Genomic DNA, 126395 nt, shown 5'->3' on the forward strand with positions numbered 1-126395 from the left:
CTTACATTTTGTAAAGGACATGGCATCAACTTCCATAACTCTTACTTTGGCCAAGTTATGCCCCACTGTTTAAACTTAGAAAAAACTGGTTGAAGTTTTGCATGCAAGTTACTATCTGGAAACTAATGCAGATATTGGATTGAATCTTCCATACGAGTCTCCAGTGATGTAAAGAAAGGTCAAAGGCAAAGCATCAATTCCCATAACCTTAATTTTGAACAAGTTATGCCCTCTTTCTTGTGCATAGATATTGTTGTGTTTGCATGCAAGTTACTATTTCCAAAACTAATGGGGGCATTGGTTTAACATTTCTCACATGTCTTCAGGGTTGTAAAGCAAGGTAAAAGCATCAAGTTCCATAACACTTACTTAAATTTTGGCAAAGTTATGTCCCTTTTTTGTATTAAGAACATGACGGTTAAAAATTTACCATTAAGATGCTCTTGTCAAAACTAAGGGCGTTACTGGGTTGAAAACTTCTTATATCTATTCAGGGTTTTAAAGCGAGATCATAGAATTAAGTCAAACAAGAGCTCGTCGAACACGAAATGCCCCCCTTGATGCATTTAGTAATTGCACAAGGAACAGAAATTATATGCACACTGTAAATAAGTATATGTAAACCATGTGACCCACAGGGCGGAGCCATATTTGACCCTTGGGGAATAATTTGAATAATCTTAGTAGAGGATCACTAGATGATGTCATATACAAAATATCAAAGCCCTAGGCCCTGTGGTTTTGGACAAGAGGTTTTTCAAAGTTTTTTCCTATATAAGGCTATATAAACCATGTGACCCTAGGGGTGGGGCCATATTTGACCCCAGGGAAATAATCTGAACAATCTTGGTAGAGGACCACTAGATTTTGCTACATACCAAATATCAAAGCCCTAGGCCTTATGGTTTTGGACAAGAAGATCAGAAACCATTTAACTGTTCCTGGCCAATGTGACCTTGACCTTTGACCTAATGACCTCAAAATCAATAGGGGTCACCTGCTGGTCATGACCAACCTCCATATCAACTTTCGTGATCCTAGGCCTAAGCGTTCTTGAGTTATCATCCGGAAACTGTTTTACTGTTCAGGGTCACTGTGACCTTGACCTTTAACATACTGACCTCAAAATCAATAGGGGTCATCTGCTGGTCATGGCCAACCTAACTATCAATTTTTCTGACACTAGGCCCAAGTGTTCTTGAGTTATTGCCTGGAAACCATTTTACTGTTCCTGGTCACTGTGACCTTGACCTTTGACATACTGACCTCAAAATCAATAGGGGTCACCTGCTGGTCATGACCAACCTCCCTATCAACTTTCGTGATCCTAGGCCTAAGCGTTCTTGAGTTAACATCCGGAAACTGTTTTACTGTTCAGGGTCACTGTGACCTTGACCTTTAACACACTGACCTCAAAATCAATAGGGGTCATCTGCTGGTCATGACCAACCTCCCTATCAACTTTCATGATCCTAGGCCCAAGTGTTCTTGAGTTATCATCCAGAAACCGTTTTACTATTCAGGGTCACTGTGACCTTGACCTTTGACATACAGACCTCAAAATCAATAGGGGTCATCTACTGGTGATGACCAACCTCCCTATCAACTTTCATGATCCTAGGCCCAAGCGTTCTTGAGTTATCATCCGGAAACGGATAGGTCTACATTCCGACCGACCGACCGACCGACATCTGCAAAACAATATACCCCTCCTTTTTCAAAGGGGGCATAATAATCCTTGAATCATTATTTTAGTTCTAGAACCGAAAATCATTCATATTGACAATTGCCTTCGAATAGTGGAGCGTGCTGCCATTGTTATTTTGAAACCTTTTACTTTCTTCTAAATGCAGAGTAACTTTGAAATGCTCTTTTGGCATTCATGCCCCCCAACTGTAATACTGCTGAATAGAAAAGAGGTTGAGAAATCTGCTTTTTACAGCAACATCCGTGTCAAGCATATTTCGAGGGTTCTCGATCTGATTCTTAAAGCTTTTAAGTTTTCTTTTTAGGTTCACAAAGGACAACTTTGAGAAAAGCATGTAGGCTTAAGAACACATAAATAGTGATAAGGCCAAATAATCCACAAAATAAGCCAGACATTGATGTTGAAGTTATAAGTAAAAAATTCAACCTTCCTACTTGCTGACAAACCTTCTTTTATACTCATATGGTACTGTTCTCTTGTTAGCTCAGTAGTTGATGCTCTGTAATGCCAGTCCAAAGGTCACGGGTTGATCCGGTTAGCGAAGAAATTCCTTCCATGGCCATTTGCAATCTACCTCAGTTCATACGAATGTATAGTTGTCAGTTCCTTATGTAAGTGTACTGGTAAGCCACTTAGGTTGCTAAGCTTGCCAGGGAGAGTGAACATTTGTTACCATTAGTGACTGTCAGTCATATATGGCAATATGATTGTTGGAAATGGTGAACCCAATTGAACAACATCAAGAACTGGCACTTGGTCTTTTAAAAGTCAAATTAGCATTTAGCACATTTCAAATTTATGGCTGTACTACGTACAAAGTTTGAAAAAAGCATACTGTTTGTTATGTCCTATTTGTGAGCATGGTGATTTCAGTTATGTCATTTTAAACAAAGACATTTTCATTAAAAAAAAAAAAAGAAATTCACTTGCATGGGGGATAGAGACAGCAGAGTTGAGCTTATTCATTTTCGTAACATATTTCTTCATTGTGGACTCGATCACCTGTCAAGATATACAAAAATAGTTGAAAATGGTAAATGTATCAGCTGTCCCTGGCATCCAGCTCAAATGTGGAAAACGGATTCTCTCACACCTGCGTGGCAATGGTTACCGTCCAGAGTGATTTTTATGACGAGTGTCCTATAAATGGGTCTTGGCAAACAGTGCAGATGGAACACCGCAAAACAGATGATGTGATCATGGTCTCCACTGTTTCCTTAAATGAATTTCAGTCACAACAATGAAAAAAAAGAAGAAATAATTACACCAAACACCCTTTTAATTTGAAATGGTTCGGGGTAGTAGAGCCACGTGTAGACATAAAAGGATTAATATAAGTTGTAGCTCTTGCTTCGGAAATAGTTTAAAGTATAAATTAACATAAAATAGAATTTTCTAGTCTATTAAACATTATGGGCTGAACATTTTTTCAAGTGTTACTTGATCCCAGAATCTGTAAAGTCGATTGATAATTTTCACTCTGACAGAATAAAATCTGGAAAGTACCAGTTCATCTCTAACAACGATACCAGACTGTTTGTCCTCATTATGTGTCAAAAGTAGCAACCGTTCTATATTATTGTTACAGCTCGGAAGCTTTTGAACTTTTAGCGTATAGGTAACGTTCTCCATCATTTTCAGTTACCCGATAAAGCGTTCGGACTACAATTGTTACTCGTGTCACTCAGGTGAACTCGGGTGATCTAGTCAGAGTTACACGGGTTTGTATGCCGAATGCGCCCACTGAAACGCGGTAGGGTAAAAGTTAAACCCAATCCGTGACTCTAGTTACCTCCCTGACGGTCCGTCCACAGACTGAAATGAAATGAATGTGATAATTACGTCACGAGTTGGACTAGGTAAAAGTAAGCACGTTGCTGTCGAGAAAATGCACTAGGAAAGGAAAAAAGATTAGTACTATTTATATTTGCACTACTTGTGGTAGACCAGAGGAGGCTTACATTCTATTTGGTAGTGATCAGCCTATACGGAAGAGGTCAGAGACCACCAATTTAAAAGGTCCGGCTGTCAATAATTATGTAGGTTAGAAAATAGTAAATGCCTCTGCTGCTATTTTCTATGCAACAATTACAATTTTGTAAGGCCTTAAAAGCTTCGTTTCCGGTTATATGCTAGAAAAAAAATTAAGGTAGGTAGGTCGATTGTTTTTGGATTTTTTGTTTATTAATTGAGACCATAAACATTGAGGCTATAAACTTTCAGTATTTTATACTTCTTTGTTGAGACCTTTCTGAAATTAAGTTAAAAAGTTTAACAAAAATATTCTTCAAGGCAACAAAAACATTTAGTGTGGGGCCAAAAATTTAGGATAGGTCGCGATACCAGAAACAAACATTTGTTTTAAATACCTAATGTGCTTTTTATCAACATTTCTAGCATTTCATTTCTTGCAAGACTACCCTTGCCGTAAATATGGTGGCTGATTTCTGCCATTTCACTTTTTTCGCCTCGCAACCCCACCGAGCGAAAACAAGAGAATTAACAAGTAACAATGGCAGGGGCACAGGGCAGAAACTCGCTATATAGTGGGACGCAGAGTAAAAATACGTTAAAGAGCCGGGTCACTGGGTGAAAAATCAACATTAAGTTACTCTAAAGGGGGAGGGGGAGGCGTCGCACGGTGTGGGGAAAAAGTTTCGCATTTTCGGTTAAAATTGTTAAAATGGTTAGGGCACGGGGTTAACTGGCTATTTAGAAGGAGCTTGGAGTGAAAAGTTGAGATTTAGCTACTGGAATGTCGGCGTCACAGTGCGAAACTCCATGTTTAAGCAAAGCTAATTATTTTGTTTTCACCCTGTGTCCCCCCCCCCCCCCCCACTCCCCTCCCATTTTAACCATCTTAATTCTCGTGTTTTCACTCAGCGAGGTCAGCGAAAAGTCAAAATGGCACAAACCAACCACGTAGGTAATTGCAACACGTAATAATACTTACAAAACAAAAATACAAAAGTCTTGCTGCGAAAAATCAAAATTAGAGAAATGAAACAGAGGGGCTGCGGGGTGACAACCCATTAATTAGCCAGGTCCCGGGGCGAAAATGTGAAATTAAAGCATAACAGTGGCAGGGCACAGAGTGAAAACTCGCTAACTGCCGGGGTCGCGGGTTGAAAATTCGAGATTTAGTAACAAAAATGGCTAGGGCGTGGGCCAAAAACACGATAATTAGCCTTCTTCAAACATCGGGTTTTTTGCACCGCACCTACAAAATGTCAACTTTTCACTCTGTGACCCAACTAATTATCATGTTTTCGGCCAGTGTCCCCACCATTTTAACTTGTTAATTCTCCTCTTTTCGCTCGATGGGGTCACGGGGCGAAAATGCAAAATGGCAGAAATCAGCCACCATACATAAAGGCCCCTCTTAAGGCAATCAAAAACGCAATAGAAACACAACATACGCAATAGAAACAAAAGGCAAAGCATGTAAAACACAAAAAAATGCTCTTGTAAAATATAATTGATAAAAAACAAAATAATTTTATTATTAATCAATAAACTCTGAGACAGTTTAACCCAGTGTCAGTATAATGTGACTAGGTGGGGTATCATGCCACGTGTCTACGGCGTGATATTCCAGTGAGGCAGCACTATTAAGTTGGGCATTGTGCTCACTCCTATAAGTAGACACGGTCGTTTATATGACTGAAAAAAATGTTGAAAAAGACGTTAAACACGCACACGCACACACGCACGCACACACACACACACACACACACACACACACACACACACAGAGATCTTCTCTTTCCAAAGGTTCCTTACAGAGTGCAAAAACATGGCTCTGAAATTCTATTGATATAACTCTCCCAGAATGCATTTTTTTCCATAACTTTAAAATGTCAAGACAGGGGTGGCAAATTCAATTGTCCGTATTGCCCAGGTTGTCCCAAGGCTTGTACGGACAAGTGAAATTTGACCAGAATTTACTATATAACTATCATACGCACAAATAAAAAATAGCAATTGACAAAAACGGACAAGCAAGTCAAAATCAGATTTTGCCGCCCCTGCAAGTACATTCTGATTGGTCAGTCTCTTTCTGATAAGCCATCCAACGTATTACAAGTCAACTATGACCTTGTCTATGTATATGTAACCTCTTTATCGATAATCTAAACTTAGTTCAAAGTTCTTTCACAAGAGGTCAAAATGAGAAAAGCAGTAATATTCTATATGTTAATTCCGTCTGCTAGATTTTCTTAAATCATTTAAATAAGTGGAAAAAAATCAAAATCGGTTTAAAAATGAGAAAGTTATGAGCATTTAAATATGGGATCAAAATGGCAGCCATTTTGTTTCCATGGCAACAAAAAACAACATGGCGGATTTATTGAATTTCTAGATACATGTCTGAAATGTATTTACATATTTCTGTAAAACAATTTTACTACCTTTTCAAGCTTAGATCTTACATTCGAGAAACATATTAAATTATTCTATTTAGAATTCAGCAGTGTGTGAACGACGTAATAAACACACAAAATGGCTGCCTCTATGGTCAGCAATTTTCTTAAATTTCAAACTGCCATATCTTTTTCAACAGTTAGCCGATTTTAAAAGTTCTTTCAGAGTTATGAAAGGCTTGAGGATGGCTTTCATATAAAATTAATTTACTCTCAGGCTTTCCTTGCTTTTTATAGAAGCTAAAGTTTATTGTTTAACGTGGGTAGCCGACGAAACTCAAAGACTCCACCTAGAATGGATGGAACAACTTATTTCCACCCACGTATTTGCCTCCCCATCATCCAGTCTAGGCCGATACTACTGGAAACAGTACCAATTTAAGTAGATCACCCAACACTGAACACTAGTCGGAATATCAGCCGCGACCCGGAATCAAACCCGGACCACTGGCGTTGTAGTCCAGCCTGTTAACCACTGCGCCACTAACTCCCTCAAAGCTTATGAAAATAAAATGAAAATATGCAATAATATGAAATACAGTTTGTAACAATGAAGATAAACTGAAAGTACTAATGTTTAAGAAGTACAAATGTATATACATGTAGGTAATAATAAAATATCAAAAATGACTATACTGAACTGTGCTAATGTGAAGAATGATCTGTGTAGTAAATCAGCAGTCTTTAAGAGACCAGCTGAATACCCTTGACAGACTAGCTGAATGTCTATGCTTTCTAAACATAAATAGCATACTATTTGAAAATATAAACATCTATGGTAAAATATTTAAACTGTTAGATTATGATTATTTATACGCAATACTAAAACTATGTATTATGCAACTTTATGTATGAGATTATATACATAAGTGAGGGTCGGGAGTCAATGTGCCGAAAATCTAATCTGCGCCATTTAAAGCTGGGTAGCACGTCAGTGACACAAGAAATGCGGCCAAAGTCGGACATAGCCCAACGCGCTGCCCGTCGTTTTGGTCTATTTAGGTTAGTGTGTTTGGTGACCAGACTTCGGAGCTATATTCCAGCTATGGTCCGACGAGGGTCTGATATGCCATGGACCTATTTAAGGGTTTTTGAATTGACTTTTATATTCCTGCTAAAGAAATCCTAGTGTTTGATTTGCCTTTTTGGTTGACCCATTTACGGAGCGTCCAACGAGAGATCGTTTGAGGTATCAACGCTATAAGGTATTTTGCTCAGGTGTGTTTCACGGCTATGCTTTGACCTGAATCCATGTTGATATTGGCTAAGGAGATCATTTCTGTCAAAGTGGGACATGATTTTTGAGACAAAAATATGTTCCATTAATTTAAAGGCAATACATGTTAGGGATATGGGCCTATAATTGCTAGCCTTGGATTTTGAACCTTTCTTATAGACTGGTGCAATGATTGCTCCTTTTCCAGTCTTTTGGGACTAGACCTCTTTCAAGAGATAGTTGAAATATCTTTGTAAAGATTTGAGTTATCTCTTGGTGAAGTTCTTATAGTAATATTGGTGAAATGTCATCAAGATCGCAGGCTTTATTTTGAATAAGCGCCACGAGTAGCTTGTCCACGCCCTCAATAGTTATGAGGATCGTTGGCATCTCTGGTGCTGATTTGAGATTTGTTTCTTCTTTGCTGAGTTGGTTTAGGCTTAGGGGCTGGGGCTTTGAAAAGACAAATTCAAACTGTTTATTGAGGATGTTTGCCTTTGTGACCGGGTCGTTATGAATTAGACCCTCATATTTCAAGGGGGCTACACCACAATTTTCTGTTTTGTTATGTTTAACAAACTAGTATTACTTTTTGTTCCTACCTAGTTGGGAGTCGCCAGTAAAGATGACCGATGCCAAATGAGACCAATACGTGGTTCTTATTTCCTTCTGGACCCTGCATTTAGGGCCTTAAATGCTTGTGCAATGATTGATTGTTTACCTGTCTTTTTCATGTTTGAATACAATTTGTCCCGTTTGCGTATAAGTCTGGGGATTGGGATTTAACCAGGGGAGGTCCGCGCGTGACTTACTCAGTTTTGTTGGGATGTATTTATCACCCAGATTATTTATTTCTTCTAAAAATGCATTTCATGTGGAATTGGGGTCTGTATGATTTTATTTGAAAATTGTATTCCAAACTCAAGTAGGTCTGATTTGAATCTTGACCAGTTAGTTTTCTTATAACATTTAATTGATCTTTTAGGTTGAACTGGTCTTCCTATGTTAATATTTAGTTCATGAAATACTATGTCATGATCTGAGGTACCAAAGCTTAGGAGGGTTTTAGTGGCGTTGATTTAAGCAGGATAATTAGTAAGAAAAAGAAAAAGATCTAGGATATTTTCTGTTCTAGTGGGGATTGAGACCATTTGCTGAAGGCTAAAGTTAACAGAGTTGTCGAGAAAAGTGTCATATAGGTCTCTGTATTTGCGGGTGGCCTTTGGAGATTCTAAAGACCTGGTAGTTGATTTGTTTGTTTGTTTTGGGTTTAACGCCGTTTTTCAACAGTTGAAGTTATTTGGAAATAGTTCTGCTGTACGGATCTTTGGTTTTAACCAGGTTTAGGGAATCAAGTCATTCGAGTAGTGGGGATAAGTAGTTTTCCCGGCCGCAGTACTAGCAATACAAGGCAAACCTTGAGTATGATAGACAGCTGTAGGTGTTATATCCTATGTGTTGGCAATCTGTGTGGAACCACTGGTCACAATTGTCACACAGTATTCCCCTCTGGTACCAGGCGACCTCCTCATTGAATTTCCCACAGAGATACTATAGGGATGAGGTATGTGGGCCAGGTTTCAGTTCTATATCTGATGCTTGGCAGGCTAACAAGCAATAAAGAAATATCAATTATGTTTTATCTGGATCGAAATGTACCTTATTTTTTGGCTGGGTCTTACTTGTCGCTTTACTTGTAGACAGGGTTACCTTTGCATTTTTCCACTGGAAAGGAATGTCTTTCCCTACACCTGCTTTACCTAAGTTAAGCACTGTGTTTACATATGTTTGTCGGAAAATACAGCGATATTTACCCTCTTTATAAAGGTCCGGTAAACGGACCTTTTCCCAATTGAAAAAAAGGTATCTTTTCCCCCCAATTCTCATCCAAAACTTCCCAAAATGACCAAGACAAACTGATTATATCGTATAAATTGACAAAACGGCTGAGGCCGAGAACGAAAAACCTCCATTTTGACGTAAAAGAATAAACCCCGCCCGCTGGTATTTTGTTAAAAAGACGGCCTGGTTTACCAGATAGTGACAGACTTCAGGGCATTCAGTTGACCCGAGGACCCGGGTTTTGACCCGCGAAAAATCGAGAAAAACTCGTATTTGACTCGCACAGAATATGTCTCGTGCGTCGGCTTGACTCGCGGGAATTTTCTTTGATGCGTCTAATTTCGAAAGTTCTGCCCCTTGTCAATCAAAATCCCAGAGAATTTCAATACTGTTCGCTTGCACAAGCGGAAGTATGGCAGTAGGCGGAGCGTCGTATGTTAATTAGCTACTGACAGATGTCAATTACGCCACGCCGACTGACACGTGATCATCCCGCGGTTTGTATTTAGCACAATGCCGTGTCCTTATCAAAGGTGTCTATTGATCAATGTGTAATAGTTAATTGATAAACAATGCAGCCTTACAGTATCGTGTTTGTACCACTTGTTAATTAGCGGTATACAGCTTATGTTGTATTGTAATATGTCTTGCCAACTTAAAATAACAATAAATTGGATAATTAGAATCATTATTTTGTGTCCTCCATACGATTACATAAGCCGGTCAACCGTTACGGTCTATAGCAAATTTATTATCATTGCCGAGGCTTTGTTTGGTCCAAAACAAATTATATGCTGTAAATAAGTAGAAATTAAAAGTATTGAATAGGTATGGTGAAGAAAAAAAATTTGACACAGGTATGTTATCAAGAATTTTAAATGTTAAATTTCGTTTTAATAAAATCATGCAAAGGCACCAAACCTCACCCACTTTTAGACAACTTAAATAGAAATTGATTAAAAAAAACTGTAATGTCAATGTACTTGTTTATGATAAAGTTTGTGGAAGTTGCATGAATATCAGTATAGGCTGACCCCTGAAAAGTTGATCTTGACTCTTGAAAATCTGATTTTGAGCCTTGAATATATAGACTGAAGAGTCAATGACTCTTGTGTTTCAAAACTTATGTTACTCTGTAGAAAGGGTCAGACCCCTCTTACAGGGGCTCAGACAGCCAACATAGTTGACATTTTCAAGAATATGAATAAGGAACATTTCACTTTGAATCATTCAACCATTCATTATGTTTATCGGATGATATTTACTTGGAATTAAAGGAAGAATAGTTCTTGAAAATGTCAACTTGACATACAGACAGATAACTGTATTTTCTCCCAAGGTATACAAATTACAACATGGGGATGAACTGCATCCAAAATTGAAACTACAATAATACTTCTGGCAACACCTTATTTACTGATGAATGTTGTGTTAATTTGTTTTCGAGAGGATTCTGGGGTATAAAATTATAATTGATCGATTATAGGGGAATCCTTCAAGATGTTCACACATCATACATCAGTTGATAGAATGCGCTAAATTACCCATAATATAATAATACATGTAAGGTAATAGCAAGTACAATGAACAATCCATATAAATAGAAGTCATCATGAAATATTTTAAAAGTACATAATTTTAAAGTGATAACAAGTACCATAAACAATGAATAAACGTCAACATGTAAAATATTTTAAGACAAATGACATGATATTGTGACAGCAATCAAAAATTTCTATACTGACAAGGTACGACCTATATATAGTAATTCGCAGTGACGTACAGTCCATAAATAGCAATTCACACTGACGTAATGCTTTCATTGTAAGGTTTACTATTTCATTGTAGTAAAGAAAAAAGTATGTGTCGCAATTTGCTGTTATTCGATTATGACTCATATTATCTTGTGTAGTTAGATGATTCAGTTGGCTGTCTTAGCCCCTGTAAGAGGGGTCTGACACTCTCTACAGAGTTACATAAGTTTTGAAACTCAAGCAACGGCGAGAGTACAACAGACTCATGCTGCTATTCAAGATAGTGGAGGGTATTGTACCGGCAATAGACACCTGTGACTACTTAGTTAGGCTAAGACCCGACGTAAAATCAAACCCGTGAAATATAAAGACTGTGTGACCAAAAACGTTCTTGAAAATCAGGTTACAAACAATTCTAAATGTTTTGAAGTTGATAATGCGAGCAGTGATCAATATAAAAACTCTTTCTTTGTAAGAACTGTTGTGGACTGGAACCATCTGGAAGAGAGCATTGTATGCGCCGGATCCGTCGAGGCATTCAAGAGTGCCATTCAGGCTCACGATTAGAGCGCATACACCCCCGAAGTCATACGCCAGTATTGGTTTCTGCTTCGTAACTTACAGATACAGATACAGAGTCATTGACTCTTCAGTCTCTTCATTTTTCCCAATTCAACCGGTACCGGGCCTTTTTCCCAAAATGGCAAAAAAAATCACTGTAAATATGCTATGACCTAATGCTAACCTCCCCTTTTTTTATTTCATTATTTTCTATTCTGTGGTCTCTAACCTAAACGGACCCCACCCCCTCACCAGACATCAAATGATTTTCATAGCGTGCAATTAATATATTGACCGGCATCATGGTCGCCGGTATTTGAAAATCGATCAAAACAACAATAAAATGAGTAAAATAAAGCGAAAGGTAACGGTAGATACTGTGAGTGGACAATCAGATGATAGGAAAAAACCTAGCGTATTTGAAAGACTTGGACCTGGAGCTGTAAGACGACAAGTTGGCAACTACGACGACTCTGATTCTGATGTTAGTTTTTTTTTTTTTTTTTTTTTTTTTTTTGCTATTTGGATTTACTCTGTTTGCAGCTATTTTCGCGGTACTAAGGGAATAAATGAATAAAGGAAAGAAAAAGCAATATTATGTTGCTATTATTTCCTATTAACTTCGTAAACCTTTTTGATTGTTGGGAGTATCCCCGTAGATGTATATGTACTTTTTTTATTGGCAGTGGCTACGATTACGGTACCGTAATCCTAGCCTCCGGTTCTAGGATTACGGAAGTTCCGTATTCCTAGACAGCCCTATGAGGATAGGCTAGGATTACGGAAGTATTTAATAGGCATCAAATGTATGTTAGGTTATGCATAAATGACGTTGTAAACTTACTTATTTCACTATTATTTCACTATTATTTCGTGCTATCTATCCGCTGTTTTGGGTTAGAATAATCTTAATGGCGGCGCGAGGAAATATTATAGAATTATCTATGTTTCGTATATACCTGCATTATTTTTAATCAAATCAACACAAATGGTCATTAATAAAATACAATATGGTTATAAATAAAAAAAAAATCAAGTATAGAATATTTTTTAAACATAACTTTGACCCTTATATTTCTATAATATTTCCGCGCGCCGCCATTAATATAGCGTTTAAGATTATACTAACCCAAAATGGCGGAGAGATAACACGAAAAAATAATGCAGGCATGAAAAATCGCTATTGTAATTAAGTGAAATAAGAAGTTTTCAGCATCCTTTATGCATAACCTAATATATATTTGATGCCTCTTAAATACTTCCGTAATCCTAGCCTATCCTCATAGGGTTGTCTAGGAATACGGAACTTCCGTAATCCTAGAACCGGAGGCTAGGATTACGGTACCGTAATCGTAGCCACTGCCTTTTTTATTCCACTATCATTTCAAGCAGAAAATCCTTTTTCTAGTCCTTGTTTACTTTTAACCCATCATGTTTCCGGTGCATGTGACCTTCGCTTTTGCCAAGGGAGTTAATTCTAATTTCGCGGTACAGCATCCGACTTGATACAGCGATTCCTGTGAAAGTGTAAAATGTATAGGACCCCTAAATTTTCAAAATAAATTTCGTGAGTAAGACATTAACAGTTACCGCAATGTAAAACCGTCAAATAGTTGAACAACACACAATTCATTACCAACTTTTTTCTTTTTTTTGTTGGATTTAAGGTACTTCCGCCATCTTGAATTTAGAGTGACCTTCATTTGAAGTGTGAAAATATAGTGAACAAAAGCTTTCAAATGCAGCTGTCCCAGAATACAAAAACAGCTCAGTTTTCAAGACCTGAACTAAAAGTAGCTGTATAAAAAGTAAAACTAAAATTTGGAAATAAATAAAGAAGATATTTTACCTGTATTTTTCCAAATTTTTGGTTAGATTTATAAATCCTTTCAAAATACTTTATTAAAAATTCATGAACGGCAAAAGTTAGTTCAAAGTTTCAATTAGTGCATAGGAGAATTGTCTTACTGAATAGAACTAAACTTATTACAAAATCTGTTTTCAAACCTGACCACCTCATGTATTAAAACTAAAATAAATCTGTACATATTGCTATTTTCAGCATACATAAAAGTAGTGCAATGTGAGGACAATGATTTTTATACGTATGGTGTACCAAACTGGCTAAAATTGTAAGACAAGTCTCAGACTTAATGTGAACAAGATTGGGCAATGATCCGAAATTCTTTTCAAGGATTGTCAAGTATAAGAAAGGTTTAATTTATTACAGTGGAATTTATGTACTTACGCGCTGCTTATCTCACGGAAAATTTGGTGGAAATGGAATTTTCGGCACTTCCTGCGGTAACTACCGAAATTACTTAACGTAACTTTCTCACTCATACGTGATTGTATATTTATAAATTATAAAAACAATCGAAATATTTGCTTTATCACGATATATGCAAATATTTTTAGACAATCTTGAAACATTAGGCCACAATATTTCCACATACTGGTCCGGGACAAGTTCGATGTGTATAGTGATTCCTTATTAGATGTTTCATGCGTCGTAAACTAACCAATTTTGATCTATCGACTTTTTAAACAATATGAGAATAATGCAGCATGTTTTTGAAAACACAGTGAGAATAAATCGCAGAAAAAATGTACAGCCAAATATTTTAGGAGGTAATACAATTTGTATACAGTTGTAGATAACTACGAAACATTTTACAAAATGCAATCAGTTGAACTTCTCACGCGAAAACCTAATGATTAAAATCAGCAATATCTCAAAAGTAACTTTTCTGCATCTTGGTTCTTCGTTAAACAATGATATTTTTTCACATTTTCATAGATTTAAACTGATAATAAATGTGCATTGAAATTCCGGCATAGAAATGGACATTGACTTTACATTACTGCGGTGTTGACAGCAGAAACAGCGGTCCAGTACTAAGACTGTCTACGAAACCAAGGATAACGAGTTCTTTATCTGAAAATTACGAACATTGGGATCAGTGTTCGGTATACACTTGAAAATGATAGACTTGCTATTTGCCGAGTGCACACTTGTTTTCTATCGTCGTTAATATAAAGTAGACTAGTAAATATTCGTACATATGCATAATCTCATAAACACTTCTTTAATGTATGTTCTCTGAAATAACAAGTAACTGGCTCAACTGAGACACCATAATTTAAAGTAAATTCAGTTTATTCACCACGAGGTTCAAAATGCACGGGAGTCTCGTGATAATACATGCCTTTAATTTCACATGGTTGAAGTGTAAACAAATAGTTAAATTTGCTTCGTTTTATTTCTCACGGAAAAGATCGGACGGTTTTTTATATTGGAATAATTATAGAACATCTATGCATTTAAAGTTGAAAGTTGATTGTTTTCTACAGGACGTAAAACTGAAACAATTAAGCACTTTTACTTTTTCAGCAATGTTCCTCAGGTGAACTTTGACATTGTTTACGAAGAGAAATCAGTTTTGTGTCATCTTGAAATGCGTTGTTCGGCTGAAACGTATAGTTCCCGGAAAATATCTAAAATGATTTATTTTGGGGATTTTTGTTTTATTTATAAATTCAACACAATGTGTAATATTTCCAGTTTTTGAAAATGATTGAAATTCAACTTTATTTTAGAAAAAGTTTCGATCTTTCAGTAATATTTTGTCAGCGGATGCTTACAAATTTTAAGTGAAACGGCTTTCTTGTCCAAGGGAGGTGTGTAAAGCGAAAAACTATTATTACACATTGCGTTTATTCTTTAAATGTGAAGGATCGGTAACAGATTAAGGAGATCGGACAGTGAAAAACTATACTAAATGGATATCTCTAACCATGAATAAGGAGACATACATATTTCAGTAAGGAATCTCAGGTAAAAGAACAATCATATATTTTATTCCTTGAAATAAACATGGCGGCGAAATATTTTAGAAAAACTGTGCACGTGTTTTGCGCATTAGAATGTTTAACGGCATTTTCTTGAAAAAGTAACACTCGTATGCACTATTTTGGCATTTCTTTGATTTGAAAATAAATGTTTTATAACAATTTAGGTTGCATACGATACCGAAATTTTGCACCAAAAATGTTCACTCATTTTCTTCCAAAGCACTGTGGAGATAGGGTTCAGCGTAGCTTTCATGCTCGCAAGTTTACCTACAGATATATCTTTTCAATTTTTATCATATATTTTTTGTGTCCTTGCATTTCGAAAGCTGTTTCGAGGGTTCTGATTTTTCACATGGATTTCTAATTTCAATTTGCGGAAATACCTTAACATCGCGCCGACACATGATAGGTCATATGGCGACATTCCAGCTTTAATGGTGGAGGAAGACCCCGGGTGCCGCTCCGTGCATTATTTCATCACGAGCGGGAACCTTGGTAGAACCACCGACCTTCCGTTAGCCAGCTGGATGGTCGGTGGTTCTACCCAGGTGCCCGCTCATGATGAAATAATGCACGGAGTGGCACCTGGGGTCTTCCTCCACCATTAAAGCTGGAATGTCGCCATATGACCTATCATGTTAACTGAGTCAAATGATCGACGAGGGCATTTAAAAATAATTGACCTACGTTTACAAAAATAGGGTGTGAAACGTAATCAGCTTCCAAAGTAGTTTTAAATTTGTTTACTGTAGAGAGTGCTGCACATTGTTGTTCTCGCAAAAATTAAATACTGCGAGACCAGATGTAACGCGAAAATAGCAGCAAATGGTATAGATCTGTTTTAATCATTTCCTTTTTAGCCAACTTTCCCTATTTTGCCACAGTGGTTATAATATGAAATAAGGCAAAGCCTCAAAGTGAGCTCAAAGCAATCGGATTTAGCTAAAAATATTATGCACCATTTATTTGTCACAAAGAAACTATTCACTGCTCAAAAGAATTCGCGAGAACCTATTCACTTGAAAAAAATCTGCATTTAGTGTCACAGTGAATATCATACGTTGCAAAATTTATGGGAAGCCGGTGTCAGGGTGACGTCATTACCGCGTTCTCGTGACTTTCTGATTATTAATGACATTTTATCCATTTTCTGGTCAATGCTTGATCTTTTAAATGAATTTTTTTTTTTCAAACAACTGGAAATCTTTCTTGCATTATTGTTGAGTGATGAATAATTTTAGCAATTGGATGAAGTTCTGTATTCACTGTGGAAAGAAGTATTTCCTGTGAGCACCTGTCCACTAGGGTGCGCTTTTTAAGAATTTCCGGCGAAACTTTTCAAATCCATCACCAAGTGTGAGAGTATACTTGCGTTACCGTAAAGCTCGATTCTCAAGCTCGCTAATAAACTGGTTTATTGCCCCCATTTTATCGAGTGATACACGCCGGGGGGCATTGACATAATTAGCAAACAGTTACCTGCTGTAATCGTGCCCGAGGCAGACTTTGATAGTTTAGACTGGTCCACTAGCATTAAATCACAGAAGCTTAGTGTTAAACAATTTGCAAACCAGTTTGAAATTAGTTTAATGAAATGTAATGACACTGTAAACTTGAATGTTAGATACTGTAAAATGCTGTTAAACTGTCTTTGCATCATATTTTTATCTCACCCGAGTGAGTTTTTGTGATCGCTCAATGTCCGTCGTCTGCCTGTCAACATTTAGCTTGTGTACAGGGCTTCCATTAGGATTCAGTTTCATGGAGTCAGGACTGCCTAACATTAGGATTTTGGAGTCCCTCTTAAATTTTCTTGGAGTCCTACGTAGTATCACTTTGTAAAATGACCTTCAATATCATCATCATCATTACAGTAATACTATCATCATATCTAATTGGTTCAGAACAATGTGTAAAGTAACAGAATTTAGAGAAAAGAACCACTAGAATGATTAGAAAATATTTTATTTTACAAAAAAAATAATATTTTACTGTTTCATTATACGTATAGCAACAGTCAGCATTTTTATTAAAATCAACAAACTTACTGTTGTTCAGCTACATAATGAAAATCCAAGTACATTTTACTTGGAGTAGAATTATGTCCAATGACGTCATTCATCTGGCAATACCCAACCAGTTAACTTTCATCCCACATCAAAGAAAATCAATAAAGGAAAATTTTGCGAGGTTTAGCTGCCATGTTCTTGTGTTTGTTTCAGGCTATTCATCAAAATGTGTCAGAGATATCAGATCTTAATAGAAGACAAATTGAATGTTTTGTTGTTGTTTTTTTTTTTCTTTAAAAATACTGTGAAAGTAGGATTTATCATTTACGAAAATTTACGAAAAGTAAGTAGCAAATTTATTACCAATCGGAAAAAAAACGTTTTAATTTAAACTGGATGTGAAATGTCATTTGCTAGAGGAATATAGTTACAGTGCTTTAGGGTATAGCGGATTTTAGGGTATAGAGGATAGGTTGATAAATTTTATATTTAGGCTTGAATTATTGTATAAATTTTCATATCATTCTTTTACTGGCATGCAAACAGACATTTTGACATACATTTTAAATATTTGCTCATTGTGTTATTTTTCATATGTCATCAAATGTAAAATAAAGCTATCCCCTATAGGCTAAATCAGTGCATATGTAAAAACGTCAGTGAATGAAAAGTATTTGATAGAAATTTAAAAAGCTGAATGTTTTTGAAAAGAGAATACATTATTATTCTGATTTATAGTAAAGAAGTCTTGGAAAGTTTGTTAAGATGTGGATTTTAAACTAATAATGTAAAAAATGACCAAAGCTATCCTGTACACCCTAAATCAGCTCATATGTAAACAATGGCATGGAGAGAAAAAACACATGAATTTCTATGAAAAGCTGACTGTTTTAAGAAGAATAGAAGTTTTCTGTCTGATATACTAAAAAAAAACTATTATTGTCATTTCTTTGAATTGGAATGCAGGAAAAATTAGTTAGCTATCCGCTATACCCTTAAGCACTGTACTTGCTGAGGCTTTTTCAACTTTTTTTGTGCTGAAATTATCGATAAATTTTCCACAGTTAGTTACTTTGTCTTCCGATTTCGGAGCTTCTTTCATCAACTTAATCCGAGCCAAATGCATATAATGTTTTATTGTCGGCAATTAGGGCATTCTAAACATGTCAACTGATCTGGATTTATAACGGTTTACATTTACAGATGGTCTCTATCAAACACGATGCTTTCACACTAGTCTCACACTTCAAACAATGCGGGCAGTTTTTACGAGGCTGTCAATCAAGAGTTAAACCACTTTGATTAGTTACAGGGCGGAGCTAATCACGTCATTCGAGTGAAGTTACGTCACGGTGTATTGATTTTGTCGTCCTTTGAAAATATCGGAAGTCCTTTGTACGCCTCTGACATTGTGTATTGGCGTACGGATCATAATTTTTGGCGTATTTTACGCCGGGACGCCGCTTAATGGAAGCCGTGTTGTGTATGCGATGGAGGCTGTATTTTTCAACTGATCATTATGAAATTTTGTCAGAATGATTACCTTGATGAAATCTAGGTCAAGTTCGAAAATGGGTCATCTGGGTTCAAAAAATAGGTCACTAGGTCAAATCAAAGAAAAACCTTGTGTACGGTATGCGATAGAGGCTGTGTTTTTCAATTGATCTTCATGAATTTTGGTCAGAATGATTACCTTGATGAAATCTAGGCCAAGTTCGAAAATGGGTCATCTGGGTTAAAAAACTAGGTCACTATATCTAATCAAAGAAAAACCTTTTGTATGTGATAGAGGCTGTATTTTTCAATTGATCTTCATGAATTATGGTCAGAATGGTTGCCTTGATAAAATCTAGGTCAAGTTCAAATGTGGGTCATCTGGGGTCAAAAACTAGGTCACTAGGTCATTTCAAAGAAAAACTTTGTGTATGCAATAGGAACTGCATTTTACACCAAAACTTCATGAAAATTGATCAGAATGTTTGTCTGGATGAAATCTAGGCCAGGTTTGAATGTGGGTCATCTGGGGTCAAAAACTAGGTCACTGGTCAAATTAAAGAAAAACCTTGTGTACGCCATAGGGGCTGCATTTTACACTGGATATTCATAAAATTTAGTCAGAATGATTGCCTTGATAAAGTCCAAGAGGAGTTCGAAAATTGGCCATCTGGGATCAAAAACCAGGTGACTAGTTCGAATCAAAGAATAACCTTGTGTATGCGATAGAGGCTGTATTTTTCAACTGGTCTTCATGAAATTTTGTCAGATTTATAACCTCGATGAAATCTAGGCCAAGTTCGAAAATGGGTCATCTGGGGCAAAAAAAACTAGGTCATAAGGTCAAATCAAAGAAAAACTTGTGTATGCGATAGAGGCTGTATTTTTCAATTGATCTTCATGAATTCTGGTCAAGATGATTGCCTTGATGAAATCTAGGTCAAGTTCAAATATGGGTCATCTTTGATCAAAAACAAGGTCACTAGGTCAAATCAAAGAAAAGCCTTCGTGTATGCAAGATGGGCTGCATTTTACACCGTATCTTCATGAAATTTGATCAGAATGTTTGTTTGAATGAAATCAAGGTGTCGAGTTTGAATATGGGTCATCTAAGGTCAAAAACTAGGTCACCCGGTCAAGTTAAAGAAAAATCTTGTGTACGCAGTAAGGGCTGCATTTTACATCGGATATTCATAAAATTTAGTCAATGATTGCCTTGATGAAATCTATGCCAAGTTCAAATATGGGTCCTCTGGAAACATGTTTACACTGTTTTGATGTGTTTCTCAGATGAGCGACCTAGGGCCATCTTGGCCCTCTTGTTTCAAAAATATTTTTTCAAAAATATTGTTTAAACTGGACATTTGGCGACTTTTAGAAAAGTGTAACCATACCTGGATATAAAATTTTGGATACCCGGAATATGTTCTATTAGAAGTGCTAAACTTACATTTAGACTGTTGTAAGTTAAAAACTTTGCCTTTAAGTTATTTCATTTATTTAAGTGGAAATTTAAACTTATCTTCTGTATGTTGCAGGTATAAATTTATAAATATCAAGTACATGGAGAAGATGTGTTCTGAAATTGTAACAAGTAAAATAGGCCTAAACACCTTATTAGAAATTAAAAATGTTATTGCAACAGAAATAATTTCAAGCTTTTATTTCTTTAACACATAGATATTGTTATTCAATATACACTTACAAAGAGATATTCTGGCTGGAGCACTGTTACTCCACTGTGTCTGTCATGGGTGCGGTCCTTCCTGGATATAAAGTGGTAATAATCAGAAAGTGCTTCGCGTTAAAAAATTCCTAAAAAAGATTCGGTGCCTATGATGATGTCAGGGTCAGCTTCCTCAAGTAGGGGCCAGAATGATGTCTGCTTTGCTGTTGATGACAAGTACACACAGACTGGATACACCTGGTGGTTTCCTGGCAGTTGCAGGTCTGTGGTGAATTAGGGATGAGGCATACTGCGGTGAGCCTATAGAATTTGTTGCAGTAGTGAAGCTCTAAGATGCTGAGGCAGTGCTCCCGTCATGGGTTGAGGGCATGTTGGGCTCAGAGAGGATACTGTATGTATTCTCTGTGGCAATGGATGTGTGGACAGAGTCTGCTGACAGGGTGTTGAACAATGTTGAAGAGGAGATCGGAATCCCACAGCTGAAGCAAATCCAACTGGTGTTGGGTGTAAGACCTCTGTAGACAGCTGATTGCATCCTATACACTTGGTGTGGTACCATGTGTCGCAAGTATCACAGGCTACTGCTCGCTGGTTTGATCTACAGGGCTTTTCAAAGACTTAACAAGGAAACTTGTATTGTGGGCCAGGATTCGGATGGCAGTCTCCGGATGTCAGTATCCATAACGTGCAAAAGTTCCACATAACATGATAGCTGGTGGTCGGCACAGTAAGTAGGCCAAAGCTAACTAAAGCGAGGATGGTGTAGGTTAACAGAAACATACTCAGACCGATGTGGAGTGTTGGAGTAAGCTTAGAAGAAGGTCTAAATGCGGTATCGGAAATCCTAAAATTGTTACATGATTTCTACCGGAAGTGCGTTTACCGTAAACATTCGAAAAGGCGATCAGTAGGAAGTTTATAAAATACTGGTGAGATCAACAGTGGGGATTTCTGCTCTAGAGTTGATGAGAAGGACAATCCTGCCAAAAGTCTAGTTGGGAAAGCAATTAGAACACGAGAAAACAATAATTATTTTCGTCCCTGTTCCGAAAATAGATGTGACCTCCTGTTACACCCACGAAACTGACATAAACATCCTTTGGCAGACCTTCAGAGACTTTGTGGACAAGGCAATCCAGACACATGTTCCATCCAAGATATTGTCCACTCGTTACAACATGACATGGATTTCCTGGAAAGCCAAGCGCTTCTCCAGAAGAAAGAAGAGGGCAAAATTAATATCCCTGATATGGGTTGAAAATAACTCATAATTTTGAATAAGAGACTTAAATTTGGAAATATAATGTGACAGGTGCAAGAAGATTTCTACCCTGACACCAGTTTCAATACACAGCAGACTGCCAGTGACACTAAATTGCAGAAACAAAACACAAAATATACATTCATAAAATGTCAGCGAGGCAACTTTATCCTATAATGTCAACATAAATTCATTATCAGAGATGTTATCATTACAGATATATTGTACATTTACCAGAAAACGTTCCCAATGGATTTCATTTGCGATTTCCTAACAGAAATATGCAGAACAAGTTTGGACGTGACAGGACAGCAACATTCAAAAGTTATCGTGTTTTCCCGAAAGTCCTATTATTTGGACTATACAAATAGAAGACTGTATTTTATCTTTGCAAGTACAAGTTCTTGAAAAGTTGCTGAAGTTTGATAACATTATAGTTTTGGTTTGTACACTTGATGTGTTTAATATCTGAACAGTCATGTATTTCATGTGCATGTAAGCTGTATAAGCAGTCAGGGGTGTAACTGTTTTAAGTTATGTAACCTATTTCAGTTATTTTTTTCAATCATTTTATAACCTGTATTAGTTATAAAATGTAAGTTAACTGAGGTAAGTTATTCAAAAAAAGTCTTTTTGCTGTTCTCACAAAGTGACCTATACACTGAAATAAGTAGCAATCTGTTGTAAATCAAATTCTCTTTCAGTCTGATCATGACCTGATAAGCATAATGGGATGCTAAGAGTTTTATAGCTTTAAACCTTTTGCGTAAAACTTTATCAGCCTTGCGTAAAAATTTTTACTGCATAGCTGGAAAGATAAGAGTTCAAGGATTCAGGAAATAATTGCATTAGGCACATTCAAAATGAGGATTTGGCACAGGAGGGCTTTGTCATATTTTATGATAACTGAAACAAGTTATGAAAATATAAGCAATAACTCAAATGGGTTATAAACTGCGATAACTTGAAACAGTTACACCCCTGACTGATAAGTAGTCTAGATTTGTTTTTGCAGCGGGGGCAGATATTGAACTTACCATAAACCAGGCAGTTGTAGTGGCATTTCCAGTTTTTTTTTTAATTTCAAATTTCCAATTCATTCTATTATCAAAAGGTAACAAAATTTACAAATTATGCACCAGCGTCAAAATGCTTTTACCTCGACCAGTCTGATTCAAATAGGCCCTTTCCTTGACTGTTGTCAAAGCATTTCTTTTGCTATCTATCTTTTGTTTCTGTTGCCTGTCATTTTCACTGAGTATTATAGACCACAGGCACTACCTGGGATGGAAGACCTATGATCAGATTGATTAAGAAACCCAGTTTATATCCCAAATCAAGCAAGAATGAAAATACATACAATGTAGTGAAATATAAGCCTGTAAGAATACAGAAGGTAAGAAACCTCTAGGCTTGTATTCAGCTTAGATGTTATTGAATGTTTAAAATTCACATAAAGCACTGTTCTTGAATTCCAGTTGAAACAAAACCAATTGTGTATGATAGCCACCTCTTACCTAATTTGAACCGCGCCATGAGAAAACCAACCTACTGCGTTTGCGACCAGCATGGATCCAGACTAGCTTGTGCATCCATGCTGTTTGGTTTCAAAGCCTATTACAATTAGAGAAACCATCAGTGTTTCCACTGGATCCATGCTGGTTGCAAAACCACTATGTTGGTTTTCTCATGGCGTTTTCAACATTAGTTCAGATGAAGTGGTATTCTTAAACAAAACAGTAATAACAAAGTTACTATTTCAGCGTGAAGAATATGTACAGAGATGCCGGAATTGGGTGAGCACTGGTTCCTGTCCCTACGGAAACAAGTGCAAGTTTCTTCATGGGCCATACACATCATCATCAAAACATAAAGGGTAAATGATAATAGTATAAATAATAGTGTACTGTTATGCTCTTATAAAATTTCTAAAAAGTCTCATTAATATGGAGGCTTTCCGCTTTAACTTCTTAATTTTTTTCTGGTACATTTGCTTGAAATCAGTTGTATAAAATGGCAATCATGTATACATTTGTACAAGTTTTGTGTAGTAGTAACAGAAGCACTGTGTCAGTACAAGTTTCATTTCTTGCTTTGGTTAAAATAGCTTCTGACACTATATGTCTGACCACCATGACCATAGTTGCTGTCGAGGATTTAGTGATAGCCCTTGTGTATCGAGTCAGTCAGTGAAATCCATGGATAACATTAATTGGTCTGTTGATTAATTTTGCGCAATCCTAAGTCGGGGCAACAAGCAGACATAGATCTGACTGCATTTTTGGGCAGTGTAAAAACCAGAGTTTGTCATCAGTTCAACACACACACTTCTATTGCTACAGTTGTCAGCCAGCATAACAATTCTTGTGCTTATCAAACTTGACCTAATGTAATGTCCTACCATCAGCTGTAACATGATTTGTTGATGAATTTATATTTTTAAGGCGTCGTGAGGATGATGGGCAGGAAGACTTACGTCTCCGAGTTAAACAGAAGAAGCACAAGGGTGCTGATAAAAGTGACTCTGATGATTCTGTGGAGCGGAGCAGGAGTCGAGCAAAGAAAGACAAAATTGCAGCTCTGAAATCTGCGATAATAAAAAAGAAAGGAATAGTTGGCAGTGATTCGGAGTCGCCCAGTCAATGGTCTGGAGATGGTAAACTTCTTTTATTAGTATTATCAGATCTAAAGTATATAATTTGGTTATATTTCTGTGTCATACATTGTCATTTATACATTTTCTGGACTTTACTTTCATCATGTAGTTATAACTTCTAATGTAGCAAAGGTTATAATTTCTTTAAGGCATTATGAACAAATCTCTGTTGCATTAAACTATTTACTTTTAACACTTAATTAATTAATTTATAAAAATGGATTTTCAAGTGGTTGTCATTGTTAAAGGGCATTGTCTGTTTAATGGAAATCATATTTTACAAGTAACTTGGAGGCTTTTGTTATGAGCCTGCCTAGTAAGCATGATAGATATCAAATTAGGAAATATCGGTTACAGTTCTGGGCTGTAGTGTATACATATATTTTTTTGTGATGGTTGAATAAAGATAGTTATGTCATTCTCTGCCTCTGATTTATATTTGAAGGTTGATACTGGTGAGGAACCCAGCATTTCTCTATTGTATGATCCACCTAATCCATACCAGGACTTTTCATAAAAAATTGTTTTATTTTCCAAGATCCATATTGAGATTGCATATCTTAAACACTTGTCAGTTTTATGGGAAAAGTGTATTTTGTTGTTTAAAAATAGGGCACTATTCCTAAACAAGTTTTTCAGAAATTTGACAAAACATTTGCATGGACCTGTTGCTTTTGTGTAAACTAAGATATTCAGAGAGCTTTATAACAGTCCATTAACAGGTAACGTCAAAATTGATTTTAATAAAATTGTGTTTAAAAAATGGCTGAAATTTGCCATGGAAAATACCCATTAGAGAGCCTCAATAGTGGTAGGAACTTCTAAATGTTTTATAGCATCTTGATTAATTTTGAATTATTTCAAAAGACAAAAAGAGAAAGACTTTTTTGTCAAAAAAATGCAAATAAAACTCAGGATATTTTAATTAACAAATAAAAAAATGTGACCGTCATATTTTTTTAAGTCAAAAATTTGCACAAGGGAAATTTGATTTTGACACTTTTAAAATGTTCTGTATCTTTCAAAAGAATTCCTACAACCTAGCCCGTAGCCCTATAAAGTAAGGTATCAGTGATATCTAGATTTTGTAAAATGAGGCAGAAAATCCTTTTAAAATATAGTGGATCAGATATTACTTATAATAATTACCCTATCTCTCCTCCACATAGACTTCAATGTGATTCAGTATTTTGCATTGAGCTGAGTTTTTGTTTCTGTTGTAGACCTTGATTTCAAGAAGGAACTGGAGCTGGAGAAGCGACGTCAACAGTTACAACGTGAACTCAGCCGTCTAGAAGACGAGGAAGACCCTGGACGGGAAAATTTTGTCATCGAGAAAAAGTTAATGCGGCAACCGGTATATAATTTCTTCTTTTACTTGTTGTTCAGCATTACATGGGATTACCCCTCACCTCTGTAGGTTTTAGTCCTGCCATGGTTATTATGTAAGGAAAGCATTTACTTGGGTTGTGACAGGCTGGTGGTTCTACACAGGTACCGATCCATTCCTGAAATAACGACCAGAGGGACACTAGGTTCCTCCAGCATAATAGCCAAAAAAATTACCTTATACAGCTTGAACAATGTTGAAAGGACTTAAACAAAACAATGTCATTAAATTTCCTCATCTGTTGTACTGCCATGGTTTTGTAACGGTACAATTTCACAGTTACATGAAATGTGTATCTTGGTTCGTTGTTAATTCTTGATCTTTTCATTTACATAGAGGTTAGTACACTTACATAGAGGTTACACTTGAATGCATTAAATTTTATTAATTGTTCAATTAGTTGAGTATCTCTTGGGTTTCATATTTGAGTATTGACATGACATTTATGTATATCACATTTGAAAAGTTACATGTTCTAAAGTTATAACAAAATTGAATCTTTAAAGTCTTTCTGTAAATGTGCTTGTTGTATTTGAACTTCATCACTTAAGTGGCCTTGTTATAGAGTGCCAGCTTTGAGCGCTGGAGGTCATGGGTTCACTTCTTGGTGGTGTCAAACCAAAGCTGTGAAAAATGGTACTAGAAGCTTTCTCATTCAGCACTATGCATTAGGAGGATAGGTCTAGGACTGGTCAGCCCGGGGTCAGTATAATGTGACTGCAAGGGGTGTCATGCCATATATATAGGGCTAATATTCCAGTGAGGCAGCCCTCTATAAAGTTGGGCATTGTGCTCACTGCTACAGGTAGACATTTAGACATACAGGTAGTATGACTGAAAATATGTTGAGAAAGATGCTAAACCCAAACACACTCATCACAGTTACCTTGATTGGATTAGGATAAACTTAACAGGAGTGATAAGTATTTAGTGTAGTTTTACATGTCACCATCATGTTCTTGGTAGAGGATACTTTCATTGGATTATTTCTCTTTGATGGGTTCTTTTTAATTGTCTCTCTTATATATTGGAAAGCAATTTATCACAGTGTGACCACAACCTTCTAGGTTATACCAGTTTTCACAAGGCCTTATATTCACATAATAATAAAAAACACTTGATTAGTAAAAATGAATCAGTGTTAATTTAATCCTATGCAAAGATTTCGGCTCATGATTAGCTCACAAAACATTTGCATAAATGAATAATCAAATGATTTGATACACTGTCAAAAGAAACATGTTTTTGTAAAGACTTGTATTTTTGATTACAGCAACGTGCCAGCAGCTCGGAGTCCGACAGTTCTGATGAAAGAAGTCGCAGCAGGAGCAGGAAGACCGGGTAAGCTACAATAAGTTCTATATAATATAGCTTTTAGTATAGATTGTCCATTTATTACCATGGTGCTCAGTTGGTTATAACCTGGTATTGGAAACAGGAGGTTTGCATTTTGTTTACAAGTCACTAAATTGTCTGTCCCATTCTTGTCATTGTCTTTGTTACGCATGACTGAATTTTCAGTTAACTTGACACAAGCATCCACTGTAACAGGATGATGAAACACATGCAAAAGCTCAACTCCCAAGTCAATATAAAGGTCACAGGAGTAAAGGTCTTGGATTATTTTTCATGTTTAATGTCTTTGTTTCAGTAATAGTGTCCTGTAAGCTTAAAGCTTTGATCACACTTATGATGAATTTACATTAGTACAGAATAAAATAAAATTCTGTTGTTCCTGTGTTCCTAACATAATGGCAGTTAGTCCACTAAAAGGGATGTTATATTGTTTATGAATACTTAAGTGAGGAGCCTGTACTTAGAATGACTAAATTGCCCATTATATTGATACCAGTTAAAGCTGGACGTGTCTCGGATCAAGATCATAATGCTGATTATTTATCGGTACTGTTTACTGTTTAAAATGTTTTAAAGTGCCTATACATTATGTTTTTACTTAATACATCTTGATGTTAAGCAGTAATATAGAAAAATATTTCAGCCCGCCCGCTTAGCTCAGTAGGTAACAGCGTTGGTCTACGGATTGTGGTGTCGTGAGTTCTCTGTGACTATTTGATAAACGACATTTTGTCTGAAATCATTAGTCCTCCACCTCTGATTCATGTGGGGAAGTTGGCAGTTACTTGCGGAGAACAGGTGTGTACTGGTACAGAATCCAGGAAAACTGGTTAGGTTAACTGCCCGCCGTTACATGACTGAAATACTGTTGAAAAGTGGCGTTAAACCCAAAACAAACAAACAAAAAAGAAAAATATTTCACTTGAAGAATAAGTTGTGTAGATAAGTTTTAAAGGTTAAGGTAAGCTTTATTTAATGTTGCATATAATCAACAGACAACATGAGCCACAAAGCTCTTGTGCAGCTAACATGGTGTTCAGAAACAGATACATCCTGTGCTTATTTTACCTCCTGGTAAAGGCAAGGGAGCTTCCAGTTTAGTTTTTCATCTCTTTTTGTAAGAGACTGCCTGTCTCTGCCAGGAATCAAACCCCTAACCTCCTGTACTTTAAGTGGGCACTCATCCATTGAGTTGTCGAGGTGATAGGCAGACTGTTACAATGGAAACTGAATGTTTTTAAAATTTTCAGGAAGAAAAAGAAGAAAAGAAACAAACATTCAAGGTCACCAGCAAAAGGAAAAGGCCTGCGGAGTCCTAGTCCAGGGTATGATCTTATTTAATCATATATACAAGGATATTATAACACACTATTTAATTTTATTATGTTAAAAGAATTTTGTATACCTTTTGTGGTAAAAATGGTAGTCCCCTAAGAAATTGTTGAACGTTTTTTTTTATAATATGTGATCTTTGGTATAATCCTGTTTTGAGTAAAATCTCTGAAAAGCATAAAATCTGTGTGTTCTGAAAGGAGTAAAGCTTTGCTTTTGAAACAATAAGAAATGAACATTCTACACAGTTATACCTGGGATTATACCTACTGGTACTGTTTAGTTGATCATTTAATACTGATTATCATTATGTCTCCCACCACAAATTCCAATATTTCTCATCCAGTCTTCACCAAACTTAAACAAAATGTGTTTGACCATGAGACCTCGGCCAAGTTCGATAACTAGCCAAATCGGTCCAGGTATTTTAGAGTTACGGCCCTTGAAATACCGAAAAAATCCGTCTGTTTACTCTTGTCCGTTCTCTAAGTCGAACATTTCTCACCCGATCTTCACCAAACTTGAACAAAATGTGTTTGGCCATAAGACCTTACCCAAGTTCGATAACTAGCCAGATCCGCCCAGGCACTTTTGATTTATGGCCCTTGAATTACTGATGACCATCTGATTGGATCCACTCGTCTAAAACATCTAGAGAAACTAACATTTTTCATAGGGGCAGTTGTGGGAGACATGCGCTTTTCTCAAAAGCATCTCTAGTTCCTCTTGTTTTTTCCCCATTTTATATTCCCTTTTTCTGTTAATTACAGCATGGATAGTGATGAACCACATAAGAAACATAAGAAAAAGTCCAAAAACAAGAAACATAGGGACTCTATGTCTGATGCTGATCGAAGTCCAGAGCCCGAGCAGAAGATCCGCAAACTACTTAGTCCCTTGAAATTCAAGAAATCAACCAAAGCTGTTCTTTCAAAGACAATTACTGCTTTCCATTCTGAGGATGAGGATGAAGCTCCCCCGCCTCCAAAAATGAACTTGCCCATGCCGTCAAGGTCACCATTACCCATGATTCCTAATATACCTATACTGCAAAGGTCAAGGTCAAGTTCGAGTGAAGATGATCGTCGAATCGAAAAAAGGAAGGACAAAAGATCAATCACACCAGTTAAGAAAAAAAAAGAAAGAAAAATGTCACCAGAATATGTGAAAGAGTCTAAACCAGAAAAAGTTAAAAGTTCAAAAAGAAGAACAAAATCACGTTCAGTGAGTTTGGACAGGTCATTATCCTTTTCACCAGATGGGAAGAAGAGTAAAAAGTTAGAGAAAAAGAAAAAGCAGAAGAAAGAAGAAATGATTGAAAGGTCAAAGGACAGTTCATTTGAGAGGTCAAGGGGTCGTGAAGTACGAGACAGAGACTTAACCCCATCATCAGATTATAGAGATTTTTCTCCTGGGGTAGAAGTGGTGAAGAAGAAGAAGGATAAAAAGAAAGATAAGAAGAAGAAGGAACGAGATTTGTCACTAGATCGCGATGATGAGAGGAAACATAAGAAAGAAAAAATAAAAGAACGTGAACGATCAGAATCTCCTTTGCCAACTCGCAAACAGGAAAAACGAAGTTTAGATAGGGCTTCAAGGAGAGAACAAGGTAGGTTCTTGTTTTCAGATATCCCTGTTTTTTAAACTCATCTTTGACTGAACTGAGCAGGAAATGTTGGAAGTTGAGTTCAAAGTGGTAAAGATGCCCTAGATTGGCATGGCATTACGTCATGTTTTTGCGCCATGTGACACATCACTGTTTGATCGTACCACCTCGGTTCTTTAAATTGCTGAGATGTAGTGTTGTAAATATAATTTTAAAAAGTTTCTGCTTTAATTTGTATGACGAAAATGTGCAATATCCCGTATAAACTGACAGGTAAGCATGTCAAACGATAATAGTGTATATCCTACCTCTGTAACCTATTTGCCCTCAAGGAAATAACATTATGGTTTGAGAAGAATATCTTATCATAAAGTGTTGTGTAAAAAATACATGTACAAAGGTTCATTTAAAACTTATTAAAAACCGAAATGACATCATATTGATTTTTAAGCTGCATTTACTTTTTACGTTCACGAGATCACGTACACCTGCCACACTAACAGAAATCTGTTTGCCAAAAATCATTTTTATAGAATTTTGCCTACATTTCTGTCAATATCTTTTTAAAATCACAGAATTCGAACTGTATTACTTCTCAAGCGGTGACCATGTTAAAAATTTGAAGGGATAATATTAAAAAATGAATGTACTACGCACTTTTTGTGTGCGTGTCGATAAACAAAATGTAGATTAGATAATAAGATAGGTCACACATGCTCGTGGAATGGAAAATTACCGGCTTGACCTTTTGCAGGTAAATTCCAGTCAGTGGTGAATAAAAATATATAACCGACGGAAAAAGATCTTTCTGTAATGGCTTTAGCCGAAAACATTCAATACTTAACTGGTTCTTATAATTATTATGCCCCCCTTCGAAGAAAGAGGGGTATATTGTTTTGCAGATGTCGGTCGGTAGGTCGGTCGGTCGGTCGGTCGGAATGTAGACCAATCCATTTCCGGATGATAACTCAAGAACGCTTGGGCTTAGGATCATGAAAATTGATAGGGAGGTTGGTCATCACCAGCAGATGACCCCTATTGATTTTGAGGTCTGTATGTCAAAGGTCAAGGTCACAGTGACCCTGAATAGTAAAACGGTTTCCGGATGATAACTCAAGAACACTTGGGCCTAGGATCATGAAAGTTGATAGGGAGATTGGTAATGACCAGCAGATGACCCCTATTGATTTTGAGGTCAGTATGTTAAAGGTCAAGGTCACAGTGACCCTGAACAGTAAAACGGTTTCCGGATGATAACTCAAGAACGCTTAGGCCTAGGGTCACGAAAGTTGATAGGGAGGTTGGTCATGACCAGCAGATGACCCCTATTGATTTTGAGGTCAGTATGTCAAAGGTCAAGGTCACAGTGACCAGGAACAGTAAAATGATTTCCAGGCAATAACTCAAGAACGCTTGGGCCTAGTGTCAGGAAAATTCATAGTTAGGTTGGCCATGACCGGCAGATGACCCCTATTGATTTTGAAGTCATTACGTCAAAGGTCAAGGTCACATTGGCCAGGAACAGTTAAACGGTTTCTGATCTTCTTGTTCAAAACCATAGGGCCTAGGGCTATGATATTTGGTATGTAGCCAAATCTAGTGGTCCTCTACCAAGATTATTCAGATTATTTCCCTGGGGTCAAATATGGCCCCACCCCGGGGGACACATGGTTTATATAGACTTATATAGGAAAAAACTTTGAAAAACATTTTGTCCAAAACCACAGGGCCTAGGGCTTTGATATTTTGTATATGACATCATCTAGTGGTCCTCTATTAAGATTGTTCAAATTATTCCCCTAGGGTCAAGTATGGCTCCGCCCTGGGGGTCACATGGTTTACATAGACTTATATAGGGAAAATCTTTGAAAATCTTCTTGTCCAAACCACAAAGACTATGGCTTTAATATTTTGTAATGTAGCATCTTTAGTGGTTCTCTACCAAGTTTGTTCAAATTATCCCTCTAGGGTCAAATATGGCCCCGCCCCAGGGGTCATATGGTTTATATAAACTTATATAGGGAAAAACTTAGAATCTTCATATCCATAACTTACATCATTCAAATTTGGACCACATGTATAAGTTTTGAGTGGCAAAATGAACCTTGACATGAGTTGACCTTGATCTTGACCTAATGACCTACTTTCACATTTCTGTAGCTACAGCCTTCAAATTTGGACCAATGCATAGGTTTGTGTACCAAAAAAAACTTTGACCTTGTTATTGACCTAGTGACCTACTTCCACATTTTTGAAGGTACAGGCTTCAAATTTGGACCACATGCGTAGTTTTTTGTTCCAGAATAAAATTTGACCTTGATTTTGACGCATTCAAAAATGGCTCAGTGGATGGCATCAAGATCACTCTGTAATCTCTTACTAGGTTAATAGGTTAAAGGTCAAGGTCAGATTAAACCAGAATGGTACAGACTTTTGTTTACAGTTAGCATATATTTTCTGTTCCTTGTGCAATTACTGAATGCATCAAGGGGGGCATTTCGTGTTCGACGAGCTCTTGTTTGATATTTTGATTGATAAAACACCAAACATTGTATAAAAACGGTATTAGATTTACATCTTGAATTGGTACACACCCTTAGTCCCAACACTTAGGGACAAAAAATACGCTGAGAAAATACATGTCCAAAAAATTAGGGACAAGAAAAACAATTATTTTTAGCTCACCTGAGCACGAAGTGCTCAAGGTGAGCTTTTGTGATCGCCCTGTATCTGTTGTTGTCTGTCGTCATCAACAATTTGATTGTTAACACTCTAGAGGTCCCTATTTTGGCCTAATCTTAATGAAACTTGGTCAGAATGTTACCCTCAGTAAAATCTTGGACAAGTTTGATATTGGGTCATCAGGGGTCAATAACTAGGTCACCAGGTCAAATCAAAGAAAAAGCTTGTTAACACTCTAGAGGTCGCAATTTTGGCCCAAACTAAATGAAAATTGGTCAGAATGATACCCTTAATAAAATATTGGACCATTTCGATAATGGGTCATCTGGGGTCAAAAACTAGGTCACCAGGTCAAATCAAAGAAAAAGCTTGTTAACACTCTTAGAGGTCACAATTTTGGTTTAGTTTTAAGGAAACTTGATCAGAATGTTACTCTCAATAAAATCTTGGACGAGTTGGATATTGGGTCATCTGGGGTCAAAAACTAGGTCACCCTGCCAGATCAAAGGAAAAGCTTGTTAACACTCTAGAAGTCACAATTTTGGCCCAAACTAAATGAAACTTGGTCAGAATGTTACCCTTAATAAAATCTTGGACGAATTCAATATTGGGTCATCCGGGGTCAAAAGATAGGTCACCAGGTCAAATCATAGGAAAAGCTTGTTAATACTGTTGAGGCCACATTTATGACTGTATCTTCATGAAACTTGCACAGAATGTTAATCTTGATGATCTCAAGGTCCATTTTGAATCTGGGTCAAGTAGGATCAAAAACTAGGTAACCAGGTCAAATCAAAGGAAAAGCTAGTTACATGTAACACTTTAGAGGCCACATTTATGACCATATCTTCATGAAACTTGTTCAGGATGTAAATCTTAATGATTTGTAGGTCAAGATCGAATCTTGGTCAGGTTGGATCAAAAACTAGGTCACTAGGTCAAAACAAAGGAAAAGCTTGTTAACACTCTAGAGTTCACAGTTTTGGTCCAGTCTTAAAGAAACTTGGTCAGAAAGTTACCCTCAATGAAATCTTGGATGAGTTTGATATTGGGACATTTGGGGTCAAAAACTAGGTCACTAGGTCAAATCAAAGGAAAGCTTGTTAACACTCTAGAGGTCACAATTTTGGTCCAATCTTAATGAAACTTGGTCAGAATGTTACCCTCAATAGAGTATTAGACAAGTTCGATATTGGGTCATCCGGGGTCAAAAACTAGGTCACCAGGTATAATCATAGGAAAAGCTTGTTTATACTGTAGAGGCCACATTTATGACTATATCTTCATGAAACTTGGCCGGAATGTTAATCTTGATGGTCTCAAGGTCCAATTTGAATCTGAGTCATGTAGGATCAAAAACTAGGTCACCAGGTCAAATCAAAGGAAAAGCTACTTAACAGTGTAGAGGCCACATTTATGACCATACCTTCATGAAACTTGTTCAGAATAGTAATCTTCATGATTTTTAGGTCAAGATTGAATCTTGGTCAGGTAGGGTCAAAAACTAGGTCACTAGGTCAAATCAAAGGAAAAGCTTGTTAGCATTCTAGAGGCCACATTTATGACTGTAGTCAGAATGTTAATCTTAATGATCTTTAGGTCAGTTTCAGATCTGGATCATGTGGGGTCAAAAACTAGGTCACCAGGTCAAATCAAAGGAAAAGCTAGTTTACACTTTAGAGGCCATATTTATGACCATATCTTAATGAAACTTGGTCAGAATGTTAATCTTGATGATCTTTAGGTCAATATGTCAGGTGAGCGATACAGGGCCTTCATGGCCCTCTTGTTACAGATTTCAGGGGTGTCCCAAGATTAAGGGTGTCCCAAGACTTAGGGAAAATATGGTAGTTATAATCCTCTTGATCCAGTAAAAGCAGTTTTCCCACTGATGTGTTTGAAGAAAAAAAGAAGATGCTTATATTTCATGAAGTATTTTCAGCTTGAATCAGAAAACCTCGCATGATTACCTATTAGCATGTGACCTTTGCTCACATCTAGTATTATCCCCTTAGCCCAGTAAAATCAGAGTTATTCCCCTTGATTTGTTTGAAGAAGAAAAAGTAATTCATGTAGTGTTTCAGGAATTAGAAAACTCATATGATTATTTTAAAATTAGCATAATTATGATCTCTGCTTGCACATTGTATTATCACCTTTGACCCTGTAAAAGCAGAGTGTCCTCCATTGATTTGGTAAAAATAGGGATTTTTGACGGTATCTAAGTAACCTATTGATTGGTCTTCATGAAACATTACAGTAATGTAGATCACATAAGGATAGTGGTTCATGCACACTTTTGTCAGGGTCACTTCATTTACCATAATTATTGCCCTTCAATTATTTTACAGTCAGTAAATTCCCACATAACAAAGTAATCCATTAATGAATCTTCCTGACATGTCGTACAAATAAGGTCACTATAGAGCAGTGGTGTATCTGCATCTGTATTAGGATGTCTACAGTTACTGCAGAGTTATTGCCCTTTGTTTTAAAATTCATAAATTTCCACAAAACAATGTATCCCAATGATGGATCTTCATGAACCTTCATACAAATATAGACAACTTAGGGTAGAGCTGTTCTCCTTGATTATTGTTAAAAAAAAGGGAAACAACAAACAGTTGCATGGCTCTTGTACATAACCTGTGTAAATCTGAAAATTATAGAATAATCTTTCAAAATATAGTCCCCTCATTCACAAAACAACTTATTCCGTAGGGGATATGAATTCACAGAAATTGCTTGTTGATAGTTATAGAAATCCCTGCTAAATATTCTGTAATAATGCCTAACTGGTACTGCAGATTAAGTTGTTTTTTGTCAGTGTTGTTTAAATTTTGATGTAGTTTATCATTTAAAGATAAATGTGAAAATGACAACTTCAGTGAGTCACATATTGTCTCACCAGAAGAATCTACAATAAATCTGTGACTTTAGTGAGTGCAAGAGTGCTGTAACAGTAACATTATTGATAGCTCACTGTACAGCTGTTTGACTTGCAGTTTGCATTTGCACACAAGAAAAATGAGAAAGTTCATGTAGAACATAAAAAGTGAAATAATTTTTTTTTCTGTTTACTAATTTTCAGTAGATACAAGAACTAGATCCCCGTCAAGCAGCAAAGGATCAAGGGACACATACCAAGATCGCCGTGGTAGATCTCCGGAACCCCCGGTCAGAGGTACATGTATTGTTTATTAATAGAAAACAGGCCTTTTTTCATCATTTTAGGAATGCCATCAAGAAAAATGCTCTCAGAAATTGTCTGAATTGGGAAAATTTGCAAATTATCAAAATCTATGTAAAGATATTTTTGTGTAAAAAATTAATGGATTGCATTTCAGTAATTGTTCAACAGTATAGCTGTTGATTTAATTATCAAAATATACATACAAATTAGCAAGTTTAACTATTTTAAAGCAGCAAAAACACATTTGGGAATTTTAAATTCAAAATTTTTTGCTTTAGGATTAACTTCTATTACCAGAAGTAGAATTATAGAGGAAAAAAGCCCTGAAAAAGCCAAGATTACAGTATATGTTTATATAATTATATATATGAGGGTTGATCAACAAGTAATGTCACTGGAGCAGTTGAAATACCTTAATCTATTTGCAATACTCTTTGAAAATATCAGAGAAAAATGTTGATTTCTTATGGAGATATCGACATGCACAGAAAACATAGCAGTGAAAATCACATCACGTCACTGACATTATTGACGTCAACAATAAGCATTGACAAGCCTTAGTACTACTAAATGATCACTAAGTCACGTGGATGCCACTTTAGTTTTCACAGTTGACTACTAAAAGACTGTACTACACTATTATAATTTAATACAAGCAGTCGTATTGTTTGGATGTCAGTGGGTGATTGCCTTTATTTGGTTGGTTTTTACTGCTTATAAAAGAAACACTATTTTTGTGTGTGGAGAAATGTTATCAGCGGTGAACTTTTAAGTTCTATATATATACAATATTAAGTTACCCTAGAAAATAGTATTTATCCATGTAATCATAATTGAATTAGCTTACATCTTGAACTGATTTCTGTAATGATACAACAGTGAATAAATGCGCATATACAGAGTGACATTACTTACTGATCAGCCCTCATATACATATGCTTAAAAATTGTAAAGCCCTGTACATAATGATAAGCACCTTGGATTGGTTCTTGATTAAAATTCAACTTGTTAGAATTGTAGAAAACTTGATATGTTAGTGTCTAAGCAGCTTGTGAAAACAATATTTGTAACTGGACAAAACCAGTTATGAAGTACCGGTATTTCCTGATTGTGCCTTGAGTGAGGTTGGAATCTATTACCTCTGGGAAGTATGTGCAGTAGATTGAAATAGAATTATTCTTAAAACAGAATTTATGACATGTTATAATGTTATTATTGAATGATAGTAATAACTATAATAGCATTTATTTTAGGGGAAAGAGAGAGGGATATTAGAGACCAGCGTGACCGGGAAGGAAGGGATCCGAGAGATATTCGAGACACCAGAGATAGAGATTCTAGGGATCCACGTGAGACAAGAATAGATCCTAGAGAAAGAGACAGTAGAAGTTTAAGGGAACCAAGGCCAGATCCTAGAGATATTAGAGATCCCAGGGAACTTCGTGAGCCAGTTATAGAAAGAGAGAGAGAAATGAGAGAAAGAGAATTGAGGGAACGAGATGCTAGAGATTCTCGAGATCCCAGAGATAGAGATCCAAGAGACAGGGATCCTAGAGAATTAAGGGACCCAAGAGATATTAGAGATCCTAGAGAATTGAGGGAGCGTAGAGAACCAATAGATGACCCTAGGGACCTACGAGATCGCAGGGATCCAAGAGAAAGAGATATGAGGGAGAGGCCAGGTTCAGGGAGGGAATTTGACAGGGACATCCCCATTAGGGACCCAAGGGATCCTAGTGGTGACAGAAGAGAAAGATATCCAGATGACAGATACAGAGATGATGTCAGGTAATACTGTCTTATTGTACCCCCCGACAACAAAGTTGTAAGGTGGGGGTGGTATACTGGTTTCAGGTTGTCTGTCTGTCTGTCTGTCCGTCTGGCCATCTGTCCGTAGACGCAATCTTGTGCGCACCATCTCTCCTTATCCCCTTGACAGAATTTAATGAAACTTCACACAAGTGATCAGTACCAACAGTAGTTGTGCATGGGGCATGTTAGGTTCTTTTAGAAAAAAAATTGCAGAGTTATGGGACTTTGTTTTTTTGTTACTATACTATATACATAGACACAATCTTGTGCGCACCATCTCTCCTCATCCCCTTGACACAATTTAATGAAACTTCACACAAGTGATCAGTACCAACAGTTATTGTGCATGGGGCATGTTAGGTTCTTTTAGAAAAAAAAAATTTGCAGAGTTATGGGACTTTGTTTTTTTGTTACTATACTATATACATAGATACAATCTTGTGCGCACCGTCTCTCCTCATCACCTTGACACAATTTAATGAAACTTCGCACAAGTGATCAGTAACAACAGTAGTTGTGCATGGGGCATGTTAGGTTCTTTCAGAAAAAAAATTTGCAGGGTTATGGGACTTTGTTTTTTTAGTCCCCTACTGGTTGAAAACCAGTTTCGGGGACTATAGGAATGCACTTTTCCGTCATTCCGTCCGTCCGTCTATCCGCAATTTCGTGTCTGGTCCATAACTCTGTCATCCATGAAGGGATTTTAATTACTTGGCACAAATGTTCCCCATGATGAGACGACGTGTCATGCGCAAAACCCAGACCCCTAGCTCAAAGGTCAAGGTCACAATTGGAGGTCAAAGGTCAACAGAGCTTTTTTCCTGTCCGGTCCGCAACTCTCCCATCCTTGAAGGGATTTTAGTATTACTTGGCACAAATGTTCCCCATGATGAGATGATGTGTCATGCGCAAATCCCAGACCCCTAGCTCAAAGGTCAAGGTCACAATCGGAGGTCAAAGGTCAACAGGGCTTTTTTCCAGTCCGGTCCATAACTCTCCCATCCATGAAGAGATTTTAATATTACTTGGCACAAATGTTCCCCATGAGGAGACGACGTGTCATGCGCAATTGGGGTCAAAGGTCAACAGAGTGTTTTTCCTGTCCCGTCCATAACTCTGCCATCCATGAAGGGATTTTAATATTACTTGGCACAAATGTTCCTCATGATGAGACAACTTGTCATGCGCAAAGCCCAGACCCTTAGCTCAAAGGTCAAGGTCACAATTGGAGGTCAAATGGGGCATGTTAAGTTCTTTCAGAAAAAAAATTTGCAGAGTTATGGGACTTTGTTTTTTTGTTACTATACTATATACATAGACACAATCTTGTGAGCACCATCTCTCCTCATCCCCTTGACACAATTTAATGAAACTTCACACAAGTAATCAGTAACAACAGTAGTTGTGCATGGGGCATGTTAGGTTCTTTCAGCGACAAAAATTGCAGAGTTATGGGACTTTGTTTCTTGTTAACATACTATGTACATACAGTCTGCATATGCAATCTTGTGCGTGCCTAATCTACCAAACCCTTGCACACAATTTAATGAAACTTCACACAAGTGATCAGTACAAACCCTAGTTGTGCATGGTGCATGTTACATTCTTTTAGATAAATATTCTGCATAGTTATGGGACTTTGTTTTTTGTTACTATACTGTATACATACAGTCTATATACATACAGTCCACATAATTATGCAGTCTTGTGTGCGTCAAATTGCAATGTACTGTGTCAGTGCATGCTGGGGGTACATTCATCACCTTTAGTGATAGCTCTAGTTTCTCTAATAGATCTAAGGGATATATTTAGATGACTGTTTGTCATAGTTTATTTGTTCATACACTAGCAGTGTACCTAAATTAGACTAATTTTAAGTCAAGTATGGTTTTTAGCCAGTAGGCATACCAAAAAAACCCCCCAAAACAACAACAAAAAACTGGGAAACATAGGAGCATTTATTTAGAAAGTATATTTTGTTGCAGAGGTTAATTGGGGAAATGTAGCTTTCCTGTTTTGTTTAAAGTAATCCTTATTTTAAGGGGCTTCAGTTTTTAGCTCGACTATTCGAAGAAAAGGGGAGCTAGCCTACTCGCCCCGGCGTCAGCGTGAGCTTGAGCGTTAGCGTTAGCGTGAGTGTCACACAAATGTTAAAGTTTGTGTACCACCTCAAATATTTTCAAAGTCCATTGAGATATTGCTTTCATATTTTGCATACTTGTTTACCATCATGACCCCAGTCTGTAAAAAGGAGGAGGCAACTCTCTCAAGCATTTTGACTGAATTATGGCCCCTTATTGACTAAGAATAAATGTTAAAGTTTGCGTACCACCCCAAATATTTTCAAAGTGCAATGAGATATTGCTTTCATATTTTGCATACTTGTTTACCATCATGACCCCAGTCTGTAAAAAGGAGGAGGCAACTCTATCAAGCATTTTGACTGAATTATGGCCCCTTTTCGACATAGAATATCCTTATTGTAATGTTAAAGTTTTACTCATAGCTTATATTATACTATCAAGCACTGAGAATAGTCGAGCGCGCTGTCCACTGACAGCTCTTGTTAAGTAGTTCTATTGTTTTGTTTAAAACTTTTTCAGGAGGGACAGGTATGATGATCCACGATATCCCCCACCACCACCTGGCAGTTTTGATGATAGAGGGCGCTATGGTCGGGGTGACCGTGAAGGGTTTCCTGATGCTGGAGACAGGGGACCATATGGACGTTTAGATAGAGAGAGGGACCCCGGGGACAGAAGAGATTTAGGTGACCGCAGAGAGCCGTTAGATATGCCATTTGATAGATATGGCCCTCCACGAGGAGATCCAAGATATGGTAAGGATCAGAGATGTCAGGTTAAAAAATTGAAGAAACTCTTTCTTATATCGTATTTGAATCATTTATTGCAGTATCTTTTAGAATCAAATACAGTGTGATATATTATTTTCAAGATGATTTCTTATGTAAATCACACTGGATAATCTCATGAAGATGATTTTTAAATGCAAAAATGATGCACTGGAATCTTCTCTCAGTTGCAGTAAAGAATTGTACATATTTGAAGTTTATCTAAATATGCGTAGTATTAACAGACATTGGTTGTTTACTTGATAAATGTCATTGATTAACTTACAGTTACTTTACAGTCTGATTAAATTATGTTACTGATAAGTATGAATATAACTTGTCAAAATATTTCAGTCAGCAATATAGTTATTGTTACTTGTCATCAGTAGTTATGATTGCATTTGGGATTGCTGAATACATTAATTTTTAACATTGACTTAAACTTGATTCATATAATATCCAGACTCCAAACTCTGTCAAAAGTATATCAAACTTTTTCAGGAAGTTGGACTAATAATGAACTTTTAAGGGTCATGTACACTTTTTGTACATGATAAAATAGGACTTTAGTGGATTTAATTAATTGTCTTAAAGTATTGCTCTTGTGATTTTGTGAGGTAATTGTAAGTTTCACAATGATTTATAGACATTAACATGTATAGATTTACAAAAATGTTTCATTATCGCTGAACAAGCACATAATTACATATAACTCCGCCCTATGTAAATGTAATGAACAACCCTAGTCAGAATCAGAATTTTCTTCTTGTAATTCAAAATACATACGGTGAAATCATTAATATTCGTGGGGGACTAATTTTCATGGATTTCGTGGTTGAAGTAGATCCATGAAATTTAAACGAACGAACAAGTAAAATCTCCATTTATTATATGTTTAAAAGTTGAAATCCATTAATTCATATCCCCATGAAAGAGCCGTTTTGACCAAAACCACAAAATTTCATGCCCACAAAATTAAATGATTTTACGGTAAACACAATTCGAGGAAGCTTCTAGAGCCAGGTTGTACAGTATGTACTGTTGGATATGAGCTGATATAAAGGCATGATGTCTATTATCTGACTGCCAAGTAGTTGTCAAATACATGCATATTGTATTACTCAAGAAAATCTTTAAAGTGTAATAAAGTTAATTCAGATCTACTATGTATATGTAAAAACTCTCCAATGTTTATTATTAGATAATTCACATTTTACTTCAATGAATTTTATCACAGAGTATTTGCCAGTTTAAGTAGCCCATTAATGCTTTAAACAGGTATCATGGAGGTACGTTAAAAAATGTAACATAAAATTTTGGTTAATGATTTGATATTATCAACACCATCAGCAATTGATTCAGTCAAGTTACTATTACACATTACTTATTACAATTATGCTAAATCCTAATATAACAAAAATAGCTTTGTTTTAATTCCTATGTAATGTATTGTTACTGTTCTGCTATAACTATTGTTTTAGGTCCTATGCGAGGAAGGGGTCAGTATGACTACAGAGATCAGGGACCAGGTTGGGATCGAGGGAGAGGCCGGGGCAGAGGTGGCTGGGGAAGAGGAGGTCCAGACAGTAAGAACATTTTTCTTTTGTAAATTTGAAAGAACCTTTACTTTAAAATTATTGGTTAAGAAAACACCATTCAGTCTGTGTACGGTTAGTTTTATGTTAAGTTCTTGTTAATTATGTCTCCCCCCCTCTGGGGGAGACTTATTGATTTTGCCCTGTCCGTCCTTCCGTCCGTCCGTCACACTTCATTTCCGAGCAATAACTGGACAACCATTTGACCTAGAACCTTCAAACTTCACCGGTTGGTAGATCTTATGGAGGAGACGACCCCTATTGTTTTTGGGGTCACTCCGTCAAAGGTCAAGGTCACAGGGGCCTGAACATGGAAAACCATTTCCGATAAATAACTCGATAACGACTTGATCCAGAATGTTGAAACTTCATAGGATGATTGGTCATGCAGAGTAGATGAGCCCTATCGATTTTGGGGTCATTCTGTTAAATGTCAAGGTCACAGGGGCCTAAACATCGAAAACCGTTTCCGATCAATAACTTGAGAACCTCTCGACCCAGAATGTTGAAACTTCATAGGATGATTGTTCCTACAGAGTAAATGACCCCTATTTTTTGAGGGAGGTCACTCCATTTAAGGTCAAGATCTCAGGGGCCTGAAGAATGATAACCGTTTCGGATCAATAACTTGAGAACCTCTTGACCCAGAATGTTGAAACTTCATACGATGATTGAACATGCAGAGTAGATGACCTCTATCGATTTTGGGGTCACTCTGTTAAAGGTTAAGGTCACAGGAGCCTGAACATGGAAAACAATTTCCGATCAATAACTTTCGAACCACTTTACCCAGAATGTTGAAACTTCATAGGATGATTGAACATGCAGAGTAGATGACCCCTGTTGATTTTTGGGTCAGTCTGTTAAAGGTCAAGGTCACAGGGGCCTGGTCATGTAAAATCATTTCCAGAAAATAACAAGAACCACTCGACCTAGAATGTTGAAACTTAATAGGATGATTGGACATGCAGAGTAGATGACCCCTATTAATTTTGGGGTCACTTGATCAAAGGTCAAGGTCACAGGAGCCTGAACAGTGACTTGAGAACCACTAGGCCAAGATTGTTGAAACTTAGCGGTATGACTGGACATGCCAAGTAGATGATCCCTATTGCAGCCAACCATCAGTGTTTCTTTGACTTTCACTCCTGACTCCTATTGACTTCTTGCCTATAGGACTTTACATTGGGGGAGACATGCGCTTTTTTACAAAAGCAATTTCTAGTTATTACCTGTTATGAAGTACATTTAATTCAAGGGCCATGTTTTTATTTGTACATAGGGAAAATACTCTTTGTGGTAATTTACAAGTCAGTATGTCTTACTTTTATTAGTCTTTTGCCACGCAGTGATATACCTGTAGAAAAGGTGTCGACCTTAAGTTTTATACATGAAAGGTAGTAAGATGTCCAGAAATACTAACCATACTGCAAAACAAAGAAAGTGAGGAAAAATAGTGTTAAATTCCAAGTAATATTTTAACTTTTTGAATTAAATGAAAGATCATGAATATTAAGATGATATATATTATCAGATGTAAAATTAGGTTAATGAATAACTTGAAGGATACATTTGTTGTATAATTTTTCAGGAGGTGGACGCTATGAGGATAGAAGTCGCCGTGGAGACTGGGACAATCAGAGACGTCAGGATGACTTCTATGGCTCTGATCGTCGTGATTGGCAGGACCGTCGCGACGAGAATAGGCGAGATGATCGCAGGGAAGGACCTAGAGATGATAGCAGAGACAAAAGAGATGAGAAGACAGACAGTGAAAAGGAAAAAGATGTAACCAGAGATAAAGATGTTGGAAGAGAGTCTGAAAAAGATAGGAAACCTATAAGAGAAGATAAGAAGGAGGACAAGTGAGTTATTTCACCTTCAAACTGCAGTTAAACCTTTGTATATAGGTCAATCTTTACAATAAAGATCACAGTTTGCACAGCTAATAAGTGGTATTTATTTGTTTCCAGACTTCTGTCACAAGTTTAAAAAAACTGCATTTGTTCACATAAGAAATAATTCTAGTGATGTTTATAGCCAGGTAGTTTCTGTTCACACGCTGTCTGTAACACAGGTTTGACTGTTTCCACATTCAGTACAGTACAATGCTAGTCTTTATACTTGTATATTTTTACTCAGTTACTGGGAAATTATGCTTACATAAATCAGTAGCAAGGAAATTGAAAAATAAAAACTGTTGCAATTTTGAGGTGTGGCTGGAACTTGAAGCCCCTAGGTTGAGCAGCTTACACCTTATTCACCAATTCATACAAAAGCACTCAAGTGTTGTTGTTGCTGTTATACAAACTTCCAATCATAATGTGTAGTTGAATTTAATCAATGCACTCAGTTAGCTTAGTTATTAGAGCATAAGACCATGAAATGAGAGACAGCAAGTTCAATCCCAAGCTGCAGGCTTATTTTCTTTGTGACAGTGTGACAGAAGATAGTGTATCTTTAGTCATTCATCCTCAACCTTTGTCATGAGGAGAAGTTGTCAGTAACATGCAGAGAATAAGTCAGTATTGGTAGAGAATACAAGAACACTGCTTACTAGGTTAACTAAACACAGTTGCATAGGCTGCAAAATGGAACTAAGGCCATCCATGATATCACAATACAAGATGACAAATAACAAATATTACAAACAGGGTACCGGTATGTTTGTTTGTAGGGAAAAAGATAAAGATAAGAAAGAAGACAGACTGGAGAAAGAAGATTCAAAACGCAAGGAGCAAGATCTCTCTGATGTTGAGAAGGTGGAAAAGAAAGAGAAAAAGAAGGATGAAGAAAGGTCGAGAGAAAGGAAAGACGAGGATCGTAAAGATAGAATGAAGGATAAAGACAGGACAGAGACAAGGAGTAAAGACAGTAGTGGTGATAGAAAGAGAGATGATGAACCCAGTGATAGAGAAAGGTCAAGGTAAGTTAGAGCAATACAGTCTAGTTTCAAAACAACTTTTACTTCTTTCTTATTTAGCATGAACCAAACAAAATGTTATTCATAAATCTTGGATCTCGTTCTTCCTTTTAAATTGAAAAAAGAAAAACCTGTTGTTTTTGGATCAAAATGTGCAATGATAATCCCAGTGTAAATTAGGATACTCAGTGAAAATTGCAACAATGAAACAATATACAACATTTTATTACAATGCATTTTTGATGCTAGTTAAAATTGTCTTAAATTGAATTCTACACCAAATATAGTTCCTTTCTGACATAGTTTTAAATTTTGTGGCCCGGCAAATCTGATTTTATTGCCTAGCAATTCTACTTCAAGACATCCACCATGACCATTTTTGATGATGAATTCAGAATTGGGACTGATTTTTTATGTGTTCATACTTTCAATATTTAGAAAAAGAAGAGCTTCAAATGAAGGTTCAAGGTCACCATCACTTAAAAAAGCAAGAGATGGTTCCCCAGCTTTATCAACACACAGTAAGAAGTCTAGTCGAGATGTACCCAAAGAACGGGAACCAGATGCTGATATCAACAGTGATAAAGTAAGAGATTTTCTCCATATTGCTTAACAGTTATTGAATGAATTGTTTGAGAAAATTACCAGTTGCTGCACATGTGTGTTTCCATGCATCATATGAATGTTTGCTATTCCAATGTCCACATTTATTGACAACCACCATTAAATAAAACAGTTAATGAATGAAGAAGCAAAACTGGAAATACCTGATATTAACCTGGTTTTGAGTAATTTCCATTTTGCTATGAAATATATGGAAATCTCATCAAACTTCAAACAGGCCAATGTATTTCATATCCACATAGAATCTAATATATGATGATTTATTTCATAAATGAGAAGTGGAAACACATTTTCATTGTGATAAGTTTTCTTGATATGTAGAGTTTCAAGTTATTGTTTCAGCAGTCATGAGGAAAGCTCCATTCTTTTCATGCTTTAAAAACTTTGGAACTTTAAAAGAAAAACAAGCAAAATTAATATTTCAGGGTAGTGTTGCTGGTAGTGAAAGGTCAAGGAAAGCAGACAGTGAAAGGTCAAAGACACGTAAAAGTAGAAAAGATGAAGAAAAAAGGTCTAAAAAGGGCAGTGTGAGTAATAATGCTAATATTCATGTTTATTTTTTAGACATGTATGTTTTAGAGTCATTTAGATACTTGCAGGAAATGTGTATAAGCCATTTGTTTTTGTAGTTAGTACATTACATTGTCGACTATCATCCAGCATGAGCGATTTCCAGCACACGTAAGATTTGTCATGACAGCTGCTGCTCAGATAAAAAAAGTTCTAAAACATTAAGCTAACATTTTCTTAAATTTAAAAAAAAATGAGGTTTTTGCTTTTCTTGTATTTCAAAGGTTATGGAGTGGTGGTGAATCTACTCAGGTGCCCACCCATGATGAATTAATGCACAGAGAGCACCTGGGGTCTTCCGCTATATAAAGGTGGAGAGTCAGTATATAATCTTAAACTGTCCGTGTGACATTTAACCCAACAACAATGTTAAGAATACATTTTTGACTTTCATTCATGCATATTGTACGTTTCCTTTTCAAAGTTCAACAATAATTCACAAAACCTAAATTAATGTAAAGCATATTTACATGTAAGGAAAATTTGAATGTTATCATTATTAGGACACAGAGAGCATAGACAGGAAAAGGTCAAGGTCACGGTCAAAGGACGGATCAGACAGTGGAGACAGCAAGCGTAGAAAGCTTGATCTGTATCAAGAAGGTGGCAAGTTTAATTTAGTATATTCTTACCTTATTCTTACTGTGTCAGGAAGATGGAATGCATAATTTAGTATATTCTTACCTTTACTCTTACCATAAACTTATATCAAGATTGTGGCTTGTTTAATTAATATAGTCTTACCTTTGATATTACCTTTGAAATCCACTTACCTTTGTTCTAGCCTTTAACTTGTATCAGATACCGGTAGGTGGCAACTTCAATTATTGTTTAAAGTATACATTCACCTTCACTCTTACATTTAATCTGTCTAGCAAAACCATGATACAGCCTTCCTAATGTCTAAAGAAAGCTTTTGAACATTATGTTTATACTGGAGAATTAGGCACATGTGTGTGCATCTATGTGCTGAAAACCTCTATACTAAGCTGAAAATACGTTTGATTTACTTGCTACACATAAATCTAAATATATTGGCCTTGGTGGCATGGTGGTTAAGGTTGCTGACTTTGAAACACTTGCCTCTCACATTTATGGGGTCAAAAAGGTCAATTTTTCTACCCAGTTGCCCACCTAAAAAGTTAAAACCAACAAAAAATAACAATTTTAGATTTTTTAAATACATTTTAACGTATTGTTAAATTGTCTGAAAATTGCCATGTTTTTAAATTTTGATACCTCAGACCCTTTTGACAGCAATATTAATAATTCTACAGTGTGAAATCCTTATCTCTATTGTTCTTTTCAAAATTGATACTGAAAATTGGAGTTGTTTGCCATATTTTACATTTTTAGGCCATAGATATTTTAATACAATTCTTTTTGTTGAATATTTTAGTTATGAATATTTTCTGTGCCTGAAAATGGACACGGTTACCTTTACACCATGCAAAAGCAACATGTTCAATACAAGATAACATTGCAGTTTTCAGTGACATTATTTTAGCTTTTAAGCACAACCAGAATTTTGGTGTAATTTAATTGCTATTTAATACTTTAATTGATAATTGAATCTTATTACGAAATTTAAATCTTTATTTTATTTTTAGGTGTTGGTCAGCTTGCTGGATATGTAATCAAAGATACTGTGGGGTCAGACAGAGAGGGTATGCTATACATTTTGTGTCTTCTTAGACTGGTCCAGTAAATCAAACTGAGTTTGGAGACCAGTCTTGAAACTTTAGCACCTGATTGGTGGATTTTGAACTTAGAGTTGAAACTGACCAATGACAAAACTGCATTCTGTGACTGGTTCCTAAACTTGATTTTATAACCTTGGAATCACCACCTGGTGCAATTAGTTCTGTACCATAGCTTTCATTATTAGCCCACCATCATCAGATGGTGGGCTATTCAAATCACTCTGCGTCCGTGGTCCGTCGTCCTTCCGTCCGTCCGTCCGTCAGTCCGTCCGTCCTTCCGTCCGTTAACAATTTCTCGTTATTGCATCTCCTCAGAAACTACCTGGGGGATTTTGACCAAACTTTGTCAGAATGATGTATTGGTACCCTAGTTGTGTCCCCCTGAAAATCAGACTGGTTCAACAATTTTTTAGTAAGTTATGGCCCTTTGTTTATTTCTATAATTTACATAGATTTATATAGGGAAAAACTTTGAAAATCTTCTTGTCCAAAACCACAGAGCCTAGGGCTTTGATATTTGGTATGAAGCATCATCTAGTGGTCCTCTACCAAGATGATTCAAAATATTTCCTTGGGGTCTAATATGGCCCCGCCCCGGGGGTCACATGGTTTATATAGACTTATATAGGGAAAAACTTTGAAAAACCTCTTGTTCAAAACCACAGGGCCTAGGGCTTTGATATTTTGTATATGACATCATCTAGTGGTCTTCTACTAAGATTGTTCAAATTATCCCCCTAGGGTCAAATATGGCTCCACCCCGGGGGTCACATGGTTTACATAGACTTACATAGGGAAAAACGTTGAAAATCTTCTTGTCCAAACCACAAAGCCTAGGGCTTTGGCATTTGTAATGTAGCATCATCTAGTGGTTCTCTACCAAGTTTGTTCAAATTATTCCCCTAGGGTCAAATATGGCCCCGCCCTTGGGGGTCACATGGTTCATATAGACTTATATAGGGAAAAGATTTTAAAATCTTCTTGTCAATAACCTACAGCATTCAAATTTGGACCACATGTATGGTTTTGAGTGGCAAGATGAACCTTGAACTGAGTTGACCTTGATTTTGACCTAGTGACCTACTTTCACATTTCTGTAGCTACAGCCTTCAAATTTGGACCACTTGCATAGTTTTGTGCACTGAAAAAAACTTTGACCTTGACTTTGACCTAGTGACCTACTTTCACATTTTTGAAGGTACAGGCTTCAAATTTGGACCACATGCATAGTTTTGTGTTCTGAATTGGAATTTGACCTTGATTTTGACCTACTGACCTACTTTCACATTTCTTAAGCCACAGCCTTCAAATTTGGACCACATGCATAGTTTTGTGTACCGAAACAAACTTTGACCTTTACATTGACCTAGTGACCTACTTTCACATTTTTGAAGGTACAGGCTTCAAATTTGGAACACATGCATAGTTCTGTGTTCCGAAATAAAATTTGACCTTGATTTTGACCTAGTGACCTACTTTCACATTTCTCGAGCTACAGGCTTCAAATTTAGACCACATGCATAGGATTGTATACCGAAACAAACTTTGACCTTGACATTGACCTAGTGACCTACTTCCACATTTTTGAAGGTACAGGCTTCAAATTTGGACCACATGCATAAATTTGTGTTCTGAAGTGTAATTTGACCTTGATTTTGACCTAGTGACTTACTTTCACATTTCGTCCTTGAAATTGATCTAGTGACCTACTTTCACATTTCTCAAGCTACAGCTTTCGAATTTGGACCACATGCAAAGTGTTGTGTACGCAAATGAAATTTAACCTTGAGCTAGTCAGTAAGTCTTGAAATTTGGAACACTCAAAAATGGCACATTGGTGGGCGCCAAGATCACTCTGTGATCTCTTGTTAATGAATGCACAATTTCCTTCGTTCTGGCAGTTAATAGGCTCTTTTTACAGATGGTCGGTGAGATTTTATTTAGCTTTTGCCACCAAGGTTTGTGTCATAGTCTCCTATCTTTATTGCTGCTTTTAAAATGTTTTCTTTTAAGATAATAACCTTGAGAATATAGAGCAGAACTTCAGTGATTGGTCGGATAATGATTCAGATGATGATATACTTAACAGACCTGGAGAAGCTGTAAGTCTATAAAACTTGTTCCTTTACTTAACAGACCTGGAGAAGCTGTAAGTCTATAAAACTTGTTCCTATACTTAACAGACCTGGAGAAGCTGTAAGTCTATAAAACTTGTTCCTATACTTAACAGACCTGGAGAAGCTGTAAGTCTATAAAACTTGTTCCTTTACTTAACAGACCAGGAGAAGCTGTAAGTCTATAAAACCTGTTCCTATTCTTAAACAGACCTGGAGAAGCTGTAAGTCTATAAAACTTGTTCCTTTACTTGACAGACCTGGAGAAGCTGTAAGTCTATAAAACTTGTTCCATTACTTGACAGACCTGGAGAAGCTGTAAGTCTATAAAACTTGTTCCTTTACTTAACAGACCAGGAGAAGGTGTAAGTCTATAAAACTTGTTCCTTTACTTAACAGACCTGGAGAAGGTGTAAGTCTATAAAACTTGTTCCTTTACTTAACAGACCTGGAGAAGCTGTAAGTCTATAAAACTTGTTCCTTTACTTAACAGACCTGGAGAAGCTGTAAGTCTATAAAACTTGTTCCTTTACTTGACAGACCAGGAGAAGGTGTAAGTCTATAAAACTTGTTCCTTTACTTGACAGACCTGGAGAAGGTGTAAGTCTATAAAACTTGTTCCTTTACTTGACAGACCTGGAGAAGGTGTAAGTCTATAAAACTTGTTCCTTTACTTGACAGACCTGGAGAAGCTGTAAGTCTATAAAACTTGTTCCTATACTTAACAGACCTGGAGAAGCTGTAAGTCTATAAAACTTGTTCCTATACTAAACAGACCAGGAGAAGCTGTAAGTCTATAAACTTGTTCCATACTTACAGACCTGGAGAAGGTGTAAGTCTATAAAACCTGTTCCTTTACTTGACAGACTGGAGAAGTGTAAGTCTATAAAACTTGTTCCTTACTTGACAGACCTGGAGAAGCTGTAAGTCTATAAAACTTGTTCCAATACTTGACAGACCTGGAGAAGGTGTAAGTCTATAAAACCTGTTCCTTTACTTGACAGATCTGGAGAAGCTGTAAGTCTATAAAACCTGTTCCTTTACTTAACAGACCTGGAGAAGCTGTAAGTCTATAAAACTTGTTCCTTTACTTAACAGACCTGGAGAAGCTGTAAGTCTATAAAACCTGTTCCTATACTTCACAGACCAGGAGAAGCTGTAAGTCTATAAAACTTGTTCCTTTACTTGACAGACCTGGAGAAGCTGTAAGTCTATAAAACTTGTTCCTATACTTCACAGACCTGGAGAAGCTGTAAGTCTATAAAACTTGTTCCTTTACTTGACAGACCTGGAGAAGCTGTAAGTCTATAAAACTTGTTCCAATACTTAACAGACCTGGAGAAGCTGTAAGTCTATAAAACTTGTTCCTATACTTAACAGACCTGGAGAAGCTGTAAGTCTATAAAACTTGTTCCTATACTTAACAGACCTGGAGAAGCTGTAAGTCTATAAAACTTGTTCCTATACTTAACAGACCTGGAGAAGCTGTAAGTCTATAAAACTTGTTCCATACTTAACAACCTGGGAAAACCTGAGTCAAAACTGTCCTTAGACTGGAGAGCTGTAGTCTATAAAACTTGTTCCTTTACTTAACAGACCTGGAGAAGCTGTAAGTCTATAAAACTTGTTCCTTTACTTAACAGACCTGGAGAAGCTGTAAGTCTATAAAACCTGTTCCTTTACTTGACAGACCTGGAGAAGCTGTAAGTCTATAAAACCTGTTCCTATTCTTAAACAGACCTGGAGAAGGTGTAAGTCTATAAAACCTGTTCCTATTCTTAAACAGACCTGGAGAAGCTGTAAGTCTATAAAACCTGTTCCTTTACTTAACAGACCTGGAGAAGCTGTAAGTCTATAAAACTTGTTCCTTTACTTAACAGACCTGGAGAAGCTGTAAGTCTATAAAACTTGTTCCTTTACTTGACAGACCTGGAGAAGCTGTAAGTCTATAAAACTTGTTCCAATACTTAACAGACCTGGAGAAGGTGTAAGTCTATAAAACATGTTCCTTTACTTAACAGACCTGGAGAAGCTGTAAGTCTAGTAAACTTGTTCCAATACTTAACAGACCTGGAGAAGGTGCAAGTTTTTGTTCCATTTGGAGTGTGTACAGAATGTCTTCTTCATAAATATTTTGTCAGGACAAAAGTCGTAATAGAACCATCATTCAATTTGGGCAGCTTCAATTATTATTTAAAGGGGTCTTCACTGAAATTTTACTGACTGAATAGTGAACAGTGCAGACCATGATCAGCCTGCATGGATGTGCCTGCACTGGCCCCGATGGCAAAATCACTTGCCGCCAGCAGGCTAAGGGTTAAATAAACTAAACTGTAATAAAGAAATGAATTAATGTAATTGTGTAAGATAAAATTTTGCGATAATTTGCACCTCAGTCTGTCATATGATATACCGGTATGTCCTTTCCTTGTTGAGGTAATAAGATCATTATATCTTCAGCTGATAAACATTGACATTTACAGTAATGTAAAAAGATCTTTTTGTTCTCATCTGGAAACTATTCCAAGTCTGGTAAAAAGGTCATCACATTTTCAAAAGTTGTCTTACAATGCAAAATAGAACAAGGATAGCCTTCTGGTTGTGAAATGTGTTTATTTTTCAATACATATCTCTTCTTACACTCTTTACAGCTGTGTTTATTTTACAGTCTCCAAAGAAGGAAAGACAGAGCTCAGGACAAGATCAAGATCAGAGTCCGCATGGCAGTGTTGGCAGTAAACACAGCGAGAAAAATAAAGATGGGTAGGTCTGATTATCAGATGTGCATTACTTTATGAATGTATTTTCTTGCAGTGTAAGCTTACCCAGCTGGCTCAGAGAAAATACTAGTAGACTCAACTCTCATGACAAATGTTGTTTAGTTATTCTTTCTGCTTATCATCTCATTTAGTAGTTAGAGCACAATGCTGTACACTGAGAGGTTGTGAATGCTCCAAAGAATGATTTAAATAAAAGACTGTATGTCTGAAGTTGTTTAACTCTGGACCCTGAATCATGTTGTTTTATTGTCAGTTACTGTTGAGAACAAATCACTGGTTAAATAGCTGCCCTTGCATTACAACCAATTGAGATGAATATAAAGTTTGCTCCTTTACACGTTGTTACATACATGTACTGACAAAACTAAACAGAATTATCTTGAAGGAATGTGCCCCCATTATGTAGACATGCTTTGCATTTAAAATTACTTCGCAGTAATGCTGTGAAATTATTTATATTTGTGGGGAGGTGATTTTTATGGTTGAGACTATCGACAAAATTTTATCTCAACAAATTAGTGAAATTCCTATTCATCTTTTTCTGCAAAACTTGAAATCAGTAAATTCATACCTCCAACCTCCCCCCCCCCCCAAAAAAAAGCAGCAGTTTTTTGCACAAACTACAAATGTTGTGCACACAGAATTAAATGATTTAACAATATGTAGTGTTTTGCAAGTCATAAGAATTTTTATTGATCATAGAGAAAAGCTGATAGGTTTTGATATGTCTTGTTTTTTTTCAGAGCTGGAGGTGAAAAAGAAAGAAAGACTTCTGAGGACAAAGGTAAGTTTTGTCATATACGTGATTTTTTTTTATAAAGTCAAAACATGAGACTGGATGAATAAGGGTTGCAAGTTGTTTGGCACAGGTGTATCTTTTGTTTTAACTGTTGATTGGGTAATATTTACATTCCTTTTTTGATACTTAATTCCGAACATGGAGTGAAACATGTATTCAGAACAGTTGTGAATAAAAGTTTGCTGTAAAGGGCACATGTCTTTCAAATGGTGAAACAGAGAGACTTGAAAATTTACCCAGTCTTCAGTATAAGAAGTGTTAAAACTGCTCTTTGTTGTCACACTGATTGATTTAGTGTAAGAGTGTGAATAGTTATCTTGAAGTGACAAATTACAACTGAGGTTATGGATAAGAGCCACAATTTTCTCTTTCTTCTTTGCTTTCACCCCCTCACAGATCTCGCACCCTTCACCTCCTTTCTGTCCCCTAACATCCCACAGATCCCTTACCCCTCACAGACTGACAGACACTCCAGTTTACCTGCAGTACAATGTTTACCTATGTATTTCAGATCCTGATGCACTCGAGTCTGTATCCTCTGATGAAGGAAGTCTCGTCGAACATGTTAAATTGGGTAAAACTGTAGTATAATCTCCTTGTAAAAATCAACCATATTTTCTCCAACCTTATCCCCTTGAAATTCAAATATTTACTCTTGATTTCTATCTTCTTTACACTACATTCTTTGGCATTTGTTTTCTTGATAACTTGATTAGGCTTGGACTCTCATAAGTGATTTGGAGTTAAATTTCTGTCTTGATAGAATGAACTGTTGCTTATCTGTCGGTCAAATTATAATGAGTTTGGAGTGGCAATTTTTATATTGGAAATCAGCAGCTGAGAGATGCAGATCTGTTTGCCATTAAGCCTTTCCAGTGTTCAGTTTGTTTGTGCTACAAAGCTGTAAAGCTGTCTGGAGTGTAGATATTTGGTGCTGCTGAATTGTTTACACTTTAAGTGAAAATATGAATGTGATCATTTACACTTAGTTTGAAAAATGTGTATCTAACATTTAGAAATAAAAGAAATGAAAAAGGGTATCAAATATTTGAAACACCATGTAGTATTCTGATTTTTTTTTCATCTTTTTAAAAACATTTTTGGAGATTTTGATAACTTTTTATGGTGCTCAGATACTTAGCATGAATTTGTATTTTAACCTTTAGCAGGCTAAAGGTTAATAAGGGTATATATAAAGAAACAACATATAAATGCATTCATTTTCCCTTAAAAATGTCCTGTATGAATGAGTCACTTTAAGAATCAGAAATCAGTAGTCAGCCTTGACTGCTGATGCATTTAGCTGCTGAAAAAAGGTAAATTTATTAATATATCAGTTTTAAAGTGGAATCATCTGTAATTGATGTAGTTATTGTTTTATCTTTAATAGCTGCAGTTGATGCCCTTGAGATAGACTGGGCAAGCATGGTGAAAGACGAGCGTCCAAAATTGAGTACTGGCTCAGCTTTACAAAGATTTAAACCCGGTGCTCTCTTTGCTAAGATGGGTATATCCCGACAGTATGCTGGGGAGGAGTTGTATAAAGAGGTCCTTGACGTGTGCCAGAGACACCAGGAGGAAACAGGTTTGTGAAGTAGTTCAAATTTGTGCAGTTTTTGTTGTCAGAGAGAATATGAAAGAAATATTGGCAGAGGGAATATGAAAGAAATATTGGCAGAGAGAATATGAAAGAAAGATCAGCAACTCGGCAGATATTTGGTGAAAATGGATTGATCCAAGGAAGTTTTCCAACTTTTTAGCTCACCTGATTCGAAGGCTTATGTTGGGCTTTTCGTACTGGTGGATAGACCCGTGCCAATCATCCTTCCTCCCATCTTTCACAACTGATGTAAATAAGTTCTTCTCTGAAACTGCTGGGTAGAATTGCACCAAACCTGGTCCTCGCTCAAGTTCTACAGATGGTTCTGCTTGACCCTTTCTAGGGGTCACTTGAACTAGAACTAGTTATACTTAATTGCTTGATTGATCTGTATTACATTTGGTTTGTAGGATCATTATAATATCCTTCCCCCAAATTTATTTATTCAGATGGGAGCTGTCGGCTCGTGTATGGGGCAGTTAGGGCTAATCTTAGAAATACCTTCAAACAACTTCTTTGCATGAACTGCTTGATTGATCTTCATCATACTTGCCCTGTAGCATTATTATAAGTTTTCATTACAACTAAATGGATATTCATTAAACTTGGTATGTAACATCACCATAAGGGCCAATGTGAATTGTTCAAAAGTAGGCACTTGACCCCTTTTCTGGGTCAGTAGAGCTAGAAATAGAAAAACATTTAAACAACATTTCCTCATGAACCACTTGATGAATCTTCATCCAACTTGGTCTGTAGCATCATTTATAAGGTCTTCTTCCATATTTATTCAAAATGGGCTTAATAAGCTGAAAATAGAAAACAATGAATCTTAAAGCAACTTGTTTTTGGGTACCACATGATGAATCTTCATCAAACTTTGTCTGTAGCGTCATTAAAGATCTTGTGCTAACTTCATTCAAATAGTGGATCTTGGTCCCTTGTAGGGACCATCAGAGCTAAAACTTTAAAAAATTTAACCGACTTATTCTCAGGAACCATTTATGGATCTTTATCAAACTGGTGTAGCATCATTTTAAGTCAGTGAAAGTCCTGTCTAAAATGTTTTTTTCAAATGTGTGCAATTAGCCCTTTTTTGTGGCTTGAGTTCAAAATAGAAACACCTTTACCAGTAAATGATTCTTTCCATTGAACCACTTGGGGCATTTTTTCATCAAACTAAGTCCCATCCATATAAGGTCCTCTCTTGAATTTGTTAAAATGGGGGCACTTGATTTTTTTTTTTATATACTAAACACAGATGTTACTATGCATGATAGTGTATTATATTCAAGGTCAAATAGTCAAGGTCAGGTGAGTGACTTAGGGCCCTTTTGTATATAAATTTTATTAATTAGCTTTTAGGATAAGCTGGGTAACATAATATGTTAGAATTATACCTGCATTGTGCAAACCCATGTTTCAAATGACTTAATGTACAAAATCAATACATTTTTAGCACGACTATTTGAAGAATAGGGGAACTATCCTACTCACCCCGGCGTCGGTGTGAGCGTTAGCGCCACACAAATATTAAAGTTTGCATACCACCCCAAATATTTTCAAAGTCCATTGAGATATTGCTTTGATATTTTGCATACTTGTTTACCATCATGACCCCAGTCTGTAAAAAGGAGGAGGCAACTCTATCAAGCATTTTGACTGAATTATGGCCCCTTTTCGACTTAGAATATGCTTATTGTAATGTTAAAGTTTTACTCATAGCTTATATTATACTATCAAGCACTGAGAATAGTCGAGCACGCTGTCAACTGACAGCTCTTGTTGTTTTACATACCAGTAAGCATTTACAAATCTTGTTTCTCTGTATAGCTTCAAATAGTGTAGAGATTTAGTTTTCTACTTTAAGGATGACATGGTGTAATAGGCCTCAGTTTCACCAAAAGCGTACATACAACTTAATAATTTAAGCTTTAAAAATGTCAAATGATAGAAATAAGATGCATATTGACAAGTTATATAATGACAGAAGTTCTCAAAAATTTCCTTTAGATTACCCCACCCCCCCCCCCCTGATAATTTTTCATGAGTTATCTCCCCTGAAAACTAGAAAAAAAAAGATTTTCTCCTTTTCCCTACGGGGAATTTTAGATTTCTTTTTGATATTTGCATCAGAATCAAATAATGCAGCTTTCTACCGCAAAATTTTCTCGAAACTCAAGTTCAGATTCTCTTAATCAAAGAAATTATATATTTCCCATAGGCATCAATGTTAACTTCAATACCGATTATCTCCCTTAAAAAATGATAAAATTTGAAAAATCTGTCAGTGAAAAGTTTTTAATTTTGAATGTCTTTAAAGTGACCAAATTTCATTTAAATATTACCATCCAGTTATTACACCATGTAATCCTTAATTATTATCATAGCTCATTTTTTCATGGTATATCATTCAGTATGTAATATGGAGATTGAAATATTTCTGCCTTCCTTATCATTACACATGTGTTCTCAGTAAAACACAAACAACATTAACATTTCTTCCTGAATTTGATGGTTTAAATTAAACTGCAGTTTTCACAATTTCTTAAGTACTGGTCAGAAATCCATGAATCCTTCAAAGGCTGTAGTTAATGTTAGCTGTGAGAACAGTCAGTATAAAATGTACAGGTTTAAACTTAAATGTACATCGTATTTATATCTGTTGAAACTTTTACTTGTATTTTTCAGCCTGTGAGGAAGACAGAGATGCAGGTAATGAACTGCATGTAAAAACTGAAAGACAAGACAGTGAACAACCAGAAAGTAAACAAACTACAGACAGTATCAAAAATGAACCTAATCAGACTGAATCTTCAGATAAGGACAAAAAGAAACCCAAATTTGAGTTTCTGCATGACGTTGCAATGTTCCATTGTTCTGCTCTTCAGAAATTGAAGGAAAGAAAGAACTTACTTTCTAACATAGGGCCATTTAGAAGAGCACTGTGTGCTAGGCGAGATTTGGAAATAAGACGACAGTTGTGCAAAGTAGATAAGGTATACATTTACACATTCGTCATGAAAAAAGATTTAATAACAAGAGTAATTTTCCATCATTGAAGCACTGAATGCAGATTTCTGTACAGTAGAGTTTGACATCCATTTCATATGTTGAATTTTCGTGAACTTTAGGCGTAGAGCTTATACACCTGTTGTAACTGCTGTAGGTTTTCAAGATTACTGTTTGATCTGTCTATTCCATAGGAATTTCTTTTTAAATATAAGACAATACTATACTTGAAGTTATACATCATTCCCAAGAACGCTGTGGGCAGTAAAAGGATGTTGAAATTTTCAAAATATCTTGGTCAATGTAGCATTTATCTTAATTTGTTGGTGCATTTTCACTTTAATAAAGTTCAGTCATTTAAGCACCAACTTTTTTGTTGATGAATTATTATAAAACTTTCAGGATATCAGCATTAAAAGCAACATCACCATGCAAAAATTCTGTAAAGTTTTTAAAACAGATTGATTTCAGAGTCATGATTTTGCCTACTTTTCACACAGAATATCTACATTTAAAATCCTACTGCCACCTTTAGGAAACTTTAAATGATGTATTGTTTATATGTAGATATCGCTAAATAAAGCTGTAACTCATGAAAAAAAACCTGTTACAGATCAAGATGTCATTTATCCAGATAGGCGGCAATATTACTATAAAGATAAAATATGATATTATTAAGTTTGGTATATTAAATAATTCCGAATTATATCCTTAGATCAGCTTGAAATATGTAGATCTTTTAATGATGGGCAAATATCTTAAAAAAAAGCAAAACATGTTATTTCACCATATTATAAATCATATTTTTATTTACAACTGAGAGGAGTTTCATGAAACTCTATATTGTCGAAAAAATTCTATTTGCAGAAATGCAATTAAAATTGTGATTTTCCCATATATTGCCATTATGAAAACTTGTGTTAGTTCTAAACCTTTCAGATCAAACTAGCAAAAAAACCCAACTCCCGTCCATATAATTTTTATTCTCGAAATTTTCTAAGTATGTTATGAAGTGTTGAAAATCACGGCTTAATCAAACTCTTCATGGAAAATAATTGATCTGAACATGTACAACTACCTGTATCTGAAGTGGATGAAACACTAGTCTCAGGTGACAAGCATCTACCTGAAGTGGATGAAACACTAGTCTCAGGTGACAAGCATCTACTTGAAGTGACAAGCATCTACCTGAAGTGGATGAAACACTAGTCTCGAGTGACAAGCATCTACTTGAAGTGGATGAAACACTAGTCTCGAGTGACAAGCATCTACTTGAAGTGGATGAAACACTAGTCTCAGGTGACAAGCATCTACCTGAAGTGGATGAAACACTAGTCTCGAGTGACAAGCATCTACCTGAAGTGGATGAAACACTAGTCCCGAGTGACAAGCATCTACCTGAAGTGGATGAAACACTAGTCCCGAGTGACAAGCATCTACCTGAAGTGGATGAAACGCTAGTCCCGAGTGACAAACATCTACTTGAAGTGGATGAAGCACTAGGGTCTCAAGTGACAAGCATCTACTTGAAGTGGATGAAACACTAGTGTCTCATGTGACAAGCATCTACTTGAAATGGATTGAAACACTAGTGTCTCAAGTGACAAGCATCTACTTGAAGTGGATGAAACACTAATCCCAAGTGACAAGCATCTACTTGAAGTAGATGAAACACTAGTCTCACGTGACAAGCATCTACTTGAAGTGGATGAAACACTAGTCTCACGTGACAAGCATCTACTTGAAGTGGATGAAACACTAGTGTCTCAAGTGACAAGCATCTACTTGAAGTGGATGAAACACTAGTGTCAAGTGACAAGCATCTACTTGAAGTGGATGAAACACTAGTGTGTCAAGTGACAAGCATTTACTTGAAGTGGATGAAACACTAGTCTCAAGTGACAAGCATCTACTTGAAGTGGATGAAACACTAGTGTCTCAAGTGACAAGCATCTACTTGAAGTGGATGAAACACTAGTGGTTATAACACACTGAATAGCCAGCACTATATATTCTATATAAAATGACAAGTTTTCACAATGCTGCAATACACACCTAGACCCATTTTAAATTTCTTTAACTTACATTTTCTTGTAGAGCAACATTTATACTGTAAAAATATCCAAAGAAAAGTAGGGGTCATGTTTGATGCAAGAAAAATATTTCTGGTCAAACGGACACACCGTAAATTTTACACTGAAATGATAATCACAATTTAGGGTAGGGGTGTATGAATAAATTTCACATGTTGAATCAGTTTGGAGTCTTTTTTCAACATGCAAATGCTACCAGTATGTCAAGTATAGGCATGCAATATGATTTCAACCAATATATAGCAATGATTTCAAGGAAAAATCGTTTTTACAGCAAAAAGAACTGAGAACTATTTGAATCCACCATTATGCGACTACCATTTTTAGCTCACATGTCACAAAGTGACAGTGTGAGCTTTTGTGATCGCGCAGCGTCCGTCGTTCATCCGTGCGTCCGTCCGTGCGTAAACTTTTGCTTGTGACCTCTCTAGAGGTCACATTTTTCATGGGATCTTTATGAAAGTTTGTCAGAATGTTCACCTTGATGATATCTAGGTCAAGTTCGAAACTGGGTCACGTGCGGTCAAAAACTAGGTCAGTAGGTCTAAAAATAGAGAAACCTTGTGACCTCTCTAGAGGCCATATTTTTCAAAAGATCTTCATGAAAGTTGGTCAGAATGTTCATCTTGATGATATCTAGGTCAAGTTCGAAACTGGGTCACGTGCCTTCAAAAACTAGGTCAGTAGGTCAAATAATAGAAAAACCTTGTGACCTCTCTAGAGGCCATATTTTTCATGGGATCTGTATGAAAGTTGGTCTGAATGTTCATCTTGATGATATCTAGGTCAAGTTCGAAACTGGGTCAGCTGCGGTAAAAAACTAGGTCATTAGATCTAAAAATAGAAAAAGCTTGTGACCTCTCTAGAGGTCATACTCTTGAATGGATCTTCATGAAAATTGGTCAGAATGTTCACCTTGATGATATCTAGGTCAAGTTTGAAACTTGGTCACGTGCCATCAATAACTAGGTCAGTAGGTCAAATAATGAAAAAGCCTTGTGACCTCTCTAGAGGCCATATTTTTCATGGGATCTGTATGAAAGTTGGTCTGAATGTTCATCTTGATGATATCTAGGCCAAGTTCGAAACTGGGTGAACTGTGGTTAAAAACTAGGTCAGTAGGTCTAAAAATAGAAAAACCTTGTGACCTCTCTAGAGGCCACATTTTTCACAAGGTCTTCATGAAAATTGGTCAGAATGTTCATGTTGATCATATCTAGTTCAAGTTTGAAACTGGGTCATGTGCCGTCAAAAACTAGGTCAGTAGGTCAGATAATAGAAAAACCTTGTGACCTCTCTAGAGGCCATATTTTTCATGGGATCTGTATGAAAGTTGGTCTGAATATTCATCTTGATGATATCTAGAATAATTTCAAAACTGTGATCAAAAACTAGGTCATTAGGTCTAAAAATAGAAAAAGCTTGTGACCTCTCTAGAGGCCATACTTTTGAATGGATCTTCATGAAAATTGGTCAGAATGTTCACCTTGATGATATCTAGGTCAAGTTTGAAACTGGGTCATGTGCCATCAATAACTAGGTCAGTAGGTCAAATAATGAAAAAGCCTTGTGACCTCTCTAGAGGCCATATTTTTCATGGGATCTGTATGAAAGTTGGTCTGAATGTTCATCTTGATGATATCTAGGTCAGGTTCAAAACTGGGTCACATGAGCTCAAAAACTAGGTCACTATGTCAAATAATAGAAAAAAAATGAGGTCATACTCAGTTCAAAACTGGGTCATGTTGGGACAGGTGAGCGATTCAGGACCATCATGGTCCTCTTGTTTCATAGGTGCTTGGGCTATTTAGTGTCTGTATGCCTAGTCTCAAGTGACAAGCATCTACTTGAAGTAGATGAAACACTAGTGTCTCAAGTGCCAAGCATCTACTTGAAGTGGATGAAACACTAGTCTCAAGTGACAAGCATCTGATTGATGTTACAGAGCACAGTTTCAGTTTTGACCAGTGGAGAGGATGAAACATGAGATTATTCTAAAACAATAAAGAGGTATTTCCTGTAGCTTTTGGCAGGATGTGCAAGATTGATATTACATTTGATTATTTACATTCTACTTTTCAGAACTTGGATCAAAGTCAGATGTATGCAAGTCAGGATATGGACACAGAACTGTACAAACTCAGTGTTCAAATGCTAAAACAAGCTAAAGACCCTTCTTTGAAAATAGAAAATCCACCGCAAGTATCTGATAAAGTTCCAGAAAAATGTAGTCCCATCGGAGAAACCGGAACTCTAGAAAAGACAGTTGTTGAAGTGACTTGTGGTTGAAGATATATTGTATACTTTGTGACTACTAAGTATTGTTTTGGAATATGTTTAAGGAATGAGTGGGACTCTTATAGAAAAATGAGGTTTTAAAGAAGTTTTAAGAAGTTTATGCTTACAGTAACACAGGTGGGCAGCAAGTGATTTGACTTTACTGTGTAAAATTAATGCAGGTGTTTTTATCAGTCATTTTTCATCCCTATTGTTTCCCTCATTGTAGCTTATATTTCAAAGAAATTCACCTACTTCTAAAGTAAAAGCAAAAAATAGAAGTCATTGATATTTGTATAGAATTTCAAATTCTAGTAAATAACAAATTTCATTTAGTAGACCCTGTACATGGTTTCATAATTCATCTATTCATTCTGCTTCAAAAAAGTGAAGGGTGAATTTAAATTGCCTTGTTACATATACTTTAATGGTATTACATTGCCTGTTCCAGATGATACCAAAGTGTAGTTAATTTGTTTCGCGAAGTCTGTACCAGTAAACAGATTTTCCAAAAAAATTCTTGAGAGACCCAAATAAAAGATACATAGCATTTTAAGTGTACAAGGTCTCCAGCAGTGACAATATTTTCAAGATGTAATTCAATATGGAAAAACCCTTCTGTAAAATGTTGGGCCTTGAAATTTTAGAAGCCGTTCATTTTTGAAATTTACAATACTTTTACATATATATACATGTATCTCTTTTACCTTAAATTCGATATTTTGAAAGTTTTACGATTGCGAACAAACAAAGTTAAAACAGCATTTTGTATATACTCTATGGTTCAAAATATAAAACAGCTACCTTTTATCCTTTTGAGTTCTGTAAAATGATATATAATATCAGTCCTGTAATCAGGTATCAACAAGAAAATGATGGCAGGTCCTGTTGTAGGTCACCTAGAACCTTACTTATTAATTTATAGACCATGGCTACATAAGATGTTATACATATTCTGCTTTTATGAAGTGACTTTATGTTCATTGTGTTAATATTTGAGGGAAATATTTGAAAATAAAGAAATGAAGAAATATACAATGTAATCTTTTATCTTTTATGTTTATTTACTATATAATAGGAATATTAAAAGATATGTCAGAGACATATAACTGTGTTCTCTTATTCCCACAAAATACTCTATTGTTTTACAACATTTAATCACAACACATAAGGTTCTTGTTTTATACTTGTACCAGCACAAACATGAAGAATTCACTATTTTGTAAGTGTTTTTTGTGTCAGAATTCACACACTTCAACTTTACATGTTGTAAATACTTATAAAACCTTGAAGTTGATGTCTTAAACATGTAGAATTATGTGTAGTATCTCTATTAAATATTTGGACAAATTTGAATAAACAATTTTCTGTATGGAGATAAAGATGGTCGGTCACATTTAAACAACGTTTTATGACATTTTCAGTGTTTGTTTATTGTTAGGGAGATACTGTCTAAAAAAACTCAAAAAAGCTGAACTTCATAGATTAAATTCCTGTCCTCACTACATGACTCCTATAGTTTGGAGGGTCAAAGGTCATGGTTAGAGTGACCTCGAGAATGAAAATTGTTAGTAACCAATTACTGTGGTATTTCCTATGTTCAGGTCACTTTTTGTTGTAGGGCTCAAGGTGAAGGTCATGTTGACCTGTAGACTGACAGCAGTTCCTTATCCATATTTTAGAGAATGCTCTGGCCTAGGATTGTCAACTGTGGTTTGATGATTGCCTGCTGTCAGTAGATAACCTCTGTTGCTAATAGGGTCAGTATGTTAGAAGTCCAGATTACAATGACCGAAGGCTTTTGTACTGACCTAGCTGGCTTGAAGGGTATTTCTTTTTCTGAAACATAAAAATGCATTCAATTAAATATGAAAAAGGTTAAGCTGTTGTATTTTGTAAATGATAGACTAATTTTCAAATTGTTCAATGTTCTCGTGTTTAGGAAACGAACAATACGTGCAGTTTTGCTATGGCTGAAGGAAGGGGTTGACTATTTTCTCATTGTGGGTCAATGCTTATTTATGTCATTGCCGTTAGATTATACTTGAAAGGTATATTCAGTGGTCCGAGAATATCGTTGTAGAACTTGTCAAATCTCTCATTCTGTGATACAGTAAAGTGGAACTTCCAGTCACCAACTGTCCCTGCAAGAAAAATGAGACTTGTTTTTAAACCCTTTCGCTGCTGAATTTCTATAATGCACTTGTCCATATTTCAATTTGGACAGTAACAATAACTGTTGAAAGGGATGCTTACCAAAAAGATACTGACTGAATGGCGAACAGTGCAAACCATAATCAGTCTGCGAGGATGTGCATGCTGATCTTGGTCTGCATTGGTCACAAAGGCAGAATTACTTGCCGCCATCAAGCTAAAGGTTTAACTACATTATTAGAAGTAAGGCTACAAAAATGTATGTTCCCCCTTTTCAGTAAGAAAATATGTACCCAAACTGAACTATCATTTCTCAAAAGCGATTAAACGTGTATTTATGAAATGAAAATACTATTCCACAGACGTGCTGAAATTTTGGTGTTTTAATGACAAAACATGATTTTTCTCCAATATGGAGGTTTAATTTGACTGCTTGCAAAATGGAAATATCTGTTATTAGATTTGTTGTTCGTGAAATCAACACCTTTCTACAGATGTGGTGAAAAATTACAGTTTTTGGAATAAACAGTTATTCTTAAACGTGTAGAAATTTTTCTAAAAAGTGGTAAAATATGGCTGCTCGTTGTAAAAACATCACTTTCTCAAAATTTCTATTAATCTTGTTGTATAATGAGAAAGGTTACACCTTTAGTAAGAAGTGAAACATCTTGATGAAGATATTTGCTGTTAATAAAAAGAAAAGTTTTTGGTGTTTGTGGGAAAATGTTGTTTTGCTGTTGTTTGAATGCACCTACCTTTTCTGAGAAGTGGAGAAACTTTAGCGTTAATGGAATAAACATCAAGATGGTTTGTCATCGGGTTTCTTTTCATGTTCTCGAATTGACAGTGCTCCGCAATTCGTTTCAACAAATCTTCGGATAGATTTTTACCAAGAAATTCACAAATATTTGCCACCTCAGTATGAAGATCTTCTTTCATATCTTCATAGAACACAATTTTTACATTTTCCCGGTTTCGCATGTCCCACCAACTCTTCGTGTAGTCGAACCAGGAACCATGATCGACTGAAGAAGAAAAGACAGTGTATAAATCTAATTTCAAAAAAGAAAACGACGTTTGGCATGACTATGTTTTAACGTTAACGTGAGGGAAACCTTTCTCTAGAGGAATCATCAGGGGAAATGCCTCTAATCTCTTTAACTCCTACGATTTTTAGAAAAAATCATTAAACGTCACCCTATTAAAGCATGTGTACGTTCGGTTTTATTGAATAAATACTGTATTTTTTTTATAATTTTATGAAAAGAAATCTTGTACAATGTTTTTTAACTTGGCTGAATATAAACGAAAACTGTTTATGCTTAGGTGCATTTATAACTGAATGTTGATGTAGCAACAATATAAACCTATCACACATACTTTCTTTTTTTATACTCGGAGACACGTTTATTTCATGATGTTTACATTGCTACTGTGTAAAATTTGAGTAGAATACTTATAAGGTCTAAACAGAAAGAGGTCACACATTGAGATTCATATGTTCAAAATGAAAAGTCCTCACCGTGCCCTTCCATGAACATTTCGAAGAAATCTTCCCATGTCCCTGTGAACTTGCCGAATGATGAGCTGGAGCGATAGAAATGATAGTAGGAAACGCACAGGTCCTTGGGGTTTCGAAACAAAACTAATATCTGCAGAGAGAAAAATACCCATTTTCTTTACAAACGACAGTGTATTATTGAAAAACAGAATTAAACCAAGTTGTTACTCTGTATGTAACCTGATAAATATAAAGATGACTATATTTGCTGTTGTTTTACCGGTACTTAAAATTGGTGTAAAATAAATCACCCTTCCCGCTACGTTTTTACAGTAGATCTCTAATCCTTGTTTTTTTTATGATCGGCACCTCCCGTGATACGATAAGCGGAGATAGCCGAACCATAACGATCTGCAACACTCGCTAAAAAATATCCGATAGTGATCGATATTTAGCTAGACGGTCGAAGGGAGACACGATGTATAGCGTTGATCTCAATAAACAAGGGAAGATAATAGAATCGATTTTTGCCCATTTCTTCAGTATGGTCGAGCATATACTGAACACCAACAATGAAGAGAGACTGCTTGAGCCTGGTGAGCACCAGGTTAAATTCTCAAAATGTAAATAAAGGCTATCTGCTAACCAAGATCGGGACCTCCGTGACCGAGTGGTTAAGGTCGCTGACACAGAATCACTTGCCCCTTACCGATGTTGGTTCGAGCTAAACTCGGGGCCTTGAATTCTTCATGTGAGGAAGCCATCCATCTGGCTTACGGAAGATCGGTGGTTCCACTCGGGTGCCCGCCCTTGATAAAATAAGCGGTCGTTGCAACGTTAAAAACCCAACACGAACACAAAAAAAGCTAATCAAGACCATTTTATCTCTCTGATGTGTATACGTTGAACATGACTGACTGCAACTTTATAATATAAAGGTAAAGAACCTGAAACAGCTTATAATAAACAAGAATCAATATTCGAGTGGGAACCTAGTCGATAAAAATGAAAGCAACATGTCATTTGTGCGACAAAACAGCCGACTAGAAGGTATTTCCAAGAATCAATTTTACGTAACAATAACTTCGGGATCAAAAGTCAATTCAAATATCTTCAACCCCCATCAGTCAACGGTCTGTCCAGATAAAAATGTAGACTAATAAGTACCAAAAGTCTTTGTTCGATAAAAGTGATGTTCACGCACCTTTGAAAACAGTTTAACCTTACCTTGCAGTCTTTTTCGTGAATTTGTTTTGGCATGAGTTTCACGGGTAAATGGCTTTTGATAACCCGTGGTGATGGCATCGGATTTGCAAGGTCAAGGCCGACCTCATTTAGAACCTCGTCCTTAAACTCCAGAAATGGAGACCGGAAGTAGACTGGTTTTCGGTAAGCACCGTCAAAATCTCCATCATGCATTATTAGCCAAGCTATTTCCTGCAACCATGTTGTTCCTGAAACATGCGACAACTTAAGATGTTTAATTATACGAACATCAATACAGTGATTGTACTGGTATAATAGAGACGAACCTTCCCCAGCGATTTGCTGTGCAATAATGACGGCCGTCATCATATTGAGGTTTTGATTTGGCGCAAGGATGTTTTCTGATTGAAGTAAGGCTTTTTATTTATATTAGGTAAACTCAGTCTTTCCCAACGGAGAAAATGCGTCAAGTAGTGCGTATATTATGTATTTATGATCATTCATAAGACTGCTGTTGTCTACAAATTCCATATGTATTCCATAATTGTTTTAAAACACCCTGAAACACGGCTTAGACTGATTTAGATCAAGCTGCAGTTTATCCCTCCGTAATTGTTAATAAAATAAAAAACAACTCGGACACACTTTGACATTAGCATGGGCATAAAGGGAAGCTGTCAGAGTTCCACTGTTGAGATTTTATTGAAAACACTTCCATTAGCCTGAAACTGATCAGACGAGAAAAACCCATTAGGAATGTTGCAATAACATTGATTTCTGTTATTTTCTTGTATTTCGATACATGTAAATGGGCATGTTAATGGAACTTTTATGAACAGTTATTGAAATGAAGACAACAAAATAGCATACAGGCATAAAGCTGATTAAGAAATGTCTGTATTTTTCAAAGTATGCTCATTTTGTTAAAAAAAATCTAGTTTAGTTTGAAAAAAAGACTTCTCTTCTCTTCAGTAGCAACTAGTCAGTACTTCAACTAAAGCGGATACCTTTTTGACCCTACCTTCGGGTATATATAAAGGTCACCAGATATAAAAAACAACACATTTCGTTCATTTCTTTTAATGTGTTGTAGGATTGTTTTAACTGTTACCGGTAATCATATTAACTGTTTGATAAAATATCCGATCAATACATCCTTGTTGTTTTGAAGATGTTGACTTAGGATGTTTGTTTACATCGTTTTCCAGTTTTAATTTGCTATTTAGTACTGCCAGTTTACGTCGTATTTTAACCTTCACTTTCACTGCAAACTAAGTTCAGTGTACATACAATTTCTAAGTGTCGAAATAAGCAGTTTTCTTACCAAATCGTCTAAATATAACTTGTTAAAAGTTTTTTCTTACGAAAACTTCTATTCGGGCTGTCATGCCTTCCTATACTATGAGATGCCGGACTATTTCTTCAGAACCAACAGATAATTCCAAAAATGAATACTACCCCCCCCCCCCCCCCCCCCCCCCCACACACACACACAAAATGCGCCTAATCCAGATCCACTGGCAAATCAAACTAGCTTTTATTGCAAGCCTTAAATAATATCACTTATATCAACATCGCAAAGTTATTTTGGGTTTTACGGCGCACCAACACAGTATAGGTTATATGACGCCAGACAGGACTACAAATTTCGGTTTACATCGAAATTAAAACATGAGGTATGGTATCAAAATTTGCATACCTGCTGAAATCACAGAGTTACAGCAAAACCAAGTGTTAAGACCCTATTAGTCGCCACTTACGATCATGCAAGGGTAAGGCAGTGGTTCCAATTCTTTTCATACACAGATCGTCCCAGAACCACATGGGGCTTAAAGGATTATAGTTTGATAGTGTATTTTCAATGTTCCATCAGGCCAATGGCCCACGAGGACATACAATACATGATATATGGCAAGACAATGTGCAACAAATACATACAATTGAAGTTGATGTGCGGAGAAGGTTAAGAATAAATTACATGTTAATATCCTTAATGCATGATAATATCAATGACTATCAAAATAAATACAATCCAAGCTTTATGTGAATAGTGTGGCAAATGTAGCAAATTTAACACGGTAGTGTGTGTAATAAAATGATTACCATATATTATAGTCTTGATTAACAACGAAACGATATGATGATCTTGTCGAAACAAAACACAAGATCAACATATTACTCAAAACAAATGAACTTGGGAAAACAATTTAAACTTGTTTTACTGTAAAGTATACATCATCTCAAAAAGTTCGCAAGAAAAGATGAAATAGCGAAGATTTCTTGTATTTTCCTTTCGAACATCAATCGTTGGATTTTTTATACTAAGTTTTACACTATAACTATTTTACAAGCAACCAATTACCAATTATTGATTTTTTTTTCATTTATGAGGAAGCGTTCCCAAATTTTCTCTGCGCTTATTATCATTATACCCCCTTCACATCTACGATTTTTTCTAACGATTCCTTACGATTTGCCAACTCGTAGGCAGTCGCACGCAATCGTAAACAGCTCGTCGGTAGTCGTAAATAGCTCGGCACTACTCGCAGATGATCGTAAGCAATCGTGAACGTTGAGGTAATATTTTTGACATGTCAAAAATGTCTTACGATCGTCCGCGATTTGAATTATCGGTTAATAGCTCGTAAAGAGCTAGTAACAAGTCGTAAGTATTGTAAATTACACTTAAAACACTCGTAAGCGCTCGTAAATGTATCGTAAAGACTTTGTTTTACGATTAAATACGATGCGTTTACGATGTGTTTACAAGTTCTTACGATTTCTTTCACGATGCGGTACGAGGGGTTTACGATTTGTTACGGGCACTTTACGAGTACTTTATGAGTACTTACGTATGCTTTACGATTTATGGGAGGTATAAAAGTTGCCAAATCGAACAGTTCCTTTCAGTTGCTGTCAATACGTCAAAGGAGTGAGACCTCAATCATATCTGCAACAATGCCACCTAAAAAGAAGGTAGTCAACAAGAAGAGGAGAGCACGCTCGCCTTCGTGCAAATTTAAATTGCAAAACTATGATATTCGTAAATACTCGTATCTAACACGCAACTATTCGTAACAACTCGTAAACAAATCGTAATGTACTCGTAAAGCCTTTGGTGAATCATGATATTCCGTAATTCACTCGCAACAGCTCGTAAATAACTCGTAAATAGCTCGTAAAACGATCGTATTGATCCGTAATTACTCGGAACAAATCGGTAATTTTAGACGTAAATGCATCGTAATAACTCGGAATAAATCGCAATTTGATCGTAAACAGCTCTTAAATAGCTCGGAAATGTGGCGAAGCGGTGAACTTTTACGATTTTGTGCAATCCGTCACAAATCGTAAGAAAAATCGTAGATGTGAAGGGGGTATTAACAAATTTTTAAGTTGTTTCGATTGATCGAACCAGCTTAACCAAACTCATCTTTAACCCAAACTTCTGTTTGAGGCCCTCAGTTCTGCTAGATTTTAACTAAAAGTAATTATTATTCAATTAACTATGCATACCAGCTTTTGGATATGTTGCTATGATGACGTCATCGTCTCGGACTTTGAACTCCTTCACAGCGTCCAGAATGTCTGCAGGTGTGTAGCCGAAGAACAAGACATCTTCGTAAACATGCTCGCCTTGAACAAATGAATAATACATGTATCTGTTTGCTTCTCTTTCAAAAACAACAGTAACAACAAATTTCTTCAGAAACACTTTTTTTCTGATATAAGAACGATTTGTGTGATACAAAAATAACCGACGGGAATTAATTGAGGAATGATACTAGACATATCGTTTTTTTCTACATGCATCCCCCCCCCCCCCCCCCCCCCCCCCCCCCCAAAAAAAAAAAAACACACACAAAAAAGAACAAAATAACATTTTATTGTGTGTTGGGACACGCATAAATAACAGGGTAAAGGTACAGTTGATAGCAAGCATATTATAAAATGTTCCAGTTAGTTGTGAGCAACATTTAACGGTGTAACAATGTCTTCCAAAGAAAACCCTATGATCCGTTCACCCGGGGAGGACCATTGACCTTTCGCAGCGCATCTGGATGGCTCATCATGCAAGGGATATAAGAGCACAAGAGCCCGGCGCAGCCATATGCCATATACGAAGCATTGTGTCTAATCTGATTGAAACTATGTAACAGTTCTCCCGAAATATACTTTTAGAACATGAAACCAATAAATGTCGAATTTGAATAGTGTCCAGTTTCTTTAATTGACAACAAAAAAGCAAAAGAAACATTTACCTGGTAAAACATGTCGATTTTTTTTCTCCGTTTCGTCTGATTTTTCCAGGTATTTTTCATCCATTTTAATTATTGCTAACTTTAAGCAATACGTCTATTTATTGCTTAGAAACTTGACAATTATCTCATCATAGCTTGGAGAAGAAAATCAAAAGATAAAGAATATTACAGTGAAATGCTTTTCCGAAATGAATCGATGCTATTTGCTGTTTTAAGAAAATACGCTGGGCTAATGCATTATCAGTATTAATCGACAATTTGTTCGGACCCACAGGGACATGTAGACAGCAAGTGTCACAATCAATGTTATTTTAATTTCCATAAAGATCCTCCATGGCGAAATCAGATAGTATCGATTTGGCACGACAATTTTTCTAAGTATGCCGACATTATGATCATATCAAATACAAGGGTTTCCATATATTATTGTAATTAAATTGTACCTTTTTGATGGGTATTTAATTTGATTGTTTTGTTTACCGTCACACCGACACATTTATTGGTCATATGGTGACTTTCCAGCTTTTAATGGTGAAGGAAGACCCAAGGTGCCCTTTAGTGCAATATTTCCGGAATGGTGAGATCACCCGGGCATTCTGTAGACCTGGATAGCTTCCTTACAAGTGAGAATTATACACTGCAAGCAAGGTTCCGAACCTAAGGCGGCGAGGTGCCTGTGCTTCGAAATCAGCGACCCTAACTATACGGCCATGGAGGCCTCATGATCAGTGGCCTTTACCACTCGATCACGGAGGCCCCATGTTCAGCGGCATTTACCGCTCGGTCACGGAGGCCCTATGTTCAGCGGCCTTTACCACTCGGTTTTGGAGACTCTATGATCAGCGGCCTTTACCACTCGATCACGTCAGCCCTCATGATCAACGGCTTTTACCGCTCGGCCACGGGAGCGCATGATCAGCGTCCTTTACCACTCGGCCATGGGAGCCCATGATCGGCGGACTTTACCACTCGGCAATGGGAGCCCCATGATGGGTGTCTGAAGCACCCGGTCTGTTTTATGTTTTCAGTACAGTTTCTGTTTGCGGATGACCTGCTTTGCGTTTTATCTTTTGATTTTACTCTTACTATAATTTCTTTTCCATTGTGAAACTATATACAAGTAGTGGGTTTATTGTGAACAAATGTACATAATAATAATTATAATAATAATAATAATGATAATAATAAAAAATGATGATGATGATGATGATGATAAAAAGATAGGAAGTAAATTTCAATACAGGTTTTTAATGAAAATGGAAGCATAAATTCTGCTTCAATAGCGATACCTTAAAATCAAACTCGTATGAAAATTGCAAATTCAAATCCACGTATATTTACAGGTATATTTTTATTTTCACCAATTCTTAACAGGAAATATACTTCTACCATCCATCGACATGACATTGAAATCTTAACCATAAAGAAATTAGTTTTTAAAGTTACTAACAGGGCGGCACTCAGTTTTTGCGAATTCAAATTAAAATACATTTAATGTTGAAATATGAATAAAGGCAATGTCGAATATGCAGACAAATTTCTATCAGATTTTTTTTTTTGTCAGTCAGTTTCCTTTTTTATTTCAGGTTTTTCAGTGAATTATCGAAATATTACATTGAAATATATCCGGTATTTTCACAGTGAAAAATATCTAATGCATTTTTTTCACTGGATGGTTAAAGGATTTAGTAAAAACATAAAAAATATTTGTTTTACATGTAAGATCAAAATATCTTTCACTGATGATCACCATATCTCATGAAAATATTGCATCAAAAGATATTTCAATCTGACACAGTAACAAACAAATATCCTCTCTTTATTCATTTCTCTATATCTGTTTCATTTTTTTTTGGTAAAATTGTTTGTGAAAAATTAAAAGATAACTGAAAAGAAACTGATTTCAAATCCCTGTGTGAAAGCTCTGCGACGATTTTATCGGTGTCAATGACAATAAAATCGGGAATCAGAATTAAAGTGATGGCAGAAACTTATTGTTGATAGGTAATCGATCTATAAACATTAGCTGGTTAGAGAACTGAGGGAAATATTTGCTTTTATATTAGCATGGCGCTTGATTTATGAAGGTATTTACTACAAAATAGCAGACGACAGACGATTAATGAATATATAAAGCAAATTATACAGCTATCTGTTGGCAGAAGCATGAAGAATGCCTTGAAATTCATGCAAGTAAAGCTTTCAAAAAGGAATAAAAATATTATAGAAACTTAGAATATGAATATGCAGTAAATATGTGCTAAATTTCACGTGTTAACAGATCACCCATTAGGCTTTAAAGATCACTAATGTCTTTCCCTGTATCAATTTAACCTCTTAATAATAAAGGTCACTTCTAAGGACTATGTAAAAAACGACGAGCGCATCAGGAAAAACACATTCAAAGAACGCAGCCTGTACACTTTCAATGGAAGAAGTTTCCAGTCTTTCAGGGGTTTTTTTTTTTCAGAGCAGGTAGTCAAGATTAGCCATTCGATCATACAAGATTGGTTGTCGGATCATACAACACTAGTTATCAGATCATACCAGTCTGGCCGTTTTATCACACAACACTAGCCGTCAGATTATACAAGATTGTCTATCAGATCATGTAAGATTACCCGCAAGATAATACAAGACTGGCCGTTAGATCATACAAGACTGGCCGTTAGATCATACAAGACTGACCGTTAGATCATACAAGAGATCATACAAGAGCTGGCCGTTAGATCATACAGGACTGACCGTTAGATCTTACAAGACTAGTCGTTTGATCATACAAGACTGACCGTTAGATCTTACAATTCTGACTTTAGAACTTATACAAGACTGACCGTTAAATCATACAAGATTTGACGTTAGATCATACAAGGCTATCCGTTAGATTATACAAGATTAGCCGTTCGATCATACCAGACTGGTCATTTGATCATACGTTAAATCGAACAAGATTAGCCATTAAATCATACAACACTAACCTTTAGATCATTTGAGGTAGGCCGTTAGATGATACAAGACTAGCCGTTAGATCATAAAGATTAGCCTTAAGATCATACACAATTAGCTGTTGATCATAAAAAAATGGATGTTAGATCATACAAGATTAGTCGTTAGATCAAACAAGATTGGTTGTTAGATCATAAAATATTGACCGTTGAATCATACAAGATTAGCCGTGAGATGAGAAAAGATTAGCCGTTAGATCATACAAGTTTAGCCGTAAGGTCATACAAGATTAGCCGTTAGAGCATACATTATTAGCCGTAAGATCATACAAGATTAGCCGTAAGATCATACATGATTAGCCGTTAGATCATAAAAGATTAGCCGTTAAATCATACAAGACTGGCCGTTAGATCATACAGCACTAGCTGTCAGATCATACAAGATTGGGCGTTTGGTCATACAACACAATCCGTCATATCATACAAGATTAGCTGTTAGATCACACAACATAAGCCGAAAGATCATACAAGATTGGCCGTTAGATTATACAACATAAGCCGACAGATCATACAAGATTGGCCGTTAGATCATGTAAGATTAGCCGTAAGATCATACAAAATATGCAGTTAAATCATACACGACTACATGCTAGATCATACAAGATTGACCGTCAGATTATACAATACTAGCCGTTAGATCATACAAGATTGTCCGTTAGATCATACAAGATTAGTTTTCAGATCAAACAGGATTAGCCGTTAGATCACACAACACTAGCCGACAGATCATACACGATTGATCTTCAGATAATACAATACAAGCCGTTAGATCATACAAGAAGACCTTTAGATCATAAAAGACTAACCGTTAGATCATATAAGACTGGCTTTCAGATCATACAATACTAGCAGTTAGATCATACAAGATTGACCGTTAGACTATACAAGACTATCACGTGTATGTTTTCTGATAATTGAAATTTACAATCTTTAGTTTGAGAGATACATACACATAACTCATTAAATCAAAAAGCGTGACAATCAGCATATCAGTTAGCAAATATTTGAAACTGGCTTTTGGCAGTATAGAACGAAAAGTGGATGGTATATACAACTTAGCTGTAAGTATTCAGTAATTGAATGGCACGCCGGTCTCGTAGACGTCAACCATAGTTCGTCTCGAGGCTGTAACGGCCGTCTTATGGATAACTATGCAGTCTTCTTTACCAAGCTTATAATCTTATTTTCAAATATCATAATGATTTCTCCAACAGTCTCTCTAAAGAAATGATATAACAAAGTAAAACAAATAAATAAATTTGTGGGCTGATATTCTCCATGATCAGTTCAGTATCAATTAGTAGTCTATCTCAAACATATGGTCCCCGTGGCTGGAGTCACGAATCCACATACAGCGTATTCTCGTGGAACAGACTTGATGAAAGAAAAGTGTAGAATGAAAAACAGGGCCTGAGAGGGTCATACACAGTACCAAAATTCCGCATCACTTCACAAAATTAAGAGCATTAAATTAATTTGAAAAATAATGTAATCTATTAGATAGCTGCTGTAAAAATTTAACCGTTCCTAGCTTCAGCAAACGTAAATAAACGAGGCTAAAATATTTCATAATTAATGATCAAATATTTTAGTTTTGCTAAAATTCAATTTAGCGTACTTAAAATGTAGACACCCGAGGGAATGGTATATACACATGAAAATAGACACTTCGCATATTTAAGAATTATTAAACCCGCATTATTTGCGGCTCCTATAATCAAACAGCGTGAAATTCTGTATAGGTTATAAATGCAATACTTTAAAACTTCCTCATTTGGTATTGACTTTTCAGTTACATGGGTTCGATCAACTGGCTTTTATTCTCAAAATAGGGTACGTATTACGTTACATTATTTTTTATTGTTTCTTTTGAAATAAAATCGTTAAATAGAACGAGATTTTAAGATTAGTGTTAGATATTTCACTATTAAGGTGACTTGCAACATTACAAATTTTCATACTGGTTTTGTTACCAAAATGAAATAGAGATTACTTTTTAAACCAGTGAATTATATAATATAGTTAGCAAGTATGTCTCGAGGACAGGTATGCATTTCTTCTTCTATTTTCTTTTCGTTTATTTATTTTATTGTAGGGATTATAGTGTATGAATACATTAGGAAATATCCTGATAATTATATACGTGGAAAATGTTTACACATAATTTACATTTTACTGAAATACGGAGTCTCGAAAGTACTATATTTACACATTACCTGAAGGTCTATTTATGTTCGTTTTAGAAGTCACGTTCGGCTTTTTTTATATTACATACTGTTGGAAAACAATAACAGCGACGACAAAAACACGTGTAAAACTGAATTGTCACGTCTCGAATTTCCTTTTCATAAGTAAGCCTTGATATACATAAATGTACATGTAATACACGTATTTGTTTCTCCGATTTTCCAATGTTTTCTGAAGTTGGGCAGAAAAAATATGTGCGGAATATCTGTCTTTTCATAGGTGCTAAGTTTCTTAAGACAGAAAGATAACTGTGCAGAATGCCTGCTTTCCATAATAACCATGAATTGTACGTGTTTTTGTGGTTATTTCACATTTTCTGGCCAAGTCCGCGAAATCACGGAGCTCAGTGCCATGTGTGAAAAGACCACCTTGTTGAGAGCAAAATGGTGTTCGTCTTCAGTACTCGAAGTTAAGATAAACTGCATATATTTAAAACGAGCATCCACAATAAAATGACACTGGTCTTTAGAGTCAGGTGGTCTCTGTTCACAGATGATCTGTATAACATGTTTGGTTATATGTAATTCGAATATAATCTAACAACTTCATGATATGAAGTGGGCTTCCGTGACCGAGTGGTTAAGATCACGTGCCTGTCACCGTTATGAGTTCGAATAATCTCTTATGGTAAGGTAAAATTTATATACCGTCGCTTTATGAAACAATTAACATAAGTTCTGTAAAGCTTTTGTGCGACCCTATTTTAAGAACAGTTACCTTATCCCCAGCAGTTTGCTGGTACCTATAATACAGCTAGGTTGACTGAGGCAATCGTGATAAAGTGCCTTGCCCAAGGACACACAGCAATGGGTGTAGTCTGGAATCGAACCCGGGGCCTTCAACTCCGTAGGACAGCGTCTTAGCACTCTCGGCCATGTATAGAATTCTTTCACGTAAAAACTACCCAGCTGAATTAAGGGAGCTCGGTGGTTCTACCCAGGTGCCCGCCTTCGCCTGAAACATTACACGCAGGGGTAATTTGTGTTTTCCCTCCACCATCATAAATTCGACTGAATTTCGGCTGATATCTATTATGCATAGATTTTCAACAGGAAGGTCTTTTTTTAACGTTACTACTTCTTACTATAAAAAAAATTGAACCGTATTGCATACACAAACATTCGTTTTCTTCAGTGTATAATATAATTAGTATTTTGAATAGAAAAGGTCTACTGTGTAGATAATGGCAAACACTTGACTAGGTACAGAGAGGTATTTAAATTTCAAATACACAAAAGTGTTAGCTAAATGTAAACGAAAGTTTCGTTAGACGTTTTAAACACCAGAAAAGTACGGACACCTGTTAGTACCATCTTGTGTGGGCTACAGAAAAAAAATGCGATCATAGATTTAAAATAAAACTCGCATGAAATTTTGATTTTGATACTGTATACAAAAATTTAAAATGCTATTTTTGTATTCTGAACTTAAAACTGCCTAAAATTGCATCTCGATGAATTTCTCTCAGTCTTACGAAACAGTACTTTTTCAGAGCGCCTTTGGTATTGTTGGAAGCTCAGGTGGACTCCAGGGTGCGTTTCATTTGAGGGTGAGTAAATTTAAACAATAAAAACACACTGTAAACGGGATTATACTGTTAATTACATCAACGCCTCTGCCAAGCAAAATAATGTCAGCTCACATAAATAAAGTTAGAGTTTTGCCATAAATATGTATTGACGACGATCTACTTCCTATAGTCCAGTCAGGCAGAGACTGTCCAGTTTTGTATTTATACATATTGGGCGAATTATTATAATTTCTAGACTAGCTAAGACAGTTATCAAAATTCTATATATAATGTGTACGTATATATAATCAGGAACTATTTTTCCAGCAGTCGGAAGTGTCGGAGACAACAAGCATCAGTTCTAGCGACAAACACAGCAGCATTCCAGAACTAACCAGAGCAGAGGAATTAGCAATCAAGCGAGCCAGCGCTACTTTTGCACCAATAGGACAGGTAAACTCATTCTTTAATTTGAGTAGCTTTGTGTTTGGACTTTTTGTTACTTCAAAACTAAGCTTTACACGCAGTCCAGTGGAAAAATGATGTTCTCGAAGTGTTTAATGAAAATAATGAGCAGGAGTTTTCGAACATTTGTTTTTGTTAATTTTAGACGGCGGAAATACGGACTAGTTCAACTGCAGTAATACATGACAATTTTGTGTTTTGAGTTTTGGTTTATTGCACATGTAAACTTTTAGAGCGGGGGCGGGGCGTTAGTATATGCCTTCGCCCAGCATCTTTTGAAAACAGTTATTTTAATATATATTCTTGTTTCGTATTATTTGAACTATACCGATATTCCAAAAGAGGAGCAGCTGACTTTTAAAGTATGATTACCAAAAAGGCTTCTACGCTCTGATATTTCCCATGAAATCCTCCAGTTATCAGGATTTAGCATTGAAAAATTTCAAAACGTTTCCGAAAATTGATATACTCATTGATTTTCTTATAGGGAAAGGGACTTAGGAAAACCTAAATATTAGAAAGAGATGGTCTATATATTAGACACATTTATTATTATTATCATCATCATCATCATCATCATCATCATCATTATTATTATTAATATCCATGATTATTATTATAAATAATAGCAATGCTAAAATAGAATTATAAATCGAGAAATTCTGGGGAAGGTTTTACAATTAAGGACAACATAAGGACGATTTTAGACGTACATATTAAGAAGCATTTACTTAATATAAGAAAGCTTTAACGATTATTTAGAAGGCCAGTCAATTGTATGAACCTTGAGGTAAACCTTTGTATTAATAAGACTTAGGTCTATATTCCATATACATTTGTGTACGAAAGATCTGGGATATGATATATGAATGTTTGAAGAATACTTGGGACAAATTAGCAAAATACTTTATTTTCTCGCACGTACTGTAGACTGATAGATCTTTGCCTGCTGCTATCTGCTTTGGTATAGAGGAGTTAGCTACAGTTGCACATTTGTATAGGGGATTTTTTTTTCATGGCATGTCATTGTTACCAGTTTTACTTCGTTTTATGCTGAGAATTACTCTAGGACAATTAGGCGCATCGTATTAATTTTAGTCTGCATGGGTGAATTAATTTGGCATGTAGAGCCTAGCAATAAATATTATGCGCTAAACATTACTATAGTTAGAAAGAATATAATGCTGCACAGTTTAACCCTTACCCGGCTAATTTTCTATAATGGACTTGTCCGTCTTTCAATTTGAACAGTGCCATTTAGAAAAGAAGATACTGACTGAATGGTGAACAGTGCAGACCACGATACTGACTGAATGGTGAACAGTGCAGACCACGATCAGCCTGCACAGACGTGCAGAATGATCTTGGTCGCAAAGGCAAAGGCAAAATCCCTTGCAGCCAGCCAGGCTAAAGGCTAAAGATCTTTCGAACTGTATAACAGATCAAACAATACATTTCCTATAGTACTTATAATAAGCCTTAGAATATTTTTGCAAAGCGTTATATTTCACTTTGATTGAAGAAATATGAATGTCGTGGAAAACTTCCTTGAAGATGCACTTTTGTAAATCACGTGCACATGTCATTTATTTTGCATCATCGTATTGTATATATATGAGGGTCGTCTAAAATGTTTTTAAAATATATACAAATATGAAATGATTTTTTATATGATTTTCATTATTTGTTTTTATCGCAGGTCTTAAGTTTTCATACAAATAATCTCAGTATGGAGAATTAACATTCAAGAATAAAAACAACAACAACAAAATTCATTGAACATTTTACTGTAGAAAAATCTTCCGCTCCAAATATACTTTTCAGTGGAACATATAAATGTACTGATACATAATTATTAATTAAACTTAGCGGTAAGGTACGTACATATTAGACGGCCCTCTAACGTAAAATTCTGACAGTTTAAATACAAACTTTATAAAGAATGGAATCATTTCTGAAAAATTGTATTGGTTACCTTCGATAAATTTACTTTTAACTAAAATGTGATATTTCGCAAAAGACAGTAAACAAAATAATGGACCAGTCAACAGAAGTGTATGTTTTGTGATTCGTTAAATACAAACAATTCAGAAAATACTGAAAAACTGTCAGAGTTTCCTGTCATTACATTTCTTTGGTTTTATTTGTATCAGGGTGGAGGTAGCGAACAAGGAAGAATGACGCAAAACGCTGAAGATTTTGTTGCGAGTTGGGTAAATGCACCTTTGCTTGCGTTTATTTTTTATAAATGCTTGAAATGTTTGTCTGTCCAAATGTTTATCAGTTTGTTATTCATTATATCACGAGTTGAAATATCGGAGTGAACTGAAAGTAAATAACACAGTCAGACCTTCAACAACGCCTCTTACTTTCATTTCCCTGGGTGTTATTATTTATAATCAGGTTTGACTATACATGCGTATCGTATTTCGACAGATCCAATTTACAGAACTGGTGTAAATCTCTTTGTTATGTATACATATCATAATTATGTAGTTATTATGAAGAAAACACATCCAGACTTAAGGAATCTTAGTACACTGAAAAAGGTAAAATTATGTGCTATGGATCTTGTTTGAACATTCGTCAAGTATTGTCAAATCGAATATTAGAACACACAACAAAGGCGTTTCATTTTACTTGACAGCCTAGCTAGCGGTTTTAGTTTTAGGTTGCTTTGGAACCATATTCAAACTAAAACTAGCTTGCGTGCTTATTTCCTAAAAACATTCAAATTACATTGGGAACAATACTGGTTCCCTATGACTACAGTTAGCCACTGTATCATGTTTTCCTGTCAAAAACTTTCAGAGGCCGTCAGACGACTTGATGATGAGCCTGGAACGAGCGACTGGTACCCGGCAGACAGCCGATTGGGTAAGGTCGTACTGTTGGCTAAGTTCACTACGAACTCTGGGGTTAAGTAGAGACCGACTCTATAATCGATTACCCACTTGAACGGTGTAAGTTAGTACACCATTCGTACCTTCCTTGTTGAAGAGCTGAACTCAAACTCCGCTACGAGACATGGTTTACTGGTTCCTGGCTTTTCATAACAGCGCTCAGTGTGCAGGGAAAAAGTTTTACATATTTCCAGGGCCAAATTTCTGACTGGTCATTTACTTTACAGGTGGAAGAAAGTATCATTTAGACAACTGTCTACCCTTCCCTAGAGCTCTGACGTGAACTGAGCCGTTGTTGTAGCGTAGTTGATATTGCAAGCTACTGGTCCTAGGCCGAAAGCGGACAGTTTATGATCAGGCACTGTATGATATAGCTATAGTCATGAAGAATCTCACGGGGTTGGTTGGCTATAGAGTAAAAAGTTTTGAGACCAAAATGCAAACTCTCGTGAGTTTGCTTAGAAGTAGTCAGTCAGACGCTTTGTCTCGTGCATGTCCCTGTCCGCGCTACTATAGTTGGCTGTGTAAGGAGACTGCGCTTTTTGGTGCGTGACATACATTGTTGTTTATCCATCTTTGCTTTTTTCCACTCTCCCTACACCCCACCCCCTTTATCTACCCCTTACCTATTTTGCATATAATTAATATGTACTTGTTGTCAGAATTTTGAAGCAACCCGTCTACTATATCTTTCCACTACAGTTTCTTTTTGTTGTGGGCCTACTTTTGTGATATTTGGCACTGGGGCTGCTTAAGGTGCTCTGTGCTTTCCGAAAAATCTACCCTAACCTTTTATTTTTGTGGTTAAGACTGTTCTCAAAACTGCTGTCACTAAAAGAAGTTTTTGCATTGTAGGGAAATAATCAATTCAATACAGCTACCTTGTTATCATAAATCTTTCGTAAGTGGTCAGTCTGATGCGACAGTGTCACGAATTGATAATAAGTATGACAGAATTGATGTGTGAGCAGAAAACTTACAGCGATTACATGCAGATGACAAACAAGAATATTCATTTATTGAATGGTTAATGCCGGTCAATAGTCACAGTTACTGGCCGAGGCTATGACATCGGAAATAAATTTTCACGTTCAATTTTTTACCAGTTAGCTCACCTGAACCAAAGGATGAGCTATAATAGTGTGTGTCCGTAGTCCGGCGTCCACATTTTTGCTTAAACATTTCTTCTCTGATCATTATCAGAATTATACCAAACTTGGTCAGTAGCATCCTGGCATGGAACTCTATCAAGTTTTTTCAAATGCTTTACCTTGACCGCTTGGCCGGAGCTAAAAACAGAAAAAAAACCTTTAAAAAACTTCAGAATCTTCTCATGAACCACTTACTGGATCTTCATAAAATTTGATCTAGAACATCATTATAAGGTCCTCTCCAAAATTTAATCAGATGGGACGACTTGGCATCTTTTAGGGGTCACTAGAACTAAAGATACAAATGCCTTTATAAGACTTCTAATGAATCTCTTAATTTTTTTATTCAAACGGGGGTACATAGCCCCTTTTAGGGGCCGCTTGAGCCAAAAATTATAAATACCTTTAGACGACGTCTTCTCACGAACCGCCAGAAGGATTTTCATTAAAGTTGGTTTGTGGCATTATTATAAGGTCCTCTCCCAATTTTGTTCAAATGGGAGCACTTGGTCCCTTTTAGGGACCAAGAGAACTAAAGAAGGAAAAAACTTTAAAAGACATCTACTAATGAGCCGCTTGATGGTTCTTTATCAAACTTGGTCTGTAGCATTATCATAAAGTCCTCTCCCAAAGTTTACAATTCGGGACAGTCGGTCCCCTTTTTAGGAGCCACTAGAACAAAAATGTAAATGGCTTCAAAAAGCTTCTTCTCATGAACTGTTTGATGGATCTCTATTATACTTGATTTGTAGCATTATATTAAGGCCCTTAATCAAGATGTCTTAATTGGGACACCTGGTCCCTTTTAGGAGCTGCTAGAGCTAAAACTAGAAATACATTTAAACAACTTCTTCTAATGAATGTCTAGATGGATTTTCACGAGACTTTGTTTGTAGGCTCATTATAAGATCCTCTCTCATATTTGTTCAAATGGGGACAGCTGGTCCCTTTTAGGGAGTGCAAGGGCTCTTCAGGCCCATTTGGGCCTCTTTTTTCTTTTGACTTATAAGCCCAATAAGTATGCGTTGAATGTAAACCAGTCATACAGCACCAAGTATGTGTTTGCAATTTATATTTGGAACTAATTATAATTGTTGTTATTCCATGCTTGGTAGTTCAAGCAATGGAGAAAATCCACACATAATTAAATGCGATAGTTTAAATACGACATGAAAATTTCAAATATTTTAAACAAGAAATCAGCTATTGAATAACAAAATATATAAGAGTTGTTATAAATAAAAACTGCCTGAAACTTATTGACAATAAATCCGATACTGTTTTATTTCTAACTCACGTACCTTGCACACTTTAGGATGGTGACGGAATAGAGGTTTCACAGCCACATTTGAACCCTCCTGTAGAAATGATTCCATCTCATGTGAGAGGTAGCACACCTGATAGTGTAAGTCTGCGTTTTTTGTTCTTGTTTCAAGATTAAAGAAATATATTTTAAGAATAATTTTGAGAATGCAGTTCAATAAAAGAAACCCCCCTACCAGATACAAAACACTGTCGAGGACTAAAGGATTGCACTCTGCAATCCGTCCATCATTCCATCTTTCCACAATTTCGTGTCTGGTCCTAACTTTGCAATTTGGAAAAATATTCTTTATAATAAGACGACATGTCGTGCGCAACATCCAAATCCCTACCTCAAAGTTCAGTGTCACACTTATATGTCAAAAGGCTTTTTTTCTTTCCGATCTATTTCATCGTTCATCCATCAAATGATTTTTATATTACCAGCCACAAATAAGGCAATTCATCGTGCGAAACTTACAAAGCTCGAGTTTAAAGGTCAAGGTCGCACTCGTAAACATTGTATTAGTTGGTTTCTAAGACCAAAGTTACTCTGATATAATTAAAAGGGTATGTTTCTCGTCCGATCTATAACTATGCCTTCCAGCTGGTGATTATTTATTAGACATATCCCTCGTAACGAGACAACGTGTCTTGCTCAACAGTATAATCTCACTAAAAGTTGATTGTCAAAGGTAAACAGAGTATGTTTTGTGTCCTCATCTAACTTTTCCATCCATCAAAGGATTTTAATATTACTTGTTGCAATGCTCCCCATAATGAGACCAGTCCCCTAGCTTCAAGGGCAAGGTCAGGCCACACTTAGAAGTCAAAGGTTTTAGGTCAGATTTCCTGTCCAGTATCCAACACCACAAGCTCATGTGACATAAACCTTGTTAGATAATTGTTGGTGTATAAAATATTTATCTCCCTTCAATATAATACTGTATATTATCCTCAATTTTCCCATCAATTTAAAAAAGAAATGTTATAAATTTCTTTTTTTTTTGAAATATTTATAGATGGTAAAACGATAAGTAGTGATAGATTTTCAGATGTATGCAAATTTAAATGTAATATGATGTATTTATAGCGCATTATTGTATAAATATCATTGGGCCCTTCGCAATACAGTATAAGAATCTTTCAGTGGTTGAAAGTGCGCTTTGAAATATCTGGTTTAGGTGGTAACAAGTCTCTGTTGAGTAACCGCAAAACAGTTATCCGAGAGCCAGATATTTCCATCCGCACCTTCAACAATATTTCAGTTAAATAACGGCAGACAGTTAATCTAACCAGTGTTCCTGGATTCTGTACCAGTACAAACCTGTTCTCCGCAAGTAACTGCCAGCTTCCCGCTGGAATCAGAGGTGGAGGACGAATGATTTCAGACACACAATGTCTTTTAACAATTCGCCACGGAGAACATACACCTTTTACGGGGCGAACTCGCGGTCCCGCAGGCGGGTTCAACCAGTGAAGGATTCTTTTCCTTGCATGTCGTACTCTGTAATCATTAGAAGAAATAAAGTAAAACGCATGCCTTTCTGTGAAGCACTAATTTATTATAGTATCGATAACAAAACGACATACAAAACGTAGGAGGTATATAATAGAAGGGTCATTATAACACTCGCTTAGCAAGATCTGGATTTTGTCGGATCTCGCCGATTTCGCAAGGTCGGATCACACTTGCTCTTGCGCGCCTCGTGTTGTCTGATCTGGTAAAATTCACCCGAGCCGAATACAGCATCCCAGATCAACCTATTATATAGCACGACAATACTTCATTCTTGAGTGTATGCTCATGTTTTGCAATACCTTATTTCAAAATCAGGATTTCGGAAGTAAGTAAAAACGTTAAGTTATACATTTATAAATGCGGAATTGGCTCACCACATCTTTCAAAAAGTTTTTTTTTAAACCAGTGAAAACTTGAAGCACGGCATAACAAAACCGTTTTAGTAAATTGACTTTTTCCCTAACTTTCAGCGAAATAATTTATGGATGTAGGTTCATTTTTTTTCTACAATAAGAATAATTTCATACTGTGTGAGCTTAAAGAACATTAGTTTCCAAGACAGTTAATAGTTATCGTTTTTATTTTGTTTCTTCGCCCACTGTCAAAGCATTTTGAAAATAAGTAAAATTGGAAAAATGGGGGTATAATATTCCACTTAATTTTACAGGGATTTCAGATCTTAAAGGTTACTATGAATACATGGTGATATCAGTATTATATAAGCATAAACGGCAATAACAAATCTCTTTCATTTTTACATGTTGACATAATTACCCCACTCACATTTTAAAGGAAAAAAAAACAAGTATTTAAAACCACAAAAATATGTTAAGACTTTAAAAATATTTTGCTGCTTTAATTGCACACATAAATGCTTCAAAATGGACAGAAAAAAGGTTGGGGCCACCGTGTATTTAATAGATATATTTAAAAAATCTTTATAAACTGGTGAATTTTGATTTATTAGCCAAAGGCATGCACATGTCGATTATGCTAATTAATGTTGTTGTTGTAGTTAATATTTTAGTTCTTTCTGTTTTAATTTATACTTTCTAGATAAAACAAAGTGCTATGATGAAAACTTTTATTTTAGTTTTAGCTTATCACTGTATATATCAGTCAGAAAGATATCAGAACCAAATCTGATCTACTTTAATAGTTATTTGAAATTACCGATCTAACCCATTGTGCCTCTTACATAAGGCAAATGCCGGCGAAAAAGAAGGGTTACTTGTCTTTTCACAACAAGTAGAATCTGTTTGGCTAAATGATACATCATTAACCATATTTTGATAATTTAGTATTTATTTCCTGAATAAATTTTGTTAGAAAGAAATATTCAAAGAAACATTTTTCAAAATAACAGATGTCCTAAAAACGCTCGTACATCCAAAATGTAACAGTGAAACAAAACATGATTAATTTAACTTGTTAAACATGATTCGCCTTTGAATATCCATGAAGCCCACACTTTGCTAATCATTAGCCTGTATGAAGACTGTCGTATTAATATGGTAGATATTGCTGTCATAGTTGATCCCTGTTTTAGTAACAAGATTCTCAATGACAAATTAGTGTTTCTTCTTACTCGTCCTTCTTTAATACGTAGCAGTGCCAAAGCCTGATTTAATGTCTTACAAAGACGCAGCTTTTATCTTTGTAGATAATGTCGGTTAAATATTAATAAATAATCCACTCCCGATATGACGATAGTTGATAAATGGTTTTCTCCTCCTTTTTTAAAAACCTGTACAACAGTGTGCATCTGTTGTTGCTGTTTACATATAAATCCTCTTTTTTCTTTTTTGTCAATATTAACAACTGCTTCTCAATTTTTAACATGTATATACTGGTTTGGAAGCATTTTCCGGACAGGACCAGTTTCCGGACACATGTAATATCCGCTTTATTTCGTTGTAATTCATGTAATTGTTTCATCTAGATCATTTAGATGTTTGTTCTTCATGTCTACAAAAAACCACTATTTTATAAGGCTGTATAATGTTTGGGCTTTTGATGATAACTCACCTGCGTTTACAAAACAACTTTCTGTCTTAACGGGACATGAAGATAGCATTGCGCATGCGCAGTAGTTTACACATGCCGAGGTATCAGGTGGGGAAGAAATAATCAAACTACATAATGATTGTCTGCTGATAACATGTTCTACTTTTAATTTCACGCTAAAAGTTACGTAAGATGCAGGGCTGTCGATTTTTGCACTAATTTTATTCTATATCTATTGGAATTATCAAAATTTCGTATAAGACGAAATTCGAGTTTTTTTATAGTCAACCTCGGTTTGCTTTCGTAGCTGCTATTGAACGTCGGGTTATGTTTCTGTGCAATTTTGAAGAGATGAATGATAAAGAAATGTGTAGAAATAGTTTAATTACTTATTTTGATATCAAATTAACAACAAAACATCGTCAAAATATTTGTCCGGATACTGGTTTACCTGACGGGAAAAATTACTTATTTCAGTGACCCCATTTGAGGCCCCATGGAACCCATATTTTACGTCACAACGCGATGCTGATTACAACATCGGATGTGGAAGGAGCTGAAGTTTGTGCAATGTGGGCTTCATTTATGTCAAATATTCTTTTTTAGGGAATAATGGAGCCGAAATATGAAAATGTGTCCGGAAAATGGTTCCCAACCAGTATACCTGTAATGACTATGATTTGTACCTTTGATTAGTCTCATATAATTGTAACATAAGAATGGCTTTGTTCATATTTATAATCTTATATGTTTTAATATTGTACTATACATAGAAGAGTCTGAAATAAAGATATAATATTCATATACCAGGAGAGGTTCTGATGTAAATGTTTACAGTGTTACAAACTACAGCAATCTCTTCTTGTCTTTGCCGATATCTACGAGGCAGACTCAATATAATAATCATTTATATTATACTACTGTAATAGTAATGTAAAGTGTAACTTGTATATAGTTACAAATAAAATGTAAGCGGTCTGTGCTTTTCAGGTTGCAAGCTCTGGAAATTTCCGACTCAGCAATGCACGTGGGGAACATCGAGATCTCACAGTCAGAAATCTTCAAGAAAATGCGGAACATGTAAGTCTCGAAACCAACAAGTAAAATGTTCACTAAGAAACGGCTGCAGTAGTATTTTTATAGCTGTCAGAAATCAGTACGCAAAAAAATAATAAGATTTAGAAAAACCAGAGAAATCAAAGCACGATAATCCATTTGAAGTTAATTAATTAAATTACCTGATACTATATAATTCAGCCGCGCCATGAGAAAACCAACATAGTGACTTTGCGACCAGCATGGATCCATGCTGTTCGCTAACGGTTCCACTAACTGCATTAGGCCGTTTGAAAGCGAACAGCATGGATCATGACCAGCCTGCACAAAATAGACTGGATCCATGCTGGTCGCAAAGCCACTATGTTGGTTTTCTCATGGCACGGCTCATATCAACGTAGACCCTGAAATTAAACTAAAGAAGGAAACATAATAATTTATATATACCAGATAGGATTCCTGATAAACATTTCATGAATATATGATAACATTATACTGTATATGGATCAAAGGTCAAACAGATATAGCCGATAGCCAAGAAAGAGATGAACGACTGTGTACATGGGTCTACCTCAATATCATAAACATTGACAAATTCTAAGAAAAGTGGCCAGTGGTCGCAGGGTAGGATGTATAAAATAAAGCCCCGCCCTGGATTCGCAGTTTTAGTTTCTATCATTTGTGGAATTCCAGACAGATTGTTATTATTTTCAGTAAAGCTAGAGTAGCCTGATTATTGGCCAGGTATACAGAGATCCCGAATTCCCCATACGGACGTTTGGTGGTCGAAACTCAAGTATTTTCATTCCACTAAAGAAATGTCCTAATACATGAATAATAAATAAGTAATATCAAACATATGAAGTGGAATTCTGACATTATTTTGAATTCGTATTTCAGAGAACTGATAATCCATCATGGAATATGGCTAAGTCAACACGGGCGTTCGTGCAGCATATTACGGTAAGAGCTAGTTGCAAGGAGTTTGCTTAATGTCATGACAATTATAGGAGTCATATGCTAACCGGAAGTTACGCAATAAGCAAATATTAATCGTTATAGACGCTATTTCAATACTGAATAAAAAAGATAATAAAACAAACTGGTGATTAATAAACTGTGTATTAAGAGACACGTTTATATGAATTTGAAATGAAAGCACATACATTTAAAGAAAGTTATTTATTCATTTAAATGTATTCAATATTTGATAAATATTAAATAGAAAAAACATTTGATTTTTTTTAGCAGGAACGATCTAAACGAATGTATTACCCCGTTTTAAAATAGTAAGTCATGATTTAGTGAATCGTGTTACATTTATTTCAGCGGAAGCAGGTTGTGTTAAATTAAGCTTTAAATGTATCTGTAAATAATCCTTCCAATGGTAAAATGGGACACAAATTGTTGTATATTTGAATACACAATTTTATTAGCTTTTATGTAAAATATTTCATTTTCGTGCGTGTGCATATATGTGTTTAGTGAACTTCCTTGTTTTGAGATCTGAATTTAACAATCTAGACTCTAGATCAGTTTGTATGTAAGGATGTCATTGGATAGAACATTTACGGTTTGTTTTGATTTCCATTCATATAATTTAAGATGGTTAAAAATATGCACTAATATGACCGTGTTTGTACGGAATTATGTTTCATTTCTGTCTCGGTTATATCAACTTTAGTTTTAAGTTAATCATTGTTTTATATCACGGAGGATTGTATTTGTGCAGTTTCACGGATTAGTTCCCTAATTTGTTTTTAAATTCGGATGTTAATTGGGATGGGATTGGGGAGGTGGCGTTCCATAATTGTTCCGGAACCGATTGATCGCCGTATTTGAATCACCTGGTCCTTACTTACGGAGGTTTGAGCTTAGGCCACATGACAGAGCCATCCAGCTTATTTAAGGATGCTTTGTTACACCTCAAAACGGTAGCAACGCGTTTTGGTATTCGCTACCAAAATTCGGCCGAGTTTTGGTAGCGACAAAATACGTTGCAATGGTACATATGATGTGTTAAGGATCATGGTATGGAACGTATTTTGATAGCTTTTTCTACACCGGGGGCTGAGCTCATTTTTTGCATTACGCATAAAAGAGAGAGATAAAAGGATTGAATGTCTCATAAAAATGGTTCGAAGTTCCTCTCTCCATATATAGTTTTCGTATAAAACAACCAAAATGTAGATTCCAGAGAGTGTGAAAGGTGCTTCTAACGACATTTCCTTTGCAATAACATTGTATTGTTTTGTTGTTTTTATGTGTGAAACGGATTACATATGTGAGGAAGGCACGTGGGTCCTCTACCAAAATATTTTTTAAAACATCCAACATAACCATAATGGTGAATTCTGTGTGCCGTGTAAAGGGGTCTCAGATAAATATTTCCGGCCAGATTTATTTTTTTCTCTTTAAAGGTGAGGGGTTTCGAGAGTAAATCACAGATATCTTTGAAACACAGCGTAAAAAAATGGTAAAATGTGGGCCTGGGCTTACTTGACTAATTTTCCCAAAACTGCATTCTCCGTCGTTAGATTTTGATTTTGATTTTGATGTATACATGCGAGTGGTATTTTGGGGTCCTCCTCTGGCAAAACATGGAAATGGTGGGTTCTGTGTGTTTAGATTTGTAAGAAATATATAATTTACTCAGAAATGAAACTTGCTCCGCAATGAGGTATACAACGTCATGTATCTTATTATTTATGTACATATATGCAAATGATTTTCTCTTAATATTTATCGCAGATTTTGGCTTTCTTCTTTATTTGTATACGACGCATTGCAAGAACACCTGCGGTGGGCGGGCGACTCAAAAAGTTGTTCGCTATCTAACTTGAGCATTTTTTATCCAGTGTTCTATAGACTTGGTCAGAATCTTAACATCTGGGACAAGTTCGATAATCAGCCGGATCGTCCCAGTAGTTCTAGAGTTTCGCCCTTTCATTTGCTCAAAATTGCAAGTATTGGCAGCGTCCACTCTTAAACTTAAGCAATCTTTTCCAATATCCACCAAACTTGGTCAGTATGCTGATTTGCATTATATCTTGGCCAAGATCTATAACCAGTCAGATCATTTCAGTAGCTCTGGAGGTATGTCCCTCGAATAACTCAGAATTGTGAATGTTGACAGTTTAGTTCCGCTTTCTTAAATGAGCAGTTTTTGTCCGATGTTAACCAGACTTTTTTTTATTGTTCACCAAACTTGGTCAGAATATTTATAGGCATAATTTCTCGCGCAAGTTTGATAACCAGCAGCAAAAACTAAATGCTTTCCTTTAGCTTTGCATAGAGCTACCCTACAATTGTTTAAATGTTTTGTAATCAAAATAACGTATATTTTGCATGTGTTGTGAAAATGATTAATTTCCATAGAATTAAACATATTAATCACATGATCAGCATTTTCCTATTTCTTACAGTTCTTGATTGTGTTTTGCATACATTTCAATTCTTAAACTTGACAGTGCATACCCTTCAATTATTTAAATGTTTTGTAATCAAAGTAACGTATATATGCTTGTGTTGTGAAATTGTTTAATTTTCATAGAATTTAATCAATGGTTATGACGACCTTTATGATGATGATAATGGTAGTGATGATAATGATGATAATGAAACTGATAATAACTAACAATGAAAAATGATGATTGTGGTGATGATATTGAGGATGAAAATATGATGACGACAATTTATCTTACTGCGAAGTAAGCTTCGTATATGATCCCTCAAACCTACATGAAACGATATATATTATATATATCGTATTTCTGACTTTCGTTCAGATATGTTTAAGACCCCTTATGCACTCTCAGAATTTAACATTTTTGGGTTGTTATTTCCTCATTCGTGTGTATCATTAAAATGAGCCCAGCCACTGAAAAAGACGAAACTACCAAAATGCGTTCCATTATCGCGCCTCCAAATGGTAGCAACGCATTATGGTAGAAACTACCAAAGTTCGACCGAGTTTTGGTAGTCACTACCAAATTGCGTTAGACTGAACAAAGACTAGTGTATTTGACCATCTTGGTTCCTTTATCACATTTTTTTTATTTCTAAAATTAAACGCTATTTCTTCCTCATTTTAAAAGACTCCTCTAAAGGCTGATTATTTGCAGACTTCCTCTGCTATTCCTTCAGAAAGGTAGATGCTGGGTCTGAGAATTCCTGTTAACTTAATAATTTCTCAAAAATGCTCTACTTTATTTAAAACAAATTGTATTTGATGGATTCTCCTTCAGACAAATTTTCACTATTTGAATTTGTACGTGCAATGGTAGCATATCAAAGCGAAATATAGAGGGAATACACACTATTTTTATTCCTATGACGCTGTCTCTCAATTAATCGTAGCAAAGTTAAAGTATCCGGCTGAGAATCTGTATTCTCTGGCTGAGGAACGGTACACTTTAACTGAGGATCAAGAGAATCTGTACGCTCTGGCGCTAAACTGTCAGTATTCTCTGGCGAAGGATCTGTTCTCTCTGGCACTGAATCAGTATTCTCTGGCGAAGGATCTGCACTCTCTGGGGCTAAACTTTCAGTATTCTCTGGCGAAGGATATGCACTCTCTGGAGCTAAACTTTCAGTATTCTCTGGCAAACGATCTTCACTCTTTGGTGCTTAACTTTCAGTGTTCACTGGCAAAGGACCTGTTCTCTCTGGCACTGAATCAGTATTCTCTGACGAAGGATCTGCACTCTTTAGCGCTAAACTTTCAGTATTCTCGGGCGAAGGATCTGAACTCTCTGGTGATACAATTTTCAGCATTCTCTGGCGAAGGATCTGTTCTCTCTGGCACTGAATCAGTATTCTCTGGCGAAGGATCTGCACTCTCTAGTGCTAAATTTTCAGTATTCTCTGGCGAAGGATCTGCACTCTCTAGTGCTAAACTTTCGGTATTCTCTGGCGAAGGAACTGCTGTCTCTAGCGCTAAATTTTCAGTTTTCTCTGGCGAAGGATCTGCACTCTCTGGTGCTAAACTTTCAGTATTCTCTGGCGAAGGATCTGATTACATATAAATTTATAAGCGGACGCCAACTTGAACGCTGCTACCGACGCCACCTCTGTGGAGGTCCTAATGTGATATATGGTTCTCGTTCCAAGTCGCATAAAGTATTTATCCTGAATATTAAGTTATTATAATAAGGCTCATTTTTCCAAGATACCAACATTTAGTCGAGTAATAGACAGACGCTCAGCTAATGTGCAACTGAACTTCAACTTTAAAACAGATGTAACAATTCAGGAGTGTACATTTGTGCATTCAGTCCAACGGCAGTCCTACTCCCCGGGGTGTACGAAAAGTTTTTTCCAGCACCAGGTGAACATACGAGAAAGTTATGCCCGGTATACAAAAATACAAGTGCTTGGTATTTACTCGGCCGACCTCGATAACTGTGTGTGAATTAATTAGTCGGTAACCATCGGAATTAAATTCTCTGCGGGATTGGATTATTTAATTGCATTTCACTTCACTATATTAAACAACATTGAAAACTTCTAAAGAATTTTGGTGGATAAATGTTGCATACATATATTGGTATCTACCTTGCATATACTTTTAAAGGTATTATACAGACCGTCTTATGTGACCGTTTCTCGTTAATCGCTAGAATTTTAACCTCAAACAGTCTTTACAGTCTATACTTACTTATGAGCGTTTGTGAAACCTGTCCCAGGGTCAGGTCATGCGTCCGACGCATCAAATAATTGTGGTAAACAGTTGTGCCAAGTTCCTTCAATATCTCTCGATATATGTCAAAGTAAGACTCACGTGTGTTCCAATGATCCTGCTTGACTGAATATATTTTCAAGATTAGAAGGTCAATGTCGGATGAGCGATTAAGTTCCATCATGACACTCTTTGAAATAATATTGACCATTTGTCACAAAATATCTTTCTTTTTTTGCAAATCATGAGATTTTTATTTATACCGTTTTTCGTTGGATGTGTACATATCCGACGCATTTTGGTACTACAATTCTGTAAACTACCAAATTTCGTTGAGTCTAACACGTTTTGGTAGTGACTACCAAAACTCGGCCGAATTTTGGTAGTGACTACCAAAACGCGTTGCTACCAATTTAAGGTGCAACAATGCTTTATTGTTGTACGGGAGCCGACGCCTGCACCTGAAATATTGGCAGTGGTGGTGGTACACCTGGGTCTTTATCAACCATTAAAGCTAGCAAAAGTCATCATTTGTCCAAAACTGTATCCGTATGTCTTAAAGCCCTATAAAACAATCTGATAATATACAATGTATGTATTTTATTTTTTTCTCCGTGACTTTCAGTCTGAAGATAACAGGCCGAGCACTTCAGCGGAAGATGTAAACATCGAGGTCAGTAATAATTTTTTATCTAGATATACGTACAGTGCATAATGTGTTAGATGTAATGACATGGTTTATTCATTTTAAGTACCGACAATTAGTACACGAGTTATTCTGCCAATACAAGCGTGTTCTCTGCGAGTAACTGACCTCATCTCCACATGAATTAATGACTAGATCTGCGACCTTTAAATAGATGCTGTCTTTCGTGGGCGTATATAATTCTATGTAAAATATATCAATCTTGTAGCAAACATGTAATTGTATCATGAAGTATGAAGAAGTTGCTAGGGTCCTGCCACTATTTCAAACAGGAACTAACTTGTGTTAAATATACAAAGTCATAAAACTTATACTTTATTGGTATGATATAAATTTAAGCTAAATTCCTGTAAGGAATTGTAATGTGGTTAATTTCTGAATTGAAATAGATTTAAATTGAGTCGAGGTGTCAGGTTATAAAAGATTATTATATTGCTTTATAATTACTATATATCACGTATTTCTCAAACAGATGAGGCGAAATAGACTGGATGAGACGGATGGGCCTACGCGTTATAACACGAAAGAAACAGATGAGAAAAATGTAAGTTGCCGTAGTGCGTATAATAATTATTTTGTGAAAACCATAAAGAATGAAGTAAATAAGGTAGGATGTCCACTTTGTAAGCGTTGCTAGTAAAATTATTAGAATTTTGTTGCAAGTCGTGTAATTCACCCTACCGCAACAAGTTAGAAACGTTGTCAGTATATATTTTTGTTCTAGCATTCTTAAGCATGAACCTAATTATTATTGTTTTGCTAAACATTTGAAGACACTTTCAATTCTAAATATATATCACCTTTTTGGTGGTAGTGAATGCTGGTCTAGTTATAATTGTATAGATATGTATATACTTGTAGAGACGTTTACTACTGTTGTTGCAATAAATCGTGGAGCTCCGAGCTTTTCTTTAAATCGTAGACATCTTGGACATCGTGGCTAAGTGTAAACGTAGCATAAACAAATGTGACAAGAGAAAATTCTCTTAGAAGATACATGACACCTATTTTTCTCTTCTCTTTTGTTTGTCAGTTTTATCAAAACACTTTAAAATGTTAAAATGAAGTAAGGATTTGTTCTCTAAAATGGATCTAGCTATGTTTGGTAGCTCATTAAAAATGTCAGTTTTATATAGAATATATAGGGAATACTACCTGTGCTAGTTTGACCTGTACATTCTCTTTGGTGGCCGTGATGATAGCTCTAGTTCTAAACAGCTGTATTGCTGAGACTTTTCCTGCCGAAACGAATACAAGTGTCGGTGGTTGTGATGATAGCTCTAGTTATTATTGTATTGCTGCATTTCAGAGACTTTTCCTGCCGAAATGTATACTTCTGTTGGTGGTCGTGATGATAGCTCTAGTTATTATTGTATTGCTGTATTTCAGAGACTTTTCCTGCCGAAATGTGTACTCCTGTTGGTGGTCGTGATGATAGCTGTAGTTATTATTGTATTGCTGTATTTCAGTGACTTTTCCTGCCGAAATGTATACTCCTGTTGGTGGTCGTGGTGATAGCTCTAGTTATTATTGTATTGCTGTATTTCAGAGACTTTTCCTGCCGAAATGTGTACTCCTGTTGGTGGTCGTGATGATAGCTGTAGTTATTATTGTATTGCTGTATTTCAGTGACTTTTCCTGCCGAAATGTATACTCCTGTTGGTGGTAGTGATGATAGCTCTAGTTCTTACTGTTTTGCTGTATTTCAGAGACTTTTCCTGCCGAAATGTGTACTCCTGTTGGTGGTTGTGACGATAGCTCTAGTTATTATTGTATTGCTGTATTTCAGAGACTTTTCCTGCCGAAATGTGTACTCCTTTTGGTGGTTGTGATGATAGCTTTAGCTGGAATTGTTGCACTTATAGTCTTCTTTAAACAAGACAAACCAGGTAAGTTTGACATGTCATTGTGCTCATCTCGTATTTTATTTTTTTATACTTATATGCATTGCTAATCAAAGAGCACGAATGTCTTGAATTAGAAACTTTAACATGTCAAATGTGGTGTATTTAAAAAAATATAATTTAAACAGTGTTTCAACGGTCTAAAATTTGAATTCATGTAGATGCAGTTGGCGAAATAGACAATAAAAACTTAACAACATATATTTATTTCACATCTAATAAACAGCCATGTTCTCTACTCTATTTTAAAGTTCCCACTTTGTTACATATGACATGTAAAACATCCGGAATAGGTACAAAAAACTATCATGTTAATGGGAGCGGGAAAACAATCTATGATACTAGCAGATGATCTACTTTATTTCACATCTATATATTTTCATCTAATTGGAAGCTTTTATTGCTACTACGTGACAATGCAATAGAAACCAGTAGTGTAGTGTGTGAATTAAAAGGCATCCGCACTTTCATAACTGTCCAAATACCCCTTAATTATTCTTTTCGTATTGGACTTGGAGGGGACAACTCTTCAGATCCCTTATAAAGAGTCATGTGGAATTACTTCCCTTGTATGTGAAAAATATTTATGTTGGAGCAATTTTAACACGGAAGACGAATAACATTTTAATTGTATATACGTAGATGTTACGCTGATATAAGAAAATAATTTAAAAAAACTGATTATTTCAGACAACCATCAGTGTGTACCTTTATATAAATTCTAAATCAAAATAACAAAGCCAAACTTATTTAATTATCTCGAATGGTAATAATTCATGTTCATTCTATTAATTTCTAATTATATTCGAATTAAAGTTCAAGTTATAAATGTACCAAAAGCTTATGTCAGAACGATCTTCCGGCAATAGTTCTCACTATTGACCGGCAAGCAATTAAATGAATGTTTTATTATATTCTGTTTCTTTTTACAGATGGAAGGAGAGGCAATATTATACCTGATCCAATAACAGAGGGTGAGTTCCTTTTTGTAAATGTGATATTTACATAACTGGTTTTCGAAATATAGCTGCAAACATTTAACGTCGCCGGATAAAAAATAAGAGCTTTGTAAAAAATTGTAAGGTGACTATTCCATGTGACTTTTTATGAGTTACTATTTTCAGCGTCGATCTAGATATATTTGGAATGATATTTTCATATTCATGGATGTTTCATAAAATTGTATGGCGCAGAAAAGGCAATCTGACTAAAGTACTTGATCTTCTAAACGAAGATCTGAGAACGACCCATTCACATACGTCTTCTGTATATTTTGGATTTCCAGTATTACTATTTTTATTTTAACAATTCGGACGACTTGTTCGAATACCAAAGAGTAAGAAAAATATGTAGTTATTTCAGGGCTCGAACCCGGGACCCCTCACTTACAAAGCAAGTGGCCTGCCGACTGAGCTAACCGGCCATCTGACACAATACTACAAAGAATTGTAAATATCAAAAGTCAAGGCTACAGGTAGATTTACAAAATGTTGTAAGCTAAACTCTAATTGGCTAGCGAAAGGGTCGTCAGAACGAGGCCATGAATAGGTCGTTCTCAGATCCTATGCGTAGCGTAATAGGATATGTACTTTAGTCAGATTGCAGAAAAGGTTAATATGTAACGGCGTACGGATATGTTTTATCCATACACCTTTAAGTTCTTCTTTTTCAAACATTCAAAATGTATTTTAATAACGCCGCTGACGGCTCTGATATTGCGCAAGAAAAGAGATTTACATTTTTGACAAAGAATTTTAAATTTTTGAACGGAATTCCTAAAAGAAGTTTTGTCGTTAATGTATGAGATTTATCGAACGAATTTGTATTACTTTCCATTTAAAAGAATTGCAAACTTGTGTCCTAAGTTACACTTCGTGTCAAGTACCTAGCCATACTTTAAGCGACTTTGACAGTCTCGGCACAAATGTTCAACACTATTAGACGACGCATCTTGTCCTGGATCCAGACCCAGACCACTCTATGAAACATCCCCATATCTTATAGTTCAAGGCCACATTGAGCGGTCAAAATTTAAGATACTTTTCTTGTCTGATGAATACATGCATGAATATCCAAGTAACTTTGCACATACAGTTACTATAAAAAAACAGTGTTTGCATGCAAGATTAGTCCGCTAGAGGTCGCACATAGAGATGAAATTTTTCAGGTCATTTTTGGTATGTAACTATTTTATGCTTGTATAGATGTTCAAACAACATAGATTTACAGACACTTTCAAACTGATTCTCTCTTTATAAAATATAAGTTATGCATAAATGGCTATTTGATGGTATGATTTAGATACGGACATTAATCGAAAGAGGACTTTGAAATGTCTGGCGATGTGTCTTTTTTGAAAACTGTCCTTAGGTGGGAGATGTCGGTAACTCTTTCAAATTGTTTGTTATTAAATTTAGATATTGATATTCCGTGTACATTTTTTCCAATTTTTCGAACTAGTTCCGCTTTTTTATCAAGGAGTTTCATTGTCATATGAACTGCCCAGTGTTGTCTTGTCGAGAAAGAAGCCTTCAAGGTTTACAAATATTGTTCCATACGTTTCCAGTTACAATTTATCCAGAGGAAATGACATTCTGCATCACGACTCGCGCGACACTCATGCACGTTCACAGTATAATTTAATTTTTGAAAAGGGAAACAAACAAAAATAAGCAAGAATGGCTATGTATAAAATGTTGTCATTACCAAAAATCGTTCTCATTTTATTTCCTTTTTAAAATTCACCCAAGAATAGTGAAAATATCTTTAATAGCGCCAAAAGTAATAATAGATGTGATCCCGTCCCAGAAAATGCCACCATATTAAAATCCTAAATATAAATTAATTATTAAGAATCAGCAATATCTGTAAGTTTTTCCTATTTTTTTCTAATAATTTTATTATTGCTTGAAGATAATATCCTAGTAATATCCTTTATTTAGACATGCAAATGAATGATCAATACCATACTGTTGACAGAGGTTTCTGTAAAGTGAACAGCATAACAGAAAATGATATTCTGATTCTACATTTTGTGTACAAAGTTTACAAACACGTAAGTTTCTTTCAAGTCCGGAAAATCTTCCACTTTCAGTTTCAAGATAATGAGAACAAAGCCTAAAACGAGACATTTCTTTTCTATGTCAGTCATTACTTACTACATCTAAAATACTTTTCATATTTGTACACCGTTTTAAACATTCTGTAATAAAACAATTTGGACTGATTTCTTATCATATCATTTCAGTCTTATACATACTGATCGCGTAATCTTTGTTTTAATATTGGCATATAATTAATACCATAGTTCAGATTATTCCACAAATAACTATATCCTAGGATATCCAGTTGTCGTCAACAAGACACCCTGTATTATTGCATTTATTACGTAACATTTTTTGTTTAGGGTTAAATGTTTGTAATCATTTTCTTCCGCCTAGACTGTCATATAGAAGCATTATTTTCGTATTATACCCGTATTAGTGGACTATCGGTGATAACTAAAATCATCAACTTCCTTTGGATCCAAGTTCAGCAAAGTATTGCAGATATACCTGAAATGATGTAAATTACTTTTTGAAGATTTTCGTGTGTGTATGCTACTTTCCCTACAAAACAGTTGAACGTTGAATTAGATTAATTAATCCCGAAAGTATAATTGACTAGCCAACAGGTAAAATCAATTAATAATCAGTGTGTTCGATTTTCGCTGAAATATTTCAATGCTTGATAGAGATAACGACAATAAAAAGAAGAGTGGATTAGAAAAGTCGTACATTATCAAACTTCTAGTAAATTAAAATGAATTTAATTACTATTAGTTAAAGTACAGGTTGTCAATCTAGCAAAATGGATGTATGATTGTTTGCATATGTATCCATTGATACTGTCTGTATCTTTAATCTCTAGTCTGCTAGCAGAAAGTGATTTTTCCTTTGCGACCAATGCAGACCAAGGTCTTCTGGCAGTCATGGTCTGCACTGTTTGCTTTGCAGTCAGTCAATTTTAAGTGACACCCCTTCGAATGATAAATGGTACTGCCCGAACTGAATGATAGACCAGTTCATTTTAAAAATTTAGTAAAGGTTAAGATAAGTTTTATGTTTGTTAGTATTCTTAAATCTTACTTATGTAAAGGAAGTCAAGTGAGCATTTTATTCACACAAAATGAAATCTTAATATTTACAGGTTTTGATCATTTTATAAACTGTTCATATTTTAGTTGAATGTCCAAGCAGGTCGTTCAACCTAGGAGACAACTTAAATTTCACGTGCACTTTTGACGTGCAGCACAGTTACAGAAAAATATTACTTGAAGCAGAAACTATTCATGTGATACCAAAGAATTTGGTAAGTATAGATATGAAAACATTTGCAGCTCTAAACAAAATGGAAGAAGTAATTTAACAATTAACTACTAACACATCTTTTGGACCTGTATTACTGAAAAAAACCCAACAATAAACAAAAAGAAATGATTTTGCATCTTTATTCACCAGGCATTAACGTTTTTGAATCATATGCGTATCATATTCAGGTGTTCCTGTTCTTGAATTTGCAGGCTTTTACAGGCAATTCCCTGGACTATAACGTGACAAATTACACCGACACCAATCGTCGTACCTTCTATTTCACTGGCAATGGTCTAACTGCAAGATGTAGCTCTGAAGGAAGTTATGATGTCATATTTTTTAACAAAAACAGAGAAAATATTCACATTGCAAATGTAATATTTTCAATTAAAGGTACTTATGAATTTGTTGACAAAAGTTTATTGAATTTATAAATAAATTGCTTATTCAGTTTGACCTATTCTTTTGACTTTGTCCCTCAAACTAGCATTATTCCTTAATTCAATTCGTCACTAAATTATAAAAACAAAACAACATCTTACATTTAAAATATTTGTAATTTGTATAGTATACCCTTGAGTTACCTATTTGATTACCATGCTAATAAATCATGTAAGTAAAACATCAATTATCATCATGAAATTATAATCTGGTTCAATCAATCAGCATAATACATTTAATCATTTTCGCATTTAAAAGCTATACATATCGTGTAATACAGTTTATTATTTCACATTTTAATTTAAAAATGTATGTTAACCGTTACAGCGTATAAGCAGTAATCACCTGACTTGGAATATTTAATTTGTATTATGTGTCAAATTTATGCAAAGGAATAAGTCTTACATGCAAAATGTCCCCACTTCCAAACCCATATTACAACTTTGCCCATCTTTGCAAACATGTGAAAAACGTTTACCATATTTACGACTTGTCTTTTCCTGTCTGGCTTCTGTAACAGGTCGGGAGTAGTGTCCCTTTTGCCAAAATTATCTTTTACATAGTCGCTGACAAATAACGTATAATGAAAAACGAGTAATATGCACAACAAATGTTTCTACTCTGAACTTGTTAACAAAAATCTTGATAAATTATTTGTACACATTACAGAGTTTTCAAAGTAAGTCCATGCAATTTTCCATTGCATTAATTTCTTAGCAATGCTGCACTTAAATTTACTGGGCAAATTGCTCTTTTTCACGCAATAAATAGCCTTTTATTTTGACAAATTCATAAATCACATTTCGGCAATCTGCCTTAATTTTGGCAAATTTGCCTTTTTCGGCAATGATCATCTTATTTTGGCAATCTGCCCTATTTCGGAAATTAACTGACATATAATTTTCGACAATGATGCATTATTTCCAATTATACTTCTGCAAATTAAAAAGCATGAATTTATTTTCTGGACTATATGACTAAAATTTACTCTGAACATATAAACTTGCACAATTTATTATACAAATTTTAATTTAATTTATTGACAATGCGACATTATTTCTTAGCAATGCTGCCTTTTTTCAAGCAATGTATTTTCCAACAGAGTGGCCACTTTGAGTTACTGGACAGATTGCTACAACAGTATGCAGGTTAAGGAAAATAACTTGCCTTATTTTTTTCGATCAGAATAATCAATATTGATCTCCCTTGCCAAAGCAAACATTCGAAAATGCAAATCTGTTTTGCCAGATACATTGGCGTCAGACCAGAAAGAAAATGCCTCTGTACATGTTATACCCTACCCCCTAGGTATTCTGTAAGAACGATGGTCATGAACGGAAAAATATACAAACCCGTTTCAATCGCACATTCTCAATTTAAACGCGCAGTTCGGTGAATGGCTACCTAGTATATTGAAAAAGTGATAATTTATCTTACATCGTGCACCAGTCACTATGTCTTAATATTCCACATTACTGAGATTATCAGCATATTTTATGCTTTCGTCAACGTAACTGAAAAAACTTGCGTGACCTTCCCTAATGATCATCCGGTCTAGAGGTCACGGCAGTGTGCACATATTTGGCGAAATGTAAACAAACAAAAACAGAATTAAAAAAAATCACAATTTACACTAAAACTCGAAATGATGAATGAGATTCATCTCGTATATACAATACAATCGCGATCCTACGAAAAGCCAAGGGACCGCCCGTTTTTTTCGTAATATCGCATTTTCGTTCGAACGTAGCAAAGGAAATTTCGCTATACAGCACCTTAATATCTACACGTCGTAAGCCGTGATATTTAAACGTGAGTTTCGTATAGGAGTACATGCATACATTTTATATGAACTAGGTTTACTCAAATCTTATTCGAATCTGAACTCAGATGGTATCTGAATGTAAAACGGTTTTTTCCTTCACTTTTTATTCACTGTACATTAAACATATATAGGGTACAATGTTGCACGAGAACAAAAAATCACAATTGCATATATACATGTATATCTTTAATTTGAAATCGTCTACATCTGTCCTGTTTATCTTATTTATTTTGCACGTTTATTCTGCATTTTCACATTTTAGCGAACACGTGTAGTAAAATGACGATTGACATACATTTTCACAACAGCCAATCAGAATGGTTTTGTAATCTAGAACGGAACTTCACATAAAGTTCAAGCAAGTTTTTTTTATGTAACGTTGAAATAACTATAAACTACGCGTTGTTTTTCCAAGATAAAATGTGTCCAGTACACAATGGAAGATAAATTACCACTTGTTTGATATGCATAGTACACAATTACCGAACTGCGTGTTTTAGGTATGAAATGTGCGATTGAAACAGGTTAGTATGTTTTTAATCCCCCGCCGTGGCGGAGGGATTATAGGAATGGTCTCCGTCCGTCCTTCCGTCTTTCCGTCCTTCCTTCCGTAATAAAATCGTGTCCGGTCCATATCTCCTAAACCCCTTGAAGGAATTTTATAAAACTTGGGTCAAATGATCACCTCATCAAGACGATGTGCAGAACCCATGAGTCAGTCATGCCGGCTCAAGGTCAAGGTCACAACTTAGGGTCAAAGGTTTGAACCTTCCATTTTGTGTCCGCTCTATATCTCCTAAACCCCTTGAAGGATTTTCATCAAACTTTGGTCAAATGATCACCTCATCAAGGCAATGTGCAGAACTTATGAGTCAGCCATGTTGGCTCAAGGTCAAGGTCATAACTGAAGGTCAAAGGTTTGAGCCTTCCATTTCGTGTCCGCTCTATATCTCCTAAACCCCTTGAAGGAATTTTATAAAACTTGGGTCAAATGATTACCTCATCAGAACGATGTGCAGAAATTATGAGTCAACCATGCCAGCTCAAGGTCAAGGTCACAACTTAGGGTCGAAGGTTTGAGCCTTCCATTTGGTGTCCACTCTGTATCTCCTTAACCCCTTGAAGGATTTTCATCAAACTTGGGTCAAATGATCACCTCATCAAGAACTCATGAGTCAGCCATGTCAACTCAAGGTCAAGGTCACAACTGAAGGTCAAAGGTTTCAGCTCTGTATCTCCTAAACCCCTTGAAGGATTTTCATGAAACTTTGGTCAAATGATCACCTCATCAAGACGTTGTGCAGAATTCATGAGTCAGCCATGTCAGTTCAAGGTCAAGGTCACAGCTAAAATCAAAGGTTTTACCCTTTCACTATCCATAGCAGTGGCGGGGGATTTAGCTGTCTTTCAGACTGCCTTGTTCTTTCTGGTCTAGCGCCAGTGGCCAGATATATAGTAGACGCAACTTGACCGCGATGGTTGACCTTAGGTTGATTATTCATATCGATTATTTCATTATAGTAATCAAAGGTGCTTAGGGTAGCCATGTATATTTATATTGAATAAGTGTGTATACATTGCAGTATATATACTTACATTTGATCAATTAACACTTTCAAATACACTAATTTATATTTACATAAATTTATATTTCCTTCTTTTCGTTCAGCTCGTGTTTTACGTACACTCCTTTTCAATAATAGGTTGTGCCTCATTATGTTTTATAATGCAAAGGTCAACCATCGGGGTCAAGTCGCAAACTTACACCGAATGTGATATTCTTTGCATGTTGGCACATCTTTCCAGTCTACAACACTGGATATGATTATGAAATTACCATTTGGACATAAAAGTGGTCAAAAACGAACTTTCAAATGGAATGGAGGGAGCTCTGTGTAACAACAGCAATAGATGGATAATATTTCCTGAGTGTATTTCACATTGAATTAACACAACGAATTTATCACATGCAATGAAGAAAGTTTTTAATACATGTTTTTGCTAAAACACCGAAATTTCTTTTCTTACCTATTCTTAACCAAAATTCTCAAAATTATCATAAAGAATTTTATATAAAAAAACACAGATCCTATATTTGTCTTACAGCATCTTCTCTGACGTCTACATTTAAGCAGAGGCAGTTGACGGGAGAAAGCTGTTTAAGGTCCGAGTTTGATGCAACTTGTGAGCTAAAAAACGACTGTAATAACTACCATACAACCATGTTCAGAAGGAAGAATGGACGAGAAGAAAGCCTGAATCGTAAGTTTTGTAACATAAAATCGTCTACATCTGCATGGAAATACTGCCACCTGTGAGCTAAATAAAGACAGAGGAAAAATATGAATAATGAATATGCCGCAATAAAAATAAAATGAAAAGGTCAATAGACGGGCTGATATGTGTCCTTTAGCTAGTTTCATAATGGACTTCGGGGCGAAGCCTTTGAACAGGTATAGCACTAACTGTACCATTATGACAAGAAGGCTCAACCAAGACTTGTATTAATCTGGTAACACAAAATTGTTTTGCGCTTCTTGCAATATTTTGCGTAACTGTTGTTACATATTGCATTTTTGGATACCTTTATATCACCTGAACACAGGCTTTTAAAATGCACTCTTATGCAATGTAAAAGGTGAATTTGATTGATAAATAACAAGAATGCCGTAAATTTCGACAGACTGGAGTCTGATTTTAAGAATGAGTCTGAAACAGAAGTCCAAAAAAGTCCAAAACCAAAAGAAAACAACAACAGAAAATAGCCTATTTGATAGGTATTTAGGTGTTATAACCTGGGTATCTGGGTTTCAGTGAAAACGATTTAACTGCAGTGCTTTCTCGTTATATTAGAGAGGTAAGCATCGAAATTCATAAATGAAACTGAAATTTCAACAAGTGTTGCAAACATTGAAACACAGAACCCTTTTATAATGCTTTGTCTAACATACAGCTCAGACCTCAACACAATAACGTAAACGGGACAGGCAATGTTGTTCTTATGTTAATTCCATCTGCTAGAATTTCTTGAATCAGTTAAAGAAGTGAAAGACGTTTCAAAATTGGCTTAAAAATGAGAAAGTTATGAGTATTTAAATATTTGATCAAAATGGCGACCATTTTATTTCCATGGCAACAAAAAAATGGCAGATTTATTAAATTTATTAGATACATGTCTGAACTGTATTTACTTATTTCTGTAAAATAATTTAAATGATATTGAGAATGGCTTTCATACAAAATTAAGTTATTGTCAGGCTTTCCTTGCCCTTTATTAAAGGCCATGCAACAGTCCTCTACTTTGAAAAGATATTGTCATATACTCGTATATTGTCATCAGAAATACTGTTGATTGCTATTCTAGTTAATGGCGTAAGATAAGGCTTGAACTATTTGAGCCGAAGACGATTATGAATTCACCACAAGAGTCTAAACATTGTGTACGTAGAAACAAATGTTTTACGAGTATTTAACTATTTACAGGTTACATGACATGTGACAGAAACTACACCGACACCGATGGTTACATGGTTAGTTGCTCGGCAACCATTCCCGATGACTTAGTAGAAAACTATGTATCCCTTGGCTGTAAAATGGTAACCGCGCTTCAAAATGACAAACCCCATAAATTGGAAAAAACGTTCGAGTTGCCAAGCTGTGGTGTGAAACCAAGTAAGAAAGCTTAGAAATACTAGTATATAAATTGCATTTAAGACAAATCATTATTATATAATGTAGAAAGTAATAGTCGTGAACTTTCCATGAACGTTTGTTGAAAATATCAATATGCCATTATATTTCGAAATGAAGGGTTTGGATTGTTTTGTCATATATGTTACCATTGATGTACAATATCAAGTTGATGTAATCAACAGCTAGCGATTTTCAGTTTCGTTCAAGATATGGCCACTATGGTGAAAAGTATTTTAGATTACTCGCTGAAGTACTTCAAGAATGCTATTCGTCCGTTTGGCATTATATTAGAGTTTCTCTACATCGAAATAACATTGTGCGTCATCTTTAAGCCACGTACGTGGTTCTAAACATTTATGAGATTAATGGAGTGGATAACGGGAGGGTTTTGGACTGGTGTCCCCTCGTAAAACTTTGGAAAGAAGTTATATAAATGGAGCTACTTCCAGGCCGGTGTAATGAAGTATTTCGACCCCATAGAATAACGACCCCCGGTCATTATTCTATAGAAAATGTGACTCCTTTCCTGTAAAATATTGACTCCCCTTATAAAAAACTGATTCCCTTTGAAAACTCTATAGAATAACGACCCCCGGTCATTATTCTATAGAAAAACTGACCCCTCCAAGTAAAATACTGACTCCCTTCGAATCTCATAGAATAACGACCCCGGTTATTATTCTATAGAAAAAGTGACTCCTTCCATGTAAAATACTCGCTGCCGAAATTACTACATTCGAACTCTCATACAATATTGATTCCCGGACATTATTCTATTTAAAAAAGTTACTCTTTCCGTGTAAAACACCGGATTCTAAAAAGACTTTCGACGATAATATCTATTAAAAAGTGATCCCCACCAAACCTAACGGACAATTTTACTAGATCTACAACTCTAATACCCTCCATTGCCAATAATTAACATTTTGATTGTACTACTACTACTGGTGCCGCTACTTCTATTGCTATTACTACATGTACTTCTTCTTCTTCTTCTACTACTACTACTACCACTTCTACTACTACAACTGCTACTACTGATACTACTATACCTGCTTCCACTAATACGTCTTGTACATCTACCTCTTCTTCTCCTGCTGCTGTTGTTGCTGTCACTTATTCCTCTGCTGCTGCTACTGCTACTGCAATTGCCACTACCACTGTCACTACTACTACTACTACTACTACTACTACTTTCTATTGTTGCCGCTACCGTACTTTACTGCCACTGCTAAGTATTGCAACTTCTATTAATACTAAGTTCTATGCTAGCAGTTTCTTGTGCAGTTTTCTTCTGAAGAATTACTTCATACCGAAGTTTGCAGGGATTATTGACACTGGTGTGTTTTGTGAACGTATTGTGAATTGTTATTTTCCTGAAAAAAATGTATACACCAAGATACAGCGTCTAGAAATAGAATCCATTTTCCCGTTGCGGAATGCTCTGATTTCTGTGTCAAGTGATGGTATCTGGGGCTAATGGTCAAACGGAAGGACGGACAGGCGGACGGACAAGGGCAAATCACTAAATTTGACCAAATGACCGGGGGTCGTTTTTTTTTATGGGAGTCATTCTTCGTGATGTTCAGTTTACTTCACGTGGGGGAGTCATAGTACTATGATCTCGAGGTCATAATAGTATGACCGGGGGTCACTTTTTCTATAGAATAATGACCGGGGGGGGTCATTATTCTGTGGGGGTCGAAATATTTCATTACACCGGCCTTTGAATACTTTTATTCTGTCGGATAAAGCTTTTAACATATACTCCTACACACTAATTCGTCAGCGTTTATTGTAATTTTGCATTTTTTGCACTTGTACATTTCTTATTTTAGGGAGAAAATGTAGGCATGACATTGTGACTACAGTGTTTATATGAAGCTTTGCCACTGAGTTTGTTTAAAATTGTTACCTTTGTGATTTATTTCAAGTTTGAACTTGATGCTTCGAAGCCAGATTAAGCCTAAATTTACAGGGCATCTTAATTAAGAATTGAATGCCATTTTCTGTGCGTTTATATGGTTAAATAGCAATAACTCGGTCAAATATGTGCTTCCCTGGTGTAGTCGAAAAAGACATTCATAAGATGATCCTATTTTCCAATTTCCATATTTAGCGCATAAGGGCGTAAACTGGGGACATAATTTGCATTATTTTACTCACAAAATGTATTTTACATAAAATAACACTTTCATGCTGATATTCTCAAGTCAAGTTCTCTGCTGAACGCTTTCTGAAATGCGGCAATAAGAGGGTACCTGACATCAGTTGACTTGCATTACAGTGCATAATTTAAAAAAACTTTTTATTCCGCCCTAGCGATTCTTGGATGATTTGCAAGAAGTGGTAATGTGGCTTATACCCTGATAAACGCACAAACATAACATAAAATTATTAAAACTACATTTAGTAATTCGCCTTCCGAAAAATGTACAGTTTTTGTTTTTAATTAGAATATCGGTAAATCTAGGGAAAAATCTTACAGGTATGTCAGAAAAGTAATTTAAGCTGAAATTTTAGCGTCCAATTCGAAAGAATTTTTCGAATGACGACAGTAAGATTGCGCATGCAGTCTCGCAGAAAGGGCCGTGCTTGATATCATTACAATAATGTTGTTTATAAGAAAATAATCGCCTTTTTATATTAAATGTGACTTAATTATCACATGTCACATTAACAAACCAAATCAATTATAGTCTTTAAAGTGCAGTGGCATTTCGTGGGAAATGATTCATGTTGTACCTTATGCCTTTTTATGGGTAATATTAAGAATTGTATTTCTTAAAATAATATAGGAAATTTCTGTTCCTCATCATATATTATAGCCGAATGTCGTAAAACTGTCAATTGCATGTATTACATCATTCCGACTAACATATTGCAGCAATTATCAAATAAGCTTACATTTTAGCGGCTTACTTGACTTTGAAGGGTACTGAAAATTGTGGCATTGGTTATACACGATGATAGTGCCTATAAATGCAAACGGCAAATGTTTTATACTTCTAGAATTCATCTTGCTGGTAGCTTATGTCTACAAAAGATAAGCATGCAATTAAAAGATTTTTTTATTTCTAAAATTTGTTATTTTACTTTATTTTTATTAGGTTGTCATACGTACATACCTAACAATCCTAGGCCATTCAATTGTTCAGAAAAAGGAAGAGATATTGAACGTTTGAACAACGCAACATGTGATTTTCCGGTTCTGACAAGCTGTTTCAAGCCAGGACGTCAGATCTTTAAGGGAATTTACAAGGATCATCTGAACAATTTAACATGTTCTGAGGAACACACAGTGCCCGTATGCAGACTGTCTTGGTGTAGAGATTACAATTATGTTGTTAAGAACGAGATACCAGGTGTCGCTTTATGCCGACAAACTTATGATGAACCTTACGTTACACCGCCGACTGAAGCACCGACTATTGATAACTAAAATATTCTAAATGAAGTGTCATGTTGTAGTCTGTTACTTATTAAGTTAAAACATTACTTGCATCTGTGACCAGCAATTACTGATACAATGTATTGCTGCATTTTATGAAGTCTCGTATTCGGTGTACATTATGATAACTACTTGTGTATAGAAGTATTTATATATGTATGTTTCATCAATTTTATCAAAGTACAGATAAAAGCGGTCTATTGCTTTTATTCATGTGGATCGATCCACCAAGGCCTGTGGCTGGCCTCTATATATTAAAAGATAATTGTGGATGAGTACTACTGGCTGGTTTTAAGTGTCAGTAGGTCAAAGTTCAAGGTACCAGTAGAAAGCAAATGGCCTCTGTTACTGTAGGACTCAGACGGTCAAACCTGAAACTGTTTCCCGATCAATGACTAGAGAATGTTTTATCCTTTGTCAGTCAAACGCCTGTACTAAGCAAACAACCATTTTGGGTTTGGTAAAAGTGTTCAAAACGTCAAGCTCACAGTGACCCCGGCTAATAACAATTTAAGATTATCAACTGGATAACGCGTGGGTCATTAGCGTTTACGCGTAGTTGCTAACCTTCTTTGATTTGTAATTAGATGACCCCTTCTGATTTTTATCTCGTTTGATTTTTTAAAAATATCTACGAGGTATTGTTGTCTGCGTCGGTTTTTTTGTTTAGATCCAACTTTTCTTAAAAACTTTAAGATCTACAGCTTTGAAACTTTGCATATTTGCACTCTTGTGTATCGTCATTAGATCAGTAAGACCATAGCTCTAACCTGCATTCTGTCAGAATTTTGGCCCTTTTGTATTTGGAAAATATGTACAATAACTCTTTTCTTGTATACTGTTCGGCACTTGCAGGCGGTGTTCTTGTTGTTTGGTAGGTCTATGTTAGATAGATTTATAGACTAAAACGGGTTTCATCAATTACAAGGGGAGATTCTTACTCAGAATTTATGCCTTTTGTAAAATAATGTCCACTTAAATTTTGAGGATCAATAAGTCTGTAACCTTCTTCCGAACAAAAATTAGGGTTAGGTTTAATACACAACCTGCTACCTCCCAAAGGGAATCATGTTTTTTTTTTCGTTGCGTTGCAGGTATTCACTAAGTATTTGGACTCTTGAGTGCTTTTCTTGTTTTGTTTTGGTAATGAACTGGTTTTAAATGGTAAAAACTGCTATTACTTACATATGTGTTATGTTTACATGAGAATAAGTGAAAGCAGTCACTACACGTTTTGTAAAATTGATCAATTAATATATGCACTATGTTAAATGTAGTACGAATGTTATGTAAATGTTTTATACTTCCTGAAATATTTCTGTCTTTAAGAGTAAACGTTTGATAACCCTTAACAGCCGAAGACAATTGTTTGATGCAAAGTTTTTTTCTAGAAACTCGTATAATAAATAGTCCGTTTCCAAGTTTACATTAAAATGATGTTATTCTGTCCCCAGACATTTGTCCTTCATCCTATGAAGCTGTTTGTTGCATACTCGTACCAAGATTTCAAGATTTTAAGATGTTATTTCATAACAAGAGGGTCATGATGACCCTGAATCGCTCACCTGAGTAATATGAGCCACATGTTTCAAATGACAAACTGATGTTAAAATATTAGAAAGTAGGTCAGTAGGTCACATTCGTGGTCAGTGAAAGACAGTTTTAAGATTGGTGTGCAAAACTGTACATGTCATCCAAATTTCAAGGCTGTATCTTTAAAAACAAGAAAGTAGGTCAGTAGGTCAAGGTCACTGTCAATTGATCTCTAATCGCTTGGGTCATCAGGTAATTATAATTAAATAGTCTAGGAAATATAACTCATAATTATTACAAGCGACCCTCAGGGCGGGGCCTCTTTTCACCACAGTGGCATAATTTGAACAAACTTGGTAGAGGCCCAACAGGCAATATTACACACCAAATATCAAATGCCTAGGCTTTGAACTTTTCAAGCAAGAAGATCTTTTATTTTTTTCCTATATTAGTCTATGTTATACTTGGTACCCCCTGGGCAGGGTCTCTTTTCACCCTAGGGACATAATTTTTAAATTTTTGTTTCCTATAAAAGTCTATGTTAAACATGAGACCCCCGGGGCAGGGCCTGTTTTCACCCAGGAGACATAATTTCAACAATTTCGGTAGAGAACCACATGGTAATGCTACAAACATAATATCAAAGGCATAGGTCATGTGATTTAAGACAAGAAAATTTTTGAAGTTCTTTACTATATAAGTCTATGTAAAACTTGTGACTCCCGGGGCGGGGCCTCTTTTCACACCAGGGGTACAATTTAAACAATCTTGATAGAGGTCCATAAGATGATGTGACACGCAAAATATCAAGGCTGTACGCTTTGCGGTTTTAGACAAGAATACTTTTAAAGTTTTTCTCTTGGTTGCTATGGCAACCAGAGTTCTGCATGGAATTAAATTCTTTGAACAATTTTGAAATGGGACCACCCAAGGATGATTCCTGTGAAGTTTGGTGTAATTCTGCCCAGTGGTTTTCAAAAAGAAGAGTTTTTTTTAGAAAATGTTGACGGACGCACGACTGACGACGCACGACTGACTACGGACGACGGGCATTGAGCGGTCACAAAAGCTCACCATAAGCCTTTGGCTCAGCTGAGCTAAAATCCAGATCATAGATCCATGTGGCAAAATACAGCATTTATTAGTATATGGTGACAGCAAACGAAAGTTAACAATATAGACCGTAATCATATCTCAAATGTGACGTAAAGTTTATAACTAGTAATTATGCTGATTGTAGCAATACAGACATTGGTCATATAAAATATACATGTTTTGTAAAGTTGATTAATTAATATATGTATTATGTTAAATGTATTACTGATGTTATGTAAATGTTTGATATTTTCTGAACTATTTATATTATTAAAGAGTGAAAGTCTGATAACTCCTGTTGCCTGACGTTGACCTTCAAACCAAGACCTTCTTAGTGATTTAAAACAGCTGAAGGTAAGTCTAAGAAATTCTTCTGACAATTAATAGATGCAATGTTTGTTGTTTTCTCTCGAAATTTACATATGCATAGTCCATTTATAAATTTACATTAAAATGATGTACATGTAATTCTGTCCCAAGACATTTGTCAGTCATCCCTGAAAGGTGTTATTTACCAGCTTATGTATGCTAATACTAGTTGTATCATAGCTCGGTGTTTTTTCTTAACAAATTTTATGCAGGCAAATCATATACCCTGAGTGCAGGGTGCGGTAACTAAAAGTGTGCAGGTATTTAATACCCGCACGCTAGTTACCGTACTGTTGGATAAGAAAGTATGCCTGCGTGTCTGGAACAGCGAAGTGTATTTTATTGATTTTTAGAAAGATGCTCTTGCATTGGTTTATTTTACCTGGGCTTTACACTTTTGTAAAGCAATGATTTTAAGTACTCACTGCACTGCTGTATATTGCAATGTGGAACGCCTAGATCTACTGAACTACCATGTATGGATGGCTATGATACAAAACAGAAAGAACATTAAAACTCTCGGGTAAACGATTTATACTCGGGGTGGGGGGCGGGGGGCTATGCCCCTTCATACAAATCGTTTTCCCTCGAGTTTCAATGCTCTTTCTATTACTTAACACTGGTTATGTAAGAACATACAGCATACAGAAAAATATTATACAAAATAAAATGAATTAAATGATACATGTGAAAAGATTTACACTAGTCTTGATGGAGGTATTTCTGCAGGTAATTAATAGTGTTTGGTCAAAATATCCCGTCATGCATCCTTTCATTTAAAAAGTGTAGTAAAGCTTATTACATTCTATAATATTAGTCAGTACTGCACGCATATTTCATGTTCTGTACTTCATCACGACTAAACGTGTAAAACACACACAAAAACAAAAATCGCGGGAATCTGTGGGTATAGCTTTGCTATACCCTTACGGAAGGATAACCACATGACAAGTGCAATGATGCATTTCAGTTGTCTAGATATTCGATTCAGAAGGATTTAGGTGCACAGTTAGCATGGGTCGTGAGTTCGAGCCCCCCGCTCCTCCAACTAAATAATACTAACATTGGGATAAGAGTCTCGTGTACGGGTGCTGTACATCTGGCGCGAAGCTTCTGGAATTGGAGCGTCTTGTGTATCTTGCACTATCCTCGACCATATGGGTTACCGGCGGCGACTATAAGTAAGCTTATATACAAACAGCTAGCATGGATTAGTAGAGAGGACTATAAGAGAAATAACGGGACTGTTGTAATGCTGTATAATGGACTATATATCTTAAAGACGCGCCACAGAATAACTGTATTCTTTTGTATTTCAATAATGGTAATTATACATGATTTGCATGATGAAAATGAGAAATACAAGTATCTACTAACAAATTGACAGTGACATATATTGTGTTTAATGTATCATTTTACTGAATGAATGTAGCATTAGGCACAGTATTCAATACATTAAGCTGAGTTTAGATCTCACTTTGTTTATACAGCTTAACATAGTATCTATATAAGGTTTTTAAACATATACTGAAAAGAAATTGACTGATTAAGTTTGCAGATAAAATTGTGAAACCACATTTATTCAGGAAGGGTCTAAATTGTCCACCTGAAAACTTGTAGTATATCTGTATATTACCTGTATTATAAGAATGATTTGCGTGAAGTTTTTGTGGGCGAAAAAAATAGGTCACTAGGTCGTGGTGGGTCTTTAACGATTGTTTACTATAAGAATCGTACATGCCTGCCTGTGTAAGACGGGGTTTTCCCTACCCGAGGGACAGTGTGGAATGGAAAACCGAGCGTTAGCGAGGTATTTTATCCATGCTGTCCCGAGGGAAGGGAAAACAGCTGTCTTACACAGGCAGATATGTTAAATCATTTTCTTGCCTATCATGTTCAAAATAGATCGTGGAGACAAATCAGGGGCGTACCTGGATGATTTTGAACTGTACGCAAGATTTGAGCAGCAGTAGCTACAAACCAAGCAGAAATGCTGCGAATGTGGAGTAGGTGAGGGAAGGGGTCTCCATCTCCCGGCAGATTGGGCTTTTGGGGCCTTCCCTTGAAAATGTTGAAAAATGGTCCACAAGAGATGCGTTCTCTTGCTATATTCCAGCGTTAATATATTTTGTTTGTCACATTTGTACTACATATTACAAAGATAATCATTTAAATTCATAGTTTATCACACCGCGCATGCTTACTAGCAGGGATCTAAAATTGCAACTGGAGCAGCCCCGGATACACCACTGTTCGTATAGAGTCCCATGTAACTTTACCATGGAAAGTGTGTGCTTCACTAGCTCGATCGCTATGGCACGATACTTGGCCCGTACTAGTACTCATCAATAATTTTATCTAAGATTTTAAAATGTTTAATATCTATTTCGCAGATTTTTTTAACTAAATGAATTATGCCAGACTTAATATGTTGAAAAGTCAGAGTTCCGTGAATTGCTCGTACCATACACTCCAGGACAAAACAACTTTAAATCAACAGTAACAGTAGATATATAGTTATGTTTCAAAATATTTGCGACCTAAAACACTGGGTCATTATATGATATGTTTTATTTTGCAACTGCCAAGACCCATGCAGGCATATTGTTTATCGCCAAATGGACCTAACAATGTGTCTGTTAGTGTAACTGCATCTAAACTCTTACCTAATACTAACTGCTACGCGTGTGAACAAATCGCATATTCGAACCGTGCGCAAAGCTGTTATTATCATTATTTATTATTTAATACCCTCTACAATGTAAATATCGCATATACTTATTAGGCAAAGAATGGAACGTTAACGCACACATTAAGGATGTACAAGTTTTTTTGTTGTTATCGTTTTTGAAATCTTCGTCAATGTGTAATTTAATGCATAACTTCCTCATCTGCATTTAAACAGGTTTTTGATAAATGCATCTACCCACATATTGCAAATATTTCAAGTTTTCTCACGCGAAACGTAACTTATTTCTAGTTGCTGTAAACAACATCTAATATTTGCAAACGCAAATTACAACTGCGTAAATTGCTAAATAGTATTTCGGCATCTAGATTTGGATATAGATTGATAGATTTAATTGCAAACATGAAAACAATCTCAAATATCACACCAAGAGTATAGTATTTAGCGTAACTCTTTTTATTTCTCAACATCGGTTGATAATTTTTGTTCTGCTGCTGCTCTCTTGGTTTACCAATAAAACACATGCCATTTGAAATTTGAACAGCAGAGTAAGACGGGTGTCCTGTTTTTGTGCTAACAAATTTTCCGATATGCCCAAATTGAGTACATTGAGGTTTAATGGACATACATAGTATTATGTTTGTATGTTTGTAGAGACGAGTGCTCGGTCGTTGCCGTAGAAAAGATTTGTTGTGTATAATGACGCACCGACACAAATTTAGGTCATGTGAACTTTCTAGCTTTGGTGGTGGAGGAAGACCCCATGTGCCCCTCCGCGCATTATTACATCACGGTCGGCTACCTAGGTAGAACTACCGACCTTCCGTAAGCCAGCTGGATGGCTTCTTTGCATGATATGTATAATAGAATCTCTTTGCAGAATAATGCCCCTGAAGTGATGCTCTAAATCTAAAACTTCCAATTAGTATACATGTATATTAAATGTAAATCATTGGCTAGACTTTTCGTACTAGTTTATAGATATTCCTACTTTGTTTAGCTAAAACATGCATTTTGTCTTATTTTAAATCTGTTGCATGGTACTGTTAATTGCAGGTTTACGTAAACTAAATGTAAACATAGTAATTGTTCATATTTTCAAATGAAAAATTCGAATCCAAAGCGCGCCTGTAGCTTGTATCCGCTCGTATCTTTGTAAGTTCGAAACCCCGCGTGAGGTGTGTATTTTTCAATACGATCAAGCTGGCTTTGTGAACAATTCATGGTTTTACCCAAGTACCAGTTCATGGCTAAAGTTATGTCCAAAGGAGGCACCCGGGTTCTTCCTCCCAACATTAAACACTGTTTAAAGCTGGATAGTTCTTTTAAGACACAAACACGAACTTGTAAAATATTGCAAGTTTCTTTTATTGGTCATTTTATATTAAAATTTCTAAACATTTCAGGGTTTACCTGCATATTTTCCATGGCATTAATACACTTGCTTCGTTTGCATTGTTCAAATGTTTCTTTTGCCACCTGGGCATTTTGGTTCTTGTGAGACATTTCTATGCGTAATTTCTTCTATAGAAAACTTTAACCAATGGATGACCAATATACAAATATCCGTTCGTTTTGTCCTCGCTGTCAGTTTATGTATTCGTGCATGCGTGTGTTCGAGAGTGTTTCTATTTGTGACAGGCGTATTTGGCGATCTGTGTCTCTGGCTGTATTTGCTGTGCTCCATCATTCCATGAAATTTACACTTACATTTTACGTTTTTTCTATATTCACGATTATTAATTAACACAAATCAATCTAATGTTAAAAAAATCTCATTAGTCATGAAGATGATATTTTTCAAATTAAGAACTTTAAATAGCCACCTAACCTCCTTAGGCTTTACATTTTATTGCATTTTTTGCATTTAAGCCTTTTCATTTTCATGGTGCCGAATTTGAATTCTACGCATAGGCGTATAGGCGTATGCCCAGGTACGCCCCTGCAAATAGGTTTTTAAAATATTTCCTGACATTATTTATAAAGTTTATGACGTCACAATGGTACCAGTACTATGTGACGTCACCTTAGTGCACGCTATTTTAGACAAGGTTTTCCCCTAGGGAAAGACATGAATTTATAGTTCAAACATCGTTTTTATCCATTGACAAGCGAGGGATTTTCAAAAAAGTAGCCAACTTATTTCATATTGTTTCATAACTGAAGAATCTGATCCACTTAATCATGAAGTAGTTCAAAATTAATGAGTATTCATTGTTCCGCCTACTATGGATTTCCCACATTCTAGGAGGCGGAGCAATTACCAAAGCAGGGACTGCATACAAGAAATAATGTGTCTATGTAATAAACGGACCAAATAGATGAATGAGCCGTGCCATGAGAAAACCAACATAGCGCATCCTCACAGTCTGGTCAGGATCCATGCTAACAGTTTCTCTAATAACAATAGGCTTTGAAAGCGAACAGCATGGATCCTGACCAGACGTCTGGCGCGGCTCAAATATCAAATTATGTTTTTAGTTTCATTTTAAAATACAAGCTGCACTTTCATAGTACAAGTCTGACCTTTCTGCACCTTCCACTACCTCTACTGGTCTGAAAATAAACCAGGGTGCACTTAGATTCTACGTTGGTCTTGTTTTATTTATACATGTAGTTGCTTAAATTGTACTGTTAGATCATTACGAGTTAAACCTGCATATTATATTTCCATTGAATAAGAATATAAAATTGTGTTCCACAAACTACTCGATATAAGAATTAGTCGTTTACTATGTATTTATGATATAAACTAAATTAAAATCTTCCAGCACTGGATCAACCGCTGTTACTAAAATGACCTTGTATAAAGTTGTAGTAAACATGTACTTCCCCATCATAAGTTAAGATAAGACTAGCCAATGAATTAACAGAAGGCGTGGTTAGTTTACTTCAGAGAGAGCTTTTTGCGGTTTTGACCTGTCAGTTAAATGAAACGGGACGTTAAACTATAAGCCGGTTATAGATACACCTATTGAACTTCTGAATGCATTAAGTTTTGCCTTCACTACGCTACGCTCCGTTTCGGCAAACTTAATTGCATTAGAAACAAAGACAAATATCAAACAGGGAATTATTAGAAGTTCAATAAATGATCTATAACCTTGATGTGGCATTTTTAAGATACAGTAGGCCTAGTTTAGAAACAAAAACTCTTTGAAAAAGGTGGACATTCTCATCATGACTTTTTCATATATGATACTCCTGTAGAAATCGTCAAGTCCTTCTTGGAATTACACTGTTTAAAAATGGTAAGCGTTGCACAACGTGGATAAAAAATCCAGGAGCCTTGCAGCATTTTATGGGGATCTTACGCTAAAGGATCGTAGCTGTCCGAAAGCTCCACTGTGACACTTTTAAGTTCGGATGTGTCGTAACAAATTGGAGCTAAACCTCTGTTTCAGTTTTTTCGTGTACATGTATCACGTGACTAACGTATGTTTCCGGCCCTTGTCTTTCAAGCTTCTTTTATATACATGCAATGCATCCTATATCCATCCGTTGTCCTTGTTAGTGATCTGTGACGTCATACGTATTTGTCTGCCTAACTGTTGTATATGCCTAACTGTGTTGTTGTTGTTATCAAGGGCGGGGCGCGGTATGAAAGAAAGTAAATGTCACGTGCCTAACCCCACATACGCGAAATATGTAATTCCCACCTGGGCAGTCTTCTCAAGCTGTTCTAAGTGAACGGACCCGACTGCAAAATCAGTCCGATAAAAATATAGATAGATATTCTTTTTTTTCCTCCATATAGAAGAGCATATAATATTTACAGACAATGCAAATGTAATAAATATACAAGTGAAACATTTACAGCCAGTTATAAACACATTTTTTTTTTTTGGATTTAACGTCGCACCGACACAAGATGCCCCACATTCTTAAGCATTCAGTCTGAAATTGCATCAGAATATGCCCGATATGGCGACTTTCCAGCTTTAATGGTGGAGGAAGACACCAGGTGCACCTCCGTGCATTATTTCATCACGAGCTGGCACCTGGGTAGAACCACCGACTTTCCGTAAGCCAGATGGAGAATGAAGAATTCAACGCCCCGAGTGAGGCCCGAACCCACATCGATGAGGGGCAAGTGATTTGAAGTCAGCGACCTTAACCACTCGGCCACGGAGGCCCCTATAAACACATATTAACAATATTCTTTATATACATAATATATCCAATTTCAAACGTGCAATTGTATAGGAAGCGATATAACAGCAATATACAACATGTAGACCCTTCCATTTTGACTCTGCACATAAACTGTCGATTGGCTTTTCAGATGTTTATCACATTATAATTCTAAGAAGCGGAAGTGACAAATAATGGGTTGACTTAGCAACAGTTTTAAAAAGGGATGCTCGTTTTTCATCTTCAATATTAAGGGTCGTTTTTCATCTTCAATATTAAGGGTTGGAAACCCAGACAGTAGCTCTTTGTAGTTTAATGAACAGAAAGAGAAGTATTTTTTCTACCTAATAATGTATGTATTCTTTTCCACATCTGATGTCTGTAACTGTCTTTAAAAGGGCAAAATAACATCACATGGTGTACAACTGATCGTGACAGACATTGACATTGTGGGCATATTCTGATGCACTCTTTAGCAAATATCTGACTTAGTACAAACACCACCGTCCGACAGTACGGTAAATACTCGCGGTACAGTTGGCTAAACCGCCAGGTATTACATGGTGCAATTTCAGACTGAATGCTTAATAATTGAAATAATGTGACGTCGTTCCTCAGCCTGGTCATGTATTCGTATGGTTCTCTTAACAGTTCTTTTCCATTCAATATTTGATGGAAACATTCCATGATAGAAATCATTTTGAAAGAAACATTCTAAGTTATATTTTCCGAATATTCTGTATCCTAATGTTTTACTTGGGTGCTCCATAAAGCATTTCAAACGTATGTCAAACATATGTTTCACTCGCTTTTCTCCGTCTAGGTTGCACAACTGACCAAAAAAGAGCAGTTTTCTTTTGTAAATTTCATGTTCAGTAGAAAAGATACCGATAAAACTTAAGAAGATATCTGTTCTGGTAAGGCGCGGTAAAGACTGCATAGACTTAACACACTGTCTGTGAACAATTTCAAGTGAATTAATTTGTGTTTTTGACAGACCGGACCAACGCTCGCAGCCAAAAAGAGCCCTTGATAGCACTATGGTTTCATACAAATGTTTCGCTGATATCGCATGTATTCCAGAGTTATGCACACCGCAGTCTGCAAGACTGAAGTACGTTTTCCGCAGCTTCGTACAGGCCTCTTTAATATTTTCGTTCAGACACATATGCATGTTACATTTAACACCTAAGTGTACATAACTGTCTGTTTCAAGAACGTTATCAGGACCTAATTTCCATTTTCTAGAAGTTTTTTGGTAATATTTAACAGATTCATTAAAGTTATCGAAGTTTCAAATTGGTACCCCTGTCTGCAATATTTTGTCCGTCATTGCAGTTGTCACCTGATCAGGGTACTCTTCATTTTGAAAAACCAATAGGCTGTAGAGAATCGTTATTTATTGACATTTTCTGAGAAATTGTATGTTGTTTTATAGATTTTATGTGGTTATATTAAATTCATAAATAGGTAAAATTTTGATACTGATTTTCAAGAATAACCACGTGCTCTGAACTGTTGCATGACATCATGAGTTTCTCACGAGAGACTGTGTGAGATGTTGCGGTCTGATACTGGTTAGTTAAAAAAAATGGGGTTTCGCCATAACTAAATGAATGCGACCATCAGAAAATAAAAACACTGTCAGTTAAGTTATGTTAGCCAGAACTAGATAGTCCCCATTGTCAATGACTGACTGTGACTGGGAGGCGACTGTCTGGTCGACACTGATGATTAAGCCTTCATTGAAAACACAAATTAGTGTGCACTATTAAAATCAGCACTATTATATTACAAGTTACAGGTTAAAAGATGATAAAACAGATATTTCAGGTTTGAACAATCTAGACCACTCCTGAACTCATTAAGAGTAGCACTAGATTTAACATGATGTGGTAGGTTGTTTCAGAGTCTAATGGTTCTTGGGGGAAAATTGAGTTCTTTTGATAATGGGTGCGAGAGAGGGGAATATAAAAGTGAAGGTCCTGAGAGTCTAGCCGGTACTGGTAATCTACAAAAAACAATGGAATGACGGATTTTATATAAAAGAATCAGGGATGTAAGGATGTGAAATTTCTCCTTGTTTCTAACGTTTGCCAGTACAGTTTACATTTCTGTGATGCTTCATCTACAGACATACTTGATTTGAACATATCTGGCGGCAGTCTTTCCCAATCTTTCAATTCCATATGTTAGAGATTGTTGAATGCCAAACAGTTGAGCAATATTCCAATTATGGTTGAACATGTTTTATACGGAGTTTCTTAAATTTTTACATTTATCATTTGTTTGATCATTTCTTTTCATGTATTTTAGGGTATTGTTTGTCTTTTTTTGTGATCTAACACTGCTGGTTCGCCTAAATATTAAGCATTTTTATAGTTTTAAATTCATGGATATGTAGCTTATAGCGAAAAGCAATGTTTTTTTTTATTTCTTTTTATATACCCTAATCACTTCGCATTATCGGAATTCAACTCTTTTGACCGGGTCTTTTTCCAAAGCTCTAATTTATGGAGGTACTGCTAGAGAGTCTCACAATCATGCATGATATTTATAGTAAGATAAACTACTGTATCATCAACAACGAGTCTTACGGTGCTTTTAAGTGAGCCTGGCAGATGACAGACATGTTAAGAAAAGGCAAGGCCTAAGGACATACCCTTGCGGTACCTTTGATACCAAATGTGGCATATCTGATTGAAGACCTTTTGTGTTCGTACTGTATTTAAAGGAAATATTTAACCCACATGGATGTTTTTCTATATATACCTAATTGAAATAGCTTGTAGACCAGACGATTGTGATCGACTTTGTCAAACGATTTGATAAAGTCCATTACTATTAGGTCTGTCTATTTACTAGCTTCAAGGTAATCAAAAATTCTTGACTAAAATTTAATAAAAATTGAGATTCACAACTGTGCTTTGAGCGGAAGCCATGTTGGAGGGAATTAAGCAATTTTTATTATCTAGATGATAAATAATATTTGATACTAAAACATGTCCCATCAGTTGGAATTAAGCAATTGAAAGTAAGAGAATAGGTTTGTGATTGCTGGCTTTGCTTCGTGGGCCCTTTATGTATACAGGGACAACGATAGCTGTCCTCCAATCTTGTGGAACACTGCTGGTACCAAGTAAAGACATGTAAATGTTAGTCTCATTTTTAGAGAGGAGCAGTGTTTAAGGTGTGGGCGGACATTGTTTTGTAAGCTGTTTTTTTGTTTTTGTTTTTTTTTTGTTTATTCCCCTTCTGATGAATCTAAGTGAATTCTTTGCTTTTGATGTGATGTTATCAACATCTGACCAAATGAGATACATTGTGTACATGTTTTACTTAGTGTGACGCTCAGATATTTAGCAGCGTCTCTAGTTTTCAGTGGCGTCTCTAGTTTTCAGTGAGAGAGAGAGAGAGAGAGAGAGAAGACTTATTATTGTCAATAATTAGTTCCAGTCTTATCAACCGAAATATGAAAGAAAAAGTAAGCATATTACATGATATCCAAACGATGATGTGAACTTCAATAGATGGCATTTTTATTTTGACACTTATTGCATATGTGTCATACGATGACAACAATATTGCATGCAGACATAAAATTAGCCTTTTTCTATGTTCGAAATCATTTCCTGTTTATGTGCGACTGAAAATTAAAGAAAAGTAAAGAAATCGGTTGAAAACATATCAGTTGAATGACTTTAGTACAATGTAATACAAACTGCCGCAGGAATAACCACCTGCGGTTTATTTCACTATTCATACGGGACCGTACGATTAGCCACTTCCTTTAGCGTAGTCACGGACGTATCCGAATGATGGCGGTTGTGTCACTGAAACCGAAAGTAAATTTTTTTATATCCGTCTCCATCAGTGGAATCTATCAATTTACAAGTAAATTTATCCAGCCAATTTCTTCGTGAACGGTTGTTTTATGCGTTGCTGTAGAAAAATGACATTCCTATAACTTTCGCTACGTAATCTTAGCTGACCAGTATTATAACTTTAAAAACTATTACGTTACTTTTATTTGCATTGTACAAATATTGTTCATTAGTAGAGTTTTCGTAACACAGATTCATTAAGCTGTCCAATCCGGCCTTGCTGAGTGACATCAAAACCATGTCGTCGGCTGAAGTGGGACACCCATAGCTGACATTGTTTATTCTAAAACATCGACTGGCGTTTACAATTTTGTTGATAAGACCGTCTATGAAGACAAGGTACAGAAACGGAGTGATACATTGACCTTTCTGGTTCCCTGTAGTATCTGGAACCATTCTGATGTATGTCCTTGTGTTCTAACACAGTTTTGTACGTTCCGAAATATTTCTATAATTATTATAAATATTTGTCTGTTTATTCTGGTTCTATAAAGTTTCAGCATTAAAACAGGATGAGATACTCGGTCGAAAGCCTGTTTTGCGTCCAGAAAGCATGAAAACAATTTTGCATTATTTTCTTTTCAAAAATATATACTTTCTCTTAGTAAAAACGACGTCATCGTACAATTAACCACCCTGCATAGCATTTACTGCCACTGTATTGTCATTGTATACATTTTTCATATAATTTGAGTACAGTAGAGCATAATGATATAGCACGATAACTGTCCGGATTCCGTTTATTCTTATTTGAACCTTTGTATAAAGTAGTGTTAACGCCTCTTTTAAGGTTATCGGGTATGTGCAAAAAGTCTGACATGCTCTGGTAAAGTTTTGTAAGAACTTATAGTAAATATTTCCACCATATATGATATGTTCGTAATTAATCCGATCATACCCACATGCTTTTCCAGTCAATCTGACTAAAGTACATTTCCTATTACGCTACGCTTAGGATCTGACAACGAGCTATTGATGGCCCCGTTCTGACGACCCTTCCGCTAGCCAATCAAAAGCTAACTTACAACATTCTGCAAGGTTTAAAAAGCCTTGGCTTTTGATATCTACAATTTCTATGTCGAAAGATGTCAGATAGCCGGTTATCTCAGTCGGTAGGGCACTTGCTCTGTAAGCGAGAGGTCCCGAGTTTGAGCCCTGGATTGACTGCAAATTTGTCTTACTCTTTGACATTCGAACAAGTTGTCTGATTGGTTCAAATAAAAATAGATTTGCGAAAATAAAAAACGCAATATTGGAAATCCAAAATATACAGAAGACGAATGTGAATGGGTCGTTCTCAGATCTTCGTTTAGAAGATCAAGTACTTTAGTCAGATTGCTTTTCCAGTTTTACACGTCTTTAATTGCTTTCTGATTAATTCTTCGTCTATCTTAATCTTTTCAAATGTTGCTGAATTAGTTGAGTCAATTATGGTGTTAAGTTCTGTGCTACAATTCATTAGGTACTCCGAGTTAAAGTTTTCACTTTGAGTGGGTTTGTGTAGCTTTTCAAAATAGTTTTTCCACCCAGAGTTGATGTCTTTTGGTTCATGGTTCATAGTATGCTTCA

At 35.9% G+C, this 126395-nt stretch overlaps 3 protein-coding genes across 10 annotated transcripts; 2 read left to right on the plus strand and 1 right to left on the minus strand.

Annotated features, from left to right (window-relative positions):
- Positions 1 to 11787: 11787 nt before the first annotated feature.
- On the plus strand, positions 11788 to 63817 carry LOC123553795 (zinc finger CCCH domain-containing protein 13-like). 3 transcript variants are annotated; one of them, XM_053548791.1, is made up of 24 exons: positions 11788 to 11989; positions 23575 to 23687; positions 24256 to 24467; positions 25691 to 25824; positions 27131 to 27198; positions 28464 to 28538; positions 29316 to 30154; positions 35925 to 36017; positions 37280 to 37814; positions 40442 to 40677; positions 42171 to 42275; positions 43876 to 44149; positions 44962 to 45210; positions 45646 to 45793; positions 46257 to 46358; positions 46905 to 47007; positions 48012 to 48068; positions 50118 to 50206; positions 52887 to 52981; positions 53742 to 53782; positions 54309 to 54371; positions 55188 to 55382; positions 58089 to 58396; positions 62585 to 63817. In XM_053548791.1, exons 1-24 carry the CDS (start codon positions 11849 to 11851, stop codon positions 62789 to 62791), a joined length of 4482 nt encoding a protein of 1493 aa, XP_053404766.1. In that variant the 5' UTR covers positions 11788 to 11848; the 3' UTR covers positions 62792 to 63817. The 3 variants fall into 3 exon arrangements, with proteins under 3 accessions (XP_053404766.1, XP_053404767.1, XP_053404769.1); XM_053548792.1 differs by having other exon boundaries at positions 46905 to 47004; XM_053548794.1 differs by lacking the exon at positions 54309 to 54371.
- A 26-nt stretch (positions 63818 to 63843) lies between these two features.
- LOC123553794 (sulfotransferase 1C2-like) lies at positions 63844 to 72139 on the minus strand. Its single transcript, XM_045343446.2, has 6 exons — positions 71903 to 72139; positions 71157 to 71276; positions 67662 to 67888; positions 66456 to 66585; positions 65689 to 65958; positions 63844 to 64923 (listed from the first exon to the last, which is right to left on the minus strand). Exons 1-6 carry the CDS (start codon positions 71964 to 71966, stop codon positions 64799 to 64801), a joined length of 936 nt encoding a protein of 311 aa, XP_045199381.2. The 5' UTR covers positions 71967 to 72139; the 3' UTR covers positions 63844 to 64798.
- A 4502-nt stretch (positions 72140 to 76641) lies between these two features.
- Positions 76642 to 114042, plus strand: LOC123553791 (uncharacterized). Of its 6 annotated transcripts, none has more exons than XM_053548795.1 (17): positions 76642 to 76740; positions 78647 to 78703; positions 78992 to 79117; positions 81283 to 81342; positions 81941 to 82006; positions 84499 to 84588; positions 89005 to 89094; positions 89971 to 90033; positions 95376 to 95423; positions 95929 to 96000; positions 97246 to 97345; positions 98293 to 98334; positions 101583 to 101710; positions 101922 to 102105; positions 106085 to 106240; positions 107462 to 107650; positions 110782 to 114042. In XM_053548795.1, the coding sequence occupies exons 1-17, from the start codon at positions 76657 to 76659 to the stop codon at positions 111111 to 111113; spliced, it is 1887 nt and encodes a 628-aa protein (XP_053404770.1). In that variant the 5' UTR covers positions 76642 to 76656; the 3' UTR covers positions 111114 to 114042. The 6 variants fall into 6 exon arrangements, with proteins under 6 accessions (XP_053404770.1, XP_053404771.1, XP_053404772.1 ...); XM_053548796.1 differs by having other exon boundaries at positions 78995 to 79117; XM_053548799.1 differs by lacking the exon at positions 76642 to 76740 and adding an exon at positions 76804 to 76953.
- Positions 114043 to 126395: the final 12353 nt, after the last annotated feature.

Source organism: Mercenaria mercenaria, chromosome 7, assembly GCF_021730395.1.
Source record: "Mercenaria mercenaria strain notata chromosome 7, MADL_Memer_1, whole genome shotgun sequence".
In the NCBI taxonomy this organism is placed as follows: domain Eukaryota; kingdom Metazoa; phylum Mollusca; class Bivalvia; order Venerida; family Veneridae; genus Mercenaria; species Mercenaria mercenaria.

What these genes read in the sequence shown, in the direction of transcription:
- LOC123553795 (XM_053548791.1), top strand. Translation starts at nt 11,849, where the DNA reads ATGAGTAAAATAAAGCGAAAGGTAACGGTAGATACTGTGAGTGGACAA. An exon ending in AGCAGGAGCAGGAAGACCGG is followed by an intron (nt 27,199 to 28,463) that starts GTAAGCTACAAT and finishes TAAAATTTTCAG; the next exon opens with GAAGAAAAAGAAGAAAAGAA. An exon ending in AGTGATAGAGAAAGGTCAAG is followed by an intron (nt 45,211 to 45,645) that starts GTAAGTTAGAGC and finishes TTCAATATTTAG; the next exon opens with AAAAAGAAGAGCTTCAAATG.
- LOC123553794 (XM_045343446.2), bottom strand. Translation starts at nt 71,966, where the DNA reads ATGGATGAAAAATACCTGGAAAAATCAGACGAAACGGAGAAAAAAAAT. An exon ending in AAATCGACATGTTTTACCAG is followed by an intron (nt 71,277 to 71,902) that starts GTAAATGTTTCT and finishes CATTTGTTCAAG; the next exon opens with GCGAGCATGTTTACGAAGAT. An exon ending in TTCTCCACTTCTCAGAAAAG is followed by an intron (nt 64,924 to 65,688) that starts GTAGGTGCATTC and finishes TTTTTCTTGCAG; the next exon opens with GGACAGTTGGTGACTGGAAG.
- LOC123553791 (XM_053548795.1), top strand. Translation starts at nt 76,657, where the DNA reads ATGCAATACTTTAAAACTTCCTCATTTGGTATTGACTTTTCAGTTACA. An exon ending in GAGGTAGCACACCTGATAGT is followed by an intron (nt 84,589 to 89,004) that starts GTAAGTCTGCGT and finishes TGTGCTTTTCAG; the next exon opens with GTTGCAAGCTCTGGAAATTT. An exon ending in AAGCTGTGGTGTGAAACCAA is followed by an intron (nt 107,651 to 110,781) that starts GTAAGAAAGCTT and finishes TATTTTTATTAG; the next exon opens with GTTGTCATACGTACATACCT.